This window comes from Heterocephalus glaber, unplaced genomic scaffold (assembly GCF_053883595.1).
Source record: "Heterocephalus glaber isolate CG9 unplaced genomic scaffold, H.glaber_assembly_v1.0 deba00001447, whole genome shotgun sequence".
In the NCBI taxonomy this organism is placed as follows: Eukaryota; Metazoa; Chordata; class Mammalia; order Rodentia; family Bathyergidae; genus Heterocephalus; species Heterocephalus glaber.
The window spans coordinates 6075653-6197548 of NW_028258299.1; the positions used below are offsets into that span (position 1 = coordinate 6075653).

Genomic DNA, 121896 nt, shown 5'->3' on the forward strand with positions numbered 1-121896 from the left:
CCCGGTACCAAAAAAACCCAAAAATCAAAAATAAACTTCTGGGTTGTATGTGACATGAAAATAGGAATACGCCTTCTGTTTTCCAATTTACATAGCTGATTTACCTTCTCTTTCACAGTTCTGTTACTGTTACGTCTTCAGTTATTCTTACACATGTACACACTGCTGGACACTGGGTGTGGGGACATGCTCTATTCCCTCACATCAAACTTATAACTTCATAGTACAAAATAAGCCAGGTGTGGTGGTGCACACTTGTAATCCCAGCAGTCAGGAGGCTGAGGCAGGAGGATTGCTTTGAGTTTGAAGTCAGCCTGGGCTACATACTGTATTTTCCCAAAAATTAGACCTACCCAGAAAATAAGCCCTAGTACACGTTCACACACAAGGGATGCAACACACAATGGACATAGCTGAGGCAGGAGGATCTCAAGTTTGAACCCAGCTTGACAGCGACTTAGCAAGACCCTGTCTCAAAATAAAAAATAAAGAGTTGGGGGAGGGGGATTTAGCTCAGTGGCGCCATGCCTGCCTCGAAAGTGCAAGGTCCTGAATTTGATCCCCAGTACCAAAAAAATAAAATAAAAGAGTTGAAGATGTCACTCAGTGTGAAGGCAAACAAAGTGAAGGGAGACTGTAAGTGAGACAGGTCCATTTGCCGACAGAGTCAGCAGGAAGCAGGGACCAAGGGCGGGGCGGGGCACCGTGACCTTTGCCCTTGCTGGGGCAGTGGCAGTGGCAGCGCAGGTCACACAACCCACCACGGCCGGCCCGGTGAGCTCAGTTTGAGCTCAGGGTAGAGGTCAGGATTATAGATACACCCGGCAGCAAGCATGTAGAATACATTTATTTGCTGTCTTTGTCTTGAAACAGGGTCTCACTATATAGTACATGCTGGGCTCAAACTCACAGCGATCCTCCTGCCTCAGCCTCCCAAGTGCTGTGATGACAGGAGTGCGCCACCATGCCCAGGTAAAATATTTTTTCCCTATTTATTTTTTCCTTTTGTAAGACCAGGGTCTTGCTATATAACCCAGGCTGGGTTTGAACTTGCAATCCTCCTGCCTCAGCATCCTCAGTTCTGGGATTACAGGGCTGTGCCACCACACCTGCCTCCTTTTTACTTTTTAATATTTGTTTATTTATTTTTATAGCACTGGGGAATTGAAGTCCAGCATTGTACTGGATTTGTATTGTTGTTGGATTGTATTGTACTGAGCCATCCCCAGACTTTAAAATTTTTTTTCTTTTTTTTTTTTTTTTTTTTTGAGACAAGGTCTCCTGAAGTCACTAAATTGTCCAGGCGGGGCTCAGATTTGCGATCCTCCTGCCTCAGCCTCCCAGCGTGCTGAGATTACCATGCCACGCCGTGCTGCGGAAAAGAAAAAACAAAAACACTTTTGAGAATGGACTATTTCCTATCACAGTGGGTTCCGTTTTGAGACCCGGTGCCCTCCTGGTGGTCTGCTACTCGGGTACCTTCTGTGTACCTGGTGCACAGCTCCGTGTCTTCTTCAGTCAGGCTGGCCACGCAGGCTCGCTCGTCTCGGGGACAGCACCAGTCCCTGCAGATCCACTCTGAAGCCCTGAGCGATCCCTCGCAGCAGCCTCTGGAGGGGGCCTGAGGAATCAGCAGCCTGTGAAGTCCGCTGAAGTCTAATTCCTAGGACCACAGAGCGGGCGGATCGGCAGATTTCTCCCCCGCCAGCAGAGCGCGCGCTGCCGCGAGCCGCTCCCTCGGCCCGCGGTTTTCCCGCCGTGGCTTTCAGTAAGTGACCGTGGTACCCAGCCTGGCACGGAAAATGCCTGGCTTGCGTCCCTCCTTCTGCCAGAGTGCTGCCACCGAGGAGCAGTGCCGCCTTCGCAAGCACCTCTTGCATGGTTTTTGAACACCCACTGTGCGCTCCGTAGTTTATCTCTGTAACACACACAGAGGGGCGTTTTCGGGATAGGGAAAGAATTCAGCGGAAGCAGTTCCTAACAACTTCCTGTCTGTCTTGTGGCTGGCCAGGCACCTTTGATTTCACTTCCTCCAACCACAAGGTGGGAAGGATACTTTATTATGATATTTTCAGAGTAAGTAATTACCGTGCTTGTAAAAGTGATTATATTCTACAAATAGCACAAGTGATACGAGAAAAAAATAATATCAAATTAGATTTTTTTTCTTTGGTAGGGGGGATCGAACTCGGGTCCTTGCGCTTGCGCAGCAGGCGGCAAAACCACTGAGTTAAATCCACAGTCCTCAAATTAGGCTTTGTGCTACAAATGATATCATTAAGAAACTGAAAAGACACCTGGCGTTGTGAGTTCAAGGCCAGCCTGGGCTACATAGCAAGACCCTGTCTCAAAAAAAGAAACAAAACAAAAAACCCCAAACCAACCAACAAACAAAAACCAACACCCCCAAGGTAGAGATTAGTGGTTGGAGGTGAGAGAATGAGGGGTGACTCGATGGTTTGGGGGTGGTTTCTTTTGGGGGTCTTGAAAATAATCACGAGATTAGGGAGCAGTGATGGTGGAACAAGTCTGTGACCACCCCAAAGCGGCGCTACACTTGAGGCGGGAAGACCGTGGGGTGTGAGGCTGCGTAGCAGTGAGGAAGGGCGGGATCCACTCGCGGGAACCCCGAGGCGGGGCCTGCACATGCCCAGTGGGCGACCAGAGTTGAGGAAAGCTTGGCAGCTCCGCCCACACTTTGGCGTCTGATTTATTACCTCGAGGTTTGAGGTCAGATCCCTGCCTGGCTCTGCTCTGTGCGCAGGCGTGGTCACCTCTTAGGAGCATCTGTCGTGCAAGGATCATTAGCCCAGAAATTACAGAGCCTCTTGTCCCCCTCAAGGCTGATGACACCAAGAAGAGTAACCAAAGTGATCAATTGCCGAAGTCCAGCTTCAGACCACCAGGAGTTATTTGATTGATTGATTGAGCCAGCCTTTGGCTATGTAATTCAGGCTGCCCTTGAACTCACTATGTAGCCCAGGCTGGCCTTGAACTTGTGGTGATCCTCCTGCCTCAGCTTCCCACAGGTGTGCGCCACCATGCCGAGCTGGAGGGACTTCTAAAAGTCTCCAGTCGTCCCAAACCTGCAGTCACCTCGGATTCTGGGAAAAGCAGAGCCTCAAAGACCACCCCATATGGAGGTGACCCCCACCCCAGCGGGAGCCGTCACATAGGATGGGAAGAACCCACTTCTCATGCCAGGGACGGCACTGCCGCTGAAGGGAGAGTGGCTCTTCCCAAACCTCACAGAACCAGTCCCGAGATGGCCTCAGCCAGAGCTGGAAGAAATGGCCGTTATCAAGAAATCAAATAACAGATGCTGGCAAGGGTGCAGGGAAAGAAAGAGCCTTCTACATTGCTGGCAGGCGTGTAGACTACTACAACTGCTGTGGAGATCAGCATGGAGCTTCCTCCAAAAACTAAAAGTAGAAACTACTCAACCCAGCTATTCCCCTTCCAGGTCTGCCTGAGAGAGTTAAAGACATATTTCAGGGCTGGGGATTTAGCTCAATGGCACTGTACCTGCCTTGCAATTGTAAGGTCCTGAGTTTGATCCCCAGTACTGGAGAAAAAAAATGATATCATATTTCAGTGATTCATGCACACTTATGTTTATAGCAGCACAACTCATAAGAGATATATCTTGGAAGCAGCCTATATGTCCATCAACAGATGAATGGGTAAAGAAAATGTGATAGTTACACACAATGGAGTAGTACTCTTCCATAAAGAAGGATAAATGAGGCATTTATAGGTAAATGGATGCACATTCTGACCATAATGTTAAGTGAAATAAATCAGACACATCAGCTTAACTATTGCATGGTTCCTCTTATATGAGAAAGCCAAAATGTAAATAAAGAGCAAAATAAAAGATTATAGCAAGTAGAGAGATCTTTTTCAAATGGGAAGGGAGAGATGGGGGAGGAGAGGAGAATGGAAAATAAAAGAAGAAAAAAGAATCAAGATGTGTGTTCTGTACATGCACAAACTCCCCATGATAAATGTAATCGTTATGTACTGCAAATGTGGGTTAATTATGTATTTATTTTTGAGACAAGGTCTCGCTATGTATTCCAGGCTGAGCTCAAACTTCCAGCATTCCTCCTGCCTCAGCCTCCCCAATGTTGGGATCACAGGCATGTGCCACCCACCTGGCTAGCTATAAAAGTATAAAAATATTGAGTGTTGGAGTAGATGTGAAGCAATAGTACAAAATAAACAGCAAAACAAAACAAAAAGCCCCCAATCTTCCTACAAGGACTTGGCTCTCCCAAACTGAGACGACGGAAGTAGAGAGCCACAGTGACCTGATGAAACCACTTACGGACGAGGTATTCTGAGCTTTTCTCATGTTAAAATCAAACATAATGCTAGGTGTGGTGGCATTCGCCTGTAATCCCAGCACTTGGGAGGCTGAAGCAGGAGGATCACTGGAGAGTTCAAGTCCAGCCTGGGCTACACAGTGAGTTCAGGGCCAGTTTGAACTACAAAGGGAGACCCTGCCTCAAAAAACAAAAAACCAAACAAACAAACAAATCAAACATAACAATCTCAGCCTGTCACCCTGGGCACCGTCCTCCATCCACCGTCCTTGGATTTATCCACTGCTCCCTTGAAGTCTATCAATAAACTTGACTTTTCTATATTCCTCACTATTGGGATTTTTTTGTGTGTGTGACAGGTTCTCACTATGTAGCTCATGTTGGCCTCAAACTCGCCACAATCCTCCTGCCTCAGCCTCCTGAGCGCTGAGATTTCAGGCCTGTGCCCTTGAATAATTCTTTTTGACATCTGCAGCACCAGCTTCTCAGGTGCTGACCCTTGGACAGCAAACTTCCTCAACCCTCACCTTTGTTCCCCTTTTCTCTAAAACCTCAAGGCCTCTGTCTCCCCAGGAAGCCGGATTTTGAGCCTCTCTCTCCATGGCTTCGGGCCCTGCCCCTGAGCACCTTTCCTGGGCATCCCTGCTGCGGGGCTCCAGCCCCTCTGGCCTGATCTGTCAGGATTCACAGAATTCCTCTCCTGGAAAGCAGATAAGGCCATGGCCAGCAGTGGTCTAATTTTATTCACAAATTCCTTACATATCTAGTAGTTGGTACTATCTAGGCTGTAGCAGATAAACTGTAACTTTCGATTTTGGAATGGAACCTTTAAGATTATGGTTTAGCAACCTGAGATTCCACCTCACTCCAGAAAGAATGGCTGCTATCATGAAATCAGCCAAGAGCAAATGCTAGCAGGGCTGTGGGGAAAGAGGAGCCCTGCTCCACTGCTGGTGGGAGTGTCGACTGGTGCAACCACTGTGGAAATCAGTATGGAGATACCTCAAAGAACTAGGGCTGGAAATCCCATTTGACCCCGCTATTCCACTGCTGGGGATCTTCCCCAAAGAATTAAAAGAATCATACCACAGTGATATATGTGCACCTATGTTCATAGCAGCACAGTTCGTGATAGCTAAAACTTGGAAACAGCCCAAATGCCCATCAACTGGAGACTGGATAAAGAAAATGTGGGTTTTTTTTATAAAATGGAGTACTACTCTGCCATAAAAAATGAGAAATTAGAGACATTTATAGCTAAGTGGATGCACATTGAGGCGATACTCTTAAGTGAAATAAATAGGACACACATGTATAAATACCAAATAGTTTCTCTGGTGTGAGAAACTGAAAGTGTAAATAAGGACTAAAATGTATAATTGGTAATGTGAAATAGGAAGAACAGGGGGGCCGGGGATTTAGCTCAGTGGTTCCGGCGCCTGCTGCGCAAGTTCAAGGACCTGAGTTCGATCCCTGGTACCAAAAAAAGAAAGAAAAGGGACAAGGGGGAAGGAAGTGGGAGGGCTAGGGGAAAGGATAGAAGGGAATGGGATTAATATGAGAAAAAGGAAAAATAGGAACAAGATCTTTGTAAAGAGGGAGGAATGGAGGGGTTGAAGGGAGGGCTGGGCAAGGGTGAAAAATAAGAACCAAGAGAGATTATGTAAAGGTGCAAATTTCCAATGATGAATGTCATTATATTGTATACCTAAAATGTACCAATGATTAGAATGAATAATTGATAATGCAAAATAGGAAGAAAAGGTCCAAAGGGGTAGGGGTAGTGGGAGGGGCAGGGGAAAGGAAAGAAGGGAAAGGAAAAATGCTGAGAAATGGAAAAAATGGAAATAAAGTCTTTGTAAATAGGGAAGGGTGGAGGGGGTGAAGGGAGGGCTAGGAATGGGGAAAAAATAAGAACCAAGATGCATTATGTAAAGGTACAATTCCCAATGAGAAATGTAATTGTGTTGTATACCTAAAATGTACCAATAAAAGAATTTAGCAACAACAAAAAGGTTATGGTTTAGGCCAGGTGTGGTGGTGCACATCTGTAATTCCAGCACTGGGGAGGCTGAGGCAGGAGGACTGAGTTCAAGGCCAGCCTGGGCTACATAGTGCAACTGGGGTTTTTTTGGTTGTTTTTTTTTTAAAAAAGGTTACTGCTTAGTAAACCATCCGACACAATACATTCTCCATCTGCAGCAATACTGTACCTGAAATTTCATGATACTGTTACTGTTACTCCGATCCCTCAACTCAGTTCTGTATAAATTCTGGTTTTGTTTTTTTGAGGTAGGGTCTCGCTCATTATGTAATTCAGGCTGCCCTTCAACTCACTATTATTTAGCCCAGGGTGGCCTTGAACTCACAGCGATCCTCCTGCTTCAGTCTCCCAGGTGCTAGGATTACAGGTGTGCCAGCGCCTGCAAAAGCGTCTCTTTAAAAAAGGGCCAAAGTAAGATAAAATTGAATGGCAGTCTTTGTGTTAGCTTCCTTGCATCGGGTCCCGGGGGAGGGGCGGGAACGAAAGATGACGCTCCCTGCAGAAAGGACACGTCTTCCCTTTGCTCATCCCAGGTGGCAGCGTCCAGGCGGCAGTGAGTGACGGGGCCGAACGTCACCACACAGCAGGCGCCTGCGAACGGCGGAGGCGCTGCGCACGCCCCCTTCAGGCCATCCAGCCACTCTGCGGCCGCTGCCGGAGCTTCCCCGATAGCCTACCTGGGCCGGCACCCCGCCCCCGCCCCTAGCGCGGTCGCCACGGCAACTCCCCGCCCCGCCCGCTCCCCACCGGCTTGCAGCCCTTCTCGCCCCTCCCCCGCTCAGTGTTGCCCCGGTGGAAAGGGGTGGGGCGAGGGCGGGGAGACTACGCAGGCGAGAGGAAATCGGTGGTGCGATACCCGCCGCCTATTGGCTGCTGCGTCCTGGAGCCCGAAACCCCTCCTCGCCCGCGGGATCACGTGATCCCCTTCAAAGATGGCCGCCCTGTTGTTTTGATGAATAATACTTGGTGGGGAGAGGGGTAAGAGTAGGGGTGGAGGGGTAGGAGGATTTACGCGTCCAACGAGAGCCTCGCGAGTCCATCCTCCCCCTCCCCCCGGGCCGGGTTCCAGCGTGGAGGAGGGGCGTGTCCGGCCTGCTTTTAGAGGGGAGGGACTTCTCTATACAGCGCAGGGCTCCGCCAAGGCGGCTTTGGGGGGTCTCCTTGCTTCGGGGCATCCACTGTGCGGTGGAGTCGTTCCCGCCACAGGCCGAGGGTAGGAAGGAGCAAGCAGGATTCGCTGGAGAAGACGCAGCTGCTCTGCCGCCACACGCAGGTTGTGGGCGCGAGCGGAGCTGGAGACTGCGCCGACCCTCAGAGTAACCTGGGGGGCGAGGGCAGTGAGTGGCGCCTTCAGTTCACCCTGTCGCAGCGGCGGCCAGAGGCGGCTGCTGGGGGCGCGGGCAGCTGGGGGACTCTCTGAGGCGACGGGAGCGACCCAGTCAAGGCAGTTCAGTGCCTCGTGTTCTTATTTTGTAACCTCTGACTATGCAATTCTGAAACCTCCCCCATTCGGGGGACCAGACAGCCTGCTAGACACCTTCCCCTCGCCTTGCTCCCGCCCTGGTCTCGAGAACAGAAGGACCTCTCCTAACGCCTGTCACCATTAAGAGGAAGGCGATGGAGGAGCTGAGCGCTGATGAGGTGAGCTGGTTGGGGGACGCCTCGAGGGATTTAGTTGGCAACTCTTTGGCGCTTTGGATGGGGATGGTATTGCGCCAGAGGTGCCGGGCTTTGGAGCTTAGGGAAGGAATGGAGATGACATTTTCCAAGAATAAAATGAATTTGGGAGGTCTCTGGTTTTATTTTCCTTTATTCTGTTGCCTTCTTTCTTCATTCGGAACTCCGCTTGCTTCTTTTCGTCTTTTTAGCGCCTGAAGAAGAGGAGAACATCTTGAGTTGTGCCTTTTTAAACAGGGTATTCAAGAAAGAAGGGGTAGGTTCAGATCATGGTAAATTGTGTGTATCTTTAGGAATTTAAAGAATAATTTTGGATGGATTCAGAATGTTTGGGTGTATGTTTTTAAAAAAAGTATTTGACACCTCAAATGTGTGTGGATATTTTGTATAAGTTGCATATATATATATGCCTTTGTGTTTAGGAGGTGGCTTACAGATACATGCCTTGATATTTAACAAAATATGTATCTTTTTATTTGTTTAGAGGATTCCAGTTAAAATTCTAGTAATTTAACAGACCACTGGTGACTTCTGTTGTTCTTTTACTATACCTTTTCCTAGTTCTTTTCCCTTTCTAACTTGTGTTTTGCTGTAGCAAGACTGAAATGGATGAGCACATGGAAGCGAATGACTTTGTAAACTCTCCCTTTGTCATTTCTGAGGGGGGCCATACAGATCCCCTCCTTGATGTGGTAAGGGTTGCTTAATAAGATAGTTGTAAAACAGTAGCAATTAGGGTCCAAGGAATTTCCTCTGATCCTACAGACTTTCCTCTGCTTTTTTACAAATAAGGAGCTTCCTTTTCAGGACACCAGCTGGCTGAGCCTTCTTCAGGCTACCTCCTCATTTCTTCCTCTGGTTCATGTAAACTTCCCTCCAGTGTTATGAAAATAGTCATCCATCAGGTTGGTTGAACTCTGAAGAGTCCCATACTCTGCTTTTAGCTACATTGTATTCCGTGTGTTTACTTAGTGACTAGAATTCTCCAGGGAGAGCCAGGTCCTGCGTTAAGGGTCAGGTAGGACAGGAGGCAGATAATTTTGTTGATTGTGATGCTTGGTTGTTTAGAAAGTCATGATTGTTCATTCTGTGTTACTGACTTTGTTTTCCTCAAGTACATCAGGAATGGAACCTTAAAAAAGAAAAATATTGGGCCAGGGATTTAGCTCAGTGATTTTGCTGCCTGCTGCCCAAGCACAAGGACCGGTGTTGGCTCCCTGGTACCAAAAAAGAAAAAAGAAAAATATTGAGCAATTTCTTTCACTCAGGAAATACCAAGAGATCTCTTTAGACACACTTTGTTTTATGTAGTTCCTAAAAGTACTCCCTTTTTAATATTAATCAAATTTAAAAAAAAATTTTTTTTTTTTTACCAGGGATCAAATTCGGGACCTTTTGCTTGCAAAAGAGACAGGCACCAGAACCACTGAGCTAAATCCCCGGCCCTGAAAATTTTTAATATTCATTTTAATGAGTAATTTCTCTTAAGGTAGAGTCTTGTTTTTCAGTACTCCTTTACTCCCAGAAATTACTTTTTTTCCTTATGATCTCTAAATAGTCCCTGTGTTAGAAGTGTTTACTGTGTATGTTTTTAAGTTTTCACCAAGAAATTATTTTCACATCAATAGAGTGTACAGTATAGACCATGTTAAGATCCCATCTAATCTCAAACATACCTCTTCTCAGTTCTGGAAGAAGGTGTATGTTCTTTGGTGACCAGATAAGGAAATCATGTAACCTTTGTGGAAGAAATGGAAGAAACTTCTCAAGGTCAACAGAATCTTAAAACAAACGTGAAAAATTAAATTCACCGATGTAAGATCAAGATACAGTTAACTTTAACAAATTAATTGGCTTGACCATGACGCGACAGTTCAATAACTGGCCATTTTATTCTCACCAGAACCTAGAACAAAAAGTTTTTGGAAAAATCTCTTTAAAGTTCTAAAAAAATTTTTTTGATCTAATTTTTTAAATTCTGGGATTAAGTGAGTAGTTTTTACCAGAGACGCTTGTAAAGCTTTTGCCTTTGTGTTCTTTATTGGTGGACACTTGTATCACAGATACGGTAGGTGACATTGATTTGGTTAAAAACTATTGCATTTATATTATTGAAAGTTCAGTCATATATTTCAGTATTAAAACAGGCAAGACAGTGATCTCTTGCTCTAAATTAGGAAATTAGGTACAGCAGAGTTCCATATTTTAACAAAATGAAAAGTTTTGCAAATACAGTCCTTGAAAAATAAAGACTGTTGTAACTAGACCAATAACTTTAGAAGATTTTATTTATTTTTTTGAGACAGGGTCTTGCTCTGTAGTTCAGGTTGTCCTTGAACTCACTATAGCTGTCCTTGAACTCCTGGGACTCCTCCTGCCTCAGCCTCCCAAGTGTTGGGATTATAGGCATGCACCACTGCCCTGCAAGAAGATTTTACATCTAGGCACTTTTGGTCTCTCTCATTGATCACCTTGGATTCTTGTGCTTTGCAGCCAAGTGTTTTTTGTTTTTTGTTTTTTTTTTGGTATGGGGCATCGAACTCTGGTCCTTGGGCTTGCGTAGCAGGCGGCCAAACCACTGAGCTAAATCCCCAGCCTTGCAGCCAAGTTCTTTAACCACGTTGCTCTTTGTTATTGACACAGTGCATCAGGGTGAGTTCCTTGCTGCAGGGAGCAGCCCCATGACTGAGTTCATTTTCTATAGGCATCTGCATTCCAGGCCTCATTATTTACACTGTTCATGCCATAACCTACGCATTGTTTTCATGTCCCAGGATGATGCTGTGTGTAGGGCAGGTGTTGTAAACTTAGCAGTGGTGATGCGCTGGGTGTGGTGGTGCAGGCTGTCATCCCACTTGGGAGGCTGAGGCAGGAGGAGGACAGCAAGCTTGAGGCTAGCCCGGGCTGTACAGTGAGTTCAAGGCCAGCCTGAACTACCCAGCAAGTCCCTAGCTAAAAAGCCAAACCCAGACACCAGCAACACCGGTGATGACATTGGATTGAACTGAACGCTGTCGCTTGTCTGTTGCTAGGTCTTCTTCCGACTACTTCCACAAGCCGACTGGCTGGGCGTTAGGGTGTGGTCAAGGTGTTAGAAGAGTGGAAAGTGTTCCCTCCCAAAGCCAGAATGTGTGATCTTGGGCATTTTAGCAGTGTTCTGCACTTGGGAAAGGATTGGCCTTTTTTAACAGCCCAAGAAGCTTGCTCTGTGCTGGGCAGGGACCACCATCGTCCTGTCAGCTAAACCAGTGTGGTCAAGCAAGGGCTTTTTTTTTTTTTTAATGCAGTACCAGGGATTGAACCTAGGGCCTTTACAGTGAGCTGCATCTCCCACCCCTTTTTTATTTTTTTATTTTTGAGGCAGCATCTTGCTTAGTTGCTAAGTTACCAAGGGTGGGCTAGAACTTGTGATCCTCCTGCCTCAGCCTTCCAGAGTGCTGGGTTTAGAGGGGTGGGCTACCACGTCCAGTTTAGCAGGTTCTTTTTTTGCATATTTTTTGAGCAAGGAAACATTTAGGTTAAGTAATTTATAGTAACCTGGCTTATAGGTGACAGGATTGGAATTCAAATCCAGGGCTTCTGATTCTGAAGCCCCCTTTACTACATTTTAGTGCTTAAGAGCTGGCCCTAAATTGTCCACAGTGCTTATGCTGATATCCCGCTAACTTTGAGCCATACTGCTCCATACAGTTTTTCTGTAAAGTGTTGCCATTTAATGTGTTGGTGATATAATCAGGTATTTTTGGAACTGTCACCCCCGACTCCCCTGCCCCTGTTACCCTACAAACACTTAAGGGAATGATTTCACGGTAGAGGGGGAGATAGATAGGAATATAAAAATTATGATGTGTGAGGGGCCGGGGATGTAGCTCAGTGGTTCCAACGCCTGCTACACAAGCTCAAGGTCCCGAGTTCGATCCCCGGTACCCCCCCCCCAATTATGACGTATGTTTTTTTTTTTTTCTGTTTTCTTTGTCATAGGGCCTCACTGTGTAGTTTAGGGTGGCCTTGAACTTGTAATCCTCCTGCCTCAGCCCCCCAGGGTCGAGATTACAGGTGTGGCCACCACACCCCTGAAAATGACAATATAGTGCCACGTGCTATCAGGGAGGGATGTGCAAAACGCTAAGAAAAATAAGGGACTCTGGAGCAGCATTGTCCGAGCAGACTCTGGAGGGAAGTGGACCTCGAACTGAGTAGTAGTTCCCTGGAAAGGGCCCAGGGACTGGCTGTGAAGTTGAGGTTCAGGAACCAGCCGGAGGGGTGAGACTGGGGCGCAGCCATCTTTGAGGTGAAGGGCCAGGTCCCAGATCTGCAGGACGTGAGAGGGTCAGGGTCAGCTTTCTGTGTCTGCCGCAAACAGCCTCTAAGGGTGTCTGAAGGCCCCAGAAGCTGCTGGCTGGGAGAGTGGGTTGTGGGAGGCGCTGGTTGCTCCAGGATCCAAGGCGGAGGTGAGCAGAAAGACACCAGTCATACAGCGCAGTCCAGTTAATCCAGTTCAGGTGCTCAGAGGGCAAGGGCGGGGAGACAATGTTTCCTAGGTTTCCAGCTGGGGAGAGGGTGGATTGGGATTGGATAAGGATTTCTGGCCAAGGAACAGGTACAGGTACTGAGAAAGCAAATGAGCTTTGTTTTGGATTACTGAAAAGAGCCAGCTTGGAGAGACTTCCACGCTGGCCTTTTGACCCTTAAGGTTCCTACTTGTTTTGTTTTGCTTTGGGTTTCTCAGACAGGATCTCACTGTGTAGCCTAGGCTGGCCTCAACCTCCTGTTGATCCTCCTGCCTCAGCCCCCAAGACTGCTGGGATTGCAGGCGTACCTGGAAAAGTCAGTGACTTTTTGCTGAAGGAATGAACGTGACTTCAAGCTGCTGGGCGTGGTGCTGCATGCCTGCAATCCCAGCACTCTGGGAAGCTGAGGTAGGAGGATAGCTGTGAGTGAGGCCCGCGTAACTACACACCAAGACCGTCTCAAAAAGCAGCAAAAAGGTTCCTGGCTTCTCCTGTGCAACTTTAAATCCTGAGACCCCACCCACCCCCATTTCCAAACCTCAGAAGTCAGGGTGCCCCTTGTCCTGGACACTGGGCTTACTTGTTGACCAGGTGTGTGGGGGGTGACATGGCTGTCATTTCCTGTGTTCACGTAAACCTGGTTGTACCAGTTCATGTTGTCACCTCTTCAGTGAGTGTTATTTCTGTTAAAATTAGTGGCCATTTTAAGCTCTTTGATTTAGCAATGAAAGCAAATGTTACTTTGTATGCAGAGAGGGGTGGGAATAGTGAAGTTTTATCAATTTGCTGTTCACAGAGAAAATGTTGGAGTGACCACATTGCTGTGTTTTATTGCAAGTCAGTAAACAAGTGTATCTGGGAATTTAATTTATTTTTGAGGCAACGTCTTGCTGTGTAGTTCAGACTGGCCTTGAATGTGAAGGAATCCTCCTGCCTCAGCCTCCTGAGTGCTGGGATTATGGGCCAGTGCCGCCATGCCTGGCTAAAGGGAGCTTTAGCAAGGCTGAAATCTACAGTTCCCTGAAGAGGTGTCCTATGTCCTAACTGAGTGTACAGTTAACAGAACCAGTGGTCATAGCCAGTGCAGCCAGTGCCCCTGAAGGGCCGAGACTGCACATTGGTCAGAAAGAAATGTCACAGCAGGAGGGCTGGTTGGAACCAGTGACTGCTCTGTCCTTGCTTATTATTGGGGCATTTTGTTGTGGCTTAATGGACAGTATTTATTTTTTTTCTCAGTGGTGCAAAAAATATCAGTGCAGCTAATAATCTGTGACCTCTTATAATTGGTGAAGTTCATTGTTCTAGACCCCAGGGATACCCCAGTGACCAAAACGGACCCAAATCTCTGCCCTTGTCAAGTTTCCACTCTGATTTATATTTTCAAGGACTCCTTCTGGCCGCCACAAAGAGAATACATGAGGGGAAAAAGCGGGAACAGAGCAAAGTTAGGAGGCCGTTGGAGGAGTGTTCTTGAAATCACGCGCAGCCCACCCACCAGGGTGAGTGGTAGAGAAGGTGACGGAGTCAGGCACAGGATGGTCAGCCTGTTTCTAGGCAGTGCCAGTTAGGCACAGTTGCACACACCTGTCACCCACACAGTCTGGGAGGCTGAGGCAAGAGGGTTGCAAATTTGAGTTCAGCGTGGACAATTTGGTGAGACCTTGTCTCAAAGTAAAAAATAAAAAAGGGCTGAGGATGCTGCTCAATGGGAAGGTCCTGGGTTTAATCCCTAGTACTGCAAGAAAAAAGAAAAAAAACTGGGTAGTATGTTGGCCATGGGGAGTAAGAGGCCAGGGAGGGCAGCTGCGGAGTCCGGTTATTACCGGTTCTCATCAGAGACGAGGAGTTGCTGCGGAAGCAGCGATTTAAGAGAGATGCTTATTTGTCTCTAAAGAGGCTGGGGGTGACGGGGGCCCAGAGGCTGCCCGCCCTGTACTGCTGCCCTGGCTGTGGTATTAGGCTGAGAAGGGAAGGGCCATGTCTGCTCACCTACCGCCGGCCGGGACCCAGGCCCTGGCCGCGGCCACGTGGTGCAGCTGGAAGGGACAGGGTGAGCCTTTCTTTCTTGTTTCCGTTTTGCACTCCTGGGGAGGGGACCCAGGGCCTCGTTCGTCCTGGGCAGGTGCTCTACCCTGAGCCACACCCCAGGCCAGAGTGCACACCACTGGCCCAGATCTAGAACTGCACCTTCTACCTGGGATAATGGGGAATGAGCATTCATGCTGGCTATGCTGGCCTGGAATGCATGGTGATCCTCCTGCCTCAGCCTCCCGAGTGCTGGGATCACAGGTGTGCGCCATGACGGCTGGGCCAAGACTGCACCTTCCGGTGGGCCACAACCCAACCCCCCAACTTAAGGTTATCATTAATTTTTAAGATTTTATTAGTGCGTGTTTGCAGTACATATTGATTACATTTGTTTTTGTAACTTATTTGTCTCTGAAATAGAGAATTAAGTCACACAGTTCAAAGTTCAAGTTATGAATTAAGATGGAAAGACTCCCAGCTGTATCTTCTCTCCAGCAGTATCCTCCTGAGAGAAATCGATGCTAGGAGTGTCCTAAATGGTCTTCTAAAGATGTTTTGTGGATGTGTTGGCAGATTTTTATACGTACATAGTGATTACATCTATTGCAGGGAGGTGGTGCGTGTACGGAACACATTTGGCTCTTTTTCTGGCCCCTCCCCTCCCACTCTCCGGTTCCTCCAACTCTTGCTCCCCTTCCTGTTTGCAAAAATTCTACTTCTGTGTTTTTCTTTTTTTTTTTTGGTACCGGGGATCGAACTCAGGCCTTTGCGCTTGTGAGGCAGGTGGCGGCACCACTGAGCTAAATGCCCGGCCCTACTTCTATTTTAAAAATTCCTTTTCCCTACCTCCTATTATCTATCTCTCTTTTATTTTGCTCTTTATAAATACTTGGATTTCTCATATAAGAGAAACCATGCTCTATATAAGCTTTTCTTTTTTTTTTTTGGTATCAAGGATGGAACTTGGGACCTTGTGCTTGTGAGGCAGGCAGTGGCACCACTGAGCCTAAATCCCCAGCTCCCCTATACAAGCTTTTCATTTTTTTTTCCTTTTTGAGACAGGGTCTCACACTATAGTTCAGGCTGGCCTTGAACTCACTATGTAGCCCAGGTTAGCCTCAAACTCAGAGTAAACCTTCTGCCTCAGCCTCCAGGTGTGGGGATTACAGGTGTGTTCCATCATACCTGACAGTGCTATACTTTTGTGTTTAATTTGTTTCATTTAACATTATGGTCTCAAGGTGCATCCATTTACCTGTGAATACCTCAGCCTTATCCTTCTCTATGGCAGAGTAGTACTCCAGTGTGTGTAACCACATTTTCTTTATCCATTCATCTGTTGATGGGCATATAGGCTGCTTTCAAGATTTAGCTATTATGGGGCTGGGGATTTAGCTCAGTGGTTCTGCCACCTGCCTCGCAAGCACAAGGTCCTGAGTTCGATCCCCGGTACCAAAAAAAAACCCAAGATTTAGCTGTTATGAATTGTGCTGCTGTAAACATGGGCGTGCATGGATCACTGTAATATGATGATAACTATTCTGGGGAGATAACTAGAAGGAGAAGAGCTGGGTGGAATGGAATTGCTCGTTTTAGTTCTTTGAATACTGTCCATACTGATCTCTACTGGTTGTACTACTTCACATTCCCACCCACAATGTAGAAAGGCTCCTTTTTCCCCCCACAGCCTCGCCAGCGTTTGTTGTTATTTGATTTCTTGATGATAGCCATTCTTTCGGAGTGAGATGGAATCTCAGTGTTGATTTAATTTACATTTCTGTAATGGGCAGTGCTGCTGAACACTTTTTTCATGTAGCTGTAGGCCGTCTGTACCCCTGAGAGGCATCTATTCATTTGGTGCCTGTTTTTTTATTGGATCTTTTTTTTTTTTTGCAGTACCGGGGATCGAACTCAGGACCTTGTACTTACAAGGCAGGCGCTGTGCCACTGAGATAAATCCCCAGCCCACTTTTTTGGATCTTTCATTTGTAGGGTCTAATTTTTATTTTGAGTTCTCATTCTAGATGTCAGTCCTTTTGTCTGAGGTGTAGCTGACAAAAATTTTTTCCCCATTCTATAGATTTAGGTTGTTTCTTTGTCTCTTTAATCTCCTTCCTTCCTTCCTTCCTTCCTTCCTTCCTTCCTTCCTTCCTTCCTTCCTTCCTTCCTCTTTCTTGTACTGGGGATTGAATTTAGGACCTTGCAAGGCAGGCAAGGCACCACTGAGCTATATCCTGGCTTCACTCTCTTGTTTCCCTTGCTATGTAGATGCTTTTTAATTTGATAGGACCCAATTTGTTGATCCTTGGTACTATTTCTTGTGCCTTTGGGTTCTGTTCAGAAAGTCCTGGCCTACACCTGTGTCTTCAAGAGTTTTACCTACATATTTTGTATTCCAGCAGGTTATTTCCATTTTATTTAGATCTTTGTTTTAAATCCATTTTGATTTTAGTTTAGTACATGGTGAGAGATACATGTCTAGACCCAATCTTCTACACATGGATAGCCAGTTTCCCAGCACCATTTATTAGTGCGATCCCGCTGGCTTGAACCACTGGCGATCCAGGCACCATCTTCCTTTGAGCGGCTCTCCCCACCTGATGGGATTGTCCTGTGCTGCCCAACAGGACAGGCATGTGTGTGCCACTGCTGGCTTAGAGCTGTCTGGCAGTGAGACTTGCAAATCAAGTCCCAGTTGTGGATGTGTTAAAGACGCTATCATTAGCCAGGTATGGTGATGCACACCTGTAATCCCAGCATTCTGGAGGCTGAGACAGGAGAATCACTGTGAGTTCAAGGCCAGCCTGGGCTACATAGCAAGACGCTGTCTCCAAACCCCCCCTCAGAAAAAAAAAGAGGCTGTCTTTTCTGCAATCTGTCTTTTTGCCTCCTTAGGTAAAGATCACATACAGCAGTTGAAAATGTCCGGGTTTTTTTTTTTCTGCTTCCTGTATTTCAGGAATCTTAAAATTAAACATAGCTGGGCATGGTAGTGCACGCCTGTAATCCCAGTACTTAGGAGGCTGAGACAGGAGGATTCTCATGAGTTGAAAGTCAGCCTGAAATACACAAGACCCTCTCTCAAACCCCCCCCCCCCCCGCAGAACCCCCCCCCCCCCCCGCAAAAGATGAAAGCACAAGTTCTCCTCTACCTCCCCGATCTGGTGCTGGGGATTGGGCGGGGGCAGGATGGGCCTGGGAGTAAAGGCTCCCATCGGGAGAGTAAAGGCTGGTCCCTGCCACCAGCAGTTCCTGTTGGGCCACTTTCCTGGCTTCCCGCCCTGTCTAGCCCATTGTAGTGGTTCTGGTCTCTTACCCACTCCCCTATTCCTGGCCTCCGATAGCCTTTGCCTGAGCCTCCGGCCAGTTTCCCTGGGTCTCTTTTCCCTGGGGCTGGGTATGACATAGGCTTGAGACCCTGGGCCTTCCCGAGGCTGCAGTTTCTCCATCCCGCTTCCTGCAGGACCCGGAAGGAAGTGGTGTTTGCGACTCCACACAGCCACGAATTCCCAGACACTGAGTGGACGCCCAGCGGGCCCAAGGGTGGTCAGCGGCCCTGTCACCTCGCACGCAGGGCCAGGCCTGCAAGCCGAGGCCTGAATGGTGCATTCTTGTAGGATGCCTTCCTTCATGAGGTATGAAGCCAGTGAGCACCGGACGCTTCGTTGTTCAGCCAGTTCCCTGTGTGGGGAGCAGGGTGATGTCGAAGCTGTGACAGGCTCTTCACTGTGTCCTGATGGGGGTCTCTAACCTTCCATTCTCCAGCTTCTGTGCTGTGTTGACCCCCAAGTGGTGTGAGCTCTCTGTTTTGTTGTGTTTGATGACTTCCAGCTGCAAGTATATTACTTGGAACCATGATTCAGCTGCTGCCACACGGAGGTTCAAAATAATAATGAATTCAAGAAGATGGAAGCTTATTTTTCCTGTTAAGTAAAAAATGTAGGTAGATAGGTGTTTAGTAACTTCATGATTAATGTTCAGTCAGATTCACTTGTGGTTTTGGCACTGGGATCCTGTGTATGAGGCATCGATCCATCAATTGATTGATTGAGACAGGGTCTTACTATATAGCCCATCACTGGAACTTGCAGTGATTCTCCTGCCTCAACCTCCCGAGTGCACCACTCCTGGCTTGTTCTGTTTAATTTCAGCACATATATACGTGGGCTGTTGGCTCTGCTCGGCATTGAGGGCTACACCTTGGTGATAGCGGCTCATGTGTAAGCCCACTCTGCTCTTTGCTTTCCTTTGGGGAGCCAGGAACACATGGCTCAAGTTCATGTACCAAGTAGCTCTTTCTAGCAAAGGAGGCATCACAAGGGAGCAGTTGATTGTTTTGTTTTTTGGTACTGGGGATCAAACTCGGGACCTTGCACTTGTGAGGCAGGCGCCGGCACCACTGAGCTAAATCTCTGATTGGAGAGCCGTTGATTGTGATAGGGAATTTGTGGGAGAGATTGGAGTTAGTCCTTAGGGATGGGCAGGACTTTGGCGTACAAGGACCTTGGTGAAGATAAATATTTCATTTACCTTTTTCTCTGGACACACTGTTCATTTTGGAAATAGAACCAATGTGGAAAACCCGAAGCTGGTGACGATGTGTGATACTGCTGGGTGCTTGTTGGTCTGGAAGGTTTTTTTTTTTTGTACCAGGGATCGAACTTGGAACCTTGCGCTTGCATGGCATGCCCCGGAACCACTGAGCTAAATCCCTGGCTGTGAAAGGTTTTGAGATGCGATTCTGAGGCACAGCTAGATGTGTACCCTCAGTTCCCTGTAGCTCTAATGTCTGCAGCCTCCCAAGGAGGAACAAGAAAGGTATTTCATTAAAATTACCTTTCAGAGCCAGGTGCAGTGACCCTTGCCTGTAATTCCAACGCTAAGGGAGGCTGAGGCAGGAGGATTGAAAGTTTGAATCTTGCCTGGGGAATTTAGCCAGACTTTGTGTCAAAATAAAAAGTAAAAATGGGTGGGGATGCAGCTCAGTGGTAATGGTCTCCCAGGAACGATCCCCAGTACAGCCACAAAATGTACTTTTCCTGTCCTAATACTAACCACAGCTGCAGTGAATCACCCAGTCTCTTGGTGTTTCCTACTGGAATGCAGGCTCGGGCTCCACTGCTTTGTGGAGCTGTTGGCACAGGGCTTGGGGGTGGCTCTGACAGATACTAGCTGAATGCATGAATGAGTAGAGAAGACAGTGTCTTTTTGCAGCTCCTAATTTCTGTCTCACAGTAACACTGTTGTTGCTCTTATAGCTATATTGTTGCATTAGTTAAATGATTGAAAGAAACATTATCAGAAGTGTAATTCACAGTTGGATCTCAGTGAGCTTTATTGGACCAGTCTCTTGGATGAGCCTAGGCAGAGTACTCAGCCTTCCTGAGCCGGCCTGGCTTCCTCGCACAGAAAGGGTTGTGAATGAACTAATGAGGCTGTCTCCTGGCTTTGTTCCTGGGCGAATTGCAGTGTCCTGCGGCCTGGATTCCAGAGACACGGCTCCCTCTCCAGTGAGACAGAGCTGTGTGCAGTGGACACGTAAGCGGGGCAACAATGTGTAACAGCACCAGCAGTGTACTTGGCAGTGTCTTGCTGCTCAGTACCAAGCGACCCTGGTGTGTATACAAACAAGGTCGGAATCCTCTCCCCTACCCATTATGCTACGCAGGTCTGTTCTCCCCTAGGAGCCTCAGTCCTTCCTTTTTGAAACCCCAAGGGGCGGGCAGCCTGCATGGACTGAAGGGGAGAGGGCAGGAGCCTGGGAAGCAAGAGAACTCGGCAGAGGGCACTGAGGGCTCCTGGGAGGAGCACGGCACGCATCAGAACTAAAACATAGCGGAGGCATCTTTTGTCTTTGAAAGGACTTGTCTGTCTTCTGGCAGGGGACACATCTCTGAGCTGGATGTCATCGTAGGAGCCGCTCAGCACTTGCCTTGTTTTAGCATCTTGTCCAGTTATTTGAAGACTGTACTGAGGGTGGGTAAGGCTGGGTCTAGTTAGTACTGAGATGTGCCCTGCCCCTACCTTGGCTCCATTAGTTTACTTTTTGTTTTGTTTTTGGTTTTTAGACAGAATCTTGCTATGTAGCCCAGGCTGGCCTTGAACTCAGTGATCCTCCTGCCTCAGCCTCCCAAGTGCCGGTATTACAGTCATGCGCCCTTACAGCTGGCTTTCAGTTAGCTTTTTTTGTTTGTTTGTTTGTTTGTTTGTTTTGGTACCAGGGATCAAGCTCAGGATCTTGTGCTTGCCAGGCTGGAGCGGTGCCACTGAGCTAAATCCCTGGCCCTTCATTAGCTTTTTAAGTGAACGGTATGCAGCGTGTTCTCCCAGCCAAGTATTAACCGCCCGACCCTGCCTAGCTTCCAAGATCAGGCACATTCAGGGTGGTGTGGCCATAGACAGTATGCAGTGTGTTCCACGCACGTTGTCTCTTTGTTTCCTGTCAGTGTTTGGCATAGATTCTAGATGTCTGTAATAGTGTCGGGGAGATTTAATTAGTTAGATTTTCTAACTGAGGCAGCACTTTGCTTTTACGGACCTCTTTTGGAGTTCACCCCAAGCATGACTGCGCAGGTCATTTTGAGCTCTTGTCATGTCCCCATCATGCTTAGAATCAGGCCTGCTGGGGTCCTTGGTCAGACTGGTGTCTGTGCTGGCTGCTGTGCCTGGCTTTGTGGCCTATGAGTGGATCTGGCGTGCTGCACGCCTGGTGTGATGCTGCGCCCTGCTGCCTTGCGACCCTGAATCAGGGTCAGTGAGGGGCCTGCATCCTCCCCTGGCAGCGGCCTGCGCCTGTGCTTCTCCAGCCGGTCCTCACTTCCTCATACCATCGGCTTGGGGCTAGGATTTCAGCATGGAATTGGGGGGCACAGATTCTGTTCCGGGTGCTAGAATTTGACTGGGTTCCCATGGGAGCTCACAGAAGGGATTTGTTTCTGTTTTGTGGAGAAAATGTTAGTATGGTCTGTTTTGCTGTGTGATTAATAGGCTTTCTTGATTTTAACAACTCACTTAAGCACCATACTGAATCTTTGAATAACTCATTTTGTTCATCAGACCTCCTTTACTTCAACATTATCTTTTTCATGTTGTACATCTTATTTCTTCGATATTTTTTTTTTCCTAAAGACAAAGTCTCAGCTGGGCATGGTGCTGTATGCCTTTTAATTCTGGTTCTAGTTCTTGGGAGGCTGAGGGTATGGGTTTGAGGCCAGGCTGGGCTACAGAGTGAGTGCACGGCCAGCCTGAACTACGTAGTGAAACCCTGGCTCAAAAAAAAAAGATGCTAAGTTGCCCAGCTTAGGCTCAAACTTGGAACCCTCTTGCCTCAGCCTCCGAGAGTGCTGGGGTTCCAGTCATACACTGCCATGCCCTGATTCTCTCCAAACTTAATACAGCTTCTTTTATATTTTATCATGTACAATGTCTTTTGGTCATGTTTCTACAATGTAAAGTTTTATTTTCATGAAAAATAAATTGCAGGGCCTGAGATTTAGCTCAGTGGTGCTGCGCCTGCCTAGCAAGCACAAGGTTTTGAGTTTGATTCCCAGTACTGGAAAGAGAGAGAGAGAGAGAGAGAGAGAGAGAGAGAGAGAGAGAGAGAAATTGTGTTTAAGACCGCGATATCGTGACATATGTTGGTCTGAAATTTAAAAGTGTTATCCAGAGCTTAATTTCTTACAGCATCAGTGTCTGTCTGTGAATGCATAGCAGGGCTGGCCAGTCAGACATTTCCAGGACCTCACCTGGGCTAGCTTCTACCACCAAGCTACATCTCCAGTCCTTTTTAATGTTTTTTAAAAAATTTTGAGACAGGTTTTCACAAAATTGCCCAGGCTGACCTTGAATTTGTGGTCCTCCTGCCTCATCCTCCCAAGTAGCTAGGACTACAGGGTTGTGTCACTGTGCCCAATTAAAGTCTTTAGAATGTTTCAGTACTGTCTCACCTGGGGCTCATAAGGTACCAGAGTCAGTTTTGTTTTGTTTTTTAAAGTAGGAAAAATTTATTGGGAGAAAGAAAGCTTCTGCCTAAGAGAGACAGAAATGGGACTGGAAAGTGGGTTGCCCCACCAGAGTCCGTTTTAAAGAACAGTGTTAGCAGCAGCTAACACTTGGATTCCTCTTGAGTGACCCCCTCTAAATGACATCCGAGAGGTGAGCAGGGCCCGCCCGATCCATTTCTACCCCTGTGATGTTTTTGATGAGGATAGAATTGCAGCTGCAAGAGTCATGTTTTAATAGCAGGACGCGGTTAAAACGTTCCTACTCTCAGGATGCGTCTCTGCCGCATCACGTTCGCCAGGTGGAAGCACTTGATCCTTTTCGTTTCTGGGGGGCCGGTTTGACAATCAGCTAGCACTGGTGAGCTGCTCTCAGCAGCTTTGTTACATATTCATAACCAATCCCGAGCCAAAGAAAAACAGTGTTGGAGCCTCAGAGGAAGATTGTAAGAGCAAAGTGGGGAGAGGGAGTGGATGGAAATTCATATCTCGTCTGACTGTGGGCACATTTCGTTGGTTCAGCAAATATTTACCCAGTGCTCTCCAGGTGTTAGACATGAACTCTGGGGTGGAACAGCGAAAAAACAGCTCAGAGCTCTGCTCTCCTGTGCTGTACTGGGTGGAGATGACTATAGACCAGCACACAGGATGACTCAGGTGGTGACCACTGTTTTGTGAGCTGAGCGATACTTTGTCTTCTTCTTTTTTTTTTGGTACCAGGGATCGAACTTGGGTCCTTGCACTTGTGCAGCAGGCGGCGAAACCACTGAGCTAAATCCCTGGCCCACTTTGTCTTCTTTTTATAAACCAGGAAATCAAGGCTCAGAGCCGTGGCCCCACTCGAAACTGGAGGACCTGGGCTCATGGTGGAGCTGCTGGTTGTGTGGAAGATGCTGTAAAGATGAGGCAGGTGTCTGCTTTCCTTAAAAATCACTCTGAGCTGGGCCCGGTGGTATAGGCCTGTAATCCCATCTACTTGAGGCTGAGGCAGCAGGATCGCAAGTTCAAGGCCAACCTGGGCAATTTAGTGAGACTCCCTCCAAAAAACTCACTCTAATATCAGATGTTGATGAAGAGCCTGGAATAAGACATTATTATATGTTAATTATTATTCATATTTGAAGTAATTTGAATCTAGGACCTTTGCACTGAACTACATCCCCAGCCCCTTTCTTTTGTTATTTTGAGACAGGGTCTTGCTGTCATTAAGGTGCCAAGTTGCCCAAGCTAGCCTTGAACTTGTAATCCTCCTCCCTCAGCTTCCCAGTGTGGTGGGGTTACAGGTGTGTGCTGCCACACGCTTATAATTATTAATTCAAGTGTCACAAGTGACTCCGGAAAGTTCTTCCCATAATTAGGCGAGTTTATGCTTTTGTTTCTTGGTGGCCACCGGCTTGGCAGGTTGTGATTAGCCACTCATCATGTTACCTATGTTAATGATTACATAAATGCAGACAAGCATCAAGTGTTAATAATTCTTTTTTTTTTTTTTTGGTACTGGGGATCAAACTTGGGTCCTTGCGCTTGCGCAGCAGGTGGCAAAACCACTAAGCTAAATCCCTGGCCCCAAGTATTAATAATTCTTGATGCAGTTTATTTGTTTTTGTTTTTGGGTTTTGTTTTTTTTTTTTTGGTACCCGGAATCAAACTTGGGACCTTGTGCTTGCGAGGTAGGCAGCGGAACCACTGAGCTAAATCCCCAGATGCAGTTTATAAAACTACTCATAATTTAAAAATATATACTCGCTACCTGACACTGGAGAATAGGCGGCAACAGCCATTTTTCTCCCTAAGAAAATGCCGTCACCAGTTTGATTCTGATGACAATGACACCACTTTGGCATAGGTTGGTGGCCAGACTGGTAAGAGGTGAGTGGCCATGGTCGATGCAGCCAGGCTGTGGGAGCTCCGAGGACAGCTAGTGGTTGGAACGTTGCACTTCACTAGTGATTTCTAGATCCTGGCCTTTGTGAGCACTTTTCTTTTCGAGGGATTTGAACTTGAGCACTCAGGGAGCAGTGACGGGATTTGCCTTTCACAGGAAGGAATCCAGGGAGGCTGGAGAGTGCATGGGTGAAGATGTACAGTGTTCAGGGGAATGCACGGTGACCGAGTGATGGCCGTGTCCTTGTAAGCGTGGAAGGGAGAGGAGCTGTGAACTGTTCTTGTAGGTTGGGTGCACTTGGGTCTGCTACTGGGCCGGCAGCGCGTCTGGGTAAAACGCTAGGCGCTATATGGTTTTGATTTGGGGCTAAGTCCTTGACAAGGTCATGATGTTCTGTGGAGTAGAAATGTGGTAGAAAAAAATCAGATTTTTTTAAACTTTTGAGCAAACATTTTTTTAGGTTGGAGAATAATCTGGGAAATGAAGCCAGAAATGACTGGAGAACTGAGGTCTCGGGGTGACAGTGCCACCCGCCCATCTCTTCGAGCTGCCCTGTTTACCCTGGAACATTGGCAGCTGCTGGTCGCTGGTCCTTGATTGTGTGGAGCGAGTTGGGCAGCGTGGGCCAAGGTTCCAGCTCGGGGCCTTGTCATCTGTGTCTGCAGTCAGCACCGCAGCCCAGGCCCAGCAGGTGGCCCTGCAAGCTGGTGCTGCTGGTACAGGAGAATCACACCAGAGGGTGTGTGACAGTGGTGTTTCCTCCCTGACCCAGGCCTAGGCAGGAGGAAGAGGCAGTGCCGCACATGCGCAGGGCCTGTTTCACCCAAGGTGGAAGACAGCATTGCCACGTCTCAGGCAGTGCCTCGTGCATCGATGGGATGTGGCTGCCGCCTGTGAGGACCTGGTGCCCCCGTGAGTGGCACTTGGTTCTCACTGGCCTCAGGAGAGCAGAGGCTGTTGGGAGGCCCAGGTGGAGACTGAGACCTCCATGGAGCTGACTCCTTCCCACAGCAGTAGCAGCAGCAGCAGCAGCAGCAGCAGCGCCTGTTTGCAGCCGTGGGGTCGGGGTGGGCAGGTGGATGAGCTGCTGTCCTTGAGGGCCAGAGGGTGCCGCTGCTGTCTGGGTGAAGACGTTGCACCCCAGGTAGAGCCCAGTGCAGAGCTGCATGACTGCTGCCACCTCCTTCCTATCGTCTGGGAATCGCACCCACCTAGCTCTGCAGCTCCTGGGAGACCTTGCAGAGGGCACCGAGATGTGGCCGCCCAGGGCGGGCCAGGAGGAGGCAGCAGCCCGGACTCCTTGCCAGCGACGCCTGCCTGCCTGCCGACCCTTTCTTGTCCTCCTCGCACATGCACACAGGTCACTTCTGTGGCCAGCCAGGTCATCGGTGGGGGTGGTGGCGGTCTCCTCAGTGTAAGCTGAGGAAAGTGACCTCTCGTCCAGTAGAGTTGGGAGGGGGCAGCTGTGGGGCTTTGCCAGTGCCTTGATTTTTTATTTTTGTTTTTCGAGACAGGGTCTCATTATGTAGTTAGGCTGGCCTTGAACTCACAGTGATCCTCCTGCCTCAGCCTCCTGGGATTACAAGCCTGCACCACCACGCCAGGCTGCTGATGCCTTGTTTACGGAAGCCCTTGAGCAGGGGAGAAAGGGAACTGAGCTAAGGTGTGACATGAGGAGAGGCCAGCGGATCTGTGTCCCCTGGAGCCAGTTCCTGGTCAGGTCAGTGCTGGGAGAGGACTCTCATCTGTCCAGGGAGATTAAGTAAACTTTTCTTCCCTTTTCCCAGAGTAGCTCTGTAAGCTGAATGTTTAATGTGCACCATTGACTTTCACAGTAAGCCAGCCAGATAGTCCATCCAGCCATTCCACACGGTTCTGGTGGCTGCTGGAGTGGGGTTGGTGGAAAAGGCACCATAGCTCCTGAGGGCCAGAGTTTACCCTGCTCTGCAGTTTAGCATCCTTGGGAGATTTGGAGCAAAGATCTTGTTTCTGCCTCCCATTTCCTGTTGTTACCTTTCCTCCTAAGACAGTGAGCCTACTGGCACATGGAGACAGTGCAGTGTGCGAGTCTTCCCTGTGGCCCTGTGGTAACATGGTGTAGGGAAGGATCAGAGGTGGAGCAGATGCTGAGCATGTTGCTCTGCCTCTGTAGGCACCCCACTCCTTCCTGCACACGGACTGATGCGGAGAAAAGTCAGTACCGCTGCCCTTAAAAATGCGTCCCTCACCACTGCCTGTCATCTGCCTATGATCTTAACCAAGCCACAGGTGCCCCCGAGTGGCCAGTGCTCTGCCTATAAACGGAGGCTCACTGAAGCTCCCTGCAGTAATTCCAGCTTCTTAGGAGGCTGAGGCAGGAGGATCATGAGTTTAAGGCCAACCCCAGCCTTTCTCAAAGTGTAAAAAGGACTGGAGTTGTTACTCAGTGGGAGAGGGCTCGCTGGGGGTGTGTAAGGCCCCGGGTGCCCAGTGCAGGGTTCACAGCCCACCCATCCCGAGAGGTTTCTGATCATGCCTGGATTGGGGGCCTCCTGGAGTCTGAAGAGGCCCTGCTGACCTTCACAGATCCCAGGATTCGAACTCGCGTTCCAGGGCCTCTGAAACCTCTCCTTAAGTTGAGCCATGTAAGCAGAGGTGATGCTTGGGTCCTCCCCTGTGTCTCTCTGAAATTTCTCTCCCTGAATTGGGTCCTGGTGCCCGTGTCTGCTGGTGTCGGGAGCTGCGTCCGCCTCACCGAGTTGCCATTTGTGTCTGACCGTACTCCGTACTCGGCTCACTCCGGCCTTTATCTTGGTTTTTCCGTCATTCTGCTTCTGCCCTAATTCCCTTACGTATGTATTTGTGTGTTTTTCAGGAATCACTTAAATCCTTCCTGGAACAGGAAAGCGGTGACACTGGGCGAGGTGGATGGAAGCTGCCTGCGTGGGTGCAGATGCTTGGGCACCTGTCCGGGGCGCCTCATATTCTATACTCATCACAGCCCCTGGACCTTGCTTTATTCGCAAGCTCAATTGATCTTCCTGCCTCAGCCTCCCAAGTAGCTGGGATGACAGGCACGAGCACTGTGCCTATTCCTTTTCTCTTTGAAAGATTTTCTGTATTTCCTATTTTAGGGAAATTTACCATCTACCTGGGAATCCAGACCTGAAATCTAGGACCTGCTCTTCTCACATCTCACCTTCAAAGACCTGAGTTCTCTGGACTACACACATTTAGTGTCCTTAGAACCGTCCCTTCCCTGCACCGCAGCTAGTGTTCATTTTCTTTTTTGGGTTTCTCTGAGGCAGGGTCTCACTGTGTGATCCAGGCTTGGCTTGAACTCATGGTGCTCCTCCTGCCTCAGCCTCCTGAGTGCTGGGATCACAGGTGTGGGCTCAGCTGGAGTGTTTGTTCTGAAAGATCAGTTGGACCCAGCTACTCCCTTGCTGACATCCTTTGAAACCTCCTCCCGGTCTCCCGAACAAGTTCAGTGCCTGTGGGGAGCATTCTGAGCTTGCTGCAGGCTTGTTCTGGCCTGTCTCTCCCACCCGTGTCTTGCCACATCCAGACACCTCCCTGGTCAGGCAGTTCCTTACGGCACTCCTGCCCCCATCGGCTACCCTCTGTCCTGCAGAGGAACCTAGGCCAGGTCCCAGGTGAGAGCCGGGGCCTCCATCCGCAGCAACAGCATGGCGATGCCACATGCGGCCACCACCCATCCCTCCTCCTGTGCCCTGGGCACCTGGCCAGTTGCACCTGCTGCCCGCTGTGTGCAGCCGAGCACAGTCGGGCAAGGACCTGGTGGGGCCCTCGTTTTTCTGCAGCTGATTGTGAAAATGGTCAGATCTGCGGAGTGTGGATGAATTGCCTAGATTCATCCATGGTTACTTCCCCCCCAAATCCTCTTTATTTCTGCCAGTGTATAAATGTGTGTGTATACCTGTTTCTTTGTTACTTTCCTGTCACTGACAAAACACCCAACAGCTGCAGCGTAGAGGAGCAGAGGTTTTCTGTAGGGGATTCGGCCAGTGGTTGGCAGCCTAGGCAGGGAGGCTTCCTGCCTCGGGGCAGCCGGAAAGGGTGAGAGGAGGGGCAGGGACGGGGTGACCCTTTCCAGTCCCCCCCTCCGACAGGCCCCATCTCTGGACTGGAGCCTCTGGGGGGATGGTTTAGATCTAAGGCGTAACAAGATGCATACACACTTGAGCGAACACGTCAGTTAGGGCTAAGCTGCGTGCGTGAATGGAGAACCCTAAAATAAAGCCAAGGTGGGAAATGGCCACGGTGGGCAAAGACCTGAAGAGAATCAAATCTGCAGAAGGCAGGAGAGGGACACAGAGCAGTGATGGGACAGGAGGTGTCAGGGGCAGGCTGCTTGGCACTAGGGCTACCTGTCCCTAGGAACGGGCTGCACTGCCTTGGCAGGCCCTGGGACTCCTGTGGCGGGTGACTGAACAGAAAGGATAGGGTGGAGCTCAGTGGTTCCAGTGCCTGCCCCGCAGGCACAAGGACCCAAGTTCAATCCCTGGTACCAAAAAAAAAAAAAAGGATGGGGCGGAGTTTGCCACCCTCTTTCTCTCTGCCGGGTGACCCGTGGTGTCCCTAATGGGATGTCTGGGTGCCCTGAGTTCTGGAGGGAAGACTGTAGTGCAGGGCCACATTTGACTGCTCTCATAGGGGAAACAACGTTTTCATTCTTGTCATCAGCAGTTGGAAATTTGTCACTGCTATTTACATTTATGTATAATTTGGACTAATAACAGCCACCATATGGTCAACATGCATCCTTTTAGAAGTAAAGGGAATCAGCCAGGCGTGGTGGTGCACACCTGTAACCCCAGCCCTCAGGAGACTGGTTCGGGAGGAGCACCTTGAATTTGAGGCCAGCTTGGACCACATAGTAAGACCCCGTCTCACAACAACAACAACAAAAAGAAGGAAAGAAAATTGCAGATAAATCACTGTGTGCCCTTAGAAACCTGCTGCTTTCAGTTCAAGTTTTTAAAAACTTGTAGGAAAATATACTTAACAGAAATTGATGGCTTGCTTTGAAAGCATGCGAGGTCGCAGTGAAGAGGACAGTTTCTTTGAAGGAGCCTTGCTGAGCTCCTAGGTGTGTTCTGTGCATCCCCTCCGCTGTCCCTCTCACGGCCTGTGCTCCCTGCTGCTCTGTGTCACCATGGTCGCTGTCCTCTTCCCCAGGTGTTTTATCATCTTCAGAGCTGTGATAGTGCTGGTGCCCAGCAGCAGTCTCCTTTGTAAGTCTGCCCGTGAGATGTCATGCTTGCCTGCTTTCTCGGCACACTACTTTGATCCCCGCTCCACACCTCATCAGAGAAGGAGTTTGGTATCACTCAGAACTGATGCTCAGAGAGTGATGGAATTGGGGTGCCGCCATCTGTGCCCGATTCACTCTGGCACCTGATTGGCAGCTGCGTGTCAGCAGAGTGGTGGGGCCCTCTGTCCTCGGCTGCTGCCCTGGTGGAGGAGTCGCCGTGCAGGTCGGGGTGTGAGTGGCATGTGCAGTCCAGGTCAGGAGGTCTAGCTGCATATCCACTTTGACCTTCACTTTTTCTTTTTTCTTTTTGGTACCGGGGATTGGACTCAGGACCTTGAGTTTGCAAGGGAGGCACAGTGCTGCTGAGCTAAATCCCCAGCCCTCACTTTTTCTTTTTTTTTTTTTGGTACCGGGGATCGAACTTGGACCTTGAGCTTGAGAAGCAGGCACCAGAACCACTGAGCTAAATCCCTGGCTCACTTGTTCTTTTTGAGACAGTGTCTCCCTATGTAGTTCATGCTGATCTAGAACTCACTATGGAGCCCAGGCTGGTTTGGAATTCACAGCCATCCTCCTGCCTCAGCCTCCCCAGTGCTGGGGTTGCAGGCCTGTGACACCGTGTCCAGGCACTTTCACTTTCTAGTTGTGACCTTGAGCAAGTCAGCCCAACCTGAGTTCAGGATCCTCACATGTAAGATGAGAAACAAATGTGCCCGCCTCCTTGAGTTGTTAACTGAGCTTAAATATGTGTGGCCCTTACTATCTGGCCAGTGGATAGGTGTTAAATCATGTTAATTATTCTCCCGACTTAGGGTTTCCAGTGGTCTCCAGAACTGGTTGAGAAAATAATGGGAAAGTCTGTATTTGCCAAGAGCTGAATCAGCTTCAGTTTGCAGGAGAGGAGGGCGAATTGTGTTTGATTGAAATCCTTGAGGGAAAATCTGAACTATTTCTTGTTGTAAGGTTAAAATTGAAGGAAAATACCGCATTTCATATTTTGTCCTCCTATGTATAGGCTGACAGTGATAAAATGAGTTTAACTTAATTCTTTTAAAAGGGGGAGAGCTTTGCTTGACAATACTTTGGAGCTTTGTTTGTTTTGTTTTTTGAGACAGGGTCTTGCTACGTGGTTCAGGTTGGCTTTGAACTCACTGTGTAGCCCCGTCTGGCCTCTCGTGATCCTCCTGCCTCAGCCTCCCAAGTGCTAAGATTACAGGCATGCACCACCAGACCCCGATTGTCATAACATTTTGTAAGTTTTACATCAGCCAACTATTTCAAAAGAAAATGAAACCAGTCATAATAGTGAGAGAGAGCCCTAGAAGGAGACCACCCTAAAGGGTCAGTACTTTCAAGGGTTGTTCTTTATGTTGGAGTTTGCCTTTCTCTACGTAGAAAAGTAAGGAGCTCTGTAGGGTGGGAGCTTACTACGCTGACCGCGGCATCTCAAGGATTCCCCACAAACTGCTGCGCAAGAGCAGCACGAAGATCTGCCCTTCTTGCTTCTGACCCCACCACAGCGGGGTCAAAGGTTGCTCTTTGGGTTCATGTTTCATCAGGAAAGGGCAGCAGGCCGTGCATGTGAGGATCAGAGTTTGGGGGAAAGCCTCGTCTCACTGCTGTTTGTTCACAAAGTAAGAACTGAAACGGGCGGGACATGCTCAGCTCTGGGAATGAGAGGCCCCTCAGGGTGTGAGGGACTGGGAGTCCCTTTTTAATGCTTTTGGTTGCAGTCTCTGTGACATTCAGGCAAACAGTTTTTTTTTTCCTTCTCAGGACTGAGGATTGAACGGGGTGGGGGCCTCTGTCACTTAGTGACATCCCCAGCTCCCCCTCTTTAAAATTTGTTTTTAAAAATTTTGAACCAGAATCTAAGTTGTCCAGGGTGGTGGCCTTGAACTTGTCATTCTCCTGCCTCAGCCTCCCAAGCAGCCGGGATCACAGGCGTGTGCCACCTTACCTGCTATAAAACTCCCTCCCTCCCTTCCTCCCGACCTGGGTGTGGAGAGTGGCAGGGGTGCAGATGAGAGTCCCTCTCTTCTTGGGAAACTGCCTTCCAGCCCATCGCAGGTGTGGAGCCTCTGAACTGTATTCAGGCTGAACTTGGGACCCAGGTTGAAGTTGATGTCATATTTTCCCGAAAATATGCCCATGCTCTCAGAGCTGATGGTAAACTTGGCAGAGCAGCACGGCCGATGAGCTGCCCTGGAGACTGAGGTGGGAGGGCCCCTTGAGCCCATGAGTTTGAGACCACCCTGGACAACATAGCAAAACCCTCATCTCAAAAAAACCCCCAAAACCAAACCACACTGAACAAGCAAAGCAGCCTGTAACTTCTGGGAGGCTGAAACAGGAGGATTCCAAATTGGAGCCCAGTCTGGACATTTTAGCAACTTAATGAAACCCCGTCTCAAACTTAAAAAAGGGTTGGGGGTGTAGCTTAGTGTGAAGGCCATGAGTTTAATCCCTAGTGCTGCAAAAACAAGACAGAAACAAAAACAACAATAACAAAGAAAGGTAATGGACTAAACAATCAGTTTTATGGGTCTTTTTCTAGTACCTTTCATTCATTGTTTTATGCATTCAGCAAATATTTAAGAAGCACCTACTGTGGGCCAGGGACCATTTAAGGGTTGGGGATATATTAGAAAAAACCCTTCCTTTACGAATCCTAGGGGTTGTAATATAGCTCAGGGCTAGAGTGCTTGCTTTGAATTTATTTATTTATTTATTTTTGGTACCAGGGATCAAACTCTGGTCCTTGAGCTTGCAAGGCAGGCGCTGGAACCACTGAGCTAAATCCCCGGCCCCTTGCTTTGAATTTGTATTCACGAGACCCCTGGTTCACTCCCAGGATGCAAAGCAAACAAAAAACCAAGGAAAGCAATGGGAACAAAGGGGACTGAAGTAGGTGGATGATGAGGAACCAGTACATAAGCATATGTGGAAGTGTAGATAAGAGCCAGGGAGCAAGTAATGTAGGGAAGGGAATGGAGTGGTGGGGTCCTCACCACTCTGATTTTCTCCTTCTCACTGGTTGCACCCAGAGTGGAAGTGATTTACTTTGAATCTACACAGGTACTAAGTAATAAAGGTGGATTTGCAATTGACTGTGACCTCCTGAGTTTAGCTGCCTATAAGGTGGTGAAATGCACAACTTCAAGCATATTCCAAAGTTCTTTGTTTTGTGTTTTGAGACAAGATCTCACTCTAGTTCAGGCTGGTCTTGATCTTGCAGCGATCCTCCTGCCTCAGCTTCCTGAGTGCTGTGATTACAGGCATGTGCCAACTGTATCTGGCTCCTGTGAGAATTTAAAGTGTCTCTTTTTAGGCTTCTTGTCATGTTGGGATATATGCACAAACACATTTTAAAGATTAAAGCACGCATTTCTGTTTTTCGTTTGTTTTTTAGACAGGGTCTCACTATGCAATCCAAGCTGGCCTTGAACTCACTGTGTAGCCTAGGCTGGCCTCAAAGTGGTGTTTCTCCTGCCTCAGCCTCCTGAGTGCTGGGATTACAAGCGCATGCCAGCACACCAGCTCATTTGCATGTTAGAAGAGTGAAAGTCTGACTGGAGTTTGGCTCCTTCTCCCCTTCTTAGGCATAGCTATTGAGGCCCAGGACTTGTGTGTGCTCCTCACCTCCCTGTGCTCTGCCTGGGAGCTGGGCCATGCTGTTGCAGGGTCCCTGAGCTCGCTGCTGACCTCAGTCCTCGAAGCTGTCGCCTCCCGTCCTCCGCTCCCGTCGGTGCCAGGTGAATATCGTCCTCCTGAGCAGAAACCAGAGGGGCTTCCCAGGGCCTGGGCTCTCCCGTGGCCTCACAAGCTTGCAGTCTGATCTCTGCTCTCGTCATCCCCGTGTCCCCCAGCCCACCCTGCTCCAGCCCGACCCTTTGAACCTGCCCTCTGCCCCCCATACTCCCTGCACCCCTTGAGGCCCAAGTGCCCTCTTCCCTCCTGCCTGAGAGGCCTGCAGTGGAAAGCCGCCCCCCCCACCCCGGTAGCAGAGCAGCCCCCGTCTTTCACTCTCCTTTCTCATCTGTGTGCCCCTGGCCCCCATCCTCCTGGCCGCCCCTGGAAGGCAAGCTCCGAGAGGGCAGGAGATGTCTCGTTGATTTGGCTCTCGGCCATGTCAAGTGAATAAATGTCTGAGGAGTCGGTGTCAGGAACAGGAAATGCTGTCTGGTGTTTGAATATCCAGTTAAATGTCCCAGTGTGTGACTTCCTGCATACTTTACTGCATCTGTTCATTTCCCCTGATTAATAGGAGTGGCCCATTGTGTACAGGGCACTGTCCTCAGTGTCGGGGATGGGTGGCGAGTGGGGTGTGCTTTTCTGTGGCAGCCTCCACGCTACGGGGGAAACAGATGCTAAGCAATGGACTCGAGGGGGCAGGACAGCTCAGCAGCTGAGCAAGTGCTTAGCGTATGTGAGGCCCTGGGTGCAACTCCTAAACCTCCCTGCCTCAAAACAAAAGAAACAAGTTAGATATTTACGGGCCATAGACACTGCTGAAAGGTGTCAATTGGGCTGCGATATGAAGTGTCTGTGGTGGCTGTGCCAGGTCTGGTCACCTCCCAGAGGTGGCGTTGAAGCTGGGACAGCAGAGAAAGAGCTGGCTTTGCCAAGCATTCGAAGGGAGGGCAGTGGCCGCAGTCTGTCGGAGTTTATGCTGTTATAGGGATGGCAGGGTTTGTGTGGCCAAAGCCGGGGGTCCTGCAGGCCCCGGGAAGACTTGGTTTTTATTCTGAGGTCCTGGGAAGCCACAGGGCTCTCAGCAAGTGTGCGACAGTGATTTGTTGTTAAGGAATTACTGTGATTGCTGTGTAGGCTGTCGGGGAAACGGTTGTGGTAATGTGCTTTTAGAATCTTACTCAGTGCTTAGATTTTTGAAATTGCGGATTACTGATATTTGCATAAATGAATAAGGAAAATATGAGGACAGTAAATTGCTTAGGACGTTGCTAGAGTTTGTTAAGTTTCCCTGGACGTCCTCCTGTGCTGTCGAGTGTGGGGGACATGGCTCTATTAGGGGACAACATTAAGAACCTGGCTGTTGGTGGGCGTCTCTTCCGCTGGCTGGTTTGGGGCTGTCGCCGACCATAACTGGTGGACCACAACCGACCGACCACTTCCAACCCCATCCCATGATGGTTTGGGGTCCACAGGAATGGTTTATGTTCTTGCCATTCTCCAGGGTTCTCATCCCAGCACCAGATGCCCTGTATGGCAAGTTTGCACCAGGCTTTGTGTGTCTTCCCCTGATGATATAGAGGAAATAAATATAACCCTCAACCTGCTAGACATCAGATATACCAGGGTTGTGTTCCCAAAAATCAAATAATGAATTTTTTTTTTGTACCGGGGATCGAACTAGGGTCCTTGCACTTGTGGGGCAGGGAGCAGAACCACTGAGCTAAATTCAAATAATGAATTTTTTTGTGGTACCTGGGATTGAACTTGGGATCTTGCACTTGGGAGGCAGGCGGCGGAACCACTGAGCTAAATCCTTGGCCCTCAAATAATGAATTTTAAGGAACAACAGAGGTCAAGAGTCGTAAAAATTTATTAGAGAGAGAGCTCCTGAGAGACAGGAGGGAGCCCTAAAGTAAGTTCCCTCGGACCCCACTTACAGAGGAAGTTTTATAGAGCAAAATCACAAGGTGGGTACAACGTGAATAAAAAAAACCCTGATTAATCAAAAAAATTACAAGTATAGCGGCTTAGGTAATGCTGATCCATAGGGGAAGCAGATCACTAGCCAGTGTACGTGGAAAGAATGAAGACCTTTTTAGGAAGGGATAGATCAGGAGGTCCTGGTCACCCACCTGGGTGACAGTGTCTAGCTAGACGTTATTGGACCAGGTGATACCAGTTGTTGTATATTGCCTTTCCCTTGGGGAGGCATGTCGGCCTGGTCATTCCGCCACAGATGTGATGTATTCTCATCCTCTGTACTGACTCCCTGAGGGCTCAGCCCTGTCTGACTGCCTAGAATATTTATTTCTATGCACCTTAGCTGTCTGTAATACTGGGATGGCGATAATGAGGTCATCAGTTGATTTCAGAGATATTTTAGGTGTTACAAAAATTATTTTTTCTTTGGTGGGAGAGAAAAGAAACAAATAGATTGTGAGCACCTCTGGCCAACAAATACACAAAAACAAAACAACCCAAGCAGTTTGTGGTTTTCAAGCTGAGGCTTCTATTAGGACTAACCCCCCTTTTTATTGGTACCGGGGATCGAACTTGGGACCTTGTGTTTGCGAGGCAGGTGCCGGAATCACTGAGCTAAATCCCCGGCCTTTGTTTGTGTTTTTTGAAACAGGGTCTCACTATGTAGTTCAGGCAGGCCTTAAACTTGCAGTGATCCTCCTGCCTCAGCCTCCCAAGTGCTGGGACTACAGATGTATGCCACCACACCTGGCTTGCTTGCTTATTTATTTATTGAGACAGGATTCGCCATGTCACTAAATTGCCCAGGCTGGGCTTGAATTTCTAATCCTCCTGCCTCAGCCTCCCAGAGTGCTGGAATCACAGTCATGCACCACCCATGCCTGGCTTGATTTGTATTTTTTAAAGGAAAGTAATGCATTTCTTGCAATAAATTTAGTGAGAGCTGTGACACTGTTTTTGCTTTTGTAAGTCGTTAGGAGACAGCTGGATTTTCATATTAGCTTCTGTTTTGAATCTGTTGCACATTCACATCTGGAAAACTCCAGTGGACACCTGTTGGAGAATGAGAGGAGAAAAAAGCAGCTGTCTTGATGTTTTTACAAAAGGAGTTTTGGCCTCAGATTTTCTGGGATGGAGACCTCCCAGGGATCCCCAGGCTGTCAGTGTGGGAGGAGATGACCAGTGAGCAGCGTGTCTGACCTCTCAGGCCTCAGTGTGCTCCTAGAAGTGAACAGAACGCAAGCACCTGTGTCAGTGGATTTTTATGAGGCTGAATAAAGTGCTTAAAACAGCCGGAAGATGGCAAATGCCGCAGAAGTGTTCAATAATAAAATGAGACAACTGTTTGCAAGGTTTAATGGTCCCAAGTAGACAGCTGAGCCAGCAGATATCTTCAGGGGCTATGGAAGCTCACTGGGGGCTGCATCGGCAGCAGAGGCCCGGGGGTGCTGAGGTTGACAGAAGGAGCAGACTGTCTGCCATCTGAGCAGGACAGAGAGGCCTCGGTCAGATGGGGCCGTTCCTGGTTGGTTTCCATCCTCCTTACTCCTAGCAGAAAGAGCCGGGCAGCGTGGGCAGGTTGTTTCTCTGAGGCCTGCTCTGTCCTCGCCACCTGAACAGCAGGTGTCAGCGAGTTTACTGACTGGTTATGAAGTAACTGCTAGGAAAGTGTGAGGAAAACATTGGTGACCCACTAGGATTTTGTGACACGTGATCATAATCGCTTGGAAACTGGGTGTTCTGCAGAAGAAGTGTCAGACTGTACTTTGGTTCCAATCAAGTAAAAACAACCTGGTCATTTTGCTCCTGATAATTCTGGTAAAATTTGTGTCTTATTGTAACTTGAGTTTCTTTCTCTCACTGAATTGACTATTTTAAATCTTATTTCAAATGACCAAGTGATATCATTTTATTAAAATAACCACAGACTTCGGTGTGTTTAGAAGGGTAGTATGCTTATTGGAAATTGATAAAACCCATCAAAGAGCGACAGTAAACCACGATGGTAAGGTGATTCGGGGCGGGTTTTAAATAGTGAGCTGGTGTCTTGTGAGAATACTGCTTGGCTCAGTTTTTCTCGAAAATGAGTACTTTCTTTTCAGGGCACATTGGCTTTTGAGCTGGTGTGGTTGTTGGTGGTTGGCAACCCAGTGCACGTCGTGGTCACCTTGGCCCGTGGCCGGCCCGCTCTTGGTTACAGGATGCCGTTCTCCTCTCCCGTTGTAGATTCGCCGGAGGCGCCTGGCACGACTTGCGGGTGGACAGACCTCCCAGCCCACCACCCCGCTCACCTCACCCCAGAGGGAGAACCCTCCGGGGGCCCCGATTGCAGCATCAGCCCCGGGCCCTTCCCACAGTCTCGGCCTCAACGTCCACAACATGACCCCAGCTACCTCCCCAATAGGCGCCGCAGGTAAGCCAGCCCCCCATCCCGTTCGCAGCTCCTCCCACTGTGCAGGTGTGTTTTGTTATTGTCTATTCATTTTGATCAAGATCTATTAAAACCAATTGTTTTTCTTTCTTTTTTTTTTTTTTGGTACGGGGAATCGAACTTTGGACCTTGAGCTTGTGAGGCAGGCACCAGAACCACTGAGCTAAATCCCCGGCCCTGTTTTTCTTTTCTCTACCTTTTATCTTTTTCTAAAACAAGCTCTTAGTTGCTGCTTCTGAGGGCAAGATGACTAAGAGTGAACTTGGTTCTTCTGGCTTTATAAACTCAGCTAACATGTTTCTTTCTTTCTTTCTTTCTCCCCTCACCCTTTTTTTTCCCATTAAGTTTATTGGTCCATGTTAGGTGTACAATAGTTATAGTCCTTGTTGGGATCTTGTACCTGTACATGATGTATCTTGGTTCTTATTTTTTCCCCTTCCCCTGGCCTCCCTTCACCCCCTCCACCCCTCCCTATTTACAAAGACTTTGTTTCCATTTATTTCCTTTTCTCATATTTTTTCCTTTTCCTTCTTTCCTTTTCCCTACTCTTCCCACTTCACCTACCCCTTTGGACCTTTTCTTCCTATTTCACATTCTCAGTTATACATTTTGATCCTTATTTACACTTGTATTTTCTCACACCAGAGAAACTATTCGGTATTTACACATGTGTGTCCTATTTCTTTCACCTAAGAGTATGGCCTCAATGTGCATCCATTTAGCTATAAGTGTCTCTAGATTCTTGTTCTTTATGGCTGAGTAGTACTCCACCCCTCCCCTTTTTTAAATGGTGCTAGACCCTGAAACCAGGGCCTTGTCCACACTAAGCACAGGCTCTGCCCCTGAGCCACAGCTCCAGGCCTTCAAATAAAATAACCTGAAAATGCGAGGTTAAAGTGGTGGTCAGATGACAGCCCTCCAACCATGGATTTCTTTCTCTTCATGCTACATTGGCAGAGAATGGGTTGGAGAAATTTTCGGGGTAGAAATCCACTTGGGGCCGGACATGGACCTCAGGGGCAGGGTCCTTACCCAGCATGTGTGAGGCTCTGAGTTCATCTGATGTGATAGTTTATAATTCTCTACTTAATTTTAGTAAAGGTGTGTTTCCTTAGAATAAATGAGCTCCTGGTTGATGTCTAGGACTCTTAATTGTCGAGAAATAATATTGACTCATAGTATATATTTGAAAAACTTCTGTATGTGAACTTTTTTATCAAACATCCTAATAACATTATAATACTTATTATAATTACTATTTTATGATTAAGTTATGAAAAAGTAGATGTTAAAAGACCTGCATGGGTCATCAAATCTATATGTGACTGTTCATTCCATGGTTATTTTATTTGCTGTGCTGTAGTCAGCTTTCACAGTAATCTGTCTTCTTGATCTAGGGTTGTCTGTGAGGAGTATTTGGAGTTAGAAGCTGGGTGTGGTTGCACACATCTGTAATCCCAGCACTTGGGAGGCCGAGGCAGGAGCATCTGCAGTAGTTTGAGGCCAGGCTGGACTGCATAGTGAGACCCTGTCTTAGAAAAACAAGCAAACAAAGCATTTGAAATTTCTGTTCCTTAGCTCATTAGGAGAAAAGCTTAACTAGAGTTCTGTTAACTATAAAAGAGGGAAGTTCAGCCCTAAGCATCGGTCAGTAGTGAGCCTTTGAAATGGTTCTTTTGTACATCTTTGAGATGCTGAGATGGTCCTTTCACGGAACCAAAGAGTTTAGGGCTCACGTGGTGATTTTCCTTTCTCCTTGGAACGAGTACTAACACCTGTGATGTTTCTCGCCAAGATCAGGCCATGCCTGCACCTGCAGGTTCAGAATTTGTCCAGAGAGCCCTTTCTGCATTTGTCTTACTGGTTAAACTATGATTCCAGTTAAATCCCACTCGCCACTTGGCCTCTGTCTCATGCACTGTCACAAAGCTAGAGGAGAACTCAGAACCAGGCTATCTTGTTTCAAGTTCACGACCAACAGCTTGTGTGGGCCCTTCATGCTGGTGAATGGTCACACTGAATTCCTGTGCCTTTCTTAACTCTGCTAGTTGGTTTTCTGCCACATCCTCCAACAGTGGCATCTCATTCCCCATGCACTCTCAGTCCCCCTGTGTCATTGAGAAAACAGACTCAGGCAGGGGTACCCTACACGAGCCTATCGTGGTCTCTGCCTGCCTTCCTGCATGATGCTCCGCCCTTGTTACAATCAGCTGGCCCCGGCCCTGAGCCCCTGTCCTCTCAGCCGCCTACAGCCATGCTTCCAGCAGTCCTCTCCTGTCACTCCAGATTCTCCATCTCAGGCTGTCCCCCCCCACCCCCGGGATTGAACTCAGGACCTTGCGCTTGCGAGGCAGGTGCAGTGCCAGTGCCACTGAGCTACATCCCCGGCCCTCAGGTGGCTTTTGTCACAAGCTGGATCTGTGCAGCTGCTGCTCCCATGGTTGGGCCCCTGCCCCCTGCCCCCTGCTAGCCTCCACCCTCCTCACAGCCAGTCGCTGCTCCTGTCTTCTCCTCCTGTCCTTGTGCTGCCTGCTGGACCTACTGCAGGTGGGGGAGGCTGCACGTGCTGTGCTGAGTCACTGTCCTGTTGGACCTGTCGCCTCATCGGATGTGGCTCCTACCCTCTCCTTGAAACACTTTTTTTTGCTTTGGACAACACCCCGCTCCCAGAGTTTTAGCCCATCTCTGCTATTCTCAGTTCTTCAGTGGCTCCTTTTCATTTTCCTGACTTCTAAATGGTAGGATACCAAGGTTCAGTATTTCACATTTTGTTCTCTTTGTCTGTTTTTGTTCCCTTGCTGATTTCATCTGCTTTCCTGGCTTTAATTGCTACCTCAAATTTGATGATTTCTAAGTTTCTGTCCCCAGCCCAGGCCTGTTCTTTTTTTTTTTTTGGTACCAGGGATTGAACTCGGGTCCTTGCGCTTGCGCAGCAGGCGGTGAAACCACTGAGCTAAATCCCCGGCCCTCAGGCCTGTTCTTCATCCTCAGACTCCTGTTCCAGTGACCTATTTATTTGACTTCTCTACTTGTGTGGCTAATAAGTGTCTGACAGGCGGCACACCCACAATTGGATTTGGATGTTCTCTTGCATCTCACCTTCTTCCCCGATGCCATCTCAGTAAATGATGGGCTGTTTTTTTTCTAGTTGCTTAGGCCTAAAACATCATCTCTTTGCTCCATCCTATATAGTGATTGCGGGTGGGTGAACTGTCTTTGTAAAGGGCCAATGGTCCGCATGTATTTCTGGCCTTGCACATCATGAGGTCGCAGCTGTTCATCTCTGCCCCTTAGCAGAGAAGCAGCCATTGACAGTGTGTGTGCACAAATAAGCACCGCCATGTCATGTAAAGCTGCTTGCAGAACAGGTGGGGAGTTTGATTTGGCATGTGGGCTTAGCTCTCCGTCCATCCACACATTAGTGCCACCTTTTCTTTTCTTTTCCTTTCTTTTCTTTTCTCTTCTTTTCCTTTCTTTTCTTTTCTCTTCTTTTTCGGTACCAGGGATCAAACTCAGGACCTCACACTTTGGAGGCAGGCTTGGTGCCACTGAGCTAAACCCCCGGCCCAGCTACTTCCTTTCTAGTCCTTGCCTCTCTCCTGATTCCCAGGCCCCAGCCCCCAGGCCCAGCACCTCTTGCCTGGATAATGGCTGTGGCCTCCTTGCTGGTCTCTCCAGGCTGCTCCTGCCACAGGGACCCTGCTAACATGCAAGTACACCGTTGTCCACAGCAACGCCTCATTATGTGATCACAAACAACAGAACGACAGGCGCTCCTCTGAGCGCCAAGCCCTTGGTGGTGCCCCTGTGCTCTGAAGTCCTGAGCGTGTCTCTCACATCATCGCCATTATTCATAATCACAAACAAGTGGATGTTATTAGCTATGGTTTGGCAGATTGGAAAAACAAATTTCCACAATGAAATAAACAAGTAAAAAGAAACAGAAACAAAACCCTCCACAAGGCAGGTTGGGTCAGTTCTGTGCTCAGAGCCCTCCCGTGGCTCCCTGCCTCCCTCAGACGGAGAGCCAGAGGCCCCCCACACCCATGGCTGTTTTTGATCGTCCCCGAGTATGGCCTCTGCTCCTCTTGGTTCTGTCCCCCAGGCGACCGTGGTGGCTTCCCTCCACTCCTGAGCGGTCAGGCCTGCTCCTGATTTGGCACCTTTACGTTTGCCTTTTCTTTGCCTACAGTGCTAATGCCCTAGCTTAGAAGCCCACTTGGCTTTTTAGCCCAAAACTTCAGTGCTGCATTCTCAGAAACACCATCCGCTGCACCCTGCATTGCGGCAGGGACTTACGTCCATTTCTGCCACTGCTCTGTCACCATTACCTCCCGTCATACCTGGCACAAGGTCAACTCAATCTTAGTGAGATGAGCTGAGTGAAGAAATGAATCACCAGGGGAAATGGCCAGAACACACGGGCGTGGGCAGCTAAGGATCACATCAAAATGGTGCAATTGCCGTGCGTCAGGTGCAGCTACCTGGAGGAAGGCGGTGCCTGTGCTTGTGTTCTGTGTGGCCAGTGGGTGGGTTTCCATCCTCTCAGTGAGGAGAGACTGAGCCGGATTTACCCATCCAGGTGCAAACCAGCCCATGCCCTGCTTAGCCTACAGGATCTGAAAGATCAGGCTCGGCGGAGATGGCTCAGTGCAGAGCCTGCCCAGGGCATGCTGGGCCCTGCGACCGTCCCCACCACCAAAACAGGAAGAAGAAAGAGATCAGGTGCCTTCGGGTTGCGCTGGCTGTAGACAAGAGCTGCTTGCTTTTTCCTTTTCTTTGTGTGTTCTGTCTCTGTCTTTCAAGAGGTGCTTTCTGACACGTACTTGTGGTATGCAGTCACTCATCCAAAAGGCACTTGCAGCTGTCTTAGTTGAAAGAAGTTAAATTGAGGACTGAGTCCTGTTGGGGATGGGGTCCTGCAAGCTGCTTTCCCCTCTGTGCTCCCAGCTTCCTGTGCTGCCATTGGCTGCTGTGTCTGCTCTCAAGGCTGCTGTGCATAACAAAGACCACAAACCTCTTGTCTTCAAACAACAGAAGTCTGTTTTCTCACAGTTCTGGTGGCTCTAAGTCTGAAGTGGAGGTGTTGGTGGGGCTGTGTTCCCCGTAAAACTCCTAGGAAGAACCCTTCTTGTCTCTCTAGCTTCCAGTGGGTGCCAGCATTTCTTGGCTCTCATCTGCACGTGGCTGTCCTCTGTGTGTGTATGTGTCCGAATTGCCCTCCTTCTCCTGTTCTTCTGCAAGGACCTGGGGGTTGAGCCTAGAGCCTTCACACTGAGCTCCCTGCACCCCTTTTAAAATTTTAAAATTTTGAAACAGGGTCTTGCTGAGTTGCTCAGCAGGGCTCAAATTTGGGATCCTCCTGCCTCAGCCTCCTAGAGTGCTGGGATCAGAGGCTTGCATAGTCATGCCCAGCAGAACACAGCATTTTAAAATCAGGAGGGTTATATAAGGTGTTTTGAAACAGGTGTCACTGGCCCCAAGAATCAGTAACAAGGGTGACTTCAGTTCAAGGTTGAACAGGCACTAGTGGGACAGATGTCCTCATAGGAGCATTCTTTGTGTGAGGCCGCAGTGGCCTTTGGCAAGGTTGTGGTTCTCAGAGTTCCTGTCATGGTTTTTATCATTGTCGTAAGCATAAATAAGCTCCTTTTCTTTTCTTTCTTGCTTTTCTTTTTTTTTTTTTGCGTGGAACTGGGGATCGAACTCAAGACCTTGCGCTTGCCAGGAAGGTGCTGGCGCCACTGAGCTAAACCTCCAGCCCAATGAGCTCCTTTTCTATGGCCTCCAGGCTTCATTTTAGTCTGGGCTTGGCATGAGTAACTCCATTTTGATTTCAGCAACTTTCAGAAGTATGTGACATTGCCTTTGCATCGAAACTTTTTATGGTCCACTCTTTTCTTACAGATGACTGTTGCTTTTTTGCAGTCATCACTCATAAAGTCACCTTTACATTTAAGATTTAGAGCTTCCTGCAGGTCACACACAACGCTGAGTCACGGAAGTACGAAGGTAAGACTCAGTTTCTTCACTTGGAGGCTTGCAGTCCAGCAGATGAGGAAGTACTGTATTCTTTCATTTCCCTGTGAAATCTGTGTGGTCCTGGCATTCAGTCAGTGGTAGAGCATGTGCCTGGATGAGTGAGGCCCTAGATCCCATCTCCAGGCCCAAAATAAAGAAGTAAAGAAATAAAATCTGTCCTTATAAAATTCCCAGGAGGACAAGCTTGTTTTCTTACTTTCTCCCCTCATCTTCAGATTGTTTGGGGATTGCCTCAGACTTCTTAGACCTCTTGGATGGTCTGCAGTCTTGTCTTGGAATAAAGCTGGTCCTCCTCCTGCTCCCTTTGAAGTTTACCCACAAAGCACTGTGAATGTATCTGACAGAGGCCTCTCCCTTCCTCACTAGTGTGAGCTCTCTGAAGATGGGGCCGCTTTTTCTCAAGATTCCCTGGCTGAACCCCTTGTGGCCAGGCTTGTCTGGACAGGATTCTTAGGTTGTGTGCAGTGGGTCCTCTAGTTACCTTTGTACTATCTAGAATTAGAGTTCTTTTTTTTTTTTTTTGGTACAGGGGATTGAACTCAGAACCTTTCGTTCTGAGGCAGGCACAGTGCCACTGAGCTAAATTCCCGGCCCATAGGCCATATTCTTTTTTTTTTTGGTACCGGGGATCAAACTCGGGTCCTTGTGCTTGCAAGGCAAGTGGCAGAACCACTGAGCTAAATCCCCGGCCCAGCCATATTCTTGATCAGTGGAAATAGTTCAGCCCTGACAATCTAGAACAGGAACAGTTTATCTACTATTGCATTGTGGTTGGGATTCAGTACAAATTGGATGGTAGCAAGAGATGAGACAGGATGCTAATTCAGACTGTGACACTGTTCTACAGTTATAGTGTTTCTGTTTAAAGCACACAAGGTGGAGGGCCGGGGATTTAGCTCAGGGGTTCCGCCTCCTGCCTTGAAAAGGGCAAGGTCCCGAGTTCAATCCCCGGTACCAAAAAAAACCCAAAAACATACAAAGTGGAATAAAATATGCCTTATGTGCAGGCAAAAAGAAAAGTCCACCTTAGGATGTAAATGAATATAGCCATTATGGAAAACAGTCAGTGTTATGGAGGTTCCTTGGTGTCTAGAATGTTCTTTCTAGTGTATGGAAGGTGATCGGATCATGGAGGCGCTTTGGTCATTGATGGATTCATCCATGAATGAGTCTGTAGCTGAATGTGCTGGAGGAGGCAGGGGCTAGGTGGAAAATGTGGATCACTGGGGGGTCTTTGGGGGGTTCATCTCCCTCCTTGGATTCTCCCTTCTCTCTGCTTCCTGACTGCCATGGGGCGACCAGCTGTCCATGCCATACCCTTCTGCCATGCCATTTCTGACTTGGAACCAGCCAGCCATGGACTGAACCCTCTGAAAATTGAACCAAGATATAAACCACTCCTTTTTTAAGATGGGAATGTCAGGAATTTTGTCCCAGCGAGAAAGTGAATAATACACTTGGAAAACTAAAAATAGATTCCTATGTGATTCAGCAGTTGCACATCTGAGTATATACACAGAGGAACCTTAGTCAGCACTATGCGCCTGGCTCCAGTGTGGAAACAGGCTAAGTGTCCGTTATCAGATGAAGAGAAAGGATGCAATCCATGTGCCCAGTGGCAGATGCACCTGGAGGATGTTATACTCCGAGAAATAAGCCAGGGACAGAATGACAGACCCTGCACAATCTCATTTACATGTGGGATCTAAACAAGTTAAACCATGGAAGTGAGATGTAGATGGAATGGTCATTACCACAGTGGGGGGGTGGACAGGGAAAGGGGAAGCAGAGACCAAGGGTACAAAATTTCAGCTAAACAAGAGGAATAAGCATTAATAATCTGCTGCACGGAATGGTGATTGCAATAAATCATTATATTAAAAAAATTCTATCTAAAAAAATAAGATTCTTTTGAAAATAGGAAACATCCTTCCATATCCTAGTACAATTGTTATTTCTGTCTCTAACTTTGCTTGTTATATTTTATCTGTTCTATATTTTAGCTGTTATCAATGATTTAGTAAACGCTATAAATTCACTGTCTTCATTTAATATTTATTTAAATCATCTTTTGTTAGTTCCTGTTCTAGGCCAGGTGGCTCAGAGTTTAGAGCAAAAAAACAGTTAAAAGCCCATCGACCTGTCGGGCGGTGCTCACTGCCTCCAGGAGAGCTGGAGCAGACCGTGGGAGCGCGTGCTGCTTGGAGGGAACAGTGAATTTCAGAAGTAGTCACTGGAGGCCCAAGAAGGGGACCTTTTGAGCAGAGACCTGAATAAAGCGAGGGGTAAACCAAGTGGGTATCCGTGGGGCCAAGTTTACAAACAGGAAAAAACAGGTGCAGAAGTCCTGGGGCGAGAAGTCATCTCAGTTTCCTTCTCCAGCTTGAGTCCTTCCCACCCTGTACTGGGGCCTGAACTCAGGGCCTTTGTACTGAGCTACATCTCGGTGCCCCCACTAATTGATTGATTCATTGATTGATTGAGATACTGGAGATCAAAGCCAGAGCCTTTGGCACTGAGCTATATCCCCAGGCCTTTTAATTTTTTTGAGACCTGGTCTTGCTAAGTTGCTAAATTACCCAGGCTGGATTTGAACTTGTGAGCATCCTGCCTCGGCCTCTTAGAGTGTCGGGATTGCTGGTGTGTGCCACCACATCCGGCCTGAGTTTGAGTCTAATGAACATCATAGTTGCATAATAGGAATTTCAATTAAATCACAGCCATTCTTTTATAGTAAATTATCTTAGGGAAGAATGCTCTCAGTGACGATGAGATGGTAACCTTTTGTTCTGTCGTTGGTTGCTATGTTAAGGTGCTTTTCTTCCCCTGTCCCCTGCTTCATCCCCAGCTTGGGAGAGGGAGGTTCGGGTGAGGTCATGAGCTGACCAGGGGCTGGGCGTGTAATGCAGGGCAAGCCTGTGCCTAGCATGCCGAGGCCTGTGCTCCATCCCCCGCTGGAGAGAAGGAAGAGCTGGGCTAGTCCAAGCCACCCAGGAGGCTGAGGCAGGACAATTGCAAATTTAAGCGACTGAGCAAAACCCTGTCTCAAAATTGTAAGAAAAGGAGCTGGGATGTTGCTCAGTGGTAGAGTGACTGCCTAGCATATGTGAGGCACTACGTTAGATTCCCAGCAGCCCCCGCCCCCCCAAAGAATCTGGCTAGAGCTAGAGGCTCAGGCAAAAGTTGTAAGACCCCAGCCTGAAGTGGGACCCCTAAAAGGCTGCTGAGCAGTGGAGGCCCCTACTCCTGGGTGAAGGCCTTTGCTTCAGCATGCACATTGACTTTTCTGATCGTAACAGGTGCATCCTCTGCAAGCCTGGTTACTCCCTCGCCCTGAAGGGGCTGTGGCTACCACAGGGTATCGTAAGTGCTGGACCACAGCAGCCTGGAGTTACTTTGTGTATCTGGACTAAGTGCTGTTGTCTTACCAGCAAGAGGCAGGGCCTGCTGGGAATCACAGTCCTTTCCCCTCTCCCGCTGCCTGTCCTGTAGCCCCTACCTTGTGCCTGGCCCTACTTGGTGCCTAGTTCTAGTACGGCTGCCCAGTTGCTGCCAGCCTGAACAGGGATCAGGAGCTGTTTGGGTTGCAGTGCTGCTTTTATGCCCTTTTTCATGTTCCCAAGTGTAGCGAGTGTGCAGGGTGGGCACTGCCTGCGAGAGCAGTTTCTGTAAAACTCGCCCTTATTCCTTAGGGAGCAGCAACTTAGGAGTGCCAAGGCTTGTCACCCACCTGCTTCCCCCAGTCCTTGGCTCCCTGTTTCTGGCTGGACCCATCTCAGGCTTCCAGAGTCCTCTATAACTGGGCCCTGCCCTCTTCATGTCAGCTGATGTCACCTGATGTGCTGATTTTCAGAGCATCGTCTCTATTCCAGCCCAGTCAGTTGTCCTCCCCCTAGAAGGCTGTGGCCTCTAGAGGTTGTGCCACAAAAACATCCTTAATTTTTTGTGTATTTGGCTTATTATCCTACCTAGATTAAAAATTTTAGGGTGGGAAGAAAAGAAACCACCTTATGTTTTTATCTGATTGAGTTTTTAGCCAGTATCCAGGAGGTGAGGTACCTGGACTTGGGAGTGTGGGGGAGCATTTCCGGTCATCTCTCCACAGTCTTCTGATTAGAGTTTAAGGCCAGTGAATATTAGAAGAAAAACAGACTTTTTGGGGGGTGGGGGGGAGATACAAGCAAATTTATTTAAAGGACTTAAAGGCAAGGAAGTAAAAGATACAAAGGCAAGGAAGCAGAACTCCCCCTAGCCAGGAGGGGGTCCTGAGCAGTATACTCAAAACCAAGTTTCAAAATCTTTGAATTCACAAGTGCTTGTCACCATCAGTGCCCAGAACTGGGTGTTGATACAGTAAGAGCTGTGACACTGAGCCCCAGCCAGCCTCCAGCAGTTAGCTATCCAGTAGGTCAGGCAGGAGTAGTTCTAGAGGCGGACTTGTGAGGAACAGTTTCCTGTTTCCTGTCTACCTCTGACCTTCAGCTCAGCAAGACTGGTGCTTACCTGTAATCCCAGCACTCGGAAGGCTGAGGCAGGAGGATGGAATTGAGTTCAAAGCCACCCTGGGCTACATAGTGAGTTCAAGGCTGAACTACATAGCCAGAGCCTGTCTCAAAAACAAAACAAAAATCTCTACTGTGTTCCCTTCTGCTCCTTCTGCAGATGTGGGATTTTGTGATTTTTAAAGACAGGAAATAAGTTTTGACTTTTGTTAAATCCAGTGACTGACTTTCTTTTTTTTTTTTTTGGTACCGGGGATCGAACTCGGGTCCTTGCGCTTGTGAAGCAGGTGGCGGAACCACTGAGCTAAATCCCCAGCCAAGTGACTGACTTTCTTGATGTCCCCTGCACATGACAGATGAAAGACATGAGCTCAGCTTTGCCCTCAGAGCCTTTGTGAAGTGTCAGTCAGTGTTGTTTGGCTCGGTTTCTTTTGTTTCTAAAATGTGCTTATTTTTTTGTTATGGTTTTGTTTTTTTGAGGCAGGGTCTTGCTATGTAGCCCAGGCTGGCCTTGAACTTGTAGCAGTCCTCCTCCTGCAGCCTCCTGAGTACTGGGATTACAGGCATGTGCTACCATGCCCAGCTGGGTATGTGTAAGGAGGATGCACAATGCAATTTAGTTTTTAATTGTAAAGACAGCATGGTTTTTAAAAAATAATTGAATACATAATTATTTTTTGAACACATAATTTTTAACTTTAATAGAACTGGAAGAGGGTGCAGGTTTTTCTACTTCGGTTCCATCATTGTACAGACAGAAAAAGTGAGGCACTCAGAACTTAAATGACTTAAGTCTCAGAGTTCATTAGTAGTATTCATTCAATGCAGTAACCCTAAATTTAGCAAGTGCCCTCAAAGCCCTGTTGCCCTTGGTGAGTGAAGTCTCATGAAGTACCCTCTGTGAAACGCAGTCTGTGCAGTGTGGTCGTGGGTGTGGGGTGGTGTTGGAGGGAGTGGCCCTGGCCATGAAGATGAGGGATGTGGAGATTGTCTGTGGGAACTCAGTCCACTGTGTGCCCATTTGCTTCTCAGATCATCTTAAAGTTAGACCTGAGGTGCCCCCCGAAAGCCATGTGCTGACAGCTTGGTTGCAGCCTGTGGCACTGTTGGGAAGTGGAGTGAGCTTTAGAGGGTGTGGCCTAGAGAAAAGAAGTGGTGGTCCTTGGGGACGTGCCTTTGAAGGAGTATTAGGGGTCTTAACTCTTCCTCTGTCTCCTGCTGATTCCTGGCTGCTGTGAAGTAAGTGGCTTCTCTGCCATCCATTCCTTGCCATGGCGCTCTCTTCACCACAGGCCCAAAAAACCATGGAGTGCATCCTCTGAAACCATGAACCAAGATAAATCTTTCCTAGAACAGCCATTATCAAGAAATCAAAGTGGGGCTGGGGATTTAGCTCAGTGGTTCCGCTGCCTGCCCTGCAAGCTCAAGGACCCGAATTCGATCCCCAGTACCCCCCCCAAAAAAAGAAAACAAGTAATAACTGGGGAGGCTGCAGGAAAAAGGAATCCTTCTGCATTGTTGGTGGGAATGTAAACTAGTACAACCACTGTCGAGATCAGTATGGAGACTCCTCAAAAACCTAAAACTAGAAGTTCCATCTGACCCAGCTATTCCCTCACCTCCAGGTATCTTTCCAAGAGTTAGACATCATACTGTAGTGATCCATGCATACTCATGTTTATTCCAGCGCAGTTCATAATAGCTAAATCTTGGAAGTGGATTATATGTTCGTCAGCAGATGACTGGATTTTTTAAAATGCAGTATTTATACATGGTGGAGTACTACTGTCCCATAAAGGAGGATAAACTTGAGTCATTTGGAGGAAAATGGATACGAGAGATCATCATGCTAAATAAATCTGACATACAAACTTAAATATCTTATGTTATTTCTTATATAGGAAACCCAAAGTATAAATAAATTTAAAGAGTGTCTTACTTTTCTCATTGCTAAGACAAAATACCCAAAACCCAAAGTTAAAGGAAGAAAGGCTTATTGTAGCTCCCAGTTTGTAGAGGTTTCAGTTCGTAGTTGGCTGCCTTCAAGGTGAGGTGGCATGGCATAGGGACATCACAGAGGAGAAACAGTTCATGGTGGGTAGGCAGGAGACAGCAAGCAGCAGCAGCAGCATCCCTCTTTCTGTCTCTTATATTCTCTCTGGGCGACACACCCTTAGGGTGGTAGCACTCACACTTAGGCTGGGACTCCCTCAATCCCAGCATCACACCATTAATCCCAGCGTCACAATGTAGATCCAGGCTAGATCCGGCCAGTTCCAAAAAGCCCTACCTGTGGCCGAATGAGGGTTAGGGTGGATGTTTAGATACAAGATGAAACAATGAGCAAAATAAAAGACAGGTAGTAGGAGACACAGAGACAGGACTTTTGCAAATGGGAAGGGGCCCAGGAGATGGGGGGGGGAGGAAGAAGATGTAAAAAGAATTACAGTGTACATGTACCAGCTCCCTAGAGTGAGTGTGCTCATTGTTACCTCAAACATGTTCTAGGAAAAAAGAAAAAAATCCCCAGGTATTCCATCCGAGTGACAGCAAGCTAAGTACCGCAGACTACTGGAGTTCCGTAGACTGTAATTTGCACCTGTTGTTCGTTGTGAAGTTGTCACATAGGTCTGGTGTGTAGTGTTCGTGGGTCTGCGGAGGCTGCATTCTGGTCCTTTGAGCCAACAGGTTGGGGTGCTCACTGAGGACCGGCGGGGTGAGAGTGCCGGCTTCTGGTCTCAGCGGTGCCAGGCTCATCTGTTCTTGCCACCAGGGGCCTGCCCTGCTTGTCCTGGCCACCCCTGCATGAGGCCCGTGGGTGTGTGGAGTTGCGAACGCCTCTCCAGTGGTTGCTTCAGTGCAGGTCTGCATAGACCGGAGAGGAGGCTGCACAGACATGGTGCCACAGTTTACAGCTAAAAACTTCCCTTGGAGCGCCAAGCTCCACCACATCACTAGAGTCGTGGAGTCAGGGCTGCAGTCCTGGTTTAGTCTATGAGACAAAACATTTGCTGTATAATAACTTTCAATACAGAAAAGTGATGGTCATGATACAGGGGGTCAAGGGGCCCCCACGCGCCCTTCCCCCCATGCTTCCAGGGTGTGGTCTGCTTGTCATGAGGGAGAGCTTCCCCTCGGAGTATTCCTGTGAACTACAAACCAGACTCCACAGGTCTGTGACAGCTGTCACCTTGCCTTGTTCATGATCTTGACAGTTTTGGAGAGTACTAGTCAGTACTAGTCAGTACCTTGCAGAATGTTACTCAGTTTCGGTGTTTTTTTTGATACTTGGGATTGAACCCAGGGCCTTCTAACTGAGCTACATCCCCAGCCACCCGCCCCCCCAATTTTTAAAATGTATTTATCTAGAGACAAGGTCTCATCACTATGTAGTTTAGGCTAGGTTTGAACTCATTGTATAGCCCAGGCTGGCCCCAAATTCACAGTAATCCTCCTGCCTCAGCCTTCCTAGTCCTGGGATTACAGGGTTCTAGCCCTTTAAAAAATTTTTATTTTGAGACAGTCACTAAGTTGCCCTGCCTGTGTTCAAATTTGTGATCCTCCTGCCTCAGCCTCCCAGAGTGCTAGGATTAAGTCTTGTGCCATCTCCCCAGTATATTTGGTGTTTGTCTTACTATTAGACTGGGGTTAGGGATTTGAGGAAGATACACAGGTGAAGTGCCCTTCCGATTGCACCACACTGGGGGTCTGTAAAATCACGACATCTTTGGTGACCTCAGCCTATAGCACTGCTGAGGTTATGCATCCCAGGTGTGTGTACAGTAAAAGACACCCTCAGTTTTGGAAGATTGTTTTTAAGATGCTCTGTGGGGTTTTACTCCTAAAAGAGGTCAGACAAGTGGAATGCTACGGTGCAGACAGGGAGAACTGTGGGATGTGAAGTGATGTTGAAGGGGAAGGCTCCAAGAAAGGGGAACACAGATCAGATGACATCTTTGTCTTACAAAAGTATTTCCTGGGCAGAACCCTGGAAGAGCACGGTGCATGCTGGCGCTGCATTTCTATTGAGCGAGCATTGCACACCCAGCGTGCCAGCGTGTGCTGTTGCAAATAGAGCTTTTGAAATAATGTTATTTTAGAATGGTTTACAGAACAGATTTGTTTTTGTTTTTTTTCCTGGTTTTTTTTTTTTTTTTTTTTGCTACTGGGGATTGAACTCAGGACCTTGCACTTTTGAGGCAGGCGGCGGAACCACTGAGCTAAATCCCCGGCCCTAGTGAGACCTTTTCTCATGGAAAAAAAAAAAAAAGTCTGGCCTTTCATTGTGATGGGTACAATAATACTCTAAGGACATTATTAATGCTCAGTTATTCCCTCAATAAATGTTTATTAAAAACTTACGATAGCTATATTTCTTCAATTAACGAACTCAGAGTTTTCCCACATTGAACAAGCTTTTTCAGATTTCTGATTGCTCTAGCTGCTTTGCGTATTTTACTTGCATCTTAAGAATGTGAACATTTAGTTTCTCATTTCCTTTGCTAGTCTTGCTAAAGTTTTAACAGACTGGTACGTGTTTAAAAACTGGTGTTGGGGCCAGGGATTTAGCTCAGTGGTTCTGCCACCTGCCTCGCAAGTGCAAGGTCCTGAGTTTGATCCCCAGTACCGAAAAAAAAATAAATAAATAAAAACTGGTGTCACTGATTGATAAGTGTTTTGTAATATTCATTAATGAGAAGACAGCTTAAAGGGTGGTGAATTTACTGTCTTAGAATACTGTGAAGGTTAGAATTTTCTCCATTTTTAGACATTTCAGCAAAAAATTTAAAGTTAAAAAAATTTTAAAGTTCTTTTTGTTCATCTTTTATAGTTTTAAACACATGAATCTCATTTTCCTTTTAGTATAGACATGTATTTAAAGTATTTGGAAGTGCTTGGCTAAACATTCCTTTTTCTTTTCTTTTCCTTCTTTGTTTCTTTCTTTTTTTTTTTTTTGCAGAACCAGGAATCAAACTCAGGACCTTGAACTTGCCGGGCAGGTGCGGTGCCACTGAGCTACGTCCCCGGCCCTCCTTCTTTGTTTCTTCTATGTAAAATGAGAGTTAAAGTCATTTGTAAAATTCTGTGATAAACATAATTTTAAGACATTGATACTAGGCATGTGGCTCACACCTGTAAGCTCAGCACGCAGGAAGCTGAGGCAGGAATGATTGGTTTGAGTTTGAAGCAAGCCCAGGTTACATAGTTCAAGGCCAGCCTGAACCACACAGTAAGTTCCTGTCCAAAAAAAGGCGTTGATGAGGACATTACTATGAGAAGTGATCTCTTCCTATACAGATACACTTTCACCTCACCAGAACCTCTGTGAGGGCAAGGACTGTGGTTCTTTTTTTTGGTACTGGGGATCGAACTCGGGACCTTGCGCTTGTGAGGCAGGTGGCGGAACCACTGAGCTAAATCCCCACCCCAGGATTGTGTTGATTTTTTATTTTTTGGGGGGGGTACCGGGGATCAAACTCGGGACCTTGTGCTTGCAAGGCAGGCGCTGGAACCACTGAGCTAAATCCCCGGCTTTATTTTCAACCAATAAGTGGAAGCTTTGCATTTTTCAACATTTTATTATGAAGATGTCAAACATATAGCAAGCTTGAAAGAATACTGCAGTGAACACCTGTATCTACGCCATCTAGATTCTATCACCACCATCTTTATGCTTAATTACACATCTTATCTATTATTAATGTACCTCATTTTGGATGCATATCAAAGATCATTGTAGATTATCAGAGACACTAATTTGTATCAGGGACCAGAGTTTGAACTGGGGAAAGAGCCCAGGAGAGGCCACCTTTGGGTATCAGATGTCGCTGTTACTGCCCTCACATGATGAGAAATCATGTTTTTTCCTCATTCCGTTAATGATATTTTTTGAGATGGGGTCTCATTATGTAGTTTAGGTTGGCTGGCCTTGAACTCATTGTGTAGCCCAGGCTGGCCTCAAACTCATGGCAATCCTCCTTTCTCAGCCTCCCAAGCGCTGAGATGCACCACCACTCGCGGCTCCATTATGATTTCAGCGTGATCGCAGCCTTGAACATCATCCTCGGGGACTTCCTGGGTTGCGGTGTCAGGTCGCATAAAGGCAGGCCGTGCATCTGTGCAGTCACTGCCACAGCTTCGCCACCATCCCCACCCTCACCGCTTTTCCCTCTCTTCCTAGGAGTCGCCCACCAGAGCCAGAGCAGTGAGGGTGTCAGCTCTTTGAGCAGCTCACCTTCCAACAGCCTGGAGACACAGTCTCAGTCCCTGTCACGCTCCCAGAGCATGGATATCGATGGTGTCTCCTGTGAGAAAAGGTAAGAGAACCCAGCGCGGCAATAAAAAAGAAAGGATCTAAGCTCAGCCGTCTCTACCTAGCAGTCTGAATCACCCGTCCGCCCGCCCGGACCTCTGCCAGTCTACAGTGAGCTAGAGCCACATTCTTCTTTTTTTCCCCCCGGTACTGGGGATCAAATTCAGGACCTTGCACTTGCCAGCAGGCATGGTGCCACTGAGCTAAATCCCTGGCCCTACAGCCACATTCTTAAGCTGAAAGGCTCTTCTATTCCTGTGAAATGTTCTTCATCTATGTTTTGGTGTTAAATGTCTCATATGAAATAGCTGGGCATGGTGCGCCAAGTCTATAATCCCAGAACTGGGAGGGCGAAGGCAGGAGGATCACCCTGAGCTTGAGGACAGCCTGGGATGTGTAGTGAGACCCTGTCCCAAAACCAAACCAAACCAAGAATGTCTTTGATGAAATAATGGTACGTGTGGTTTGTTTTTTTTTTTAAAGAGTCTTCTCAGTGTCTTTGCTTTATAGCTACCAAGTGAACAAACAAATGTCAGTGCCTAAAGATTTTCTCCCAGTTTTACTGATCACTGAAATGTTAAGAGTTTGGAAGGTTTCAGACGGAGGATCTGTTTTACTGATTTCTTGTTTAAGTGGGCACAAGGAAATGACTACTTGGGAAAAATTTGTAAATTCCCAGTTAAATGGAAAAGGCTTACATTGTTAATGGCCTTTACCTGACCTTTCTGGTTTCATTTTCCTGTAGCATTTCTCATTTCTGTACCACACGCATTGCTTTCTACCTGGAGAGTTTATTATCTCTCCCTCTCACACGTGTAAGCTTGGTAAGGCGGGGCTTGTTTTAGTCTCTTTGCTCAGCAGTATCTGCTCCACCTAGAACTGCTCCGCGTGCAGTGGGCCCTCAGCGGTATTTGTTGTGGAAGCCACTGAAGCTGGGAGTCCTGTGAAAAATACAAATATGCACAGTACATGTAAATTTGAAATCTTGGGGGTAAATCAGAGTTCTAGGAGAACATCATTCTCTCCAAAATTGACTCAGCAAGAAAGAGAGAAACCAAATAAAACCCACGAAATGGCTTAAATCAGGATTTTAAATTTTCTTTTCCAATTTACACAGATTTTCCCCCAGATGATTAAAAGCATAGAGAACATTTGAACTCAGTTTATGAGGCTAATATGACCTTAATATTAAAGTCAGACAAAAATAATATCAAAGAAGAAAATTACATTTTAATCATACTGTCAAACTCTTTGTAGAAATATTAAATATTGACAAATCAAAGACTGCAAATGTACAAATACATGAAAACCAGGCTAAGCTAGTGGGTTAGATATCAATACTGGGGTCAGCATGCTAATGATGAAAAAGGGTCACAGGAGTTTTTGGGGTGTATGCTAATGTTCTAGTTCCTGATCCGGGTGCTGATTACATTAGCATGTTTATTTGCCACAATTTATTCAGCCCACGCCTTCCTATGCACGTTTCTGTACATGTGTTTCAGTCAAAGATTTCTTAGCATAGTATAATATGAACACACCATGATCAGTGCGCTCAGGAGCAGGTGAGTGCATTAACAGTAGGAAACCCCTAAGTACTCCACCGTGTTATGTATTAAAGAAAAGATCCTTATCACCTTGATGGCTGCAAGTCTCAGAAAACTCCATATCGACCCATGATGAAAGCCTCCCATTTGAGAAGGGCACATCTGGGAACTGACGGGCAGTGCTAAGTATCCAGCAAGCATCTTGTAGAGGGCATTGGGCGGCGGCGGCTCCCTCCCCACCCCAGCGACCTTAGGGGAGACCAGAGGTGCATCGGATGCTTCCCTCCCATCACACTTGCCCTTGCAGGGTAAAAACCTCCAGGCTTCCCGAGCGCATGTTAGAACAGCGTAGACCTCTTATTCTGACTGACCAAAGGCCCATGAGCCCCCAGACTCCAGCAGCTCACATTCAGTGGTTAGAATCGGCCTCTGTAAAATGAGTAACTAGAACAGGAAGATGCTATTTCTGCCTCATGTGGGCCCTGCCCAGTGCAATGACTAGTAGGATTGGAGTGGAAGAAAGAAAACAGTTACTATCCACAGATAAGGTCAGTTGTGTTTGTAGTACACTTTATGGATAAGTAAACATTGCTTACAAGAACTGGTATTTAAAATCAATTATGTTATTATGTGCCAAAAATAGCTCTAGAGAATTTCATTTTTTAAAAAGTGCCAGCTGGGTATGGTGATGCACACCTGAAATAATAGCCCTCTTTTTTAGCATAATCTGGGTAATTTAGGATTTAGCAAGATACTGTTATATCAGACAATCGGTCAATCAGTCAGTAAGGCTGGGCTATAGCTCAGTGGGAAGGCCCTGAGTTTGATTGCCAGTACTGCAAAAAAAAAGGGGGGGGTAGCATCTACTTTCATTAAAACTGTGATACCCAGGAATAAATTTAGCAAAAGAAGTATGAGATTTTTACAGAGGAAATGATAAAAGTTTATTGAGAGTCCTCAAAGAAGCTCTGCGTGAGTACCTGGAGAGAGATAAGGACTCAAAAACATAACGATGTCATTTGCCCCCATTTGATTTCTGAGGTCAGTGAAGTTCTAGGCAGGACACCAGCAGGATTTTCAAGGAACTAATCATCTGCTTCTTCAGTGTGTAGAGGAGAGGACAGGGCCAAGAAGAGCCAGTCAGCTCTTGGAGTGCAAGGGGAGGCTTTGACCCAGCAATTTCAAGATGTACTGTGAGGTTTTAGTAAGACAAGGTTTGCCCGCAAACAGATCATCCAGCGGGACAGAAATGAGCACCCAGAATTAGACCCCACATAGATAAGACAATTGGATACATGACAGGCACTTTCAAGGTAAAAAGGATGGGGTTTTCACTAAATGGTGCTGGATGGTTACTTACATAATGTGGGAGAAAAATGTAGTTCATACCTGCCTTGAACTCACTATGTGGCCCAGGTTGGCCTTGAACTCTCAGAAATCCTCCTGCCTCAGCCTCCCAAATGCTGGGATTACAGGTATGCGCCACCGCACCTGGCTTGGAGGAAAATAATATATACTTAACTAGTTTTGTACTCAATCTTTGGTTGTTTCTTGTATCATATTATTTTATTTATTTTATTTTTTGGTACTGGGGATAGAACTCAGGGCCTTGCGCTTGCCAGGCCAGTGCAGTGCCACTGAGCTATATCCCCGGCCCCCTTTTGTGTCATTTTATGGCCAAATAATTTTTTGTTTTGTTTTGGTTTTTGGTACCGGGGATTGAACTCGGGACCTTGCACTTGCAAGGCAGGTGGCAGAACCACTGAGCTAAATCCCCAACTTCTTGTGCATTTTAAAACAACACATCTTCAGACTCTGCTCCCCTGACTTTTTTTTGTTTGAAGGTGAGCTTAAGGAAACAATGCTTTGGGAAAGATATTTGTAACATACATGAGAGACAGGCTCTTGATATCTCAACATATGAAGAGCTCTTAAAAATAATAAAAAAGGGCCGGGGATTTAGTTCAGTGGTTTTGCCGCCTGCTGCGCAAGCGCAAAGACCAGAGTTCGATCCCTGGTCCAAAATAATAATAATAATAATAATATAATAATAATAATAATAAGATGAACTGTTGTCATTTACTTTCATGATTAGTTTCAACTGATATTTAAACCTTTTCACAGCCAGCAGCTGTGACATGGGGGGCGTCTCATAAAAGGCGAAAGACTGAGCTATCTTTTATGCTCACAGCATGTCACAGGTGGATGTGGATTCAGGGATCGAAAACATGGAGGTTGACGAAAACGACCGACGAGAGAAGAGGAGCCTTGGTGACAAGGTGGGTAGGAGAGGTGGCTCCCCTTGGCCTTCGTGCCCAGGACCAGACACACGGGGTCCTGCTGAATCTGCAGAGTCCATTCAGGGGACCCCTCACCAGCACATCCATGTGGGCAGGCTTTTGTTTTTGAGGAAGGGACAGCCTCGATTGCCCTTGAGAATGGAGGTGTAACTCAGTCCTTTCATCTGGTAAAATTCCTCAGTTATCTTTGGTTCTGGTCCGTGTTCTCGTCAGTAAATTTAGCTTGTGACAGAAACTAATTTTTTTGTTGGTCTTTCACTTAAGTCAGTAGATCATCACATTTTTGGATGTTTTCTGAGGGAAATATTGGGGAATTGAAGCCAGAAAGTGTAAAATCCAATAGCAAGTAAAGCTTTTTGAAATCATGAGGTCTTTATACTTTATTATCTCCTGAACGTAGTTACCCTAAACATAGGGCCTTTGGAATTTGTTTTTGTTCTTTTTGGTGTCCATGGTACAGGTAATCGCATCTCTTCCTGTTCAGTAAATTATTAGGAATACTGTTAGCGACAGGTTGATGAGTAGAAGTTGGACTGTAGCCTCCTGTTGCTGCAGTGCTTTAGTTTGTATCATTCTTTGGTGCTTACAAGGTTCTATGTCATTTTTTTTTTCAGGAGGCATGAGAAGAATTTATTAGAGGGACATACAGGGTGCACTCATGAGCGGGTGCGGGTGCTCAGAAAAAAGAGGTGTTTTGTTTTGTTTTGTTTTTTATTAGAGGCCCATGTGATATTTGACTTGGGGTGGAATATAAGGAGAAACATTAAGTTATGAGGAGAAAGAAACCCAAGTGTTAGCCTGGTCCTTTGGAGCAGCAGTCCCCAACCCAGAAGGATGATGTTTTAGGCATGGTTCAGAGGAGTGGGAACCCAGATCTTGCGCCTGCGCAGTTCACAGTAGGGTGCTGCCCCTGAGAATCTGGTGCCCCTGATCTGACAGGAGGTGGAGCCCAGGTGGGAATGGGTAAATACGGAGGAAGCTTCTCCTTCCCTCCCTGTCACCTCTGCTGTGCAGCCCTTTCCCAACAGGCCTCAGACTGGCATGGGTTGGTGATCCCTGCAGAAAAGTACACAGGGTCAGTGTACATCCTGTCTCACAGTTCTTCCTCTGATTCCTGACAGAGCCCTGTTCTTTTCTGCTCTCTTGGAGCTGTACTGTAAGCTCAGGAGACCTACATGTTGTCACTTTGGAGTCGTGGGACAGGTTCCCTTCTCTCTTAATCAGTGGGTGAATGGCTTTAAGCATTTGAAAAATAACCTCCTTGATGCATGACTTAAGTCTGAGTGACATTTTCCTGCTGAAGCGCCTGCCTCCTGCTTCCCAGTGGAGACTGACCCCAGGTCCTCTTCCACCAGGAGCCTGCCCCAGGCCCAGAAGTGTCTGAAGAGCAGGCCTTGCAGCTGGTCTGTAAGATCTTCCGTGTTTCCTGGAAGGACCGGGACAGAGACGTCATCTTCCTGTCTTCTCTCTCTGCGCAGTTCAAGCAGAACCCAAAAGAAGGTAAGAGTCCAGCTCGGCGCTGTCCTTCCGAGCACTTGCAGGGAACAGTGAGAGTGAGAGCGAGAGCTTTGTGTTTCTCTGCGTCCCAAGCCCCGGCTCACTTCAGGTTGTGCTTTTTTTTTTTGGTACCGGGGATCAACTTGGGACCTTGGGCTTGTGAGGCAGGCAGCAGAACCACTGAGCTACATCCCCAACCCAGGGTTGTGCTTTTAAGTGCATTGATGCATGGTGAGGACACTGCTGTAAATTATTCTGCTTTCCTGACTCCTGCCAGAGAAAACTGTCTAGCTCAGTTACAGACTCCATCGTCCTGGGAGTTGAAAGGAGATGCTGAGGGAGGGGTGAGTTCCGTTTAAAATGTGGGTTTCCTGGGTGGCCCCCGGGGACCCCAAGAGGGTTGCTCTGGGTGACCCAGACCTGCTTTACCTGCCTGCTGGGCCACGCTCAGACAGTGGTGTGAGTGTGTTTGATTCAAATGCTCAGAAGATGGAAGATACTAACATTTTGCTGTGTTTCCAGGCTTCTATTTTAGAGGTTAGCTATGCTAAGCCACACATCCAGAAAGTAACACAACTGTTAGCAAGTTGCGGCCATCTAGGGCTCTGTGGTTTTTCTTTACAGCAGTCCTTTGGAATACAGTAGAAATAGGGCTGCGCTGAGGTGCTTTGCACCTGTCACTGGAATACAGTTATCTCCCTTGATACTTGCTTTTGCCTTTTTTTGGTGTGTGTGTGATAGGTTCTTACTATGTAGTTTAGGCTGGCCTTCAACTTATGGTAATCCTTCTGCCTCAGTCTTCTGAGTGCTGTAGATACATTTTAATGAATGAATGACCATTAAGGTGATCACCTTTCCTTTTCTTATGCTGCCTGGCTTCTAGGGAGGAAGAAAACAAGTCTTCTGTGTCCTTGGAGGATTGATAGTCTGTTTCTGTTTTTAGTCTGCTTAGAGAGATGAACTTGGTAACCGTGTATTTTAAAACCCTGCCACATGCTATTCTTTTTTGTTCGTTTTTTTATTTGTTTGTTTTTGAAGCAGGGTCCTAGTTGTAGTGCAGGCCACCCTTGAACTCACTATGTAACCCAGGCTAGCCTAGAACTTGTGCTGATCCTCCTGCCTCAGCCTCCTTAGTTCTGGGTTTATAGGTGTGTACCGCCAAACCTGGCCACATGCTACTCTTATAATTCTTAAGATTCTCAAACCTGTCTCACACATACAAATGATAATTTTTAATGATCAGATCATATAAAATTTAGAGTGAGCAGGACTTTTGTTGAGTGACATTTAGAATGTATCTAAAGACCAGCACCAAATCAGCTGGGAACTCCAAAGAATAATGAGGAAGCAGAAGCTGAACTATAAATCTGCTCCAGAAAGCCAGATAGTGATTAAACATCAGGCCCTTCATGAAATCTTTTGAACCTTGGACTTAGTTTTACTGTATATAAAAAGTATATTGGCTGAGAAATATTAACCCAATTGTGTTTGCAGTCTGATAACCCAACCTCTGTAGTCGGGAGTGACTTCTCTTTATCGTTACATATCAGCAGTATGTATTAGCTCTCATTGACCTCGCTCCAATTTCTTTTTAAATAAACTTTCAATTTTGGAGTAGTTTCAGATCCACAGAAAAGGCTCAGAAATAGTCCAAGGAGCCCCTGTGTGTACGTCTGCCAGTTTCCACTCACACGCTCCTCCTGTTCCAGAACCCGACCGAGGATCCCATGAGCTGCTCGGGTCCCGGCGGGCTTATTCGAGGACCATGTCCAGCCAGCACCCTGTGTAACCTGTTCTTTACTCTGCCTTCCCAACAGTGTTCTCTGATTTTAAGGACTTGATTGGCCAGATCTTAATGGAAGTGCTCATGATGTCCACTCAGACCCGAGACGAAAACCCATTCGCCAGTCTCACCGCCACGTCCCAGCCCATCACCGCGGCAGCTCGGTCTCCGGACCGAAATCTCACGCTGAATACCGGCTCCAACCCAGGGACCAGCCCCATGTTCTGCAGCTTGGGCTCCTTCGGTGCCAGCTCTCTGTCTAGGTCAGTGCGGTCCTCTTTCCTCAGAAGACACTGGGAGGAGAAGGGCGCACGTACTCCTGGGACCGCCCTGTGTCCTGGAGATGACAGTGTGTGCCGCATTTGGGAGTGGATTTAGTCTGTGGAGGTGGTAACTGTCCCCTCTTTTCTAGATTGGTGTTTTGGCTTTCCTGGTTGGGCTATTGGTAGATTAAAAACAAATCGTGGCGTACACCACATTGCTCTTTGAAAAGGGACCTTGTCATCATCTCAACATCACTACAGCAATTAGATTAAAATTATTAAAATGCTTATCTGATTTGTATACTTGAACTCTTAGAAACGTGGGATACAATTGTACTATCCTTTAAAAGCCTGAAATTTTCCATTTTAGTTATCTCAAGTCTTTCTTTGATTTTTCTCTTCTTTCCTTCCTTTCTCCACTGATGTAGCCTCTATGACACTAGCCCAGCCCCTGCTGCTGGTCCCTGGAGCTCGGAGTCGGGGGCAAGTCCGTCCTCTGCCTCCCCCTCCCGTGCATCCCTCAGCCCTCTCGGGGCGGCTTCTGGATCTGCAGCAGGAAGCCAGCCCTCGGCCCTGTCCCTGTCTCTGTGCCCCCGATACCGGCCCTACACTGTCACACACCCGGGGGCGCCTCCGCCCTGTGCCACCCAGCGAGCCTCAGGTGTCCCCATCCCGCCCGGCTCCCCCAGCCTCCCTGCCCTTGTGGGGAGCCCCTCAGCTGGCAACTCGAGACCGAGGCCCCTGAGCGGGGGCCCAGCTGTCCCGCCCGCCTCACCCAGTGTCGCCAGCAGACGCCCCTCCTCCCTGCGGATGTCTCCTAGGTATTTATCCGGCAGGAGAGCTGTGTGTGTGTGTGTGTGTGTGTGTGTGTGTGTGTGTGTGTTTGCAGTGCAGGGAAAACAGATTAACATGCTTCAGAAGATCTGCTATGTGACACTGACCACCTCAGCTACTCTTGGGTGTCTTGGGTCATTAACCTGTGTTGCTTACTGGTGTGGGTGTGGGCCCGGAGTCCCCGCTGTCAGGTGCTGACCACATGGAAGGCAAGGGTCAATGTACTGTGCGTCCCTTTCTTCCCTCCTTCCCAGGGCTCTTCCTCCTTCCTGTTCCAAAACAGAAAGAATGAACTTTGTTGTTTGCCCTCTACTTTATGTGTCATCCCTCATCACTAATGAGTTTCGGAAACTGTGGTCAGCATTGAATTTGAGAGTTGGGGCTCGGAGGATCGCTGTTTGAATGTTTGCACTGTGGCCAAGGGGGGTCGACATGCAGGAGCGGGAGTGCAGCTGGGTGTGTTCCTGCCTCACGCTTGGATTTTTGGTTATATGTAATTGTAGCCTGTTAGCAATGGTATCAGAGTTGCATGAATCTGGGGGCCCCTTTTCTCAAATGTACCTGTGTGCTGCTATAATCTTGGTGCCTTATTTTTCTGCATGGCAGTGGACCAAACTTTTAGCATACAATTTATTTTAAAACAGACAGCAGAGGGCCGGGGATTTAGCTCAGTGGTTCCACTGCCTGCCTCACAAGTGCAAGGACCTGAGTTTGATCCCCGGTACCAAAAAAAAAAAAAAAAACCCCAAAAAACCAAAAACAGACAGCAGATGTTAAAGCTTCTTCACGTTCTTGTTCAGCCTTTGTCTCCTGATGCCCATTTTTTGTTTCTGTGCGGTAGTATGTACGACACTCCCTTCTCCTTCCTCTTCCTCGGGCTTTCGGGGGACAGTAGCAATGAAGAAGACGAAGATGATGATGATGGTGATGATGATGATGATGATGAAGGCGGTGGTGGTGGTGGTGGTGATGATTTTTCTTGTGTCCAGTTTGGGTCCAGGTATCTGAGGAATGGAGTCTTTACCTGCATGTGTGTTGGTGCTTAGGAACTAACTTCCAGGCGCACGACTTTGGGGTGTGTGTGCTTTGAACCCAAACAGGACAGCGTCAGCTCAGGTGGGGTGGCAAGTGAATCCAAGTGTGAGGGGAAAAGCAACACATAGGACAGTTCTCATAGTTGTTGTCTGATACACTTGGGGGAAAACTTACTTATAATCATTTGCTAGAAACCTGAAAACAGGTTCATGACCATTCATCAGGTTCACCCACTGTTAGGTCTAAAACAAGGGGCTCTTCCTTTCTCTATTGCAAGAATGTTCTTGCTGGGTGTGGTGGTGCACACCTGGAATCCCAGCACTCAGGAGATTGAGGCAGGAGGATCTCCACAAGTTCAAGGCCAGCCAGATCTATATACATAATAAATTCAAGACCAGCCTGAACTGCACAGCGAGACCCTCTTTTAAACAAACAAGAAAAGAATATTCTTGTGAGCTACAGATCAGGAGCATTATGTACCCTGGGAGGCTTGTTTCCATCGGTCCTGCTAATGGATTTCTGGTATTTAGGGAAGAGACCAGGGCTGAGGCTTGGGTGTGTGTGCGCATTCATTATCTTCCATCCCCACCGCCATCAAGCTTGGTCTAGGCCGGTGGTGGTGAATTTATGGTATGTACACCACAGTCAGCTGTTTGTTACCATTGAAAGCTCTAAAGGGTTTGCTACCACTGGCCAAGGCAATCATGAAGAACATACGGGTCATTTGTCTGGCATAACTGGGGCTCCTCTCTCACCTCTTAACCTTTCACCTCCCTCTGCAGCTCCTTGTCCTCAGCAAAGCCAGGCCCCACTTGGTTAAAGGACCCAGAGTGCTGCTGAACGTTCACCTCTGAAAACACAGTGACAGCAGCACTTGGGTTCCTAGGTGACTTTGAACAGGAAAATACAGCCCTTTCTGACCTTCTGACCCTGTCTTATACTTACACTCTTAAATCTAAGTTTCCTCTGGACAGAGTTGGTATTTGTGCCTAGCAGTCTTCAAAAATAACCCCAGGCTATAAATAGGGACTGGCACAGGAGTCAGGGCCACTTCATTAAATTAACAGTGGCAGGGGCCGGGGATTTAGCTCAGTGGTTCCAGCACCTGCCTCACAAGCACAAGGTCCTGAGTTCGATCTCCGGTACCAAAAATAAATAAATAAATAAATAAATAAAAATAAATTAACAGTGCTGGAAGAGCCGTCAGAGAGCCCAGAGAGAGGTGTGGATGCAAGGTCAGATATCGATTCAGGAAGGTCGATCCTGAATTAAGTTGAACACTGTGTTACCATTTGCCATGTAAAGTTCCCAAAGGTGAAGGTGTCCTTTTCATTTCCGTCAAACCTATTGCGTGGTTGTAATTATACAGCAGTTGTCTTTCCCGGGAACTGCCCTCCACGCATGGGAAAAGTGCTTTTTATTTGTGTTGCTGAGTTGTCTGTGGGAGAAATCCTCTCTCCCTCTCCTGTTTTAAGTCTTCCTGTGACCAGTGTACCCAGGCTTTGCTGCTTTTCCTAATGCCTCTTTTTAGGTTTCTAACATCCCAACCTTGCCTCATATGTGGATCCTATAGCCAATAGGGGAAATGTGTACTGATCGCACAGTAACAGCTGTGAATCCTTGAGCACCATGTGCCTATGCTTTGTAGGCACTCAGCCTCTGTCACCGCCCCCTGTAGCTTGAGAGGACCAGGGGACAGGGAGGGCAGAGTGGCAGATCAGAGCTCACACCCTGTACCACTCTGCAGTGCGCTGGCCTTTCCATCTTTGCCCAGCAGTCCCTGTGTTCCTGTCCCTTATTGGCCACTTCGCCACCAAGAGTGCCCGCATCTACTGTTCCTTGGCCAAGAAATGCCAGTATTTTACTCCTTAATTAAGGAATTCCATCCTGGTCAGTTGGTTGGCTTCTCATCAGCAGCAAATAGAGACAATCCAGATTGTAGATTAAGTGGTCTAATTATAGATTACTAGCAGATATCAAGAAGGATGTGAAAGGTTGGGAATGAGTACAGAACCATTCAGACAAACAGTGGAGCTTGAGGACACATTCAAGGTGGAACCAGCAAGAGGTGGCAAAAAACACTTAATTTGAGCAGTCATCCAAGAAGTATATTTTTCTTTCCCTTTTCTTTCTCTTTTTTGGTACCGGGGATTGAACTCAGGACCTCAAGCTTGCCATGCAGGCACTGTGCTACTGAGCTACATCCCTGGCCCTTTTCTTTCCTGTTTTTTTTGGTACCGGAGATTGAACTCGGGACCTTGCACTTGTGAGGCGGCACCACTGAGCTAAATCCCCAGCCCTCTTTCCCTTTTCTAATTGATCTTCCCTGAACTTTGTGTATTTTGAAGTAAGCAGTTTTGGGTTTTTTTTTTCCAAGTACTGGGGATTGAACTCAAGACCTTCTCATGCAAGGCAGGTGAGGTGCCACTGAGCTAAATCATTGGCCCCCAAAATAAGCAGCTTGTTTGTTTTTTTTTTTGGTACTGGGGATCGAACTTGGGACCTTGCGCTTGCAAGGCAGGCGCCGGAACCACTGAGCTAAATCCCCATCCCAAAAATAAGCAGTTTTAACTGTCCTTCTTGCCTGATAAGCTTAGCATCACAAGAATCAATGTGGTCAGGCCTGTAATCCCAGCACTTTGAAAGGCCAAGACAGGAGATTTACAAGTTCGAGGCCAGACTGGGCAGCTTAGCAGTTCAGCAAAACCCTATCCCAAAATAAAAGATGTGCTGGGGACATAGCTTAGTGTGAAGGCCCTGAGTTCAGTCCCCAGTACAAAAAGAAAAAATTAGAAAGAATCTACAGATTGTCCCTTTTTCCCCTTTGTTTTCCTCGTGGGGTTTTGCAAACCCTTTTGGAAGTGGTTGCAACAGAGGGTCGTCTATTAATTATTGAGTGTGGTGGTGATGAGGGCTCACGTGCGAAAGCTGAGACCGTGTGGAAGTCTTTTCAAGTCTGGTGTGGAAGGGCCGTGGACTCTGAGGAACCAATCCCTCCATGGGGAGGGAATGAGCAAGGTTGTCTTGTGACTAAGAGCCCATGGGAGTTACCCGAGGACAGTTTCCTGGGAGTTACCAGAGACAGATTGGGTGGTTCTTCATTTTGGCTTTTGTTGGCTTTCTTAACTGCTTAGAGGTTTCAGTGAAAAAAGCCACACCTTAAATGTCATGAGCCTTGGTGAACAGAGAGGGAAAATTAGCAAAGGATGTAGAAGGCTGACACCCGCCTGCTCTTTCTGCTGCTCCTCACTGCTGGAGGGAAGAGGGGAAAGAAGCCCTGCCCATCTTCTCCCTCAGCCCGCCTGTGCCCTCTGGCTCGGGCCCTGCCCTCCCCACAGTGCCATCCACTCAGGCAGGCCCTTCATCCCACTGTGTTGAATGTTGGAAGTACAGGGGTGTGCCCACACACACACACACAGGCTGCCTCTGTCTTCCCTCGAAGCACTTACACATTCACTTTGGATTGTCTGCATCTCTAGCGTGTAGCTGCCAGCCCAGGACCTACCACAGGGCCGAGAACACAGGAGCCCCATGCATGTTTGCTGAATGAATTTATATTCTTTCATTCTGCACAGCTCTGACTTTGCCTTGGATTGAGAAAGTGAATTTCAAAGTCTACATGTTTTTTTTTTTTTTTTTTTTTTTCCCCTTTTACTGGGGATTGAACTCAGGACCTCGCGCTTGCCAGGCAGGTGTGGTGCCACTGAGCTACATCCCTGACCAAAGTCTACATTTAAAAAAGTTGGTAAATAAGCCAGGTGTGGTAGCACATACCTATAATCCCAGCACTTTAGGAGGCTGAGGCAGGAGGATTGCAAATTCAAATTTAACCTGGGAGGGAGACAGGAAAGGAGAAAGAGAGGGAGAGAAGGAAGGAAAGGGCAGGACAGGAAAGGAGAGCATTGACGTAGCTCAGTGTGAAGGCCCTGAGTTCAGTCCCCAGTACTGGAGGGAAAAAGTTAATAAATGGGTGGATGATTATTTTCATTATAGAAAAAAATTATAATGGAGGCCTTTAAGAAGCATATTTTCTTAGTGTATTTCAAATGGAATTGAGTTTGGACAGATCTGATACATTATAAATCCCCAGGACTATGTTTGTTGTGTCTGCAGAAGGGTTCAGCTATGTTTCTGTTGCATGAAGTAAGTGCATGGGTCAGTTAGACAGCTTGTGTGGTGATCGGAAAAGGCTCGCAAGTGTAGGTGCTCATAGGACTTAATATGACATTTCTAAGATTTAAGAATATCGCAGTTGTAAAAGTGTCATGAATTTTTTTTTGTTGTTCCAGGGATTGAATTCAAGACCTTGCGCTTGCACAGCAGGTGTGGGAACCACTGAGCTAAATCCCCAGCCCAAAAGTATCATAAATTTTGAAACAACGTTTTGAGGAATCAAAGTGCAAAACTATTTTAATTTTTTTTTTGGTACCTGGGATCGAACTCAGGACCTTGGGCTTTCAAGGCAGGCAAGGTGCCACTGAGCTAAATCCCTGGCCCTTTTTCATCTTTTTAAAAAAACTATTTTAATTCTTGTTTGTTTGGAGACAGGCCCTCACTGTGTTGACCAGGCTGACCTCAAAGCCCTGGGGTCAAGTGATCCTCCTGCCTCAGCCTCCCGAGTAGCTGGAACTACAGGTGCATACCACTGTGCTCCACCTATTTTAAATACTGAAGAATTTTATTGATAGTATAAATTTGTGCATATATACTGTGTGCCACTTTTGTCCTTTGGTATCAGTTCATAATTTCACTTTGAATCTCAGGACCCTCAGAGGTGAGTCTTGGCCCTGGACCTCCGCATAGCACAGACAGGACGGGGCTGTTTTTCCTGCGTTTGGTGATTTCCCTTGGCGCCTTTGAAGCACATTGCTAGATTCTGGGGTGCACGCTGCATTTCTCACTGGGTTCAGTTTTTGTTGCATTTTTCCCCACTCCTCTTGGAAATCTGCCGGCTGGTCCGGTGTTTGTTTGGTGATCCCCAAGGGCCACCAGCTTCTGCTTTGCAGAGTTTGTGCAGTCTTTGGAGCCTTTCATTGAGTTGCCCGGCACTTGTATAGCTTGTCACATCTCAGGCTTTAGAGAAGAAATGTTTCAAGTGAGTGGGAAAGGTTCAGATTTAAGATTTTTGATTTTGGGGGGGGGGTTTGCTTTTTTGGTACCGGGGATCGAACTCGGGACCTTGTGCTTACAAAGCAGGCAGCAGAACCACTAAGCTAAATCCCCAGCCCAAGGTTCAGATTTAAGCTGAAGGTCATAACGTTGCTAAGACTGGCCTGGGATTTCTGTGTGGGGCACAGGCCCGAGCCATCTAAGTGCATACAGCAGATGTAAGAGGCCTCATTTCCGAAATGGAGACTTGCAAGGAATGTGGGGCTCACTCTCAATGAAACGGATAAAGTTTTCATTTTAAACATGAGAATGATCTATTTTCCTCACCCGAAAAAACTGCTCCAAGGAAAAGGACCGCAGTCACCTGTTAGCTTAGCCTGCGTTAGCAGGTCAGCCTTGGGATATGCAGTGAGAACAGCCACTGAGTCACTTGTGGCACTAGAAGAGGGGCGAATCGCAGACAGCTAGAAACTAAGATTGCCACAGGTAAAGACAGATCCCTCCTCTCCCTTTCTGCTTTTAAGGATTCTCCTCATCTTTTCTGTTTGTGGATGGGTTTCCTGTTCTGTGCTTCTGTGAGTTTTTCCTATGCTGTTGCACTACTCACTCACCTTTTCGTTGTCAGGCCAATTAGCAGATGCCAGATCCTGCCTTCAATGAATAAAATATACAAAAGCACAAATTCCTGTAAAGACATGAGAATGCATCTGTCTGTTTTGTAGGGTTCCCTGCCCATCTTCTCCATGGCTCTGGTGAGGTGGTTTGTGGGTAGCTTAGTAACCTGCTCAGAGAGCAGGGGCTTGCAGGTGTTGAGCTTCATCTCCTTTCCCTTCTGTCAGTAGGAATTCAGATTTGCTGGATTCTGGACTAAAAGCTTTGGATTTGAAACTGGCATTGATGAGCAGGGCATGGTGGTCCACGCACATAATAATCCCAGCACTTGGAAGGCTGAGGCAGGAGGATTACCGTAAGTGCAGACCTCTGTGTAGCTGAGGATGGCCTTGAACTTGAGGCGATTGCCCAGCTTTCTGAGTGCTGGGATTAGACGAATGCACCAAGCCTGGCCAAGGGAGACACTATTTTAACAACAGCAACAATAAAAATAAAACTTGGCATTGCCTTCACCTTCTTTAGAGAAATATTTTAGTATCATGGTTTCATTCTAAGATCAATTATGCATATTTTCCCCAGATTCTAGGGTCAGGTATGTATATACATTTCAAAGTTTTGGGTTTTTTTCCTTTTTTCTTTTTTCTTTTTTTTTTTTTTTTGGTACCGGGGATTGAATTTATAACCTTGCACTTGCAAGGTGTGAGGCAGGCAGCAGAACCACTGAGCTAAATCCCCAGCCCTATATTTCAGAACTAGTCACACATATTTGTCTAGCTAATGTGTGTGTGTGTGTGTGTGTGTGTGTGTGTGTGTTTTTTTTGGTACGAGGGATTGAACTCAGGACCTTGCGCTTTCGAGGCAGGCACCGGAACCACTGAGCTAAATCCCTGGCCCTAGCTAATGTGTTATTGCTCTTTCAATTCCTCTTGGTCCTTTCAGTTCCTGGCCTTCAGTTGTCTGTCCTTGGTTGAGGTAGGGATGTATCTCTCAGTTCCTAATATTTTTCTTGTCCTTTATCCTTTTCTCCAGGTAACATTAGTCACTTCCTTTTCATTTCACAGTTCCGTGCTTGCATAGGAATCATTGCATAGTTCTTATGCCTCCATTCTTCTCTTTCTATATTTTATCCATATCAGATCAGTGTGTGAGCTAAATTCCCTTTGGTACATGACCTGACATAATTGGCCTTAACTTTAATTTCCACAAGCCAAACCTTCGTGATTGGACTTGGCTTTTGTCTCAGAGAACAGTTACTGTTCAGTAATGCTGCCATTTCCCATGGTCCCTGCTGACCCTTGATGAAGCACTGTCATGTTATTTCCTTGATGGTGGCTGGCTATAGATAAGGTAGAGGGTCTGGGTTAAGGTAGCAAGTGAGCATAGCAGGTCTGCTGGGCCCTGGTGCAGTTTTTGTTTATATTGCTTTTAGAACTTATTTGCCTCTGCACCGGAAGGTTTGGAAATTTTTTTGTTACTAGCAAATATGTTCACGTCTGGTTCTTCACTATGTACTTTCCCTAAGCCCTGGACCTGTTGTCAGACGTTTATTTAGATCTGTGCTGTAAGTCATGAGGACAGGAGAGATCTTCACAGACTCTTGGGACTTCTGTCCCTAAGAGCTGGGCTGTAGCTGTCGAAGTCTGGCTTCCCCCTCCCTGGCTGCCCAAGTATCGCGGTCAGTTTGAGTACCTGGGATGTCTCTTCAAATGCTTAGCTTTCAGTAGCAGTTCTTGGTCCTTCTGGTTTTAAGTTGCCACCCTAGTAAGATAAGGCCCCCTCCTTGGGTCCGTGAATTGTTCACCTGGACTTTCAATCTTTGGGCTGGGAGCAGGGGGACCAAGCCATTGCCCTCCAGGGGGTTGCATGAGTGTTTGTGCTTTGTCCTTCGTGCAGGGATCCTAACTGGCTTTCTGCTGCAGAAACACAAGCTCTGGAAAAGAAATAATCAAGAAGGGGTGAACATCACCATTTTTTTTTTCTCTCTTCCAAAGTTTGGGAGCCTCCGGCGGTGGAGCAAGTAGCTGGGATTCCTATAGCGACCATTTCACCATTGAAACCTGCAAGGAGACAGACATGCTGAACTACCTCATTGAGTGTTTTGACCGAGTTGGAATAGAGGAAAAAAAAGCACCAAAGGTAACATGGAAGAGAGTTGTGTTTGTTTGAGGATCCCCCCACCCCAGGAGGGCTCGTTCATTTATTCAATCCAGAAAGGCATGGTGTGCTGGGCCACTTGAGATGTGTCCACGTACACAGCAGAGACTGCCCTTGTAGAAGCACATCCTGTCCAGGGAAAGAAGGGGCAGGGCCGCACTGTGCTGGCCTGCTCTGAGCCCTCTCTCCTGCCCACCCTGTTAGCTGAGCACTGCTGAGGAAGCCCTGACAGAGCTGGTGAAATGTGCTGGAGTGATTACAATAATACCCAGCATGACGGGGCACCCGTGGACTGCCGAGGGCTGTGCTGAGCTTCAGTCCCTGCAGGAGCTCAGCGAGTTGCCTGTAGCCCCATCCTAGATGCGGCGCTTCTCTCTCCGTGGTTTACGTGAGAAGATGAGCCTCACGGACTCCCTTATAGATGCTCAGAGTTACTGAAGGAGGAGCTGAGGGCTGGCTCTCTATCACGGAGCTGCACCACTGGTATCTTGAGCTGCCTCCCTTATTTTTCTCTTCATTCTTATTTCATTGTCTAGTTCTGGTTTCCATTGGAAATGAATCCGTGGGTCTGCCTGTCACCTTCACATCTGTGCAGCGCCTCTTGGGGGAGCACTGTACTTGACCTTAGTCAAAGCAAACAACGGGGACCCAGCTCCTAGCCTGTCTTCTTTCTGACCACGGGGGTCGTTTGCTCTCCTCTGAGCCTGGTCAGCTCTCAGAAGCACTGGCTTACTTTGTCTCCTGTCCTGATGGCCGCCTTTGTCTTTCAGATGTGCAGCCAGCCAGCAGCCAGCCAGCTTCTGAGCAACATCCGCTCACAGTGCATCTCCCACACCGCGCTCGTGCTGCAGGGCTCGCTGACACAGCCGAGGTAGGAAAAACGCCATCCTCAGGTGCCTGGTGTCCTGGGAGAGGACCAGGCCCTGGGGACATCAGGCCCTGGGGCATTCTGCCCTGAGCTGGGTAACTCCTTTCCTCACTTGGAAGGTGAAAGGGTTGGATCAGCAATCTGAGATCCTTTCTTTCCCTAAAACATGGAGGAAACGGGACACTGGCTTTTTCCTCATCTTCCAAAGGAGTATGTATATGTATGTATGTATATGTGTGTGTGTGTGCGTGTGTGTGTGTATATATATATATTTTTTTTTGGTACCGGGGATCAAACTCGGGACCTTGCACTTGTGAGGGAGGCGGCAAAACCACTGAGCTAAATCCCCGGCCTCTACAAAGCATATTTAAAAAAAAAATTAGTTGTGCCTGAAGATTTCTGTGTGGTTTTTGAAGTAGATCTTATGCAGAAAATTAGTAATTTTGCCTAAAAGCAGCAGTTTGAAATTGGTGAAGGGATTTGATAAATGCGTAGACCTTCACTTTCCATGTGTCACACAGTTCTGTTACTTAGTAATGAAGAATGGAGGTAGAAGGGATAATTTGGATTTGGGCCCTAAGCGCTACCTTGTTTCTGACAGTTCCATAGATTTCAACCCTAAGGAAAGATTGTATATTTATTCTTTCATGCAAAAAAACAAAAAACCTGAAGGAGAAATGACAAAGTTACATTTATTTTTTTTCTAGGTGGTCTTGGTATCATAACCATATATTTTTGTAACTTTTCAAAAAGAAAGAAAATTACATACATGTACCAAAACTTAAAATGTTCCATGCTTAAAAAATAAGTGTTTCAAAGACTAGTGCTTTTTTTTTTTTTTTTTTCCTAGTTTAGATGAGGCATAAAAGAGCCAGGCATTGCATGCGTAAGGACCCGAGTTTAAACCCTGGTACCAAAAAAAAAAAGAGCCAGGCATGGTAGCACCCCTGTAATCCCAGCACTCAGGAGGCTGAGGCAGGAGGATCATTGCCAGTTTGAGGCCAGCCTGGGCAACATAGTGAGTTTAAGGCCAGCCTGGACTATATAGTGAGACCCTGTCACAAAAACAAAACAAAATAACAAGTAAAAGAAACACTTAATGCTTTATCTTTTAATGCTTAGTTTTTATTTATTTTTTTATTATTATTATTTTCTTTGTGATGCTGGGCATTGAATCCAGGACCTTGCACTGAGCTATATCCCTAGGCTTTTTTTTTTTTTTTTTACCGGGGATTGAACTGAGGACCTTGGGCTTGCGAGGCAGGCACGGCATCACTGAGCTAAATCCCCGACCCTATCCCTAGCATTTTTAATTTTGAGATGGGGTCTCACTGAGTTGCTCAGGTTAGACTAGAGCTTGAAATCCTCCTTCCTCAGCCTCCCAAGTGCCGGGATTATAGGCATGTACCACCATGCTCAGTTTAATGATTCATTTGTAAAAGACTATATAGAAAGAGATGGAATCTTTGAAATTTACTATAGTAGCTCTTTTAAAAGTCCAAGAAGTGTTTACCAAGTGGTAAGAAAGACTGTCTTTTTTTTTTTTTATTGGTACCGGGGATCAAACTCGGGTCCTTGGGCTTGTGAAGCAGGCGGTGAAACCACTGAGCTAAATCCTCGGCCCAGAAAGACTGTCTTTTGCCTAAAACTGTTGTGCAGGCTATTTAGAGATTTCAGGTTTGTCTTGCATGTGGCCACCTGATGTTGCCATGACACTTCTTGTGTCCACGTGTTATGCACGGCGGTGACTTCATGGTGGTTGGCTCTCTGGGGGTCCGCAGGTCCATGCAGCAGCCGTCCTTCCTCGTGCCGTACATGCTGTGCAGGAATCTCCCTTACGGCTTCATCCAGGAGCTGGTGAGGACGACTCACCAGGACGAGGATGTCTTCAGACAGGTACAGCCTCGCTGCCGTGGCTTCCGTGCAAAGCTGGGTTCCAGATATGCCTCTGTGGAGAACTCCTGTTTCCACACGTGAGCCGCACGTGCAGTTTGCTTAGTGAAAAGACAGACTGAGGTTCTGCAGAGGAGATTGGACTGACAGCAGCATTGCTCAGTGCATGTGCCCCTTTCAACCATTGGTCAAGCATTGAGTCTTTTAAACAGTCTGCACTGGGTGTTTTGGTTGGTTGATTTGATTAGTGCTGTTTGTTTGTGACATTGTATATGTATACGCAGTTCAGACTGGCCTCGAACTCACAGTGAGCCTCCTGTCTCAGCCTCCCAAGTGCTGCCACTCCTGGTGCTGTGCTAGGTGCTTTGGGAAGAAAAAATATAAAGCCACGCCCCCAGTTTGAAGGAACTTTTAACATAAGAATAGCAAGAGATGTACATATATTTACCACATGAGTAGTGCTAAAAATCAGTTCTCTGAGTTTGTGGGACAACAAATTAATGACCGGATTGGATCAGTGACAGTCTGCATGTCACATAGGATCCCTGTGTTGTAACCACCATACCAAGAAAGCCATCTTGTATCTTATTATTTACCTCATCCTTTAATTACGTACCCCCCCAAAGTCAGGTGGAAATCCAGATCCGCAACGCATACTAATACAGCTGTTCAGTCCTGGGACTTTCCTTCAAGGCGAACCTTAGGCAGCGCCTTTATTTGCTGCCAGATATTCCCGTGTTGTAAGACAAGCATTTAGCCTCATCAGTGCTCACGCAGGCCGTTGCCCTTTCTGAAAGGGTTTTGGTAAAATTTGCTATCTTGTCGTTTCCTTTTTTGTGACTAGAAAGAGCTACAGAGGTGTTTGCTGTAATTGACATGATACCTTTTGCTCTGTTTTATGTCTAGTAGTTTTAAGACCTTTGAATTTTGAGGAATTGTTTTTCTAGCAGTGTTCAAAGTATTTGTAAAAGAAGAATCCAGGACTCAGGAACAGAAATTCCAGTAAATGTTGAGTTCTCTGTGTGGAATTCATTAACGTCTTATCTTCAGTGACGGTTTGTGGGTTGACAGGAACATGTCAGTGAACTTTGCTTCTTTACAAAGAGAAGTGAGCTCCGAGGAGAGCAAGTAGCTGCCCTGGGAGATGTAAGTAGAGCACCCTTATAGGCAGAGTGCACATTAAGCAAAATACGTGTCCTATTCGAAAAGGCACCCCTGGCGGGACCCAGCATAGGTTTAACTATATAAAGTCAGGGGTATCAGCTGAAAGGGGCTTATTATGCCTGTTTTATTCATAAACATATGCAGAGTTTAAGAGATCAGCTCTTTGGTTTCTGTAATTGAGATGAAATTCACTAGCATCAAATTACACCCCACCCCCTTTTTGGTGGTGCTGGGAATGGAGCCCATGGTCTGCAGTGTATGAGGCAAGCGTTCTGCCACCGAGCTACACCCCTATCCCAAATTCCCCATTTTAAGGTATACAATTCATTGAGCTGGGAATGGTGGCACAGGCCTATAATCCTAGCTCTGAGGAGGCTGAGGCAGGAGGATTGCTGTGAGTTTGAGGCCAGCCTGAACTACATAGTGAAATCTGTCTCAAAATAAAGTATACAGGCTGGGGATTTAGCTCAGTGCAAGGTACCAAAAATAAATAAATAAATAGATAAAGTATACAATTCATTGAAATTTAATTCATTCAACAGTGTTGTACAACCACCATAGATCTGATTATTTTTAATCACAGAATTCTTTGTTTTCTTTTTTTTGAGACAGCCTTGCTTTGTAGTTCTGGCTGGCCTTGAACTCACTGTGTTTTTGTTTTTTTGGTTCTGGGGATTGAACTCAGGACCTTGCACTTGTGAGGCAAGCACAGTGCCACTGAGCTAAATCCCTGGCCCTTTGAACTCACTGTGTAGCCCAGGCTGGCCTCAAACTTACAATGATCCTCCTGCTTCAGCCTCCCAAGTGCTGGGACTACAGGTGTGCACCGCCACACCTGGCCTAACCATAAAATTCTTAGGGCTTTTTAGCCAATTTGTGTGTGTGATATATTTATACTGGGGGGACTGGATTGAGACTTCATGCATACTAAGCAAGCCATCTATACTGAGATATCTCCTTGACTCTTTATTTTTTTAAATTATGAGGTAGGATCTTGCTAAATTGTGCAGGTTGGCCTCGAACAACCCTCACGACCTTTGCCTCCAGAGTAGCTGGGATTACAGGCATACACTATTGACCTGGCTCAGCAGTCAGTTTTAACCCTTGTTATCTTTTCTATCATCAGTTTTGTGTAGAGAGAAACAGAGAAATGTAGTTGCTGAACTGAAAAGCAACATTTTACTTTTCTGTCTCATCAGTGTGGTAAATGTGCAAAAAATTTAGGATTTGGGGGTGAATTGTGGTACCACTTTATTTTATCAGTGCTGAGAGGCATTTTTTTGAAAATAAGAATTATTTGAAGTATGTAGGTCACATAAATAGCACAATACTTGTGCATTTGAAAATACTATGCCTAGTCATATTTTGTCTGTTTATTTATTATAAGTTAAGCCCTTACTTGGACAAGAGGATAACTTTACTAGAAACAGTGCAGATGTTTTATTTATATCATTCCTGAAAGAATAAAAGATTTATCTCGAGGACCAGTTGTGAAATTTATTTTTGAGGTTCTAGAACCTTCTGCTTGCCTTTTCTTCATGACTACAACTCTGATGCTCCCCACGCCCATGCCTGAGTTACTGCTCCATTTTTAGCTCATTTATGAAAGCGCATTACTTCTTCCCTGGTTGTTTGAGTTGCAAAAACTAGAATGATGTCTTCCAGAGCAGCATTGATATCTCAAGATACTCCCCAGCACTCACATGTAGGGCAGGCTTTCAGTCCTATCATCTTTAAATGATGAAGGTTCTAGGTAGGATGGGATGAATTAGGAGGAGAGGGGATTTTCTGACCTGTTGGTCAGATTGTCAGCTGCTGTTTGCATTTCCTAGTTCGCCTGAGTAGCCTTGAATCCAAACCAGCCCCTGGTCATGTGCTCAGGGAGTGCGTTCTGGAGCTTAAGGGTGAGCCGTGCATAGCATTAACCAGGGTTAACAGTAAAATCTTAAAGTGCATTTGAATGCCCTTAGATGCAATAATCGCATCAGGTTATTGTGTGAGTTGCACTGTGGATGGAGGGAAGGGAAGATGTTGTTGCTGAAGCTTGCTTTTTCAATTTGAGCATTACCAGATCTCTTTGCTATCAAAGTTAATAATAATAACCACGATTCATCTTTTTTTGTTTTGTTTTCCTCAAAAAAAAAACCCCAAAAAAGTACTGTCAGAGCTGAGAAAATATCAGAACATGTAGCCCTGTTTCCTACGGGTGACACACACTTGGTAATGGAGAGCATTAGAGCAGGGACCCCGTGGAGTCCCTCAGGGCTCCACATTTGTGGGTTTCTGTCGCCTCCACAGCATTAGGGCCCCCAAGTCCTTACGTCGTCCTGGGGTTGGCCTCCCTATCAGACAGGCGACACTCTCAGTGGATTTGTTCCTCGGGAAAGGAGTGGAAGTGCCTACACATTTAGCTCCAGCACCTTATCTGACATGCTGCTCGCGCTTAATTTTCCGTAAGCTTATATTTGTCATTTTGATTTTTCTCTTACAGATCTTTATCCCCATTTTGCAAGGCCTGGCTCTTGCTGCCAAAGAATGCTCCCTCGATAGTGACTACTTTAAATACCCCCTCATGGTAAAACCTTTTTCTTTAATATAGTCAATAGATGTTTTTCTTTAAAAATCGTTTTAACTTACTTTTTTTCAGGTCTCTGATGAACCTTATTTTCCAATTGAAAACACGGGCCATGGTGCTGGCTGTGCAGGGCACCTGGCGTCTGGGTGGCACCTAGGTGACACAGTCGGCAGCCTGGTTCCTTCCCCACCTCCCAGGCACTGGACTCCAGTGCTGCTCAGTGGTTCTGCCGCCTGCCTCAGACTCATACACTTCTTCTCTGGGTTTTGCTTGGGAAGTAAATGAGCTTAGCTCCTTCCACACCCAGAGGAAGCGTAGCTGACAGGCAGAATCTCTGGCTGCTGGGAAACACTGGACCCGAGATGAAACTGAGAGCCTCTTTTCTCTTCTGAAATTGTCACACAATATGACTAGGAAATTGGAGGATGAGGCAAGAATTCTTCTAAAAATACGTTTGGGTGGATTTATGCTAGGGTTCTTTGCATTCCACATGTTATTCAGGTTCCCAATAAAACTGTTAATCCTAGCAGGGGTGTAGCTCAATGGCACTGTGCCTACTTGGGAAGTGCAAGGTCCTGAGTTCGATGCCCTGTGCAAAAAAAAAAAGTTAATTCTTTTGGTCCTTGCGCTTGCGCACCAGGCGGCGAAACCAAAAAGTTAATTCTTATGTATTGTTCTGTCTGTGGCAGACAGAACAGGAAGCAGCATAATCTGATTGCAGAGAGATCAGTAAGGAAATATTTTAGGTAATGCTAATCATCACTGTATTCGGTAAATATTCCTTCTGGAATTATTCCCTTTTTGGTCATGGTTTGAATTAGCTTCATGTTTCAGCGGGGCACTTCAGTGTCAGATGTCAACAGGATGTCCCTGGTCAAGAGACAAAGCCTGCATTCCTGTAGGTGTAGTTGTAGATTTTAGTTGGGGCCTTTATCAATTCTTATCTAACAATGAGGGTGTGGACGGGGATGCACAGTGAGAGAGGCTGGCTGGGGAAGAGAGCAGGAGCTCAGTTCAGAAGTAGCAGGCCTTGCTGTCTAGGTTGTTGGGCCCTTCTGTATTGGGGTCACCTGGGGATCTTCCACACTGTGGGTGCCTGGCTCTGGCTTTAGGCACTGCAATTAAGTAGGAGTGGATGTAGCACGGGACTGGAATTTTTTTTTTTTGTACCAGGGATCAAATTCAGGACCTTGCGCTTTCGAGGCAGGCGCGGTGCCACTGAGCTAAGTCCCTGGCCCAGGACTGGGATTTTTAAGACTTCCCCTGTGACCCTCTCAGGCAGCAAAGCCTGTGAGGACTTGGACTTGTCCACAGCTCCTTGAGCCTTGAGGGCTCTCAGAGCAGCCTCAGTGCCTAAATACACTGACCTGAAAGCTTCCCTCAGTGGGTAGCAACTTCCATAATAGCTGTGTCTGAATCACAGAGAAAATTTGGTTCAGATTCAGCATTGTTTTGTTGAATCACCATGGCAACATGAAACTGCCTCCATCTCTAAAAAATGTCATAATTCTCTAAGGTGGGGAATGATTAGCGTGCTGAAGGAAAGTGTTGGATTTTTTACCAGTACCACATCATGCTTTTAAGCATGTTCTGAATTTGATAGCTTATTAAATGTGGAGTATAGGCAGGGGTAGCACTGCCAAGAGTAGCCACCGAAAGTTTATGAAAAATATTTTGACATGGAAAGATGTAAGGTGAAAACTTGCCTTTTGTACAAACACACCTTTAAGCCTATATATATGCACAAAAATATGTCTGGAAAGCTGTCAATCAGAATATCAGTAGGGGTTTTTTGGGGTTTTTTTTTTTTTTTTTTTGGTACCGGGGATCGAACTCGGGTCCTCAGGTCCTTGCACTTGTGCAGCAGGTGGTGAAACCACTGAGCTCAATCCCTGGCCCAGTAGGGGTTGTTTTTAAGGGTAAAGTTTGAGCAACTTTTACAATGCATGTGTATTAGTAGTTGATTAAGAAGAAAAAAAATCCACAAAGCTGTTACCGTTGTTTCAGGAATGGCCAGGTGTTTGAGGCTGCAGTTAAAGCTGTCCTTTGCAGCAGTGTGAGCTGCGATGCATGTGAGTGATTCTCTCTGACCTTATTTCCAGGCATTAGGTGAACTCTGTGAAACCAAGTTTGGGAAGACACACCCTGTGTGCAATCTGGTAAGTGCCCACCTCGCACACGCACGCATTGTCAGGAGCGCACCGCCATGCAAGAGCCAGTCTTAGTTAACATCAGCTAAAGACCTCTGGGAGGAAATTAGGACAGAGCTGGGGATGTCCTGACTGGGGAGCTCTCAGCTGCGAAAATGCTGTCGTACGCAGTGTTTCCCGCATGAACTTACTCACTCCCTTCTGATTGTTTTGGGAGGGAGGGGTCAGTATTGTACAACTAGAATGACAAGCCCTAGTCTATACTCAAGTCCTCTGGGTAGTATGAAGTGGTTCATTCCAGCTCCACCGAAGAGTATCTTGTGAATTGCAGGAGTTGGAGGGCTCTCCTCTGTCTGAGGTGAGAAAGACCACCAGGGACCCTAACAGGTCGCACCTGTGCTGTGGGGTGGTGGTGTCAGCGCTGGTGCTGAGCAGGCGGCTGCCGGAGCTCGGTCCGTTCCCCCGGTGCCCACCTGCCCTCGCAGCACTTGACCTGCATCCTCCGTGTCCCCCACAGGTTGCCTCTCTGCCCTTGTGGCTGCCGAAACCCTTAAGCCCCGGCTCCGGGAGGGAGCTGCAGAGACTCTCTTACTTGGGAGCCTTCTTCAGCTTCTCGGTCTTTGCTGAAGACGACGTAAGTACAGTGGCCATTTGCCCTCACTGCCTTTTTTTTCAGACTCCTTCTCGGCTGTGCACAGTGTGCTGACTGAATGTGTTTCTCATCTTTCCAGATTAAAGTGGTCGAAAAATACTTCTCGGGGCCTGCCATTACCCTGGAGAACACTCGAGTGGTCAGCCAGTCCCTGCAGCACTACTTGGAGCTGGGAAGGGTAGGTGTTGAGGGAAGAGACGTGAGCAGGGACTGGAAGAGGAGCTGTAGCTAGGCAGCTCCTTCCGTTCTGTGGGCGGGAGGCTGCCTGGTTCGAAAATGCTGTGTAAAAGTGAGTTTGAAGCCAGGTATGGTGACACACGCCTGTAATCCCAGTACTCGGGAGGCTGAGGCAGGAGGATCACTGTGAGTTTGAAGCCAGCCTGAACTACATAGTGAGATCCTGTCTCAAAACAACAACAAAAAATGAAACAAAAAATTTAAATCAGTTGAGCTTTCAAGAAGGAAAGCTTCCTATATATAAGGAACAGATATCTTTTTAAAATTTTTGTTTTGTTACATGGAGATCCCCAGGCCAGTCTATACCACTGGGCTGCACCCTAGCTTTCTAAGCCTTGAGTAATAACCACAGCTAAATCGTGCTACCTCCAATGTACCAGCCCCGGGCCAGGCCCCTGCTTAGGGCCCTACATTTAGGGCCCTGCTCTCTTGGCACCCGGAGCAGCCAAGCAGCCAGTTGAATTGTCCTGGGGTCAAGAGCTGTGAATTTGCACACACCTCCTCACTGATCCACTTATCTCTAAGGTTGATTAATGTGTCTTCAATTCTGATGTAGAAGCATATCACAGGCTTGGGTAATGAAGGGAATTTTGATCATGGAACGGAAGTAATGAAGGCCGTTTTACTAAACCCGTAACTCCATTCTCCTCCGTTCTCCATGTGCTGTGCTGCCATGCATCTCAGCACTGAGTGTGCACTCTGATCCTCTGTCCCCCATGCAGTCAGCCTCTCGGGGAGGGCCTGGAAGTGGGAGAGGGGACAGAGTGGGGGACAGGCCAGCTGTTCTAGAAGTAGAGGGATAAATGGAATAGCATTCAAAATGAGGTTAATTTTTCTCTTCCTTTTAAAAATAACTGCAGCAAGAGCTCTTCAAGATTCTGCATAGTATTTTGTTAAATGGGGAGACCCGGGAGGCGGCCCTTGGTTACATGGCAGCTGTCGTCAATGCCAACATGAAGAAGGCGCAGATGCAGGTAGGGTTCCCAGAGCCCTCTTTGGTCACCTGCTCCCCCAGGCGTTGCTCTGGGATGCGGGAACACAGTGTTGACCGAGACCAGCATTCTCAGGGTCAATGGGTAGATGCATAAGTGAAATCCACAAAGAAAACAGCGCAAAGGGAAGGACTTGCGAGTAACTGTACCAGACCAGAAGGGAGCTGTGGGGGTGAGTTTTGATTGAGGAGCAGGAAGGTCTCTCTGAGGTGACAGTTGATCAGATCCTTGACTGATGCACAAAGCCAGCCACTGTGAGCCTGAGAAAAGAGCCGCCTTCTGGATGTGTGCAAGATACCAAGGTGGAAACAGGCAGCTTTTGTGTAGGCCCAACACACAGGTCTGTGTGTAAGCTGTGATACACACCTGTAATCCCAGCCCTCCGGGAGGCTGAGGCAGAAGGATTACCACAAATTTGAGATCAGCCTGGCTTCCATTGTGAGACCCTGTCTCAAAACAAATAAAAAATAACATCCTTCCTATGACACTTAGAAGCAAAACAAAATGTATAGAGAAATGCATGGACGTGGTGATTTCTGGTTGTGGTTCCACCATTTATTAAAAGTGGGACTGTAGGGGCTGGGGATTTAGCTCAGTGGTTCCGCCGCCTGCCTTGCAAGTGCAAGGTCCCGAGTTCGATTCCTGATACCAAAACAAAATGAAACAAAAGTGGGGCCATAGACAGTTGCAGAGGCATGCCTCAGTTTCCCCATCGCTAAATGAGGATAACAGTGACACCTAACCTGTGGCTTTATTGTAAGTGAAGCTGTTGGGTTAGTGTTGGGCACTCCCTCGCCAGGTGCTGTCATTCTTAGAATTGTTGGATCATTAAAGCAGGGCAGCACCGAAGCTGTCAGCTAATGCAGCTATGTCACAGGGTAACCCATAGGACTAGTCATTCTGTTTTATTTTTGGCAGTCGAACCCAGGACCTTGAACACCCTGGGCAAACACTTTACCACTCAGCTATAGCCCTGGCTCTGTTCTGATGTTTTGGCAGGGAATAAAGAAGAGAAAGGAAGCCACACTTATTGTGTTTCTGCTTATTAATGTGGAGGTTTTAGGGCAAATCACTTACGTTCTCTGAACCTGCATTCCCTCCTCTGTAAAATGTGCATAGCATGCTGCTGACCCTCAGGCTTCCTCTGAAAGTTCACTGAGTGAGGGTATGAAATCCCCCACAGTGGATGAACACTCACTCTCAGCACCCACTCACAGAACGACAGTGGTGACAGGATATGTCTGCTCACTAACTTTAGCATGTGGTCGTGTTTGAATGGTCAGTCTGCTTTCATATTAAGTTGTGTGACAGTCCCTCCTCAGATCGTTATTTTGAATGTTTTTTTATATTTCATAGACAGACGATCGACTAGTATCTACAGATGGATTTATGCTGAATTTCCTCTGGGTACTGCAGCAGCTGAGTACCAAGATCAAGTTAGAGACAGTTGACCCCACGTATATATTCCACCCGCGCTGCCGGATTACACTGCCCAACGATGAGACGCGCGTGAACGCGACGATGGAGGACGTGAACGAGTGGCTGGCTGAGCTCTGTGAGTAATGCGGTGCTGCTGGTGTGGATGCCACGCTTGCCCACAGGGTGCTGCTGCCTTTCCTGAGGGTGGCATTCCAGGTCCAAGGCACACAGTAAAAACCACCCAGGGAAGGGCTGGGGATTTAGGTCAGTGGTTTCTCTGCCTGCTGCGCAAGTGCAAGGACCCGAGTTCAATCCCTGGTACCAAAAAAAAAAAACCACCCAGGGAAGTATTCTTGTTTGGATTCACCGAAACAAGTGGGTCCATAGAACATATCTGTGGACATATACTGTTCTGGATCTTTAAAAAAGGAATGGATTTTCTGTATAGTTATCAATTACAGTTCTTATGAAATATTTTATAGACGTTGATGAACAGATAGTTTGAAAATATGACTATTTGTTTTTGTTTGTGGGGTTTTTTTTTTGATACCAGGGATTGAACTCTGGACCTTGTGCTTGCTAGGCAGGCGGCGGAACCACTGAGCTAAATCCCCGGCGAAAATGTGACTATTTGGAACCTGTAGTTACTCATTTTTCTTCTCAGAAATATAAAACATTATTTAAGGACAGACAAATCCCTGTGGCGTTTGTTTCTCCAGAATCATGAAGTTACTCGTTGAATAGGGTGAACCAGAACCGGGCTGTGGCAGCCTTGTGATGTGAGCTGCTCACCATGGAGCAGCCAGGGAGTAGGAGAGTCAGCCTTGGGCTGGTGCTTCCCTGAATGTCGCTGTAATCCTCGAGTCACATCTGTAGACTTATAAATTCTGAGAGTCCAAGGGTTCAAGATTTACTTTAAAAAAGAGAGAGAAAGAAAGAAAGAAAACCAAATGGAGGATTTGGCCCAACTGTGAAGACAGAAATTTGTTACTTCAGGAAAGAAACATACCATTAGAGATAATATGCATGTGTCTTAATATGTAAACATACCTTTTATAGAGAAGAAAAATGAATATAGAAAATAAAAGAAGGGGAAATACATATTGCATATTGGTAAGGGCTCACTATTCAGCACATAGAACTGTTACAAATGTGTAAGGGCCAAACTTGAATTCTAACAGCAGGCGGTTTTCTTTTGCATGGGAAAAAAAATGTAATCAATACTATATGTGTCACAGGAAATAAAATATACTTGGGTATAAAGGGGACTTATTGTAGGAGTTGTACAAATTGAAAGAAATTCAAATTATCATACATCTATAAATTAGCCCAAATCAAAGTGGTAGCATAGAACAGTGGTGGCGGACCTATGGCACGCATGCTGCAGCGGGCTGTTTGTATCATTGAAAGCTCTAAAAGATTCTCTTTCACTGGCACAGAATGTAAATTTGTGAAGAAACAGATGGCATTAAATCAATTTTTTTTTTTTTTGGTACCAGGGACTGAACTCGGGACCTTGCACTTGCAAGGCAGGCAGTGGAACCACTGAGCTAAATCCCCAGCCCTAAATCAATTTATTTAATCTAAAGTGAATTCTGGGGATTCATAACAAAATTTACTGAGGGAAAGGGGGAGGCTACTTAAATAGGTTTTTTGGGGGGAGTTGTTTTTGTTTTTGTCTTGTTCTTTGTTTTGTTTTTTGTTTTGGTACCAGGGATCGAACTCTGGATCCTGCACTTGCTAGGCAGGTGGCAGAACCACTGAGCTAAACCCCCGGGCCTGTTTTATCTTGCTTTTTGAGACAGAGTCTCACTTATATAATGTAGCCTGGCCTCGAACTCACAGCGAGCTTCCTGCTCCCAGCCTCCTGGGTGCTGGGATTATGGGTATGCACCACCTTGCCCAGCTGGTGGATTGGACTTTGAGATAGGGTATCACCGTGTTCTCCCAGGCTGTCCTGGCTGTCCTGGAACTCCTGGCCTCAAGCGGTCCTCTCTAAGTAGCTGAGACCTCAGGCACATGCCACCACACTTGGAAGGACCGGAGGAATAACTTCTGATGTTCTTTAGCGAGTTAGGATAACTGTGGTCAACTGCAATTAATTGTGTATTTCAAGATAGCAAGAGAGGGCCAGGGATTTAGCTCAGTGGCGCCATGCCTGCCTCGAAAGCACAAGGTCCTAAGTTCAGTCCCCAGTATTGAAAAAAAAAAAAAAGGATAGCTAGAGAGAAGATTTTGAGTGTGCTTGAGACAATGAACATACCAGTTATCCTGATCTGATCATTGTACATCGTATGCCTGGATTGAAATAAATCACCACACCCTATAAATAATAGTTATTTTCTGTCAATTAAAAACAAAACAAAAATATGTAATACTGTTATTCTTAATAATTCCACTTTTCAAAGTATATTCCCAAAGCTGGGGGGCAAGAAAGTAATTTTTGTATATAGCTCCTCCCATTCAGTAGTCTGTTTTTGGTTTGTTTTTTTGCTTTTGTTTTTGGTACTGGAGATTGAACTCAGGACCTTGCCCTTGCGCGAGGCAGGTGGCAGAACCACTGAGCTAAATCCCCAGCCCTGTTTTTGTTTTTTTGAGAGGTCTGCTGTGCAGTCCAAGCTGGCCATGTAGCCCAGGCTGAACTTGAACTCACAGTGATCCTCCTGCCTCAGCCTCCCGAGTGTTGGGATTACAGGCATGCACCACCACGCCCAGCCTTAATCTATTATTTATAATAGAGAAATTAGAACAAATGTGCAGGGAAATGGCTGTGGAATCAACAGCTTATTACTATAGTTCCATTTTAAGAGTTCAGTAATAATTGTGTATTGAAAAATGGCAGTGGTTTTGTAAAATGCATCAGGACACATAAAGTCAAAGATCACCGATGGACATCTACATAGATATTCAACCAGAAGGGACAGGAGATGTGGTCATAACAGAGCTCACAGGGATTCAGTTGCTCCTATGGCACCAGCTAAGTCTGTCATATTACAGCGTGTCCTTAACTTGTTCCCAACTGGCTGTAAGTTTTATGTCTCACTGCTGGCAGCTCTGATTTGAATTCCATCGCTGCATGTTAAATAGCAAACCACTGGGGGTTCAAGCGGGCCGGAGCTTAAACTTCTGGAGAACTGGAGTGCAAGTCCCTACCAAACTGAGCTTTTCCCGGGTTTGAGACCCACAGTAGATTTTATCCAGCGTCGTGTTCTCTCTCCCAGATGGAGATCAGCCTCCATTCTCGGAGCCCAAGTTCCCCACCGAGTGCTTCTTCCTCACGCTGCAAGCGCACCACCTCTCCATCCTGCCCAGCTGCCGCCGCTACATCCGCAGGCTCCGCGCCATCCGGGAGCTCAACAGGTGGGTGTTGTGCTCGCTCCTCCCTGGCCAGTGGGGGGATAGGGTGTGCATGTGGGGTGCTGCAGGGGCGTCCTCCACATCCGGGCCCCTCAGTTGTCCACAGTGCTCACCTGGCCATGACCCGAGTGCTGACCCCTCACTGGTCCTCTCCACTGCCTTCATTAAGTTTTTCCTTTGAGTTTGACTTTACTCTACCTGGAAGTACTTTTATTTTTATTTTGGGGGCTATAATAGGAGATTGAAGCCAGGATATCCTACCACAGAGATCCATTCGCAGCCATTTTTGAAGTTTTTACTTAGAGCAGTGTCTCACTAAGTTGCCCAGGGGGCACTTGAACTTTGGATCCTCCCGCCTCAGCTTCCCCGAGTGCTGGAATTCCATGTGTATGCCACTGAGCTCGGCTTCAGGTAGCACTTTAGGAGTACCCCCCCGTCTCTAGACTGTGAAGCAGTACAGTGAACTCTCACGTTATGACCAGCCTGATGTACAAACAACCCGAGTCACGACTGGAGTTTTAGTTTTAACTTATGACCAAAGTCTTGAGTTACAACCCAAATGCCAGCTGCTTGTGCTTTCAGGTGGTTTCAGATACAGATTTAACCCTTTTAAAGATTCTGGAAGGTACATGACAACCTCCTTTCCTGTGTGGGGTTACCTGAGAAATTGTGGGCTCAGATTTGCCTGGAAGAAAGTGTGGCCTAAAATTATGCAGGAGAGAGACTTTGAAGGCTGTGTAGAGGAGCCTGAACCTCACCACGAGTTGAGTTCATAAGTCAAGGGTCCACTGTAATTGTGTTTTCCACTGATCAAGGTCATTTATTCCTGCCAACTGGTGACCACCCTTCGGACCTGTTATCCTGTGGCCTGCAGAGTCCAGGTGGCCAGGTAGCAGCCTCGGTTCCCAACCAGCTCCCACCACTGTTTCTTAATCCACGCCTTTCTTCCCATGCACTGGCACTTCCAGCCAAATGGAAGTCACAGCAGTGTGGAAGCAAACATTTTTTGAACATTTGGATAATAATAGAGAAACCAGTTTTAGTCTTTGGTCTACTCTGGCTATGAGACAAACTGTGTCACATTTACACTGGTAAAATCACTTAGTAATTATTATATTTACTCCGTAGATTCTTTCAGGGTTTTTTGTCTAAATACAGTCACATTGCCTGTAAATAATGATAGGCTTTTTTCTTTTCTTTTCTCCATTCTGATACTTTTACACTTGAGCTCATTGGCTGTAATTTCTAGCACAATGTCATATAGAAATACAGGGAATACTGTACCCCCTTTATCCTCGGGATATGTTCTGAGACTCCCAGGCAATTCCTAAATCCCTGGATACTACCAAACCCTGTATATTCCATGACTTTTCCATACGTGGATACTACAATAAAGTATAATTTGGAGCCAGGCATGGTGGTGCCCACCACAATCCCAGTGCTAGGGAGGGCTGGCTGAGCTACATTGCGGCTCCCTGCTCAAAAACTCCAAGATAAATACATTTATGTTATAAATTACAGTAAGAAACTAATGTAGTAACAAAATATAGGTCAGTTACACTGTAGTCAAGAGATGTGAATGTGGCCTCTCTCTCAAGATGCCTCATTGTCCTGACTGTGATTGATGCTCGGTAACTGAAACCATGGATGTGGAACTACTTGTAACCTTGATGTATGTCTTGTCCTGTGGGGCATGGAAAGCTTTTTTATGTCCTCTGCTATCATATTGAGGAAATTCGTGTGTATTGAGATTATAGATTTTTAATGTGTTTGAATTGCATCAGTTGATTTTCTGATATTAAACCTATTTTTCACTCCTGAAATAAACTCAATTTTGATATTATTTTTATATCTATGTCATTGGATATTCAATTTGCTAATATTCTTTTAGGACTTTTGAGTCTGTTCAAAAGAAAGATTGGCCTAACTTCTTAGATTTTGGCTCATAGAAGGAACTGGGGAATGTTCCCTTTTGAAAATATTCTCCAGAAGAGTTCATTGTATTGTATATGAATTATGTTACTTCTTCTTTAACTGTATGAATCAGTTCAGTGATAAAACTGTCAGAGGTAAGGTTTTCCACTAAGAAAATACTTTAATTATAAGTTTTGTTCAATTAATAGATTATTTTGATTTTTCATTTCTTTTTTTGTTTGTTTTCCCATTATATGTGGTTTCAAATTTTAGAGGCATAAAGTTGTTCATAATGTTTTCTTTTTTTATCATTTTAATGTGTGTAGGATCTTTAGTATTGGCTTTTGATTTCTTTTCCTTTTTAAGTATCTTTTTTGTCACTTCTTAGCTTGCCTCTTGAGGTGGATCCTTTCTTTTTTTTTTTTTGGTACCAGAGATTGAACTCAGGACCTTGCACTTGTGAGGCAGGCAGCGGCACCACTGAGCTAAATCCCTGGCCCTTGAGGTGGATCCTTAAACCATTCCTTTTCAGCCCTTTCTTGTATGTGAATGTAAGACGTTAGCTTCATCCTTCACTTTTGGTATGTCATATCTTACTCAAGTCAAAATATTTTCTTTTTCTTTCTTTTGTTTTTGGTTTTTCAAGACAAGGTCTTGCTGTGTAGTTCAGGCGGGCCTTGAACTCACTGTGTAGCCCAGGTTGGCCTCAAACTCACAGCAATCCCAAGTGCTGGGATTACAGGCGTGCACCACTACACCTGACAGGTCAAAATGTTTTCAAGGCTTTTTTTGTTTTTTTTAAAAACTTACTGAGTATTTAAGATATGTTGGTTAAATTGCAGATTCTTGGGGCACTTGTCTGTTTCTCTTTTTTTACTGATTTCTAGCTAAATTCCATCATGGTCAGAGAATTTGTTCTGTGCATTTTTTTAAAATATTATTTTATTGGTACATTTTAGGTATACAATATAATGACATTCATCATTGGAAATTTGCACCTTTACATAATCTCTCTTGGTTCTTATTTTTCCCCCTTCCCCTGGCCTCCCTTCAACCCCTCCATCCCTCCCTATTTACAGAGACTTTGTTTCCATTTTTTCATTTTCTCATTTAGTCTTTATTTACACTTTCAGTTTCTCACACTGAAGAAACTTCAGTATTTACACATGTGTCCTATTTATTTCACTTAAGAGTAGCGCCTCAGTGTGTATCCATTTAGCTATAAATGTCTCTAATTTCTCATTTTTTATGGCTGAGTAGTACTCCATTTCATGTAAAAACCACATTTTCTTTATCCAGTTTCCAGTTGATGGGCAGTTGGGCTGCTTCCAAGTTTTAGCTATTACAAATTGTGCTGCTATGAACATGGGTGCACATATATCACTGTGTTATGATTCTTTTAATTCTTTGGGGAAGAAACCCAGCAGGGGAATAGCTAGGTCAAATGGGACTTCCAGTCCTAGTTCTTTGAGGTATCTCCATACTGATTTCCACAGTGGTTGCACCAGTCTACACTCCCACCAGCAGTGGAGCAGGGTTCCTCTTTCCCCACAGCCCCGCCAGCATTTGTTATTGGTTGATTTGATGATACCAGCCATTCTTTCTGGAGTGAAATGGAGTCTCAACTTTGTTTTCATTTGCATCTCACAAATGACCAGTGATGTTGAATATTTTTTCATATGTTTATTTGCTATTTCTACTTCTTTGTCTGAGAAATGTCTTTTCATTTTAGATGCCCATTTTTGGATTGGGTCTTTAAATTTGGGAGGTCTGATTTTTTTAAAGTTCTTTATAGATTCGAGATAGTAGACCTTTGTCTGAGGAACAGCAGGTGAAGATTTTTTCCCGCATTGTGGGTTGTCTCTTCACACTGCTGGTGGTTTCTCTTGCTGTGCAGAAGCTTTTTGATAAGAAGAGATCCCACTTGTTGATTCTTTGTGCTAGTTCAAGGGCAACTGAGGTTTTGTTCATAAAATCTTTTCCTACAGCAATGTCTTCAAGAGTTCTACCTAACCTCTGTTCCAGCTGATTCAGCGTTTCTATTTTAATATTTAGATCTTTAATCCATTTCCATTTTAGTTTAGTGCATGGTGAGAGATATAGGTCTAGTTTTAATCTTGTTCTGTGCATTTTGTGTTCTTTGAAGTTTATTGAGATTTTCCTGACATTTACCTTCATGGACCTGAAAAGAATGTGCTCTTGCTGTTGTTGATTGTGGTGTCCAGCTGTGCCATTTTGACTAAGTGTTAACTTGTTTTTCAAGTTTTCCTATCTCTGCCCTTTTTAGCGCTTTTTATCAGCATATAAACCCAGTGATCTCGAGAGGCTTACATAAATTTCAAGCTGTGGTTTGGATTCATGTCCACTATCTTAGGGTGGCCGGCCCTGCTGAGATCCTGTTGCCCCTGGCCCCTGGCTGGCCCATTCCAGGGTCCCCACCTGTCGCCTGCCCTCCCAGCCCAGACGGGTCAGCGCTGCTGTGCCTTGCAGAGATGGTGTGTGCCCCACACCCAGGTGTTTCAGAGTTGATAGCACGAGTGACATCTAGGACACGGCTGGGCGTGTCCTGTGTGCATCAGCAGGCAGCTTTTCTGAGCAAATCACACATAAGTCTGCACGCCCATTCCAAGCTCCTGAACTTTTTAGTTCCTTCCTGTGGGTCTTACCAAGGTGAAACTCAGCTTCTTCCAGCCTAGGTGACTGTCAGGTCCAGGTCTCACCGGGCCAGCTGGGCACACAGAGCCTCATCCAAGTCTCAGGATCATGTCGGGTCCAGAGGCTCATGTGGGTGTGATCCTGACAGTCAGGGGAGCCCAGCAGAGAAATGTGGTCGCATTTCCCTCTTCCCTGTGAAGCACCCTGGAGTCTCTTCCCACCTGTGACCCTACACAGATGCCCACATTTCTCACAATGTAGGTGGTGGGTGGAATAACAGCAGCCCAACGATGCTCACATACTGGTCCCCAGATCCTGTGCCGATGTCGCCATAAGTGGTTAAGGTACTACAGTGAGAATCTTGACAGGGAGAGTATCCTGGATCATCTGAGTGCCCCCCCACACCCAGTGCCATCACAGGACTTTTTGTAAGGAAGCAGGAGCCAGAGTGATTTGGGTTCTAAGCTAAGGGATGCAGGTCACCTTGGGAGCCGGAAAAGGTAAAGAAACATCTACCCCCTCCAGACACACCTCTAGAAGCATCCATCTCTGCTGATCCATTTTAGACCCGTTTTTTTCTTTTTTCTTTCTTTTTTTTTGGTGCCGGAAATCAAACTCAGGTCCTTGCGTTTGCGCAGCAGGCGGCGAAACCACTGAGATAAATCTCCGGCCCCTTTTTTTCTATTTTTGGTACTGAGTATTGAACCTTGGACCCTCACACTGAGCTATGTCCCCAGCTGTTTTGTTTTTTTAATTATTAATTGCTATTTTTTCAAATTTTGAGACACAAGTTTCACTAAGTGTGTCTCACTAGGTTGCCCATGTTGTCCTTGAACCTGGATCCTCCTGCCTCAGCCTTCTAGGAGGCTAGGATTATAGACCTCCACCACCAAGTCTGGCTTCATTTTAGACTTCTGACCATGAGAGCACTAAGATAATAATTGTATTGTTTCTTATAATTTGTTACAGCTGCAATAGAAGACTCATATACCATTTTAGCAAATCTGCCCATATTTTTTCCTTCAAGTGTCTGCTTCCATAATGCGTCCCCAGGGCAGCCCTTGATCTGCCTGGTTGTGGTCCTGGAGGTGGTGGAGGGTGATGGTCCTAAAGGAGCTGGTGTCACCCTGCAAGGTGACTGCCTCAGCTGAGGTCATTACAGCAGAGAGGTGGGCTCAGCACATTGAGGGACCTGGGGACTTGGAGCGATCACATTTCCCAGACTCCTGCACTTGAACTCTTGGGAACCCAGTCTCCATGTCACCTCTCAGGAGACCCAGGAAGGTTATGAATTTCACCTGTGTTATATCTGATAAGTTGTAGGCCCCGACTCTGCCTTAGAAACTCCCAGGTTCATCAGGTTTTCTAGGAGGTAAGAAGTGGAAACCTTGAGTCTGTCATTTTCTTGTTGTAAGTTTTCCAGCATAGTTAGAAGTAGCCACTCTGTCTCTTTATCCCAGGCAAGTTCATGCAGAGCCCTGGACTACCAGGGTTCCATCTCATAATTACTGGGTCTTCACCACTTTCAGACCAGCCTTGTTATAGACCTGGCTGCAGCAGTCCATTTTTCTCTTAGCTGTCATCTTGCCAGGCACTGTAGGTCATGGTGTTAGAGTCCTGTGGGTCTGTAGCAAATCACTACCACCTTAGTGACTGAGGGGCTGGCATGTGGCTCAGCAGTAGAGCACGTGTTTAGCATGTACAAGGCCCTGGGTTCCAGCCCCAGCACAAAAAGAAATCAATACAAAATAAAAACCTCAGTGACTTAAACCAGCACACTGTCATCTTATAGTTGTGTCACTCAGAAGTTCTGAATCACATCTCCAACCCTCTTCGAGGCCCTGTGGGGAGCACATGTCTCCTCGCCTGCTCTCCTTGGCTTGTAGCCCCCTCCCACCGTGTTAAAGCCAGTGGCATCTCATCTCCAAACCTCCTCTTCTCTCTGACCTCTGCTTCTGTTGTCGCATTGCCATCTCTCCCTCTTTCTCTCAGCAGGACCTGTGTGATGACATTGGGCACCCAAATAATCTAGGATAGTCTCTCCACATCAACATTTGTGCCCTTCATCACAGTACCAAGTCCCTCAGTCACGACCCCCAGGTTCCATCCAGCAACTAAGATGAGACATCTTTCCAGGGCGATTATTCCAGCTGCCACATTCCCGTGTCAGTTGTGGGCAAGAGTCCCAAGTATGTGGGATGATCAGAAAGGGGATGATCATTAAAGGGCAGTGTTAGGGATGCTGAATCATCGGAATGGCTGGGAAAGGAGACTCATGGAGGTATTTTGAAGCTGCTTCAGGCCTGAGCCTAACTGTGGAGCCTCTGCCACAGCCAGAACCCCTCTACCCCTGTGCTCCTAGAAAAATGATGTGACTGTCTCATCACTCTGCCTCCTCGGTGACAGCTAGGCTGTGCAGAAAGGTGACACACCTTCTGGGGAGTGAAGTGTTCAGGGATTTGGCACCCTCTCATTTTCCACACAGTCACTAGAAGAGGGGGTGAAATCATGTTAATGAACCAGTCTCTAAAGTGTGCAGCATGTTTGGTGACCGGGAAAGACATTCCCTCGCTGACAGGTGACATTTGATCACATCCCCAGAGCAATCAGGAACAAAGCCACGGAGATCATCTCAGCAAAGAACAATTGTGAAGACTGAAGATGAGGAGGGGCCCTTAATACCACAGCCTTTTGCTTTGATAACCCCGTAGGCATAGTGACCTCAATTACGAGACTTCCTTTTCCTCTCTCAGGAAAATAAGGGAACAATGTACTTTCTTTTAAAAAGAGACAATTATATGTCATCAAATCCAACATTAACAATTTTAAGACACATCATCATTTTAGGAACCAATAAGAAAAAAGTGCTGCCAATTAAATCATAACTTGCCTTTGGTTGTAAGATATCCTTTGATTTTGAAGATACTTCTGTGTGGAAACAGGTCAGAGAGTCAGTGAAATGGTTGAAATGAATAGATAAGGCAGAGCTGGGTGTTTTCTTTCATTTAACTGTTAGTCTTTGATTTCAGAACTGTGGAAGATCTGAAAAATAATGAAAGCCAGTGGAAAGATTCCCCCCTGGCAACTAGACACCGCGAGATGCTGAAGCGCTGTAAAACTCAGCTTAAGGTTTGTGAAGCTCATTAGAATCATTATGGATCGGCCTTGTAGCAATAATTTTTCTTCCAGAATATGCCTGGAGTGAGTAGTTTAGTGTCCTGATTTTTTTCTTCATTCTCCCTTTCCCTCAAGATAAAACAGGACATGTTGAAACTTGTTGATACCTCGAGTGCGCCTCTGTATAATTATTTAAATCTCAGCACAGAATCTGCACATGCTTATACAATGACAGCATGAATTCTTCCTGGGTTTTCTCACCCTCGGCTTCATGTCACCGCCCTTGGCCCACCTTATGCAAGATGCTCCCTGCCCACTGCCCTCTGACCCACAGCCCACCACGCACACATGCTCTGGACATCTGGCCCTGCGGCCCCATGGTTCCTGCCAAGATGGATCTGTAGTAATGGAAAGATCTCTTTCCATTGTCCCATTCTTTGTTTCTAATTGAAAACGATCAGTTCTGCAGAACTTAATGATACCTGGAAATACTCCTACTTGTAAGACTCAGCTAAAAACAAATACTGGCTGACCTTGTACAAGGAAAACACTTACACGCTTATATTTAAATGACAGTTCTGAAGGTGAGCTGGTCATCCTTCCTGTGGTCTAGTAGGATGATCTGGGGAAACCACCTGTCTGACTTCTTGTACAGGTTAAGATTTTAGTTTTGCATTTGCTAATCGAGAAGACGCTTGAAGGTACAAAATAAACCAGGGGCCCAGAGCCCCCTACCACCTGCACAGATGTGTTCTGGGGTCTCTGAACTGTCACATTTCTGTGTCCATGTATGCGTGCATGTGTGTTTCATTCTCAGCCTTCCGAGGCACAGAGCGCTTCCATGGTGGACAGGCCTTTTGTCTGTCTGAGGGCAGCTCATTAGCCGTGGTGCTAGAATTCAGGTGTGGATTTGTCTGGCTTTTTTCCACTAACCATCCTGACACCCAGAGGGCCTCCCTGGCAACCCCACTCCAACCAAGTTACTGAAATGTGACTGTAACAACTAACCTCGAGTACTAAGTGTGTGCTAGACTTTGTGCTCAGTGGTTTGCATGGCATATCTTTTGTTTTTCTCAGGAAATAGAAAGATCTTGACACAACCAGCATCCTGTAGCCAGTTAGAAGGTTCTAGAAGCTCTAGCACTAGACTTCCCATTTCCTGGCCCCCTTCCCTGTCCAGTCATGCTGCGGGGCCTCAGCTCCTGACTAATCTATGGGTGGGGCCACACCTACTTCCACAGAAACTGGTACGGTGCAAGGCCTGTGCTGACGCTGGCTTACTTGACGAGAGCTTCCTGAGAAGATGTCTGAATTTTTATGGCCTTCTCATTCAGCTGCTGCTCCGCATCCTGGACCCTGCATATCCCGAGTGAGTGTGCTCTTTCCTCTTTGCCACGTCTCTGTTGTCTGGGCTGTGTTGTCGTGGTCGTTCTTTGGAGTCAGTAACTAAAGCTGAAACCCTAACTTTACCAAGGATTCACTTTCCAGACTTTGTTGGTAGAGCCCATGAAATAAATATATCAAAATATATCCCTCATGATTAGTAAACTGTCAAAGGAAAATGCCAATGCCTTTTTTTTTAAGCTTCAACATAGCATTTAAAAAAAAATCTTATAAAATCTTTGATGGAAAGGGAAATCATTAAATGGGAAGCCAAAGCTGGAGACAACAGGATATGAGGCCCTCCTAGGCCCTGGGTCCAGCAGAGTACCCAGCAAATTCTGAGTGAGCTAAGGACACTCAGGCAGTCACTTTGTCATCAACTGGACATCTCCAGGCAGCCAGTTTTGTTTCATTTATTTTCTGGTTATTAGGAAGTCTGTGGGCCGGGTGTGGTGGTTCATGCTTGTGATCCCAGCACTTGGGAGTCTGAGGCAGGGGGATTGCTGAGAGTTCAAGGCCAGCCTGAACGATGTAATGGAACCTTGCCTCAAAAAAAGCAAGCAAAAAAAAATAATAAAAGGAAGTCTGTGGGTCACCATTATTGATGAGATTGACCCAAACCCTGTACAACATGTGGTGGCCCTAACAGTTTGAGTCACACAAAATGACCAAATATAATCTTTAATTTCCTTCCCACTTTATTTATTGCATTAACTTTATTTTGTTTGGGTTTTTTTTTTTTTTTGGTACCGGGGATCAAACTCGGCACCTTGCACTTGCACAGCAGGGACTGGAACTGCATTAATTTTCATAAGAAATCAAGATGAGATAAAACATTTCACACGCACCCTAGCACACCCACTGTCTCATTATTTTCTTTTTATTCCTGGTTGTGGTTTCTTTGCCTGTATATTTTTTATATAGTTGTTTGATAGCATGAGAGGTGGATTTTTATCTAATGGTAGCATGATATTCCTTGTAGTGTGATACGCCATGATTTCATTTTGTAAATTGTGCTTTTTTTCTCTTTGACAGCATAACACTGCCTTTAAGTTCAGATGTCCCCAAGGTATTTGCAGCATTGCCGGAGTTTTATGTAGAAGATGTTGCTGAATTTTTATTTTTTATTGTACAGTAAGTACCTCTGACATATACTTAAAATTATCAATTATTCGTTTTAATCATTTTAATCCTTATTTACACTTTCAGTTTCTAACACTAGAGAAATTTCGGTATTTACACATGTGAGTCCTATTTATTTCACTTAAAAGTATGGCCTCAGTATCTGACATATACTTTAATATGTTCTTGTGGATCACGTGTACATGCTGTTAGGAACTGTGTTACAAAGCTGCATTTATATACTGTATGAATGTATGTATGTATGTATTTATTTATTTTGGTACTGGGGATCGAACTCGGGCCCTTGAGCTTGCGAAGCAGGCGGCGGAACCACTGAGCTAAATCCCTGGCCCTATATACTGTTTTTAATTGAGTTAAAACTGGAAAAGCAAACTTGCTGATGGCCACAGGCCCAGTCCAGCAACACCTCAGGTGAGAGCAGGAGTAATCATGTAGATAATGGTGCATTCTGTGAATGTCAGGTTCAATTTCTCATAGTTGAGCCTGTGTTCTGAGAAACACAGTTAATAAACATCCCAAGAGAACACTCAAAAGCTAGAAATATGCACATCTATATTTTATACCAAAATTTGGCTCAATCATAGATTTGGAGAAAGTATATAAAGAAATGGTTTGACCTTATAGCCGATACTTGAGATTTTCTTTTCCCCAATTTTAAAAATTCTTACTTGGTTTCTAAAACTCACATTCCAAGGGTGAGGGTGTAGTTCAATGCTAGAACACTCACCTGACATGCAAGAGATCCTGGGTTTGATCCCAGCAACACAAAGCAAGACGATTTCACATTGTACCTTTCAAACATGATAGGCTGGAAGAATTCAAATTGTAATTCCTTGTCACTGTGATAGCATCATTGCAGTCATACTGGCTAGGGAAGAAAGTGGTATATGAAGTCTTTTCAAAAGTAAAAGTGATGTAAGTTCACAGTCACAAAATACGAATTGTGAATGTTTGCTAACAGTAGGAAAATACAAAGTTAGTATGATTTTTAAATAAGAGCCAAAATTAAATGGAGCAAATTGTATTGCTGTCATAACAGCTGCCCCAGCATGAGTCCAAATCAGCAGTGAACAAGCATTTTGAATAGTGAGAAATGTGAAGGATGATGAGAAATCCTGATTTATTTGTTGAATGAAAACTAGCCTTGGAATTGAACCCACATAAGATACGTTTAAAAAGTTTTCCCAAACACTGCAACATACCAGTTATTTGAAACATTTCATTCAATTTTAAAATGTAAAACACTTTTAAAAAATTAAGACTTCATCAAAAAATTTTTTTAGACTTTTGGCAGTGATGATCTGTGAGTTTTTTTCCGATTTAATCATAGCTTTTTTTCTGAGATACAGTAATATGGTACAGCCAATAATTGTATTTGGTTTTATCTCTGCCTCCTTATACCGGGTAGGGTTGCGCACACCTGTAATCCCACCATTCAGGAGGTGAGCCAGGACAATCACTGCTAGTTTGAGGCTGGCCTGGCCTACATATCAAGACCCTGTTCCAAAAAAACAAAAATAAATAAATTAATTAAATAAAATCATTCTGTCTGACTACAGTGTACAGAGACATTGGGCAAGTTGAGGGGAACTCAGGGTCTCTGCTCCTGGACTGTCCATCAGGCCCCTCCCCACCTGGTGACTCCGCCTGCACACGGGTGGAAGTCCTGAGGCTTCTCCCTTGTCCTCTCGCCCCGTCCAGATACTCGCCTCAGGTGCTCTATGAGCCCTGTACTCAGGATATCGTGATGTTCCTTGTCGTGATGCTGTGCAACCAGAATTACATCCGGAATCCGTACCTAGTGGCCAAACTCGTAGAAGTCATGTTCATGACCAACCCTGCTGTTCAGCCTCGAACCCAGAAGTTTTTCGAAATGATTGAGAACCACCCACTCTCCACCAAATTGCTGGTACCTTCCCTGATGAAGTTCTACACAGGTGGGTTCCGGGGTGTGCCGTGTGGCACGTTGCATGTTTGGGCAGAGTCATGGAAGCCGGTGGGCGGCGATACTAACCTGTTACCTGATGGCCTGATGTCCACTTAGGAGTGTGTCACCCACCGCCCCCAGAACATGTGCTCTGGGTTATTTTCCCCCTGAGCCTCTGAAATATTTTATTGCCTATCCCACATTCCCATCTCTAATGATGTAGCAGGTTCACTTTGCTGTCAGTAGCCTAAGTGGATGTTTTTATCTGAATGAATTACCTGGTTTGTTTTCACTTTGAACTTAGGGCATTACTTTTGTAACTGTCCCATAATTCTGAGTTTCCAAAGTGTGAGTAAAATAGTATACTTGTTAAAAATGCTTTTTCTTGGCCAAGCATGGTGGCATACACCTGTAATACAAGCACTTGGGAGGCTGAGGCAGGAGAATTGCTGTGAAGTTCAAGGCCAGCCTGGGCTACATATCGAGACCCTGCTTTAAGAAAACAAAACAAAAAAACTTTGCTTATTCTTGGACCCCACTGGATCTGGTATCTTTGCTCATTCATTAATTCAATGTATATTTATTTTTTGATCCCTGTTAAAGATGACAGAAAGCATGTGAGGGACTCCAGGAGCACAGCCATTGTCAGCTGAGTCCCCATCTGTCTGTCCCTGCTGCAGCGCCCTCTGTTGGTGACCCTGATGGTCTGAGGCACAGTCCCCACTCAAGACTCACAGGCCAAGCGTGAGACGCGGGCTGGGCGCAGAGAGTCAGCAGAATAACCAGCCTGCCCTCTCACTGGCAAATTTCAATTCCACTCTTTTGTCCCATGGAAATACTTATAAATGTGTCTGCATATTTGTCTATGACGATATTCACTACATTTTTTTTTTGGTACTGGGAATCGAACTCGGGTCCTTCCACTGGTGAGGCAGGTGGTGGAACCACTGAGCTAAATCCCCAGCCTACAACATTAGTTTTTTAAATATTTTTAATTTTTTCAATAAATTGTGTTTTATCCCATCCCCCCCCCAAATCCCCTCCTCTCCCTATGCACAAAAGCTTTGTTTCCAGTTTTTCCTTCTATTTTCACTTTTTTTCTTGTCCCTTCCTTCCTTTCTCCCTCCTTCCTCCCATGTTCCCCTTCCCATTTCAACACTTTCTTCCCATTTCCCAACATCCATTATATATTTCAGTCCTTATTTCCACTTTCGATTTCTCACACCAGAGAAACAATGTGGTATTTAAACACGTGTTTTCCATTCATTTCATTTAAAGAATATGGTCTCAAGGTCCATCCATTTAGCTATAAATGTCTGAAGCTCATCCTTCTTTATGGCAGAGTAGTACTCCATTGTATAGAAAAAGACTACATCTTTATCCAGTCACCAGTTGATGGGCATTTGGGCTGTTTGCAAGTTTTAGCTATTACAAACTGTGCTGCTGTAAACATGGGTGTGCATATATCATTGTGGTAGGATTATTTTAATTCTTTCGGGAAGATACCAAGAAGAGGAATAACTGGGTCGAATGGAACCTCTAGTTTTAGTTTCTTGAGAAGTCGCTGCCCTGATTTCCACAGTGGTTGCATCAGTCTGCACTCCCATCAGCAGTGGAGAAGGGTTCTTTTTCCCCCACAGCCCCTTCAGCATTTGTTATTGGTTGATTTCTTGATAGCAGCCATTCTTTCACTATAACATTATTTTGAATACAGTGTAGTGAAAATATTTTTAAAACAACCTATATTTCTATTGTGGATAAATTAAATGTTATAGTTTATACAGTAACCTATATGATCCTTGAAAAATAATGTTATTTATATTAAGTGGTTAAGTAACAAAAAGTAAGCAAACAGCTGTAGTGGTGCCACCTAGAATCTCAGCACTCTGGTAGGTGGAGGCAGGAAGATTGTAAGTTCAAGCCCAGCTTGGGCAACTGAGTGAAACCCAGCCTCAAAATAAAAAATAGAAAAAGGTCTGGGTTGTAGTTCAGTGCAAAGGCCCTGGCTTCACTCTCCAGTATCACCAAAGGAGAAAAGGAAAGACATAATTGAAGCAGTTATTTTTGTAGTACAAACAAGCAAAGGGAGTGGATTTAGCATCTGGTGCCTCAGTCCTGTGTCTGTGTGTGTGGGACCGGGCTGGTGAGTGGGTATTGTTCTCTGTCCCCTTCGCTGTGCAGCCGTGTGCCCTCCAGCCTGGATGATACCACCCTGGAGTCACACAGATGACACTGTCCTAATAATAGCCTCACTCATCCAATACTCACTGATCCTTCCACTTAATCCACCGAGGTCCCAGAGACGGGCTCTATAAATACCTCCCTTTACCAATGGGGAAACTGGAGTTTAGAAAGGTCAGGAAGCTTGGTGAAGGTCGAGAGCAGGCAGGTGGCAGCAAAGCCTGCAGTTGGGCTCCAGCACAAGTGCGCTGGCCCACACTGCTTTCTTCTGCAGTGACGGGCCCCCTGAGAGGGCCCTGCAGAGTCGGGGCTCCCGGACGCTCCCCCAAGAGACTGGCAGCCTCTGTGCAGATCTGCAGAGGAGCAGCCAGCTGGAGTGTGTCTGTCTGCCAGACCAGAAGCAGAGTCCCCATACAAGATCGATGTGTGCGTCATTCTCCCCTTGGCCAGAGTGTGACAGCTTAGGAAACGCTGAGCTTCTAGTTCTTGTCTCAAAAATAAAATCAGGTTTCAGAATAAGAGTGCTCTACCTTGTCACACAGCACCATGACCCTTGAGGAAGAGCTCCAAGGACTAGCAAGACACGGGAAAAGCAAATTCGTGTCCAGCCCTTCCTGCCCAGCACTGATCCGAATGGTGCAACAGTGTTAGAGCGGGCTCGTGTTAGATGATGGTCCTTCCACCGGCTGCAGGGCCGGTGAACCCGGGGACACAGCGTGGAGGAGGACTCTGGGGAGGGGACTTACAAACAGCCATACAATAGGACTTTGTTGAGTGTCTGTGAGAAAGAGTCTTGGAACATGCTTGCTGCATTTTCTTGAGTGGAATTGGCAGGTTGCAGGGACAGGCATGCTGATGGCCTCGCCACGACTTGTTAAATTGACCTAAGCGTCTGTGTTGCCATTCATTCTGCCTGTGGTGGTGTGCCTATTCCCCAAATCCTCACCTCTGCTGTCCTGACATTTCCTTAATGTGCCAACTTGATAAATTCAAGATAGTTACTTATTTTAACTTATGTGTTTAGTTCTTTCTTAAACCTCAGCTATCTATACCTGCCAATTCTTCCTCTTTTTAAAATTTGTCATTGCTGGGCAGAGTGAGGCGCACCTCCAATTCCAGCACTTGAGAGGCTGAGGCAGGACGATCACTGCAAGTTGAGGACAGCCTGGGGCTACACAGTGAGTTCAAGGCCAGCCTGAATAGGGAGACTGTCTCATAAATAAATAAGTAAATAAATAAATATCATGAACTCTGGAATTTTTCATGCTTAAGCTATTTTCCATTGGCATAACCAAATTTGATTTTTGTTTCATTTTACTAGGTGCAGGGATGTTGATAATTGATAAATGAGCAGCAGGTACATGGGGGATTCACTGTACTTTTCTGTGCTTTAGAACACCTGGAAAGTATGCATGATACACAAGTCTTTAGGATGCCATGCTTACTTAATAGGTCCATATCCTTCGATAAAATTCCCCTCAGCTTCCTTCCTACACAGGGCTGTGCATTTGAAGTGCTACCTCCTGATGGCCAGGTGTGTTTTTCTGGTTTTTTTATACCGGGGGATCAGGACCTTGCACTTGCCCAGCCAGCTGTGTTGAGTCAGCTTTCATTCCTCTTGAGTTGACGCTGTTCTAGTGGTGCCGGTGAGTCCCCGGCCCCTGCTTCTCAGTGTTGAATCATTGCCACACCTTTATTGTGAAACCGTTTTGTCTTCAAAACCAGCTCATAATTTCTCTCCTGCCTCCTCTCTTCACCAGATACAGGTGCAAATTTACCAGATTGCTGGTATTGCAGCATACATTGGCGTAGTGATAACTGCCTGTCCCTTAGTCTCTGTCTTTCTTCCATAGATGTTGAGCATACTGGAGCCACCAGCGAGTTCTATGACAAGTTTACCATTCGCTATCACATCAGCACCATCTTTAAAAGCCTTTGGCAAAATATAGCTCACCATGGCACTTTCATGGAGGAGTTCAAGTGAGTACTGGGCCCTCCTGTCTATCACAGCTTCCTGTCTTGCAAATCACAGGTAGGATGCAGCTTAAAAACTTTCCCCACTGGGTTCCTGTTTACTGTTTGCTTGGTCTCAGCCTCCAGCAAGTTTACCACAAGGTATTGCGAAATTGGGGCCCGGTTATCGAAATGTCTACACTTGCATGATGTGGCTGAGCTCTACATTTGTCACATACTTTAAGGTGGGTTGCATAAAAAAAGATTCTGAAAATATGTGCATGTTAAGTGTTTCTCGGTGTTTCTCTGATTACACTGTTAAACAGAGTCGTCAGAAGGACTGAATGAAATCTTACAGTGCTCTTGAGAATTAAACTTCCTGAGTTAGGAATCAAGTTAGATGGAGAAGCAGTTAGGTTAGGGCTGTCATCTGAAGAATCATTACTTGTAGGGCATTGCTTGTAACCAGGTCCCTCAGTCCTGGTTAAAGACTTCCCATAACCCTGGGTGAGATCTCAGTGACTCTTCAAACCTGAACAGCAGTCCTGTTATCTGTCAGTGCTTCAGAAAAAGATGGGAGAAAGAGGGAAAGATGAGAGATGTTGAACTCCTGAATTATTCTTCAGAAGAAATTTTATCCCATCGACTTGGATCTTTTATATCCCATTAGGTCTTTGATCAAATCTTGAGAACTGGTGTTACCTTTGTTACTAGTCAATACTATCTCTATTACTAGTGGAACACCCATTTGCCAGCTGGCTTTCTGCAGCCTAAACCAAGATAATTTCCATTTCTAGACCTTCTCTTAGGCCCAGAGTTATGTTCCACCAGAAGCCTAGCATGAGTGTAAAGAGCAAGCAGACCCGAGGCCTGAGCTGCACCATGTCCTTTGAAAATGTGTGCCCTCTACTCCGGCCATCCTGGGCCCAGGCCTCTCACTCTTGTTCCCAGAGACCTCTCTTTGCCTGGCCTGGGCTTCCCTCCCTGATTCCATGGTCGTAGGTCCAGGAACAGAGCTGCTCTTCAGAGTCCACCAGGCAGCCCCAGCAGCTTCAGTTCAGCAAGTCCCTTCATGATAACAGTCTGCAGAACGCCATCTTAGACTGGAAGCTACAGGCTCTGCAAAATGAGTTCATATCCTCCTTTTTCAATATTCTAGGTTCCAGGTTTCCCTCAGTGTCTTTCTTTGTGCTGAGGAGTGACTTCATAGTTCTCTTGTCTGCTAAGACGGGGGATTGTTTCTGCTTTCCTTGCTTCATGGTGAGTGTAGGCGTATTTCCTTTTCAACCTGAAGAGTGTCTCTGCTTAGAAGCACTGAAGGAATGAGCCAGGGGTGTGCTGGGAAACCTGCTCTCAAGAGGGAGAAATGTCCATGGTGTGAATGTGGCCCCTGTTGCCAATTTAAGCTGCTAAAGGAATCTGCTCACAGACTCACAGACTTTGGAGTGTTTAGCAGTTGCTTGCCAGGAGCCCCAAGAGGCTCCAGCGCACTGCTAGACAAGCTTACCTCGGTTAATGTGAGAGAACAGAACCAAGCGACGCTGTAGGCCTTGGGCTCTGAGGGGCCTGGGTAGCACCAACGGGCCTGCGGAGGGTGTGGGTGGTGCCCAGGAAGGCTGGCTTTCTCAGGGACCTGCTGGACGTGTGACCAGCACCCTCTCTTTCCTTTCCAGTTCTGGGAAGCAGTTTGTTCGCTATATAAACATGTTGATAAACGACACAACATTCTTGCTCGACGAAAGTCTGGAGTCGCTGAAGCGGATCCACGAGGTGCAAGAAGAGATGAAGAACAAAGAACAGTGGGACCAGCTGCCGAGGGTGAGGACGGAATCAGGGTCTACACTGCTCCGCAGGGACACAGGTGGAGCTTTGGCTCGGGGCTGCATCTGCAGGTCTGTCCAGGGGCACTGGATCTTACTGTGCCAGACTTTCCTACCTGTGGGCCTCCATAAAATGAAATCTCAGGTTGGGACTAGGAGAAACTGCTTTTTTGGTGTTGGGGACCAAACCCGTGGCCTTGTGAATTCTGGGCTAGTGCGTGTGCTACCACTGAGCTGCCTCCCGCCCCAGGAGTAAACTTTCTGAAGTATTTTATCTGAAGCTAAGCAGTGAGCTGAGAAGCCTTTCAAAATGCATCCTGAGGGGGCTGGGGATTTAGCTCAGTGGTTTCGCCGCCTGCTGCACAAGTGTAAGGACCCAAGTTCAATGCCTAGTACCAAAAAAAAGAAAAAAAAAGCATCCTGAGGGCCGGGGATTTAGCTCAGGTTCCGCTGCCTGCCTTGAAAGCACAAGGTCCTGACTTCGATCCCTGGTACCAAAAAAAAATTGCGGGCCTGGGATTTAGCTCAGTGTTTCCGCAGCCTGCTGCCCAAGCTCAAGGTCCCGAGTTCGATCCCCGGTACCAAAAAATAAAAATTTAAAAAAAGAAAGTAACTTGGAAATAAATCTCCAGACTTCTGTCTGCTAGGGACAATCTGATTTGCTCCTACACTCTTCCCTAGGCAACTCTGAATCACTCAGGGTTCTGGTTGGGCTTTCTCTTTCCATTGACATTGGGTTTTACATTCAGTTATTAACAGACAAGAGGCCTGGATTCCATGAAAAATTCATGTTGTGCTGGTGACAGTCTGCTCCCTCCCTGACATGATGATAGCCTTAGATGCTTACTGGGCTCTTGTCAGCTGCTGGGGGCTTGAGCGATGGAGTGGTTCCGAGTCCGAACTGCCTTCCAAAGAGGTTCTTACCCTGCATGCATCCTCCCCGCGAAGGCACAGCAGGAGTGCTAATACTGTGGAGCCAAGAAGTATCATAGCTTGGCACGGTGGTGCACGCCTGTAACCCCAGCACTTGAGGCTGAGGCAGCAGGATCACCACCAGTTCAGGGCCAGTCTGAACTACATAGTGCGACCCTTTCTCAGAAAAACAAACAAAGCAGATTAAAACTTAAGAAAGAGTATCATAAATATAGGCTATGGCAGTGTGTTTAGGGAAGGTTTTCATTCTAGGTTACCTGCAGCTTTCATAAGAATTTTACGTCTTGCTCCACAACTTTGTGTTGCACTACGAACTTAAACCATACAGAGGGCTCTGTCCCGGGTCCAGAATGCTGGCTCTCCCCTGCTCCCATGCCCACACACTCCTTGAGCCCCTGATTGCATTGTAGTGTAGCAGTCTTTTCTGGCACCATGCTGGTACCCCTGGCATCCACACACACTGCCCTCATACTCGTTTCCATGGACACCCTCAGCTGTTTTACCACCAGGGCACAGAGTCCTCCCACGGCTCCACGGCTCCCCAGGGTTGAGGAAGCCTTGATGCCCCATGCCCTGGTGCCCAGGTCTCCCAGGGTAGCGCTGAGCTCTGCTAAGTCCGTCTCCTGTGCAGTCAGTAGATGCCAGTGGATGGGGACTGTCTCCAGGGGGAATCAGGAGAGGCGTAGTTGCAAGCACCACAGCTCTGGTGTCTAAGGTGACCTGGGCCTGAGAACTGACACCACCTCGATGCGGAAACCAGAGAGAACACCTGCCTTGCAGGAGCTACTAGAGTGGGGAGATGAATGGGTAGTGTTAGCTCCAGCCATCCAGGTGCTTGGTGTGTGTAGCTCGGTTTCCTTTGCCATGAGACATTTCTGTCCTACACAGTGTTAGACCTCTACCCATTCTGTGAGGAGCGAGGACTGATGCAGATCCTCTCTCGGCGGTGGCTGCCCCAGCCAGTGTGGCTGCACATCCTCGCCTTCCTCCTCCCTATGCAGCCCCCACTTCCTGCCTCTGCTTAGCAAAGACAGCCTGTGCAGATGCTGGCCTCCAGGTCTGTAACAGACTCTTGTTCACAGTCACTGCTTAATAGCATTTGGCATGAGACAACAAATGCCATCGATTTGTCTCTTAATGGACATAGAAAGGCGCAGAGTCCCTGGCAGTTGTTATTTTGGATGGCATTCTTCCTCCTCCCGCCTCCCCGGCTCTTCCTGCTCTTGTTCCCAACCTCTGAACCCAGACAGCCTCCAGCACTCAGCCTTTTTCCCTGGCTCGGCTGTTCTCAGCCAGGGTACTAGTTGTAATTTTAAGCGTAGTAGATTTTGAAGATTGTGAACCCTTTCTGGTGACAAACTGTCCCTCCACTGCAGGATATGTAGCACCTCTGGTTCCTGCTCATTTTACGCCAGGGACCTAACCTCCTACCTCAGCCATCATGAGCCAGAAATGTGCATAACCCGAAGCCCCAGGTGAATAGCAACGCCAGAGGATAACTATTCTGTGGCTTTAAATTTGTGTTTGTTTGTTTTTATGGTACTAAGGATGGAATCCATGGTATTCACAATGAGCTGCATCCTTTCCTTTTTTGGGGCTATGAGGGATCGAACTCAGGTCCTTGCACTTGTGCAGCAGGTGGCGAAACCACTGAGCTAAATCCCCGGCTATCCCTTCTCTTTTTGAGACAAGATCTTTCTAAATCGCCTAAGCTGGGCTTCCTGCCTCAGCTTCCCAGAGTGCTGGGATTATGGGCATACACCACCACACTTGGCCCTAAATTTACCTGTTTTTTAAAGAGTCCACAGTATTCCGCTCACCTGGCCTGGCTCCAGACCTCTCTAACCAGTGCTGGCTTGCCTTGCCACTGGGTGATCTGATGCCTGTCCCTAAGGAACCCTAGATGCTGTCTTCGAGCTCTGCCCAGAGTGTGCCCAGCCAGCCACTCACACTCAATACTGTGGCACTGTCCTTACTCTTGTACCTCTCTCTTGAGTGAGGACCTCGCGGCTCTATTTTACAATAGCAGGCTGGGCTGTAGCTTCGTGGTAGAGCCCTTACCTAGCATGCCTTGGGTTCCATCCTAACACCATAAGAAAAGAAAAGCACAAAGGAACACATTTTACATGTATAATCTCCTCTTTCCACCAAGTCTTGCCTGCATTGCTGCCACAGCCCCATTCCCATCTGCAGCCCCCACTCTTGCCTGTGTCCCTGCCAGAGGGACACTGTCAAAATATTCTCGGTGCCCTGCATTCAGAGGCCCGCAGGGCTCCCCCTGCCCCCAGGCACTCAGGGTCTGGCCCTCAGTGCCTCTCCTGCCCATGCCCGCCCCTCCACACCTCCCAGCCACCCCAGCCTCTTTGTCTCTGTGTGCAGTGCTGTGTCCCCCTTCTTTTTGGGCTGGCTGGCTCAGTCCCTCGGAAGCCTTCTCATACGTCATCTCCCATTGAGGCTGGCCCCAACCTCACTCCTTCCCCCTGACCTGCTGGAGCTCTCACGTTGTCGGGCTGTTTGTGTAGTGAGCAGTCTCACCGATGGAATCCAGGCTCCTACCTGCAGGCAGCCAGGCCTGTGGAATCACCTGTGTGGTCCCGAAGGGAGGATGGAGAGACCACAGGGAGGGGGCTCGGCCTCACCTGTGGCCTCCCTGGAGCAGCCCCCAGCCTGGTTGCAGAATCTCCACTGCACCCCTGCTGACCTGACCCAGCACCTGGGCACTCTGCTTTGCCAGCTGTTCCAGCTGTTTGCCCTTTGCTAATAAGAAAAGGCCTCTAGGGCCGGGGATTTAGCTCAGTGGCATCATGCCAGGGCATGGCAGAGTTTGAAATGGAGAGGACTGAGTAAAAGTTGTTACTAAGGGGGACTGGGGATTTAGCTCACTGGCACTGTGCCTGCCTTGCAAGCACAAGGTCCTTAGTTCGATCCCTGGTAACAAAAAAAAGCAGGGGAGGGGATTTAGCTCAGTGGTGCTAACACCTGCCTGGCAAGCCCAAGGTCCTGAGTTCAATCGCCGGAACCAGGGGAAAAGAAAAAGTTCTGGTCTTTTGGGGCCGGGAATTTAGCTCAGTGGTTCCGCCGCCTGCCTCACAAGCGCAAGGTTCCGAGTTCGATCCCTGCTACCAAAAAAAAAGTTGTTACTAAGGGAGACGAAAGACACTTTAGAATACCGTGTGTACCCAAGTAAGTTGGAGTCGCTAGGGGCCAGGGATGTAGCTCAGCAGCACAGTGCCTGCCTGGCAAGCGCAGGCCCTTAGTTTGATTCCCACTACCAAAAAAGGAAAAAAAAAAGAGTCACTTAATTTATCCCACATGGCCTTCAGTTATCATTGAGAAAACTTAGGGTTAAATAACCCCAGGTGGCTGGGGCAGAGCTCAGGGGTGGCCCTGGGTTCCATCCCTAGCACCAAGGAAAGGATGCCAAGGCCAGTTGACTTAAGGCTGAAGAGTTCTGATGCCAAAAGTTGAAACCGGCCTCTCGGGACACTGACTGGGCAGCCTGGCATCTCACTCCTGAGTGAGACGGCCTCATGACACTCTTCAAGTGTGACCTGGCACCTGGCAAGCTGATACCCAGTGCCAGGGCTCAGGTGGCACCTGTCCACTGTTCCCCAGGATCAGCAGCAGGCCCGGCAGTCTCAGCTGGCTCAGGACGAGCGCGTCTCCCGCTCCTACCTCGCCCTGGCGACAGAAACCGTGGACATGTTCCACATCCTCACCAAGCAGGTCCAGAAGCCGTTCCTCAGACCGGTGAGTAGGAACTGCCAGAGCGGTTTTGTCTGCTGGGATCCACATCCAGGCCCTACCACTTCTCATTTAACACAGTGTTTTGGGGGGTTGTGTGTGTGTTTCGTTTTAGGGGTTTGTTTCTTTGTTAGTCAGAGTCTCACTGTGTAGTTCATGCTGGTCTTGAGGTCACTGTGTAGCCTGGGCTGGCCTGGAACTCACAGCAAACCTCTTGCCTGTGGAATGCTGGGGTTACAGGCGTGCACCTTGCCTGGCTTAACGCAATTTTTCAAACCTAGAAATACTAATATCACAGCAAAAAGTGAAATTTTATTACTGATTTTGTTTCTACCTATGCTAACTGATGCTATAGTGCTCTGCTGGTAGATGTCTGATGTCACCATGTAGTCTACAGATGGTCACTTCCAGGGTGACTTTGTTCACTTTGTGCTTAGACAGCATACAGTACATTGGATTTTTTGATATTGGAGTTGGGACTTATTTTTATCATTATTGATTTCTGTGATTTATTTATAGGGAAAGTATAATATAACATAAATTGGAGTACATTAAGTAGGATGTTTGATAACATGTAAATCTTTGATTCTCTTAGATAGCTGTGTTAACGTTCAGGAAGCCAAAGGTTGCTGCACCTATAATCTCAGCACTCTGGAGGCTGAGCCAAGAGGATCTCAAGTTTGAGCCCAGCCTGGGCTACATGGCAAATTGAAGGCCAGCCTGGATTATATAGCAAGACCCTGTCCAAAAAACCAAAACGCCAGCCAAGCATGGTGGCACACACCTGTAATCCCAGCAACTCTGGAGGCTGAGGCAGGAGGATCGCTTCGAGATCAAAGCCAGCCTGGACTACATAGTGAGTTCAAGGCCAGCCTGAACTACATAGCCAGACCCTGTCTCAAAAAAAAATAAAAAAATAAAAAAAATCCTAAGGGCCAGGGATTTAGCTCAGGGGCACCGCACCTGCCTTGCAAGCACAAGGTCCTGAGTTCAATCCCTGGTACCGAAAAAACAAACAAACCAAAACTCTCCTATTTCAAAGAAAAATTACCGCCTCTACCCTGACCTCATCACTCCCTCACTTTACAGCTTCTCAGCAGTGGAATAGAGGAATACTTTGTGCAAACACAGATTCTTGGAAGCTGAGTGTACTTGGGATCTGCATAGATCCAGTCATTGTATTTCATGAAAACCTAGGTACCCAAAGGGCAGCTCTGGGACTCCCTTTTTATCGTCAGCATTAGCATTCTGTAATTGAAGCCAGATTTTTCTCTACTTAAAGCAGTGTGTGCCCGACTCTGGTGGACACTGTATTGTCTTGTGGGGTTATTGCATAGTAATACTGTTTTCTAAGTGCTTTGTTTACGTTTACTTTGTCTCACTGGCTAGGTTTAAAACTATTCAAGACATAAATTTTGTCTCCTTTTGCATTTCTTTTCTGCCTGATAAAGGCATACTGTAAACTGTCAAGGAATGATACCTAAAAGAGTGGAATCCAAAACAGTGTTGGTGTTGTTGTTGTTTTGGTTTTTTAAGACAGGGTCTCACTATGTAAGCCAGGCTGGCCTGAAACTCATAGCAGTCCTCCTGCCTCAGCCTCCAGAATGCTGGGATTACAGGCGTGCACCACCATGCCCAGCAATAATCCAGAACTTTTGTGACTCAAATGATGATGGACATACAAATAATTTGCCCTCTTTTACCTGTTGTTCAATAAATTTGGAGTGATACTTAACTTTTATGATTAAAACATAAATTTAAATCAAGCTTGGTGGTCCACACCTATAACCCCAGCACTTGGAGGCTGAGTCAGGAGGATCGCTGTGAGTTCAAGGCCAGCCTGGACCACCTAGAATTATATAGTGAGACCCTGTCTCAAAAGACCATAAGAAAAAAAGACAAAAGAAAATACAAACTTCAAGAAAAGTAAGTATTAGAATGTTCAGGTGATAAATGAGGAGTGAAGAAAAGTTTGAATATGACTCTGGCCTTCTTCAGCTTATGCTGAAGGGATTTTTCTGAAGATTAAACAAAGCCAATTCTTGATCCTCCCCTGCAAGGGGACATGCCGGTCCCTGCCACTGGTCTCAGCAGCACAAGTTGTGCCATTTTCCTTTGATTTCCTAGGAACTCGGACCCCGATTGGCTGCCATGCTGAACTTCAATCTTCAGCAGCTCTGCGGCCCCAAGTGCCGTGACCTGAAAGTTGAAAACCCTGAGAAGTATGGCTTTGAACCAAAGAAGCTATTGGACCAGCTGACGGATATTTACCTGCAGCTGGACTGTGCTCGCTTTGCTAAAGCCATCGCCGACGACCAGGTCAGTGCTGCCACCGCCGAGGGAGCAGGGCCCCTGGGACCAGGACCCAGGCTGCCGGGCTGTGCAGGTACGCGGCATCTGTCCGTGGGCTTCCTGCTAGAAATGGAGATGGGTGATGCTTTGGCAGGCGCGGGTCCGGAGGTGTCAGCGTGCAAATGGGAGTACTGACCACAGCGGCAGGCAGGGCCTGGTCACATGAGTGAGCGGCTCCATCCTTCCCTGGCCCCAGTCCTTACTGTCTTGCTGCGAGCCTTGCTCGGAGAGGTGCTGAGTCCCCCAGCAAGTCTGCTCCTGCTCGGGCCGCCCGTTCCCTGGTCTCCCAGGTCAGATGCCTCTGCGCTCTTCCACCTCCATTCCTCGTGTCCCCTGGGTTACAGTTTCTCTGAGGTCTTCCACACACCCCGGTTAGCTCAGGCCACTCTGTCACCTCCCTCTGTGACATCCCTGTCGCCTCAGGAAGAGCTCCCTCTGTCCTGCATCGTCTATAGCCCGATCATAGCTCATGTTCATTAACTGTCTGCCATGATGACAGTTATTCATCTCATGTTCCCGCTCATTTAACTCTCGCAGAAGTCAACCACGTAGGGAGTCTGTTGTGTTTTTTTTGGTACCGGGGATCAAACTCGTGAACCTTGCACTTTTGAGGCAGGTGGCAGAACCACTGAGCTAAATCCCCAGCCCATGTGAGTCCTTTTCAAATTAGCAAAATAAAGCAAAAAGTGAGGAGACTGTCAGGCATGATGGTGCACACCTATAATCTCAGGTGCTCGGGAGACTGAGGCAAGAGGACCATGGCCTGGACAACTTAGTGAGATTCTGTCTCCAAATAAAACATGTAGAACAGGCTGGAAACATGGCTCACTGCAAAAGCCCTGGGTTCAGTCCCCAGTATCCAAAAATACATGCTATGTATATCTATATATATGTATATATATGTGGGGCTTAAATCACCTACCCAGGCTCATGGAGTAGTGTGGAATAGAGGCAAGGTTTGCGTCCCAGAGCCTGGGCATGAGCCCATATTCTCACCCTTTCTGCTCTCCCCTTTAAATGCCCCCAAAGTGCCTTGTTTGTGTCTGTGTCTACACCTGGGCTCACACTACTAAGCCAACATTGCTCCCGGCCCAGATTACCCTCAGTGGGCCTTCTAGAAGGTTCTTTACCCATATCCATCCACAGGAATATTGTTAACATAGAAGAATCAGTGGTGTTTTTTCAAGTAACAGTTTTAATGAGCTGTAATTCACTTGTAGAGGTGCTCTTTGAGATAAGCATGAAAAGTAATTGACAAAGTATGTGTAATGGGGGAAAATGTATCTGAAGCAGTTTTTCCATAAGAAGTGGTAGTAGTAAACTGGGGGGTAATGAAATTGTGATCATCTTAGGGATATGATAAAATACTGACTTTCTCTAACCTATATCTGTATCATGGGGCTCATAGCTTGAAATGGAAGGAAGTGGTGGTTGGTTGTGAGGGAGGACAGCAGGAACATCATCCAGGTAGCTGGTCCTGGCCAGGCCGTGGAGAGATAGGAGAGGAGGTCAACACGCTCCCTCTACTCCGGTCACATTTGCTGTGGCTGTCACATCTGAGTGGTATAACGTGTTGTGATGAAGTTGGCAGTGTGGACTGGTGGTACCTAGGACGGCTTTGCGTTGCCTGCCCTGGGGACTGCGGTGGTGGCTGTGGTGGTACCCGGCTTGAGTCACAGGTGGCACTGGTGGCCTGGTCTGGCTGTGCTTTTATGGGCGGAGTCCAGTCCTGTGGACAGATTGCTTATCCATGTTCCCGGAGCATTGTCTGTTCACACCTATATCCTTTAAAAACTAACTCACAATGAAAGATGGGGGTGGTAGCTGAGCGGTAGAGCGCTTGCCAAGCGTACTGAAGGCTCTGGGCTCCATTTCCACCGCCCCTACCCTCAAGAAAAAGAAGATATTGGGCCGGGGATTTAGAGGGGTTCTGCTGCCTGCCTTGAAAGCGCAAGGTCCGAAGTTCGATCGTGGTACCAAAAAAAATAGAAGATATTAAGAAAGTAACATTCCTTTGAGATACAGACTCAGTGTTCTGGTAGGTTAGAAGCAGGAGCAGTTAACGTAGGAAAGACTGTGCAGCTGTTCATTATTTTGCAGTACTAGGGATTGAACCCAGGGTCTTCATACTGAACTGCGTCCCAGCCCTTTCTTATTTTTTATTTTGAGACAGGCTCACTAAGCTGCCCAGGTTAGGCTCGAATTTAAGATCTTTCCAGCTCTCATCTCCCAGAGTTCTGGGATTACAGCCGCATGTCACCATGTCTGGCTCGTCATCTCTGTTCCAAAACATTTCTGAGGGCTGGGGATTTAGCTCAGTGGTTCCGGCGCCTGTCTCAAAAGTTCAAGGTCCCGAGTTCGATCCCCGGTACCAAAGAAAAAAAAGACCAAAACATTTCTGATACCTTGAAAGGAAATCCTATTCCCATTATACAGGCTCTGCTCATTTTCCCCTGCAAACCACTAGTCTATTTTTTTTCTCTATTTTACCTGTTTATTTATTTTTGAGACAGTCTTGCTGTATAGTTCAGGCTGGCTTCAAACACACGGTGATCCTCCTGCCTCAGCCTCCCAAGTGCTGGGATTACAGTTATCTATTTATTTTGGATATTTCACATAGAATTAGAATTATGTAATGTCCAACCTTGATGTCCATCTTCTTTTATTCAGTAATGTTTTTGAGGGGCTGGGATTGTAGCTCCAGGGTAGAATACTTGCCTAGTATATATGAGGCTCTAGGTTCAACCCCTAATACCGCACAATGAAAAATTAAATAACTGAATACAGGTTTTGAGGCCCCTCCATGGGGCAGGAAGATTGAGTACTTCACTGCCTCTCTGACTGGATGAAGTTCCGTCACACAGGTGCACCACCATTTGTTTACCTTCTGCCCATGAGCGAGCATGTGGCTCATTCCCACCTCGGCTGTGTGACTGGTGCCGCTGTAAACACGGTGTGAAGTGTGTCTGGACTCTGGTTCTGGTCAGTGCTTAGGAGCAGGGCCACTGGCTCATGTGGCAACTCTGTGTTTGAGACCTGAACCATTTCGCATCCATCTTTCCCATCTGCACGAGTCCCAGTTCGTTTCTGGCGAACAGATTTGTTGTTTCTTAGCCTGCCATCCTGGGGGAGCAGGGTGCTGTCCTGTTTCCATGGTGAGAAATGCAGTTGGACGCCTTTCCCGTGCTTTTTGGCCACTCATGTACTCTCCTGAAAGAAGTGCCTGCTCTGAAGTCCTGGCCTGCTTTGATTTGGGGAGTCTGTGCATGCTTGCTGAGTTGGAAGTGGCCTTTGTATATCCTGGGTAGCAGGTACCTGACCTCCGCTTAGCGGCTATTCTCATTTTTACCGTGTAGCTACTTTGCAAGGTGCTCCAAGTTGGCAGTGGCACCTGGCTGCCTCTCTGTCCCCTTGCTTTAAGTGCCCTCCGGTCTCCCTCTGCTCCTGACACTGCTGTTAGTCGCTGACTTCCAGGCAGGCCCTGGCCGGCTGGCTCACTCACGTCATCTTTGTAGTGACTAATGTTTTATGAAGATAGCAGACGGGCTAAGCAGCTCCTGTCCCCAAGAAAAGTTGATGGTGCAGGGAATTTCGGTAGCGTTTATATCAGCACTCGTGCCAGCCTTCAGGAATTCCATGTGTGTGGGTTTGTGGATTTTTGTTGTGTGTTTTTTGTTGGTTGGTTGAGACAGGGTCTCGTTATTAGTTCAGGCTGGCCTTGAACTTGCAGTAATCCTCCTGTCTTGGCCTCCCGAGTACTGGGATTACATGTGTTCGGCACCATGTCTGGCTGTCCCTGTGCATTTTTGCCCTTCTTACATTTTCCTGTAATCTTTCAGCTGTTTATCCTTGGTAGTATACCTGGCTCATAATAAGGGGGCCCCGAATCAAGAGTGCATTGAATCAAAGTATTAATTTAGCTTTAGGGAACCACATCTGAGGGGCTCCCAGCTTGCCAGGCTGCAGAAAGTAGCCTTTGGGTTGCTGCCAGGCCCAGCCTTCCTGTTACCACCTTTCCTTCCCTCTCTTCCCCCAGTGCATGGTTAGTGAGGAGCAAGTGTGTGACCTTGTTCAGAAACTGAAGGTTAAAAAAGAAAAAAAGAGCCAGGCATGGTGGCGAAGACCTGTAGTCCCACCACTTGGGAGGCTGAGGCAGGAGGATTGCCATGAGTTCGAGACCAGCCTAGGCTACACAGTGAGTTCAAGGCCAGCTTCATCCTCATAGCAAGACTGTCTTCAAAATAAAGAGAAGAAAGGTTGGGGATTTGGAATCCAGTGCTTTATAAAAACACAAGTATGAATTGAGCCCATGCCACCAGTGTTAATACAAATGCACAGATAGAAACTGCAGGTCCCAAAAGCAGGAGTGAGCAGTGGGGTCGGTGCAGGGCCCCCAGAGCCAAGCCCAGATTCTCAGGGCCTGCAGTCTACATCAGCGAAGGAGTGATGATGGGCAGACACCCTCCTCTCCCGACTGAGTGGGAAAAGCAAAGTCTGAGACCCTGACATTTGTCCACTGGACAGTGGGACCTATTTTGGGCCTAAGTTCTTTGTTTTTTCCTGGTGTGAGTAGAGATTGTGGTCCCATTCCAGGGTCTCAGCATGAGTCACTATCAGGTGCCACCATTTGTGCTAGAAATGCAGAACGTGAGCCGCTATGACGTGTTGGGAGAGGCAGTGAGTACATGAACAGGCGCCCATGACTCAGTCAGTCCCCACAGCCCTGAGGAAACGGCAGGGGACAATGAGGGACCTGCTGCTGCAGGGCTAGCTCCTTTCCCTGGGTCTGGAGCCTGGCCCTGCCCTTCCCCAGCATGGGCCCAGCCACCATTTCCCGGGATGTCTGACGTCAACAGAGGACCTGACATGTCACGGGCTTGAACCGAGTCATCTTCATAGATTGATTGTGGAGAGCTGGCATCTCAATTGAAAGAGGCTCAACTGCCTTCTCCTTTCAGTGCTTTAAAGGAAATGCACGCTAGTATCAGAAAGTCAAGCTCCCCATCAGCCTCCGCCCCGCAGCCCTCCCCATCCACAAGGGCCTTGTACAGTTTGGCACATAGTATCCTGTGAGTGTGCCTGTGTGTGCATGTGTGTGTGCGTGGGGACATGCGTGTGCTCATTGAGGATTGAACCCAGGGCCTTGGACATGCCAGACAAGCCCTCTATCCCCGAGCTTCGTACACACCCACCCCCTAAAATGTGGCTCCTTTTATGTGGCTATGAATGCACAGAAAGACTGGAATAGACTACGTATCATATATAAATGTGTATAATTTAGGGCTTGGGGGTCCTGCTTTGCATGTTTTCTGCAGCTTGCTCTTTCTGCCTCCACTGAACTCACGCCTCACATGGCCTCTCCTCATTTGCAGAGATCCTACAGCAAGGAACTGTTTGAAGAAGTCATTTCAAAGATGCGGAAGGCAGGGATCAAGTCCACCATAGCAATAGAGAAGTTTAAACTCCTCGCTGAGAAAGTCGAGGAGATCGTGGCCAAGAACGCACGCGCAGAAATCGACTACAGCGATGCCCCGGATGAGTTCAGAGGCGAGTGGCCCACTCTTTGACGCCAACTTCTTTGAGCTCACGAGGCAGTGGCTGCTTTTAAGTCTTGATGGTGTGCTACAGCTGCTTCTTGAGACGCTTTGTCTGAAATTATGTTTGCCAATTTTTACCTGATACAATAAATCAAAAGGTTAGGGGTTTTTTGGGGGTTTTTTTTGAGACAGGGTCTCACAATGTATTCCAGGCTGGCCTTGAATTTGTGGTGATCCTCTTGCCTCGGCCTCTCGAGTGCTGGGATCACAGGCATGCGCCACCACATCCGGCTTATAAATTAAAAGGAAAGAAATGTTCTTAGCCCGATTTCAAACGAAACATCCCCCATGTTGTTTTAAAGGCAGCTTTGCCTTTGTAAATGAAGATTCATGCTTTCAGAGAATTCAGAGACATCTTAAAACAAAGGATCCCAGCCCACCCCTGTAATCCCAGCACTTGGGAAGCTAAACCAGGAAGATACAAATTCAAGCCCAGCCTGGGGAATTTAGTGACTTAGTGAGAACCTGTCTCAAAATTTTAAAAGTGCCAGGGATGTAGCTCAGTGCAAAGGCCCTGAGTCCAATTCCCAGTACTTCAAAAACAAATAACAACAACAAACAAAAGACAAGGGGTCCAGGCCTGCTAGGCCTGATGTGTGACTGTCCCACTGTCTTTCCTCTCCTCCCATCAGAGTGACACTAGGGTGCTTTCCCATCTAAAAAGCCAGTGCTCGTGCCTTTATCTCATGCTGATTTTCTCTTAAACTCAGGGGCCCCGGGGCGGCCATCCGGTTGCTTTCCTTCAGATGTGTTTTTCTTGGCACCAGGGGCTCAGGGTTGCTCTCTTTTCCGTCCTGGCCTCTGGTTGGCTCTGAGCTTGCCACACACTGTCCCCACAGACCCCCTGATGGACACCCTGATGACCGACCCTGTGCGCCTGCCCTCCGGCACCATCATGGACCGCTCCATCATCCTCCGGCACCTGCTGAACTCGCCAACTGACCCGTTCAACCGGCAGACGCTGACCGAGAGCATGCTGGAGCCAGGTAGGCGGGGGCGTTCTGTCTGAGCTCAGCAGCAGGGCAGTCCCATCCTCTTTGTGTCTGTTCTTTCCCTGACACGAAGAACTAGAGCCACGTCTTGTCTTGCGGCCGTGCGCTCCCAGCCGAGGTGTTAATCCCCTCTCTCTTTCTTCCTTCAGTGCCAGAACTAAAAGAACAGATCCAGGCGTGGATGCGAGAGAAACAGAACAGCGATCATTAACTGTCCCCTTCGCCACCCTCTGCTGGAAGCAGCCGAGGCCAGCGGGGCAGGCAGGAGCAGCCCCTGGGCTGAAACCGCTGCTGTGTTGGGGCCAGCCGTGCCCCAGTCCCCGCGAACCCACCCTGAGCGACCAGACTGCAGAGATCGGCAGGGCCCTGGATGGGAAGAGAAGCCCAATCCCTGTACATATATTTAGGTGACACATAGCCAGGAGCCTGAAGGACGAGCCTGATGAATGCTTGCGTGATGACGCGCGTCCTTCACGTGTCACAGTCGGGGCTTTTGCGATGGAAGCATTGAGTGATGACAAATGGGTCCGGGCCGCAACCCCTTCATCTTTTGTTTTTGTTTTTGTTTTGTTGGTTTTTTTTAATCCAATATCCGTTGATTTGATTGTGATTAGAGAACTTGGACATTTTGCTGCTAAAGAATCTTCCCCCTCCTCCCCTTCCTGACCCTACTTGCACTGCTGTGGATTTTTTTTAAAGACGCAAAAACAAAAACAAGCTCCTTTCCCCAGCCCTCCAAACATATACTCTGTGAGATAACTGTGCCTGCAACAAAGTGTTAATCCTGGAATCGTATTTTTATATCATATTCACATATTTGCTTTTTTAATTGGTGTTAGATGACATGATTAATAAAAAAGGCAAGATATTTTCAGAATTCGAATTTCAGGGTTTTTTTTTCCTTTTGAAATGTCCCTTTTAAATTTTTTTATGACAAACCAAATGAAGAGAACCCTGTTGCTCCGGTCCTTAGAACAGGCCCCGTTAGGAATCGAAGGAGCCGTTAAGCAGCCCGAGCGGCTTGCGCAGTACTGGATGTCAGGGTTTTTGAAGGGGGATGAGGGTTGGTTTCTTTTTCTCTTTTCTTTTTTTTTTTAAAAATACTGTGTCAGCCCAAACCTCACCCTTATCCTACGAGGGCAGATGAATTCTCAGCCCTCGCGTCAGGGGTCGGAGGCAGGGCTCATCTGTACAGAGTGTTCTTTGGGGTCCGGCCTTACCAAAGCAAAACAGAGTGTAAGGAACGTGGACGTGTGTCTGCTGCTTTCAACACACAGACAAACACGCACTTGCGCACACGCACACACACACACACACACACACACACATTTTGTATTACTGCTCCCTACGTGACATACTGGAATTCTTCAGTTTCCTTTGGAGTAAAAAAGCGTTTGAAACCATGAACTCTTTGGAGGAAATTAAGCCTAAAAAACATTTTCTTTTTTCTTCCCCCCCTCCCCACAATGTCCTCTGTTGAATTCCTAATTCAAATGACAATAAACGGTGATACACAGCAAGAAGGAACCTGAGTCTCTTCCTTTTGTGGAAAAAAAAAGGTGGGGTTAGCAAGAGGCAATGAGCACGGTGCTCGTGCTTTGGGAGCTCCTTGGCTGGCTGTCATACTGGGTTTTCCTGTCTCCAGGGTTACCGACCTCAAAGATCTTTGCTCTGATTGGCCACGTTTGCAGACAAGCCCCACCCACTCATTAGCATAGTCCCAGCCCCTCCAGTGTAGAGACCATTTAGCAACAGGTAGCATTCGGCATTTCCTGTGTGCTGGGCGCTCCACGGGGGCCTGTGCGCTTCCCACAGCTGGGTATTTCTTGTTGGTTTGTCTCATATAGGCCAGGGTGTGGAATGCTGAAAGGTAAGTGACTTGCGCAACGTCACTTAGCCGGTTGGGTAGGTGATCAGGCTCTAGAACACCTGCGTGTACTTAGCTTTTAGGCCCACACCGTCTCTAGAACACATTTTTTTCCACAAATGTACAGTATTCATTATAACAAATTTTAACCAATAAGGAAAAAATGGAAATCACCCACACTCCCACCATAGAGATAATCCTGTTAACTTAGTTTGCTTTTTACTAAACCAACTTAAATGCCTATAATGAGGGTATTTACCAGCATCTTGCACAATTTTGTACAAATGTGTGTCTCCTCCCTGCTCTCAGGAGGCACAGGTTTTGGGATTTGACTTCCCAGTGGACCCCAGTTGCTGTAGAACTCGGATTTCCAGTTCTCTGAATTGGCGGGTTAGGTTTAGGTTGGGTTAGGTTAGGACCTACCTTGTGTCTGGATGCAGGCCCTGCCTGTCCTGCCTCTGGGGAAGATATTTTGAGTTTCTCCGTTTAGAGTCTCGGGGTGGCTGTTTCACTTGTGTTTGTCCCCAGTCTGTTAATTATGGATGCTCCAAAATACTTCAAAAAGTAGGTCTTGACTACAAGGAAGATTTTCCAAGAGGAAGGCGATTCATCAGATCAGGAAAGAAGCGATTCTTGAGAGAAAGACTGAAATAACTTGTTTTCTGACTCACTCGTGTGGGCTCCAAAGAGGCTTTGCTAGAATTTCGGTTCACAAATTAGCACATTTTCACACTCACTTTCTGGGTTCGGTTCGTGAAATAGTGACTTAAGCAATGTTCTCACTGGGTATGGAGAGGACCCAACCAGGCGGTGTCTGGCACTCGGTCTGTAACTCAGAGGCCCTCAGGTGGCTGCCTGAGTGTGACGGGTCACCCAGGTTGGTGACAGTAGTTTGCATCTCATGAGTGTGCTCGGTGCCCACTCCCTCGTGTATTAACTCACTCGATCCTGGGCGGTCCCTGAGTTCAGGGCGTGGAGGGAACAGGCACGTGAATCCAGGGGTCCCATCAACTGCCCTCTGCAGAGTGGTCCAGTCCGGATGGTTCCGAAGGTGCCAGGGCACCAGAAAAACAGCGGAGTGTTCTGGAAGGGCCCTCACCTTGGCATCGGCCTGAATGGTCACTTCAGTCGTAGCTCTCACTCCTCCAGCCTCGCACTGAGGGCCCCAAACAGAGGTGTTGCTGGA

At 47.0% G+C, this 121896-nt stretch overlaps 1 protein-coding gene and 1 long non-coding RNA gene across 9 annotated transcripts; one reads left to right on the forward strand and one right to left on the reverse strand.

The window, feature by feature from the left end:
- Positions 1-7276: 7276 nt before the first annotated feature.
- Ube4b (ubiquitination factor E4B) lies at positions 7277-120366 on the forward strand. 7 transcript variants are annotated; one of them, XM_087214454.1, is made up of 30 exons: positions 7279-8013; positions 25988-26193; positions 37633-37819; positions 54563-54698; positions 58430-58517; positions 59894-60038; positions 61853-62081; positions 62510-62902; positions 63757-63915; positions 71663-71807; positions 72596-72696; positions 74475-74589; positions 78242-78325; positions 80428-80484; positions 80993-81109; positions 81207-81305; positions 82225-82338; positions 83713-83911; positions 86997-87135; positions 94731-94830; positions 96060-96187; positions 97237-97335; positions 99046-99281; positions 103306-103432; positions 105079-105223; positions 109774-109908; positions 112030-112221; positions 117627-117801; positions 118691-118837; positions 118993-120366. In XM_087214454.1, exons 3-30 carry the CDS (start codon positions 37786-37788, stop codon positions 119052-119054), a joined length of 3900 nt encoding a protein of 1299 aa, XP_087070580.1. In that variant the 5' UTR covers positions 7279-8013; positions 25988-26193; positions 37633-37785; the 3' UTR covers positions 119055-120366. The 7 variants fall into 7 exon arrangements, 6 of the variants coding, with proteins under 6 accessions (XP_087070580.1, XP_087070578.1, XP_004863685.2 ...); XM_087214452.1 differs by lacking the exon at positions 25988-26193; XM_087214453.1 differs by lacking the exons at positions 7279-8013; positions 25988-26193 and adding an exon at positions 33167-33485.
- LOC110345618 (uncharacterized) lies at positions 39160-41555 on the reverse strand. 2 transcript variants are annotated; one of them, XR_002389057.2, is made up of 2 exons: positions 41471-41555; positions 39160-39369 (listed from the first exon to the last, which is right to left on the reverse strand). It is a non-coding gene; the product is annotated as an uncharacterized LOC110345618 (long non-coding RNA). The 2 variants fall into 2 exon arrangements; XR_002389058.2 differs by having other exon boundaries at positions 39160-39365; positions 41471-41545.
- Positions 120367-121896: the final 1530 nt, after the last annotated feature.

Bases quoted from the DNA above. Each gene is read 5' to 3' on its own strand.
- Ube4b (XM_087214452.1), top strand. From the start codon at position 7,990: ATGGAGGAGCTGAGCGCTGATGAG. The intron at 62,903-63,756 runs GTATTTATCCGG...TCTGTGCGGTAG, and splicing joins TCCCTGCGGATGTCTCCTAG to TATGTACGACACTCCCTTCT. The intron at 80,485-80,992 runs GTAAGTGCCCAC...TGTCCCCCACAG, and splicing joins CACACCCTGTGTGCAATCTG to GTTGCCTCTCTGCCCTTGTG.